The 121,896-nt window shown below is 40.1% G+C and overlaps 2 protein-coding genes and 2 long non-coding RNA genes across 7 annotated transcripts; 2 read left to right on the forward strand and 2 right to left on the reverse strand.

Moving 5' to 3' along the window:
- Window positions 1–16,805: 16,805 nt before the first annotated feature.
- On the reverse strand, window positions 16,806–76,924 carry vps4a (vacuolar protein sorting 4 homolog A). 3 transcript variants are annotated; one of them, XM_077567302.1, is made up of 11 exons: window positions 76,701–76,924; window positions 76,261–76,372; window positions 76,021–76,165; window positions 71,782–71,843; window positions 68,245–68,364; window positions 62,411–62,567; window positions 47,400–47,548; window positions 45,206–45,287; window positions 32,472–32,691; window positions 27,708–27,848; window positions 16,806–18,559 (listed from the first exon to the last, which is right to left on the reverse strand). In XM_077567302.1, the coding sequence occupies exons 1-11, from the start codon at window positions 76,719–76,721 to the stop codon at window positions 18,458–18,460; spliced, it is 1,311 nt and encodes a 436-aa protein (XP_077423428.1). In that variant the 5' UTR covers window positions 76,722–76,924; the 3' UTR covers window positions 16,806–18,457. The 3 variants fall into 3 exon arrangements, with proteins under 3 accessions (XP_077423428.1, XP_077423430.1, XP_077423429.1); XM_077567304.1 differs by lacking the exon at window positions 76,261–76,372; XM_077567303.1 differs by lacking the exon at window positions 27,708–27,848.
- Window positions 35,727–37,045, forward strand: LOC144053173 (uncharacterized). Its single transcript, XM_077567305.1, has 3 exons — window positions 35,727–36,659; window positions 36,745–36,816; window positions 36,902–37,045. Exon 1 carries the CDS (start codon window positions 36,010–36,012, stop codon window positions 36,592–36,594), a length of 585 nt encoding a protein of 194 aa, XP_077423431.1. The 5' UTR covers window positions 35,727–36,009; the 3' UTR covers window positions 36,595–36,659; window positions 36,745–36,816; window positions 36,902–37,045.
- A 20,572-nt stretch (window positions 76,925–97,496) lies between the features above and the next one.
- Window positions 97,497–99,829, forward strand: LOC144053827 (uncharacterized). Of its 2 annotated transcripts, XR_013294524.1 has the most exons (4): window positions 97,497–97,621; window positions 98,053–98,159; window positions 98,644–98,926; window positions 99,505–99,829. It is a non-coding gene; the product is annotated as an uncharacterized LOC144053827 (long non-coding RNA). The 2 variants fall into 2 exon arrangements; XR_013294523.1 differs by lacking the exon at window positions 99,505–99,829 and having other exon boundaries at window positions 98,644–99,398.
- Window positions 99,830–101,298: 1,469 nt separating this feature from the next.
- Window positions 101,299–104,438, reverse strand: LOC144053826 (uncharacterized). The gene is made up of 3 exons (XR_013294522.1): window positions 104,383–104,438; window positions 101,780–101,866; window positions 101,299–101,646 (listed from the first exon to the last, which is right to left on the reverse strand). It is a non-coding gene; the product is annotated as an uncharacterized LOC144053826 (long non-coding RNA).
- Between the last annotated feature and the right edge of the window lie 17,458 nt (window positions 104,439–121,896).

Consider the following 121,896-nt stretch of genomic DNA (forward strand, 5'->3'; position numbering starts at 1 on the left):
ATGTGATCGTGGTGACAGGTAGGACAGTCCTTGGTATGTCATCTGGAAGGAAAGGAGATAAGGAGACTTGTAGTGGTGGAATGAGGAGGTGCAGAAGTGGATTCAGAGAAAGATGTTAACTAAGAAGAAGTGGGACACTGAGAGGACTGAAAAAAGTAGACAGGATTACAGGGAAATGCAGCGTAAGGTGAAAGTAGAAGTGGCAAAGGCCAAACAAGGGGCTTACGATGACTTGTATGATAGGTTGGACAGTAAGGAGGGAGAGACTGATCTATACAGGTTGGCAAGGCAAGACAGAGATAGGAAGGACAAGCAGCAAGTTAGGGTAATAAAGGATAGGGATGGAAGTGTGTTGACAGATGCCAGTAGTGTGATGGGATGAGGGAAAGAGTACTTTGAAGAGTTGATGAATGAGGAAAATGAGCGAGAAAGAAGAGTAGAAGACGTGACTGTTTTGGACCAGGAAGTAGCAAAGATTATTAACTCTTTTACTGCCAAAAATGTTAAATGACGTTTAGTAAAAACCTACGGAGGGCCACCAAGGACGTTAAAAGACGTTCTCCAATTTTTTTTTTTTGGGGGGGAAACGGGTGGAGGAAAGCCTTGGCCAGCTGTGGTGAAAGTTTCAAGCAGATCTAGTTAGCCTAATGACTATTTTTGGCCCCTAGATGGCAGCGATGACTCTCTTTTGACAAGATTGGGTAGGCGTCAGTAGAAGACGTGAGGCGGAGCTAGAGGGGACAATGGTTGGGGATGGGAAGCGAAAATGGCGACCGGTTGCAAGCAGCTCACGCTTGAGCATTTTTTTCAAAGACGAAAAGCATCGACCAGTGCTAAAGAGCACATTGATGACGACGATGATCATCATTGATGATGATGACGGTGACTCCGAGGTTGGAAGCGTTGACGCGGCAGTAGAAGATGTGAGGCGGAGTTAGATGGCTGAGGAAGCGAACAATGGCGACCGGTTGCAAGCAGCTCATCGACCAATGCTAAAGAGCACAGTGATGACGACGATGATGATGATGGTGGCTCCGAGGTTGAAGTTGGAAGTGTTGATGCGGCGGCTATGACCACGTCATAAAGCCTCACCGGCTAGCGATGCTAACACCGAAAAACGCGGAGCACAACCGAGCACGCTCAGGCGGACGTTCAAGCGGACGACGTAGAGTGCCCCGAGTCCAATGCATATTCATCGGAAGACTGGGTACAGTCTGCTACTTGCTATTACCCGGAAAAAAAGGCTGTCAAGAAAGTGTAACGTCTGCACGCGAAAAGGGCAATCGCAGTGAAACGAATCTGTTGTGCAAATCCTGCTGCGTCTCCTTGCACGCAGGGGAGTGTTACAAAAAGAAAAACTGTATTTGAAACATCCACATAATTGTAAATAGTACCACAGTTGCACACATTTGTAAATAGTTTGCGAAATTGTTTTGTCAAATTGTTACACTGTTGAATGGAAATAAACATATTTTGCAATCTAAAAACACTTTTTCATTGTTGGTGGTAGCGTTTTACAGAAGTAAAGCACTATTTAGGTGTTTGTGGCATCATTCATGGACAAAAAGAAGTGTACAATTCACTAGAGTGCATGAAATAACATCGTTTCACAAAAAGCTTGTTTTCTCCGTTTTTTGTTTCAAAACAGAAAATGGTTAGTTTCACCGATATGCTCTATTGCTGATTACTGAAAAACGGAATAAGGTAGAAACAAACTTTTTTTTCTGATGAAAGATGAGAGTTCAATCTTTCATTTGGTAGTATGTGTGTTTCCATAGTCCAAACACAAAATTTTCTGTGGACCGTGAAAGATCAGTCAAAATGTTTAAAACGGCTGGCACTGGCGGCGTCCCTTTTCTGAAAACTTCTGGCAGTCAAAGAGTTAAGGACGAAGTTCGAAGGGCATTGAAGAGGTTGAAGAGTGGAAAGGCACTTGGTCCTGATAGAGGTATGGAAGTGCTTAGGAGAGGTAGCAGTAGAATTTCTGACTGTGTTGCTCAACAGGATCTTAGATAGTGAGAAGATCCCTGAGGAATGGAGGAGAAGTGTGCTGGTGACCATTTTTAAGAACAAGGAAGACGTGCAGAGTTGTGGCAATTACAGAAGAATAAAGCTGATGAGCCACACCATAAAGCTATGGGAAAGAGTAGTTGAAGCTAGACTGAAGGCAAAGATGAACATTTGTGAGCTGCAGGATGTTTCATGCCAAAAAGTACCACATATGCAGTATTTGCTTTGTTGATAGAGACGGACAGAGAAGGTCAGAAGGAGCTGCATTGTGCCTTTGTAAATCTGGAGAAAGCTTATGACAGGGTGCCCAAAGAGGAACTGTGGTTTTGTATGAGGAAGTCTGGAGTGGCAGAGAAGTATGTTCAAGTGGTGTAGGACATGTATGAGGACTGTAAGAAAGAGGAGTTTAAAGTGGAAGTGGGACTACATCAGGGATCAGTTCTGAGCCCCTTCTTGTTCGCTATGGTAATGGACAGGATGACGGACAAAGTTAGACAGGAATCTCCACGGACTATGATGTTTGCTGATGACCTTGTGATCTGTAGTGAGAGCAGAGAACAGGTGGAGGTGAAGGTGGAGGTTTGCCCTGGGAAGGAGGGGAATGAACGTTGGCCGTAGCAAGATGGAGTATCTGTGTGTGAATGGGAGGGACCCAAGTGGAAGAGTGAGGTTACAGGGAGAAGAGACCAAGAAGGTGTAAGAGTTTAAGTATTTAGGGTCAACAGTCCAGATCAATGGAGAATGTGGAATACAAGTGAAGAAGCGTGTGCGGGCAGGCTGGAACGGGTGGAGACAAGTGTCAGGTGTGATGTGTAATAGAAGAGTTTCAGCTAAAATGAAAGGAAAGGCTTATACAACTGTGGTGAGACCAGCAATGTTGTTTGATCTGGAGACATTGCCACTAAGGAAAAGACAGAAGGCAGATCTGGAGGTGGCGATGCTGAGGTTCTCTTTGGAAATGACCAGGATGGGGGTTCGGGGGTGCCGCCCATCCTCCGGTGCCCCCATCTCCCCTTCTGCCCCCGGTGTTCCGTCCCTCCACGCGGTGGGGGATGGGGTGGGCGCGGATGCCCTCTCCGCTCCGCTGCCCGGCCCCTCTTCGGCGCCGGTGCCTGGGTGCGGGGTGTCTGGTCGGTACTGGATTTCTTTTTCCTTTCTTTTCTTTGGTCCTTCCTCGGGTCTTCTGACGGCCTCACGGCTCTGGCTGGGTTCGGTTTAGGTGAACGGTATGGGATTTTTTTTATAGGTTTAAGGTGAACTAATGAATGCACGCACGCATGCACGCATGCACATACACATATTCACCCACATACAAAAAAAAAAAAAAAAATACAAAAAGTATATATATATATATATATATATAAAAAAAAGGAGAGCAATGATGATGACATGTCAAATCGGTAAAAAATTATCGAATGAACAATACTGAGCTCTCCAGAAAAAAAAGAAAAAAAAAAGGAAATGACCAGGATGGATGGAATCAGGAATGAGTACAGAGGGACAGCACATATTAGAGGCTTTGGAGATTAAGTCAGAGAGGCCAGACTGAGATGCTTTAGACATGTCCAGAGGAGAGATAGTGAGTATATTGGCAGAAGAATGCTGAGTTTCCAAACGCCAGGCAGGAGGTCCAGAGGAAGACCAAAGAAGATGTTTATGGATGTAGTTAAAAAGGGCATGAAGGCAGTTGGTGTGAGAGCAGAGGGTGCAGAGGACAGGGTTAGATAGAGGCAACTGATTTGCTGTGGCGAACCCTGAAGTGAAAAGAAGAAAATAAAAAGATCATTATTTGTTAGACAAATGATCCAGTATATTTTACTAGATTTAAAAAAAAATGTTGATATTGATATGACAATTTTGGCAATATACTGTAGACTCTTCTTTCCCCATGTGTGTAAATTAATTTGTTTATGTTTATTTTATTGTGTAGGTACAGTCTACTTATTTGCTGGACCAAATACACATTCCAATGTTTATATTAAAGAAACCATTCTTATTGATACAAATATTAATCAAAGGAAGTGAAGAATCATAAAATGGAAACATTATACACCACACAAACAAATGCAATATGGGCAGTGCGCTGTTTCTATCCCTAGTTGTCAGTAATGTCTACGGCATGAGTTCAATCAAAGCTGCCTGCCGTTGGTTCACCTAAACCCCGTAACTGGGAAGTCATTGTTTCCAAGGCCATGTAGAGTCATGATTCCCTAAAAGGAAAAATTCAGTCAGCAAACTGTATGTTTGTTTGGAGAAAAATAGTTTGTGCATTAAGATAACAACAACATATGCCTAGCTCCTGTAGGGAGAAAGAAAATTAACAATTTATTTGCATTTCCTGTCCAACACAGCTAATCAGAGCGATTGTCACCAACATAAATTAGCATGAAAAGCAAAATTAAATGACAGAAAAATCTCTTAACTCTTTGACTGCCAACCGTTTTCAGAAAAGGGATGCTGTGAGTGCCAGCTGATTTAAGCATTTTGACTGATCTTTCAAGGTCCACAAAAAAAATTGTGTTTGGACTATGGAAACACATACTACCAAATGAAAGACTGAACTCATCTTTCATCAGAAAAAAAAAGTTTGTTTCTACCTTATTTTGTTTTTCAGTAATCAACAATAGAAAATGGTTAGTTTCACCCAAATGCCCTGTTTTGGACCAAAATACGGAGAAATCAAGCTTTTTGTGAAACGATATTATTTCATGCACTCTAGTGAATTTGACACCTTTTTTTTTTCCATGAATGATGCCACAAACACCTAAACAGTGCTTTACTTCTGTAAAATACTACCACCAACAATGAAAAAGTGTTTTTTGATAGCAAAATATGTTTATTTACATTCAACAGTGTAACAATTTGACAAAACAATTTGGCAAACTATTTACAAATGTGTGCAACTGTGGTACTATTTACAATTGTGTGGATGTTTCAACTACAGTTTTTCTTTTTGTGTAACACTCCCCTGCGTGTAAGGGGACGCAGCAGGATTTGCCCAACAGATTAATTTCACTGCGATTGCCCCTTCGCGTGCAGACCCTACACTTTCTTGCCGGCCTTTTTTTCCGGGGAGTAGCAGGTATATACTGCAGTGTGTGTTTGGCCATGTTGTCATCAAGTCTACTCTCAGGATCATGATACGGTGATGTTACGGTGGTGTTACGTCTGGCTTCCTCATGTCCTTCAGTTCCTATACCGGGTGGTAAGAGATGTTCTGATCCATCTTATCCACTCAATTCATGGTGGCATCGTAGTCCAGAACCAGTGTCTTCTCCGTGATCAGACTGTACCCACTCCTCCGATGAATATGCATTGGACTCGGGGTACTCTTCATCGTCTGATTGAACGTCCGCCTGTGCAGAAGTGCTCGGTTGTGCACCGCGTTTACCGGCGTTGGCATCGCTAGCCGGTCAGGCTTTACGACGTGATCGAAGCCGCCACGCCAACGCTTCCAACTTCGGCGTCAACCTCGGAGTCACCATCATCATCATCGTCGTCATCAATGTGCTCTTTAGCATTGGTCGATGCTTTTCGTCTTTGAAAAAAATGCTCAAGCGTGAGCTACTTGCAACCGGTCGCCATTTTCGCTTCCTCAGCCATTCTCCCCTCAACACTCTAGCTCTGCCTCACGTCTTCTACTGACGCCTACCCGATCTTGTCCAAAGAGAGTCATCGCTGCCATCTAGTGCCCAAAAATAGTCATTATACTAACTCGATCTGCTTGATACTTTCAGCACAGCTGGCCAAGGCTTTCCTCCACCCGTTTCCAAAAAAAAGAAGAAAAAAAAAAAAGTTAACGTCTTTTAACATTTTTGGCAGCCCTCATTTGGATTTTATTAAACGTTATTAAACGTTTTTGGCAGTCAAAGAGTTAAAAGGAACCCCGACTGTAATGACAAGTTTGCTCTATATTATCTATTTAGTTGTTACTAACATATCTATGAGATTAATTTTTCAAAAATAATTTCCAGTTTAATACATTTTGTAGAAACTTTATTTGGATGTACGTCGCCATTGTTAAATACGTTGCAAAGCATTCAGTGCGTAGTGACGTAGAATGGCGGCTGGCTCTCTCCCAAGCAATGCCTATAACGCCTATACTGTACATTGTTATCTATAAAGACTAGATGTCTCGTCCGCGCTGCTGTCCAACGGAATCGAACGTCTGCACGGGGCGGCCATCTTGCCACAGTCACCTTGCTATGCCAGAGCACGGCGTGTGGGAGGGTGACTCTCCTGATCACATGTTGTTTCTTTAGGAACGCTACAAGACTTACCTTGCTTTCATTATAGTTGTGTGAAATCCCGATACCCCCGTGGGTCAGTCCGCCCCTGCTCCCAGCCATGTTCCTTACTCATCATGATGTGAAGGCAATGATTTCGATAGTCTGGTTATTTCTTTAAAGTAACCGTCACTCTTTTCACACTTGCAGACAATATGACACAATGCAAGTGTTAATATACATGTTTATTGCATAACATGGTAGCAACGGCATTAAAGCTGTTGTTGCCAACACTGCTTGAAAGATGTTGCAGAAGTGGGCATTCTTTCTGTCAACAAAATGGGCGTGACGATTACAATGACGATGAAAAAACCCTTCCGCCAATGCTTAGTTCATCAAGTTTTTCAAGTTTCCCTGACGGATTGAAGGACCTTCCATCAATTTTGACGGAATGCCCTTCTCTGTTAGCCACAAACAGTTTCTTATTATTGTGGCTATTCTGTACAATTTTTGAGAGAAAAGCCACAACAGCCCCAGCCACTCAAAACCAGAAATGACAGACAACGTCTGCAAGCTGAAAGGGTGGGCTGGGGGTTTGGGGAGTGTTGACATTTTGTTGTTTCAATTTAATTATAACAGTTTTAACTTACTCAGCAAAGATTGATGAGTGTAATAATGTGACCAAACGTTTGAAGATTCTTCCTGCCTCTTATCTCACGTAATCAACCAGCTGTCGGGGTGAAGTCTGGCTTTCTCTGTTTACATATCAATCGACCATCTGGCCATTTGTATTGAATGATGTTTGTCTTAGCTAAGGGCTGGGGATTTGGGGACAGCAGAGGGAGGAAGAACAGAGGAAGAAGAACAAGGGGAGGGGGCTTGGGGGCTGTTTCCTACGGAAGGGGAGGGGCTTTTTGGAATGCTGGGAGTATAATGGCGACTGCAAGTGGGAGGAGCCACACACACATGGGGAATCAAAATGGTGTTTGGCTGTCCCTTCTGTGCTGTCCAGAAATTTCTGTAAAATAAAAACCTTCTAAGGAACCTGATTCACCGATCTCAAGTCTGATTCTGAAAACAACATTACGAACACGCGGAAAACATAAGGATCGTTTTCCAACAAATGGTGACTCCCGACGTTGCTGGTTGAGGTTTTTTTTCAACAGACAGGACTTTTCGCGCCAAATTACTTGTACGGTAAGAGGACACTTATCCTCGTAGTGAATTCCTGCCTGTTGTGAACTCTGAAACCTGTTTTCACGTCGTCTAAACTTTTAGTAAATTGTACATGAGATCTGAGTGAACAGGTATCAGTAAAGTTTAAAATACAAGTTTGATTCGTTCCGTTACGGAATCTGAGAGACACGAAGTCCTTGGTTTTGGATTTTACTAAGACATTGAACTATACAAGGCCGTTTTGTATCGTGGGAACCTAGGTCTTTGTATACGGAAGTAACGTTACGTTGGATTGTGCGCAGCTGAGTAAAGAGAAATAAGATATATGAGAGTATAGGTTGAAGCAGTGGTTTGTTACTAAATTAAGGCTCGGGTGCTTTCGTTTGGGATTTGTCAAGCATCTTTGTTACTAAATTGAGGCTCGGGTGCTTTCGTTTGGGATTTGTCAAGCATCTTTGTTACTAAATTGAGGCTCAGGTGCTTTCGTTTGGGATTTGTCAAGCATCTTTGTTACTAAATTGAGGCTCGGGTGCTTTCGTTTGGGATTTGTCAAGCATCTTTGTTACTAAATTGAGGCTCGGGTGCTTTCGTTTGGGATTTGTCAAGCATCTTTGTTACTAAATTTAGGCTCGGTTGCTTTTGTTTGGGATTTGTCAAGCATCTTTGAGATAAGAAGTTGAAGCTGACAGTTGACATATTTATTCGGCGAAAACACATGGCATTTCCGTTCCGTTTTGGAATCTGAGGAATAGTAAGCCCTTGCATTTAAGGAATTCACTCTGGGGTAACAGAACACAAAATTAATCTATATGCCGATGATATTTTACTTTATTTAGAAAAAACTGCTATTTCGTTAGGGAAAGTATTTAACTTAATAACTAAATTCTCATATTTATCAGATTATTCTATTAACTGGACAAAATCAACACTACTACCTATTACAATAAATCCATGGAACACTGCAAGCCAGGACCCACACTACTCATTTCCTATTGGCAATTTAAAATACTTAGGCATAAGAATCTCACCTAAATTAACTGATTTAATTCATTTAAACTTTACTCCACTTCTGGATAGCATTTATAGTGACTTGGAGCGCTGGAATAATCTTCCCATTTCTCTAATAGGACGAATAGCCAGCATTAAAATGAAAGTTTAACCCCAAAAAAATTCTCAATTCCATTTAAACCTGTTGTTGGACTCGGCCGTTACAAAATTTTACTGGAAAAAAAGAAGAAGCAAAGATTAGTCTATCTACTCTTCAGAAAAGTAAATCCAAAGGAGGTCTACCAAATTTTATGCACAACTATATAGCTAACCAGCTACAATATATCATTCTATGGGCATAACCCAACATAGATACTAACTGTTGGCTGGAACTAGAACAGAAGGATTGTAATAACCTCAGACTTTTAGATTTACTCTTTATTATAACATCAATTAAGCGACACAATTGTTTTAAAAACCCAATGATTTCCGCCACCCTGACTGCCTGGTGGAAGGCACTAGAAATTACAAAAGCCCAATTGGAGCCCTGCCGGCTTTCTCCCAAATGGCATAACCCCGACTTTCAACTTAACAACCGATCGTTTTTTTTATGCACACATGCACACACACACACACACACACACACACACACACACACACACACTCGCATACTCACGCACATACAAAAAAAGAAAAAGAGAAAAAAAAAAAGAGAGCAATGATGATGACATGTCGAGTCGGTAAGATTACCGAATGAACAATACTGTACGGAAGCGTATTGCATTCACTTGGGAAAAAAAAAGTCCTGTTTTTCAGACTAATTTTTTAGGGGGAGCGTTGTTTTTTTTAATATTTTTTTCCCCAGTTTTTTTAAATAATTTTTTTTTGCTGTTTTTTAAAATAATTTTTTCCCCTCTATTTTTCTGAAGAATTTTTTTTTCTGTTTTTCGGAGTAATTTTTCCGTTTTATAAAATAATTATTTTTCTGTTTTTTTTTTGTTTTTTTTCCTTTCTGTTTTTCAGATTTTTTTTTTAAGGGGTTTTCCCTCAGAGATTAGAGAACAAACCACAATACAGTATACACATTCATTCCTTTATTGAGAGCCAGTAAGTAAACATGACCATCTTATTTAGTTTAATCAAGTTTTATTTTGATATGGGTTCAAGGCACTGGGAGATAGTTCTGCCTTTGAGTTATATAGACGGTATTATTATTAGTTTGTCGACTTTACGCAGGCACCTGAGGACTTTGCATTTGTTCAGGAGGAAAGCCCATTCAGATCTGCTAGATGTAGCAATGTTTGTCCAGGATCAGTTGGATAGATATGGCATGCTCCATGGCTACAAAATGATGCATTTGAAATGCATTCAGGCTGGCTATGTGGTGACTCAAGAAACGATCAGGATACTGATGAAAATACTGGATCCGCATGGTGTGAAACTGAGGCGCAGGAATCGCCTTCGGCGCCGTATCTACCAGAATCCAGGCCCAAACTTTTTGTGGCACGTAGACTCTTATGACAAACTCAAACCGTACGGAATAAGCATACTGTATGAATAACTTTTATTAGTGCAAGCATCTTGACCTGAGTTTACATACATTTGATACATGTAACCTTTTGCAATAAAAGCACCAAAAGAAACATGACCAATGTTCACACTGTAGTACATACATAAACATGTCTCAGAAAGTATGATTTCTGAACTGCATGACTCAACAATAAAGACAAGAAAAAAAGAAAAAATCAATGAAAAGTACCTTTTAATTTAACAGATCCACTTTTGCTGTCAATATTAACATCTGATATGAGGTAGTGTTTCAACTTGCATTATTTAACAGTGGAAAATATAACAGAGGTATTTTTCATTCTCATCCTAGACTGAAAACAAAAGTGTGTTGTAAGTTTTTTGAGCAGGGAAAGTCTTCTTGTATCATCTTCACCTCTTCTTCGTTTTTCCATAGAGAAACGTCTTGTGGCAATCCTGTCACCATAGACTGGAATGTAAGACGCCAAAGCAAGCATCATTCATTTCTCCAATTATTGAGCTGTCAATCTACAATAAAAAACAAAAATATATACATTAGACATGAAAATCTGAAACTTTATGTCCAAGACTATTTACTTATGGGCAAGACAACCAATCATCAGTGCAGATGATAACACAATAGACAATATGAAACAATACAAAAACTGATTATGAAGCTGGCAATAATGTAGTGTGCTGAATCTGCTGATATACAGTAACATCTGACATATACGTTTAGAGCAATTTTTATCAAGAAATAGAGAATACGCAGACCATAACTGAGAGAACCTGATGACGCGACATGTGAAAAGTGCTGTTCCCAATTAAGTGTAAGGTCTACACCAGTTTACAGAAGTTCATTTTGTTTTGCAAATGTATATCTTATAATTCTGTAACAGTGCAGTACCCATCAGCTCCTGAATCTACTCAAAGCTGTGGATGCAGTCTTTTCCTAAGGTAAAATGTGTTAATTTTGGGGCTGCAGCTATGGTTTGTTTTTGAGAATTTATTACTTTTCTGATTATCGTATCGATTAATTGATTAAAAAAAAGATTTTTGCATTATCAAACCATAATAGAAAATGATACCTAACAGAAATGACAGGCCAGTTAACTAGACCTAACAATTGCTTTTGTTCATGAAAACAAAAAATGTGCTGTAATATTGTTGTCCCCTTTGGGTTGTCCCCTTTGGGTTGTCCCCTTTGGGTTGTCCCCTTTGGGTTGTCCCCTTTGGGTTGTCCCCTTTGGGTTGTCTTCGTCATATGTGTGAGTGCGTGCGTGCGAATGGTGAGGCATGGCTGACGTGCTGACAGATGTGTGAGAGTACTTTGATTAAGCGCAAAGCCAATCACTCTGCGTTCATGGAAGACTATTAGAAATCATCCATCCATCCATTTTCTTGACCGCTTTTCCTCACAAGGGTCGCGGGGGTGCTGGAGCCTATCCCAGCTGGCTTCGGGCAGTAGGCAGGGTACACCCTGAACTGGTTGCCAGCCAATCACAGGGCACACAGAGACAAACAACCATACTCACAATCACACCTATGGACAATTTGGAGTGTTCGATTAACCTACCATGCATGTCTTTGGAATGTGGGAGGAAACCGGAGTACCCGGTGAAAACCCACGCAAGCACGGGGAGAACATGCAAACTCCACCCAGGAAGGCCGAAGCCCGGACTCGATCTCACGTCCTCAGCACTGGGAGGCGGACGTGCTAACCAGTCAGCCACCGTGCTGCCCTATTAGAAATCATTGATTATTAATTGTTGAAATAACAAGATTTGGACCATTTTAAGTTAAAAAAAAATTCTCATAACTGTTTAAATTGATAAGTGATAACCCATCAACTAATTGTTGCACCTGTTTTTACTTTAGCATGATAGTGAACGTGTTGTTCTAACTGTTCTTACACCATGTAAGTAATTTGCATGACCATGATGTCTACAGTGCATCTCTAAGTTATCAAGCGTGATTCATTTGTTGCACATTCCTATACTGGAAAAATGCAATGATGACCCTTAGTCTTACTTTGACAGTACTGAACACTTCACATACTGTATATTTGTTCTGTAAATATGTCATAAAATAATTTCAAAACGTGATATTTAAAACCAATCCTGTAAAAAAAAAAAAAAAGTGAAAAAAAGCAAATAGTTTGTATATTCATTTGTATATTTGTATAGCAGTGATGTCTACATCAAGCTGCATTGTTGGAAGGGACAATTGACAAATATAAATATTCGAACCTCTGGAGTCACATGTGGTCAGCTATATGTATAGGTGTATAAAAAAAATAATTGAAATTCTGTTAAATATTAAAATATACTTGAGACAAAATACTACATGTAGCTTTGCAGGTACAAATTTCCTGTGACTTACATGATCCTGCTGCATTTTCTGAATGCGCTCCTCAGGAACACCTCTGTTGCGTAAAAATGCCCACAGACCATCATCTGGTGGGAGGCCAGGGGTTGATGATGCAGCCATTGCAGCTAGCACTACAAAAATACAGGAACAGGCCAAATCTATATGAATAATCATTTCAAAGTCAACCTCACAGTAAATATTGTGCTCACTCAAATCACCAATCAAACTGGTTTGTGTTGTGTGTCCTTTTGTGTATCAACGTTTATTCATTAACAATAATATTATACAAATAGTACATTAGACTAAAGCCAACATGTCAGAGCAGGGTTTTAGTAGTAGTCTTTTGTTATTATTAATGATCAATTAGAAAATAGTTCATAAAGATCAGGGCTTTGCAACGTCCTTCCTCATCGTTACATGCTTAAAACAGGTGACCCGTGCTTAACAATATGTTACGATTCTCATATGAGCCATAATAATTCACGTTATCTAGGGTGATCAAATGTGTCCTTTTGGGAGGACTGACCATTTTTTTAAGTCCTTTCATAAATTCATGAAAATGTCCGGTTGGCATTACGTGACTTATAGGAAGTGAAGTACATTGTGTAGCTGCGACTGGTACCACAATTTCAAGGCCGGGGCGAGTGTCCTCTTTTTTGCGTATATTTAGCATATAACATTACGACGTAGCCTACATACGGCTCGTTCTACATAAGATACGGGAGCGTAGTAGTGCATACTGTACTTGCATATAAACGATGTTATGACGAATGGCTCGTTCTACTTTTGTGAAGGATGATCAATGCCCAGCGAGAATCCCGCTGGGCATTGTTTAAACAAACTGTTAGCTTACTAAAATCATGCCGATCGAATGATATGTGTACGTGTACTTGCATGCTCCATAACATAAAATGATATACCTACCTTACACTAACACATTAATAATAGTGAGTGTGTTAAGGTACATGCCGTACCTTAACTGAGCCAGAAGGTACGTGATCCAAAAAAAAAATACTCTGAAAAACAGAACACAAGCTCTGTTTTTCTGAATAATTTTTTTTCCTGTTTTTTTTTTTTTCACAAATTTTTTTTTCCGTTTTTCTGAATAATTTTTTCTCCTGTTTTTGTGAATAATTTTTTTTCAGCCTGTTTTGGACAGAAAAAAAAGTCAGTAAAACTGAAAAATATTCAGAAAAACAGAAAGAAAGAAAAATACTCAAAAAAACAAAGCAACCCCAAAAAAATTAGTCAGAAAAACAGGAGGTTTTTTTTTTATATAATTTTTTTTAAATAATTTTATTTTTAATAGTGCATACAATTTGGTGCCTCTAGACCTCCTTTGGATTTACTTTTCTGAAGAGTAGATAGACTAATCTTTGTTTCTTCTTTTTAAATGGAATCGTTGAGAAAAAATCATTTATTTTGGGTAAAACTTTAATTCTAATGGTGGCTACTCGTCCTATTAGAGAAATGGGAAGATTATTCCAGCGCTCCAAGTCACTATAAATGCTATCCAGAAGTGCAGTAAAGTTTAAATGAATTAAATCAATTAATTTAGGTGAGATTTTTATGCCTAAGTGTTTTAAATTGTCTATAGGAAATGAGTAGTGTGGGTCCTGGCTTGCAGGGTTCCATCAATTTTCTGTAATAGGTCGTAGTGTTGATTTTGTCCAGTTAATAGAATAATCTGATAAATGTGTGAAATTTAGTTAATAAGTTAAATAATGAAATAGCAGGTTTTTCTAAATAAAGTAAAATATCATCAGCATATACAGTAGATACATTTTGTATTCTGTTACCCCAGAGTGAATTCCTTGAATCCTTCTTTCTTGGCATATAGCTAATGCAAGTGGCTCAATAAATATTAAAGGGGACAGCGAATAATTCTTAAATATCATGGTAATTGGATTACGTTAATAACTACATTTTAAGCAGGTAACTTTCACCTAATACCTATTAAAAAATCCCATACCGTTCACCTAAACCGAACACTTCAGAACCCAGCCAGAGCCGTGAGGCCGTCAGAAGACCCGAGGAAGGACCAAAGAAAAGAAAGGAAAAAGAAATCCAGTACTGACCAGACACCACCCACCGGGCCACCAACCAACCCCAGAAACATCCAAGTTCCAACAAATCAGGGAGACCTCAAGAGACCAAAGGAGAGACTGAGGAAAGGAAAGAAGGACAGACGAAGCAGAGTGAGATCCACAAACACCAGCCTCCACCGATTCAACGACCAGAGGAAGAAGCAGATTGTGTCTGAGTTTCCATAGATGCTGGTGTGGTGGATCTGGCATGCATGAAAATCTCCACCAAAGAGGGGAGCCGTCGACCCCTGCCAGGACAGAGCAAGCGCAACACCTCAGGGCCCCCCAGGCCACGGCAGCGGCAAGAGACAACCCCCGGGCTCCGCAGGGGCCACCGGCTGGAAAGCAAACCCAGGAGCAGGAGCGCCCCCAACCCAATGCAGCAGCCTGGCGGGCCTGCACTGCACTGCAGACCCTGCTCCCCCACGCCCCCCATCCACCACCGCCATCCACCCCAACCCAGAAAAAAAGGAGCCTCATGGAGTAAGTCTTATGGACATAAGATTGTTTTTAGCAAACAAAAGCTCCATTTTAAAGTATTTGTATTAAAGACAAGATGTAAAAAAGCAGACACAAACAGTGATAAAGTCAATTTGTTAATATGTTTCATGTGTCTGCACTTCACCAATAGACAGACTTGTATTTTATAGATTCAAGCTTGTTTCTTTTTTGATGTGTATGTGAATGTATTTTTTATTTTTTTTATTTAAATAACAGTACAGACAAGTATAGCCAAAAAACAAACATTCTGTATTAAGGTCAAACAAAACAAAGCAGCATTTGGCTTTCGTTGATTATGGCGGCACCTTTGGATAAAACCGGTACAGTATTGTTTTCCCAAGTGCTGACCATCGTGAAATCCGGATGTCCCAGGCGCACGCAGTTTGACTGAATTACATTGTTTCCCGTGGCTATTTTCAATTTTTTCTTTATATAGCACTGTAACGTTTCTCAAGCATGTTAATAGCAGACGGTAGTTGTGATCTGGTCTTCTTTATTGTACACACACAAACGCTATGCTCCCCTACCTTCCCGCGATGCATTCACAAGCATTCGTAAACAAGAAAGCACACAACTTTTGAGTGTTGCATGGCGTGTTGCAACACTCAAAAGTTGTGTGCTTCCACTGTGGAAGGGCAAACTGTCAAGCTGCTGGCTATTTATGGCTACCACGCAATTTTCCGATAGCTAACATTAGCATAATTATTTTTATTTGAACACGGAACGCTACCTACTACAAAGAGCCAATTCCCCACAAAGGCAGCGTCGGTTGGAAAGCAGACGCCAGCGAGTGAAATCCTGTACTGTGCTTTTTACACATCCAGGTAGGCTTTTTATCATCATTATTATTGTCGCCTCAGACAAAAATCTTCGTTTCTTGGGGTGTTATGTAGCTTCTGCATGATAACAGTAATCGTGCGTAGACGTTTGACTCGACCTACGTCTGGAACCACTGGGGAAAGGACATATGCCGTAAAGCAGTCTGCACGGTTATAGTTTTTTTTGTGTGTGGCAGAGTTCACACCATCCACCTCAAAGTTGTTAAGTGCCAGTAAAAATGATACAGACCCCCGAGATCATGACAAAGGTTTCATTAATCTAGCTGTAAATCAGGAGAATTATGAAGATATGAATTGAAGGTTGAAAAGTTATTTAGAGGGAATTTAAAGTCTGCTAATGTATTTTATGTTGTGTGTTTAAAAAGAAATTCATTCATTTAAAAGAAAAATTCAAATCCAAAACAAGTCCAAGGTCCATTTTTGTTAATTCTCACTGTAAACTGTGGGGAGCTGGTTTACTCCAGAAACATGCATAGTCCATGCGTATGATGTGGAGCTGTTGTATCAAAAAGAGTACCTGTCCCAAGAAATTAGGGTTGGGATTTGATTATATTTTAAGTCATTTTCTCCTTTGCATAACTTTTATTAGATTTGGTTTACTCACTGACAATTTTGGGAGCGGGAAGTACCCCCAAACCACGACAAGCTACCTATCACATACCCCAAAGCCCCCCCCCCGCTATTACTAGGACCCGAGCGCCCCTAAACCTCTGATCCTAGAATCGCCTCTGGTTCACGCTATGACTGCCTGATTTAAAATGAGCGGCAGCTTGTCTCATCTACCGTCACGTGTGCATTGGGCATCGCTTAGCTACCTGTTCAAAGTACGTTCGGCTTTGCTTGGGTGTTCGGGCTCTGAAAAATAGGTCAAACTCTGAGGCCTTTTTTACTCTGATCTTCTGGTCTATGTCCGATTTGTATGAGTTGCGAGACATGTGAACTCTGAGGTTCCACAGTATTTTGAACATTAAGCTGAATTTCCATATTGTGTACACTGTACAGTATTTACTGCAAGTTTTCCTCCCCATTGTCCTCAGATTGATTGCCCCTCAAAAAAAAGTAAATGTCAGAAATGCAGAATATTGCTGATATTTACAAGTTTATTGAATCTTGATGATACAGACCATGTCAAAAAGGGTTAGGGTTAGTCCAAACTACTGAAATGTAGGTTTTTATTAATGCACCTTATATTAGTAGTAATATCCACATGACCAGTCGCCCAATGGGGCGGTGGGCAAATTCAGTCCTCGAGGGTCGGATTCCTGCAGGTTTTGTAGCTCCAATGTAACTGATCCCAATCAACAGGAGCGTTATCAGGCTTATGCAGAGCTTGATGATGAGCTAATCATATATCAGCTGTGTTGGAGAATGGAAACATCCAAAACTTGCAGGACTCCGACCCTGAAGGACCAAGTTTTCCCACCTCTGCTACAGGGACAATTAATGACCCTTGACTGAGTTGGACCTCCATCATGAATACAATGATGCTCTCACAGCATACTATCTCCATCACTTGCAGATAATCTTATATCCTGGACAGAGCTGGATTGGATTCTTGGTACCATGAGAGCTTAATCTTCAGTCAGTATACGGTAGCTGACAACACAGAATAAAAGAGTGGAATAGTAATAAATAGAAATAGAATAGAAATAACAGATAGTCCAGAGCAGTGACATGTGTCTAAGAGCCTTCACCAAGAGATGGGGGACTTTGGCATTCACCATGACTCATCAACTAAATAACTGTTTATTCTGTAGGAATAAATGAGCAAAATCAAACACTGTATGGTGTAGGATCAGGTTTTTTTTTAGGAAATAAACTGTCTAAATAAACCATCAACAAATAAAGATTGTGTCGACTATTAGAAACAAAAAGTGTTACTAATTTATATCTTTTAGGACACTGGTTCTCAGCCCAGCCCCTATGCAGTTTTCCATGTCTCTCCAGACATGGAAACACAGCTGAGGATCGTTATCAGGCTTCATGCAGAGCTGGCTGATTAGCTAATCGTTTGAAACACCTGTGTTGCTTGTGGGAGACATGGACAACAGGCTGGATAGGGGTACTCAAGGACCGTGGCTGAGAAACACTACTTTAGGAAAGCTGATAAGACCATGTGACATAAAATACGCAATGTAATGTCCAATGATTGAATGGTCAATAACAGCTTTTAGGCATTTCACCATATATAATTTCATCAAAGAGACAAACTTTGCTACAGATTTTTAGTATCAATGTTTAAAAGTATCAGCCAGTAACAGTAAAATGCTGAAACACATAGACATAGTAGAGGCAGCAATGATCTACAAATGACACTCAAATTAAATAACTAAATAATACGATGACATGTATATTAAGACACGGACATTAAGCAAACTTTTTTGTTGTCATTATTCTTCAAACCAACTAAAATGGCAACAAAATGTACAATCCTTCCGTTACCCTTTGTAAAAGTCAAAGTGTGTTGTACTGTAGCGGCAGCTTTTTAATGGTGCATCATCTAAAATAGGGAGTCACACCAAGTTTTCTGTTGCAGCATTTGGCCAGTACTCGCTCTAAGAATTCAAAACAAGTAGCGTGGATGAATCTCTGGGCAAAATCCATTGATGCGGGGCTTTCTTTTGTGAAATCCAAGAGAGGCAATGAACCAATGGAGAGAAGGCTATAAGGGGGATGGTAGAGGTGTGTTTGCTAGGAGCAGTTTGACGTATTTATGGTTGGGAAAATCATTCACTCAGCCCTCCATCCCAAAGTCCTCTGTGAATTTCTTGACCTTGAGCAGATCTTCAGTGTTGACTGTTGGACGAGTGGTGGAAAGGGACCGCAGCATGTCTGACTGCAAGTGGAAAGAACAAAAAAACAAACAAATAACATTATTTTGTCTTGTTACGTGTTATTCTATTCCTATTCACACACTAATTAGCAAGTGTGATGCGTCTACAATAGTGAAGTCAACAATTATTGACAGCCACAATGCATCACATTTGGAAATCAGGTTACGTTCACACTGCAGGCAAATGCGATCCAGATCGGATTTTTTTGCCCAAATGCGACCTGTGTATGACTTTTTTGTCAGTCTGAACGGCTCAATTCTGATTTTTTCACATCCGACCTGGGTCACTGTCATATGTGGATCCTAGATCGTATACGTATCTGATTTTTTGCAATGCGACTGCAGTCTTAACGGCCTCGACGTCATCAAAAGTCCAATATGCACTCCATGCGGGCGGGGTCATTAAGCTTGATTTATGCTTGACGCATCCGTGACTTTAATTTAATCCCACTTGAAACATAAAGTATAAAGATGACATTTGTGGTGGTGATATTAGTAATTTAACCACGCTGACGGCTCATTTATTACGCGTGGCAATGACGTGATGTCATCGTTAGGGAAAGAAAAATAAGAGAGGTCTCCGTGAGATGAGGCGCTGAACAGGCTCGCCTCATTTTCACAAAATATTATTTCTACCTCCTCCTGCACTCCTCTGTAAATATGAGATGGTAAAAATATGAGCTCCGACGACGGACTTATAAAAGTCCGTGGCCCTGACACGCTGCTGGACCATACGTATTTACTTCCGCAAACAGCGTTGTGAGTGACGTTGTATCTTCTTCTACGCATGCGGGTCACTTTAGGGACGCATTACGTCCACACAGCAGACAGACTGAGGTCGCAATTAATAGGTGAACGCTTACTCCAAAAAATCGGATTTCACCAAAAAGTTGGAATTGAGCATTAAGACCTGCAGTGTAAACGTAGCCTTTCATATGTGGTCCTAGATCAGATACGTATCTGAATTTTTGCAATGCGACCGCAGTCTGAATGGCCAGGTCGCAAATATATCCGACCTCGATGTCATCAAAAGTCTAATATGCACTCCATGCGGGCGGGGTCATTAAGCTTGATTTATGCTTGACGCATCCGTGACTTTAATTTAATCCCACTTGAAACATAAAGTATAAAGATGACATTTGTGGTGGTGATACTAGTAATTTAACCACGCTGACGGCTCATTTATTACGCGTGGCAATGACGTGATGTCATCGTTAGGGAAAGAAAAATAAGAGAGGTCTCCGTGAGATGAGGCGCTGAACAGGCTCGCCTCATTTTCACAAAATATTATTTCTACCTCCTCCTGCACTCCTCTGTAAATATGAGATGGTAAAAATATGAGCTCCGACGATGGACTTATAAAAGTCCGTGGCCCTGACACGCTGCTGGACCATACATATTTACTTCCGCAAACAGCGTTGTGAGTGACGTTGTATCTTCTTCTACGCATGCGGGTCACTTTAGGGACGCATTACGTCCACACAGCAGACAGACTGAGGTCGCAATTAATAGGTGAACGCTTACTCCAAAAAATCGGATTCCACCAAAAAGTTGGAATTGAGCATTAAGACCTGCAGTGTAAACGTAGCCTTTCATATGTGGTCCTAGATCAGATACGTATCTGAATTTTTGCAATGCGACCGCAGTCTGAATGGCCAGGTCGCAAATATATCCGACCTCGATGTCATCAAAAGTCTAATATGCACTCCATGCGGGCGGGGTCATTAAGCTTGATTTATGCTTGACGCATCCGTGACTTTAATTTAATCCCACTTGAAACATAAAGTATAAAGATGACATTTGTGGTGGTGATATTAGTAATTTAACCACGCTGACGGCTCATTTATTACGCGTGGCAATGACGTGATGTCATCGTTAGGGAAAGAAAAATAAGAGAGGTCTCCGTGAGATGAGGCGCTGAACAGGCTCGCCTCATTTTCACAAAATATTATTTCTACCTCCTCCTGCACTCCTCTGTAAATATGAGATGGTAAAAATATGAGCTCCGACGATGGACTTATAAAAGTCCGTGGCCCTGACACGCTGCTGGACCATACATATTTACTTCCGCAAACAGCGTTGTGAGTGACGTTGTATCTTCTTCTACGCATGCGGGTCACTTTAGGGACGCATTACGTCCACACAGCAGACAGACTGAGGTCGCAATTAATAGGTGAACACTTACTCCAAAAAATCGGATTTCACCAAAAAGTTGGAATTGAGCATTAAGACCTGCAGTGTAAACGTAGCCTTTCATATGTGGTCCTAGATCAGATACGTATCTGAATTTTTGCAATGCGACCGCAGTCTGAATGGCCAGGTCGCAAATATATCCGACCTCGACGTCATCAAAAGTCTAATATTCGCTCCACGCGGGGGCATTAAGCTTGTTTTATGCTTGACGCATCAGCGAGGTCCGCACGGCTCAGGAGACGTACGTGAATCGGCAAAGTTGTTTAGAGTAACATGTGGCTTTATTGAATTTAATTTAATCCCACTTGAAACATATATAGTATAAAGATGACATTTGTGGTGGTGATATTAGTAATTTAGCCACGCAGACGGCTCATTTATTACACGTGGCAATGATGTGACGTCATCGTTAGGGAGAGGAAAAAAAGGAGAGGTCTCCGTGAGATGAGGCGCTGAACAGGCTCGCCTCATTTTCACAAAACATTATTTCTACCTTCTTCAACATCACTCTTCTGTAGATATGATATGGTAAAAATATGAGCCCCGACGATGGATTTATAAAAGTCCGTGGCCCTGACTCGCTGGACCATACGTATTTACTTCCGCAAACAGCGTTGTGAGTGACATTGTATCCTCTGCTGCGCATGGGGGTCACTTTGGGGACATCCACACAGCAAACAGACTGAGGTCGCAATTAACTCTTTGACTGCCAGACGTTTTCAGAAACGGGATGTCGCCAGTGCAAGCCGATTTAAGCATTTTGACTGATCTTTCAAGGTCCACAGAAAATGTTGTGTTTGGACTATGGAAACTATTTACTATTTAATACAAATTAAAGCCGAAAGAATACGGCCGAAATAGGATGTTGTGGTGACGCAAGCAAAAAAAACGCTGCAAGCAAGCATCTGTTTGAATTAAACAGCGAACGCGGGGTTGAGTGTCCGTCTTGCTTCTCGCTAGCTTTTCACTGTGTGAATTTGCACCGGTCGATCGCAGCAGCTCTCGGGGTCGTTGCTTGGTGTACAACATTTAAGCGGGTCGAAAAAAGACAGAACTGCCGTGTACTGCAGTACAGGTGAGCCACTCTTTCTCCTGCAGCGCCTTCCCTTTTTTTTGTTATAAGAGCCCCTCGAACACTTCCGCTTTTTCACCAGCATCCCGGTGGCCGCGCTAAATACTTTAGCTAATGCTAGCACTATTGCTATCAACAGTTTTAAACACGGGAACAATTAACACTATCTCTGGGTAGCGGCAGACCTGTACAGGACGCTATGTGTGACTTTGCAGTCCGTTCCCGAAGCCGATTAGCTGTTGCGAACAAATGTATTTATCTATTTTGAAACGTTGATGAATAGGTGAAATGTGAATGTGCGAACTACATTGACGTGCAATCGCACTGCCAGAAAATGCTCAACCCTCGTTTGGTGTTTAATGTACTAATAGCTAACATGTCTGCGTTGTGGGCACATATCAATTTATATTGTCCTTTGTTAAAATGACAGTGCTAAATAAATATTTCATAATAATATTATAATTTTAATTAATTATAATAAATGCAATGGTAATAAAAATTGGCATAATTATTTTTCTGCGTTTTGTCTTTCGGCCAAGCATTTTTCATTTTCGGTTTTTGGTTTCGGCCAAAAATTTTCATTTTGGTCCTTTCCTAATTTACATTTATACAAATATGATCAACATTTGTACGTGGTCATCTAGTGGCTAGGGCAGGGGTCGGCAACCCAAAATGTTGAAAGAGTCATATTGGACCAAAAAGACAAAAAACTAATCTGTCAGGCGCCCAAAAAAAAAAAAAAAAAAAAAGCCGTACATATAAGCTTTATAATGAAAGCAAAACAAGCTTTAAGAGTCTATATTAGCGTACAATCCAAATTAGCAATTATGATTAAATATTTTGTAGATCTTGGCAAGCCTCGCGTTTTTGTATTGTATTGAAAACAACCTTGCATTGAAGCAGACCATGCCTAGCACAGATAGAAGAATAGTGTACGAGATTAAATATTTGCACTCACTGAACAGCTAATATTGACGTTTCAATCTCCTCCTCCCACTTCCGTTTTACAGAGTCGAGCAATTGAGGATCGAGGGATCCCAAGGATAGATAGATTAGATATGGCGCCTCTGAGCAGGGTCTAGGGTGAGCACTTGGTCAGCCCAGGACCCTTGGGGCTGGTTTGGGAAGTTAGAATAAGTAGATTGTATGAAGTGTCTGGCTTGCAAGAAACGAAAAAAGATTGAGGCAAATCAAATCAACGTGCGAGTTCCTGAAAGTCAGCAAAACGGTTATCTTCATAAAAGTCACCAATCCGCGCCAGGCCTTTGCATCGCCAACTGGCAAAAGTAGGGTCGGAACTGGATGATGTTAAAAGGTGATTCTTGACAATAGGAGCAAGAGTTGATGGTTCAACCAACCCATAATTTTTACGGAACTAAGTCCAATTTTCATGTGCACTCTATAATGCTTTAGCTAATGTAGGGTTCTACGTTAAGCCTTTTCAAGTGGCCCTGCCAGAACCAGGACTGGCCCTGTATATCGCTAGCCTTGGGCCGATACCGCACATCAGAATTTGGTAAATTTAACATTTTTCAAATCAATACTATTAATCATCCTCACATGTGTATATATATATTTTTTTGTTTATTTATTTTACAAATGATTCACCAAGCTCAAATGTTGAAAATTGCTTTCTTTGATGATGCAATGTCAATAATTGAACAAACATTCAGTTTTTGAGGATGACGGTAACACAGCACATCACCAGAACTCGCCTCTTCATCACCGCAAACACGACACCACTTGGCAAAAAAAAAGGTAGCTGAAATAAGAAAAAATAAGAGAATAAATAATGTAATTATTCCTAATAAGAGATAAAGTAATTCACAATTAGTCAAACATAACTCTAAAACATTGTATATTATATATTAAAGTGTTGATTTTATTGATCAAATTTCTAGGGCCATTTATATTTTTAACGGTGTCCAGACACCATGTACAATACACAATAAAATGAATTTTAAAAACTAAATACGTAAATAAAAGTAAAATATCTAGTGAGCATTTATATTGAACATTTGGATTGATCGGTATCGCCAGGAGTTTAGAGAGACTGGCAACCGGAAAGAAATACCCGTTTTGAGCAAGACCAGATGACAGAGTCTCTCAAGATCTTCCGTGCAGCCATAGGGACGAAGCTTATGTGCAACATGTAAGACTTACTCTTACTTAATTTTTTTCTTCTTTTAGGAGAGGATTGATTAGATCACTTGGAAAACAACCTTTGTTTAAGCCCATGTTTTACATTAAAAAAAAAACACAAAATAATAATAATAGTTTGAAAAAATAAAATATGAATAGTAAAACAATTATCTTGTCCAACAAGTACTTAGTGTGAAATCTGAGCTTGTTTAATGGAACTCCAACCTGCTGTATTTGCAGGGAGCCATTCCGCTTAGTGCTGGCTTGGCAGATATAATTTTTGTATTATTTTTTTTAAATACACAGTAACAATAACAACTAAAGCTGCAAGCCACTTTGGGGTACTAGCATGTTGGGGTACTGGCACATTGGTATTATAATTTTTTTGTTGAAAATGGCACCCTTTATATAATAACTATAACCTTTATATATAACCTTTAATATGTTTTTTTCTTATTTATTTTTTTAATGATGCTAGGTGTGATGAGTGTGTAAAGTTTCAGTTATGTTTCGGTTCTGTGGGGTTGGGTTTTTGTTTGATTTAGGGTGCCTTTTGTCTGCGTCATCAGTGTTTTGTTTTGTGTTCCTTGTTTCTCCCCTTGTCTCGTCATGTGTAACCACCTTCCCCGTGTGGTCAACCAATCATTGCCCTCACCTACTTGTGTCTTGTCTAGGTGTGTCTTGTTGAGTCAATCAGTGTGGGTGTATTTAGGCCCTGTCCACACAAAAGCCAGTTTCAATGTATCCTCACAAATTTCTTACAGTTTAGGCCGTTCGTCCACACGTTTCGGAACTTGAAACCGATCACTTTTGAAACTGGGCTCCAGAGTGGAAAGAATTCAAAACGCGCCCCATACACGTGTCTGGACACCATATGCAGGATACTCTTCCGGTGATGACGTAATGGTTGCAGCTCGATGACGACGCTTTGTCGGAGATTGATGACGTATGTGCCAATTCTCGCGTGACTGTGCGCGAACCGTCAGCCGTCAACAACAATGGCGGATAGCCGTGTCGTAGTTGTTTTGTGCAGCCTCCTTAGCTTGCTTATGCTTTTGCTGCAAAATATTTTGCTTCTTTATTCCCACGTTCAACAAGCGGTGTTGTACTTGAATCACCTGCCATTGTCACTTCTCCTGTGTTTGACTTTTTCATGCTGTTTTGATACATGTAAAGCCATGTTTGTTCTGTAGATTGCAATAAAGTCAGGAAAAAAAAGTGTTTGTCTTCTTCGCTGATTCTTCATCTACGCTTTCTGTTAACTCCCTGTGGCTGTGCTACAGCGCCACTCCAGACTTGGCATATACATTACAGCCGTTAAACGTCCTCAGCGTCTCCTTTTGGACACACGCCAGTCTTGAACTGCTTCTGTGTGTACGAGATTTGTTTGAGGAATGACGGCTTTGCTTCCGTCTGGACAGGGCCTCAGTCTGCTGTATTTGTTCAGTCCATTTGGATGCATTGTTGTCGTCATTGTTGGTGTTACGTGTGGGAAGTTGTGTGTTAAGTGTTCTCAGTTCAGACTAGTGTTCTCAGCCAAGTCTTCTCAGCTCTGTCTGGCAGCTCTGTCTGGCAAGCCTCAACCATTCCACAGCAAGCCAAGCCTCAGCCACTCCACAGCCAGTCAAGCCAAGTCACTCTACATTAAGTCAAGTCCGTTCCTGTCACGTCACACTCTGTCAAGTCCAGTCCCGTCAAGTCCAGTCTAGTCAAAATCTTGGTTTTCCTGCCCACTTGGTCTTGTCAATAAATCACCACGTTTACACATTCCCTCTGCCTGTTCACTGTGCCTCCTTGCAATTGGATCCACATCTTAGACTCTACCACAAAACCCTAAGACTCTCAAATCAGTTCTTATTTTTTTGATGAACAACAAACAACGGCAACAGCGTTTTATGAAAAATCACAAAGTTCACGTTTCAACATTATGAAGGCCTAAACACTCAGTAGGAGGCACTACAATGAATATTTTTTTTGTAGCTGTCTTCAGGCCTGGACTGTCATAAAATATGGGCAATTTTGAAAAGATAAGGTCATTTGGGTGAAGTTAGAGCAGGTTTCATTGTCACGGTGAATCATCAGACTTTGCGGCACCGTGTTGGCCACACCCTTTGCAAAAAAGTCAAAATATTCGGTCTGAGGCATGATCAACATCTTCAGGCTTTTCTGACAAATTTTCAATTGCATCAGTTCAACGGGCTCAGCGTAGCAGATAGAAATATAAAAAAATAAAAATACATTTCTTGACTTCATTAGGTGGTACTATACGAATATTATCATTAGATGTCTTCAATGGGTGGCTGTTAATATACATGTGAAGTTTGGGATTTTTTAGGGCATGTACAGGGGAGTTATTAACTCATTCAAACCCAAAAAAACGTGTGAAAACGTCACAACTCGCTTCTTGTTCATTTTAGCATATGTCTCTAAGAGACTTTTTTGTAGGTGTTGGGCTCCTTTATATACCTCCAAATGTTCGTAGATCTTGCATAAACGTGCAACAATACACTATAAAATATTGCTCATCACAAGTTTCATGAGTTTTTGCGCATGCTTAGGCCTTTGAAATCAGCGTTCATTTCTTGGCAATCAATAAGTTACCACGGCAACAGCATTTCGGGAAAATTCCTAAACTTCTTGTTGTAACGTCATGAGCAAATATGAGGTAGTTCCTGACCTAAAATGATTGGAGAAAAACATCAACGAAAAAAACATGTATTTCTTTTTGCCAAATATATACGCTTGTAGAAGTAGAAAGAAGAAATTTTTGAGAAGATAAGATCATGTGGGTCAAAATAAAGCAGCTTTTATTGTCACGGTGCATGATCAGACTTTGCGACACCGTAATGGTCACCGGCCTTTGCTGAAAAGTCACAATATTCGGCCAGGGGCATGATCAACATCTTAAGGCTTCTGTGACAAATTTTCAACGGGATCCCTTCAAAGGCTTGGCGCAGCGGATAAAAATGTAAAAAGTGACCATTTTTGTCACTACTAGGTGGCGCTATAGATATAACCGAATATTATCATATAGATGCATTTAGGTCGTGATTATTAACATACATGTGACGTTTGGGATTTTTTGGGCGCATGTACATGGGAGTTATTAAATATTTCCCCGTTTGTGGCGAAGTAAATATGAAACGCAAAACTTGATGTCCCGCCCCATCATATAGTATTTTGAATACTCAAGATTTTTCCCCTGAGATGATACAGGCCAAGTTTGAAGTAAATCGGATGAATCTCCTAGGAAAAGGGGGCAAATGTATGACCCCTGTGAATATGTAAAAATGGGCCAAATTTGGACATTCAAAAATTCATAGCTCACTTCCTTTACATTTTAGGATATGGCCGCAATGGACTTTTTTGTACATCTTGTACTGAGACTTGATTACACACATTACATTTTGTCACTAGGAAGACAAGTAAGTGGCTTATAGTGAAGGAAAAGGGGGCTAAATACTTTTGCACACCATACTTTTCAGTTTTTTTGTTGTAAAACAAGTTTCAAATAAGATACCCACTTTGTTTCACTTCACGATTGTGTGCTACTTTGTGTTTAACGTTCACAAAGTTTGTGCTCGTACCGTGCCAAAATGTTGAAAAAGTCAAAGGGTATGAATACTTTTGCAAGGTGCTGTACTATCACAAATGGCTTCAATCCAAATTGACCTTCAGTATGTTCATAGCCTTCTTCAATGAGATGACTCCTGTATTGATTCCTGAAATGTGTGCAAAGCTCACCATGCAGACTATTGGTTCCAGTAGCTTATCACTTGGCACATCAATCCAGGTCATCTCTAAGGCAGCAGGGTCACCAGGTGAACAAGGGGTCAATAGGTCATCCACCATTATCTGACTGTTGCTGCGGGATGGGCCGCGAATCTGCAGAAGTGGAAACACTAGAGGGTGAAATGATCAGGGCTAGACATGAGCGGTGCACAAGTGCGCATGCATACTAAAACTACTTATATGTGCACTAGACGTTTCGGTTGCCCCAGTGCGGTTTTACGTTCCAAAGAATCTTGCAACAAGTTTGTGAGCAGGCCAGCCAATCAAAAAGTCGAAGTCAAGTCAGTCAGCAGCTACAACAATTGCTTCTTAGTGCCAACTTCAGAATAGTAGACTATTAAGGTATTGATGTCTATGTAGTATGTACAGTATTACTTGTTAGGCTTTTATTTTGAAGTTGGCATAATTTGTGGAATGTTGCATAGTGCCAACAAACGCTATGGCAGCTAGCTTGACCGTGCTTGGCTCAGCCTCTCATGCTAACGGCGTGGCGGCGGCACAACGCGGGGACATCAAAGAAAGGGGTGTTGGTGAAATTGAGAAGGTCTTCGAAGTATTATTCTCTCCACCGGCTCACGATGTCACGAGTCAAGGTCAGCAACGCCCCATCTTCACTATATGGTGCACTGCTTTTCTCTCCTGAAACACCGGATGGTGGACCAGAATTTCCTCGAAGGTGTCCACAAATTGTTTTTCATGGCCTCGCCAAACTCCTCTCATGCCTGAGTTTTTGCCTCAGCGACCGCTGAAGCTACGTTCCACTTCACCAGCTGGTATCCAACAGCTGCCTCTGAAGTCCCACAGGCCAAAAAGGCCTGATAGGCATCCTTCAGCTTGATGGCATCCCTTACCACGTGTCCACCAGCGGGTTCTGGAATTGGCAAACAACCGACCAAATATGGCCACAGCTCTGATTGACCGCCTCAACAATGGAGGCGCGGAACATGACCCATTCTGACTCAATGCATGTGTCCAAATTCACAAGGCTGGGTCCTCCGAAGGCCGAATTTGTCGGCTGCATGACGTCACTCCTGGCGCAACTCGATAACACGCACAGACATACACATGAATGAAGTGTCGGTCAATGCACTACTGACAAGTAGCATTGACAATTTATTTATATGTAAGTCCGCGTGTGCTGTCAAGTCACGCCGGGAGTGATGTCATGCAGTCGCCAAATTCGGCCTTCGGAGGACCCAGCCTTGTGAATTTGGACACAAAGCAATGTCTCCTGCCTCCCCTGGGACACAGGTGAAATTCTGCCAGAGGTGGGTGTTGAAACACTTTCTGACAGGGGATTCTGCCAGACATTCCCAGCAATCCCTCACAATATGTTTCGGTCTGCCAGGTCAGACCGGCATCTTCCCCCACCATCAGAGCCAACACACCACCAGATGGTGATCAGTTGACAGTTCTGCCCCTTTTTTCACCTGAGTGTCCAAAACATGTGGCCGCAAATCCAATGACACAACTACAAAGTCGATCATCGAACTGTGGCCTAGGGTGTTCTGGTTCTAATCAAATCTCTCCAGATCTCACACTGTTAATGCCCACATGAGCGTTTAATTCCCCCATCATAACGAGGGAGTCCCCAGATGGGAGAACTCTTTAGCACCGATGACTCCAAAAAGGTGGGAATTCTGATTCAGTTTGGTGCATAAGCACAAACAACAGACACAAAACTTTCCTTTGTGCTGCTATGGTTTTATAGATATTACACATGCTGGTAATGCATTCTTCCTTAGAGGAGACGTCAAACTTTTTACAGCACAAACAAATCACAAACGAAACATACTACTTTAGGTCCGCTTGGAGTAGATGGGCTAGGTGAACAGATCGAATCGCAAGGTACTAGGCAATTCACACCCCTACAGGCAAAGTAACTTAACTTTTTTTTTTTAATTTTATTATTATTATTATTATATTTTTATACAAGGAATTCAAATTATGTCCAGCCTATAGGGTGTTTATTTCTGTGAATATTTGTCACACAAATGCCTCACTCCATAATGACATATAGTAATAATAATAATGATAATAATAATACATTAAATATGGAATGTTAAAACCATTGCCATTTACTAGAGCAGTCAGAATAATAATAAAAATAAAATAAAGACTGGATATATTTATATATATATTTTTTTTGGTTCCTGCAGGCTAAAATAATCAATAATATATAAAAGAAACCACCAATGCTACGTGTCGCTATGACTTACCAAACACCGGTATCTTTTCTTGATCACTGTTATGGTCGCGATATTAATGGTTTTCGGTGGAACAGATTTGTCAACAAATCGCTCCTCATGTCGGCTGTTTTTCGGCAAATCTCTACTGTTATTTTGATTAATATTACTCACGAATGTCTTCCAGGCGAGCTAAGGTCCAAAAGGAAGACACGTCTATCACGCAAATGCACCATGTATGTACCATAAGATGAGCGCAGGAACACTATTTACTATTTTTATAAAAGAAAAAAATTGTGTAAGGATTCACAGAATTTTCTTTTTCTCAAAATTCAAGGATACAAATGTATGTAATTATATGTGCAAGGACTTCTTTTTGTCATACCAACACATATTTCCACATGACATAGCAAAAAATGCAATCCACTGAGGTCCCAGTTGAGCCCACTAAGTCCCCAGACACGTGAAAATAACATAAGATAAAATAAATATGATGATGAAAAGGGTAATGTAATGCTTAATTTTGAAAATGAAAATGCAATGCAGTGCTTGAATTCCGTCCGTCCGTCCGTCTCCTTCCGCTTATCCGGGGTCGGGTCTCGGGGGCAGCATCTTTAGCAGGGAAGCCCAGACTTCCCTCTCCCCAGCCACTTCAGCCAGCTCATCCGACAGGACCCCAAGGCGTTCCCAGGACAGCCGAGAGACATAGTCTCTCCAGCGTGTCCTGGGTCGTCCCCGGGGCCTCCTGCCGGTAGGACATGCCCGGAACACCTCCCCAGGGAGGCGTCCAGGAGGCATCCGAACCAGATGCCCGAGCCACCTCAACTGGTTCCTCTCAACGTGGAGGAGCAGCGACTCGACGCTGAGTCCCTCTTGGATGACCGAGCTTCTCACCCTATCTCTAAGGGAGAGCCCGGCTACCCTGCGGAGGAAAGCCGCTTGTATCCGGGATCTTGTTCTTTCGGTCACGACCCACAGCTCGTGACCATAGGTGAGGGTAGGAATGTAGATCGACCGGTAAATCGAGAGCTTTGCCTTTCGGCTCAGCTCCTTCTTCACCACAACGGACCGATACAGCGTCCGCATCACTGCAGACGCTGCACCGATCCGCCTGTCGATCTCCTGCTCTAACCTACCCTCACTCGTGAACAAGACCCCAAGATACTTGAACTCCTCCACTTGGGGCAGGACCTCCTCCCCGACCCGGAGAGGGCACTCCACCCTTTTCCGACTGAGGACCATGGTCTCGGATTTGGAGGTGCTGATCCTCATCCCAACCGCTTCACACTCGGCTGCGAACCGCTCCAGTGAGAGCTGGAGGTCACGGCTTGATGAAGCCAACAGCACCACATCATCTGCAAAAAGCAGAGATGCAATGCTGAGGCCACCAAACCGGACCCCCTCAACGCCTCGGCTACGCCTAGAAATTCTGTCCATAAAAGTTATGAACAGAATCGGTGACAAAGGGCAACCTTGGCGGAGTCCAACCAAATTCGACTTACTGCCTGCAATGCGGCATGCTTGAATTCCATATGATATTTATAATGTTATGTTATACTTGAAGAAAAGAATAGAGCTCAAGAATAAAGTGTTCAACGTGAAGGGATGAATGGGCATAAGGCTATGATTATAGTTTTGAGTAATTGAGTTTTAAAGGTGGCGTCTTAAGTTTTGACCGTTTGTGTTTGTAAACAATTCAAAAGTGATTCCTCCCGTGGCTCAACCCCCACTCTTCTCATCAACATTGCGCCTGCCTTCACGCGACACGCCCCCTGCTCTGTGATTGGCTGGAGGGGTAATCATTGACTTTCTGCCCAGAAACGTCCCTCTTATGGCAAAAACACAACTAAATGGCAAAATACAGGTTGGTGGGTGGTGGTTGATCACAAAATCACCACCGCACATTAACAGAAGCCCAGAGGTGTTGATTGAGAAGGATTTCATGTGTATACATCCAGTGTTTATGAAGTGTTTATTTCCTAGTGAAAACTCAAGACTCCACCTTTAGTAGTTGAAAAAAATATGAAGTTTTAAAATCAACGAATAATTGTTTTATTAATCGTGATTTCAATCTCATTCAAAATAATTGTGATTATTATTTTTCCCAGTCATCCAGCCCTAATATATTGTATTTTTGTTTGGACGCTGGCCGGCCGACAGGTCTTCCTGGTTTAGATTTTTCGCGTATAAAGGTATGTGAAATCTTCATTTGATGGGCTGTACTTTGTCACGTAACCACATCATGCAACTGCAATTCATATTTTGAATCCCATCAAAAACAGTGGTGGCTGAGACTTGCCACTTGTGAAATGTTAATGCAGAACCCCACACGTTTCAAGTGTGCACGCTTGGACAGTTTTATTGATCCCGCCCCTATACTGCCGCGCACCTGTTGTGATGGAAAAGCAATGGATGCCATGCAGTGTCGGGTCCGGCTGCGCGGTGTCATGTGGTGCTGTTCGGGGCTAATGGAAATGTGGCATAAGTAACAAGTGTTTGTTAAGAATAAGGTAGGATTTTCTGGTCTCACCTTTTTAAAGTGTGTTGCAGACTGGACCTTCCGGACGGGCTGCATTAATGCATCCCGTACGATGATGCTGATGTCAGCACCAGAGTAACCGTCTGTTTTGTGAGCAAGCTGCCGCAAGTCAGCCTCACTCAGGCTGTGAGGTGTGTTGCCCAGGTGTAGGCGAAACATATGAGCCCGGGCCGGTTCCTCTGGCAGAGCGATGTAGATCCGCTTTTCAAATCTGTTTAAAAGAGGCAAGTTCCACTCAACCACTGCTGTTAATAGAGAAGTGCTAGAACAGTTACTCATCCATGTGTGGCAAAACATGAAGCTCACAACAATGATGATAGTAAAAAAACAAAAAACAAAATAGGAGCAGGAATATCAAAAGGTAAAAGACGTAACGTAGACCTTTATAGAGCAATTCTATCTGGCAATTTAAAGCAGACATATTGGCTACCTAATAGCATAAATAACTTAAGTTATTTTTGAACATTTTCAGGAAATCGCCACACGCGCACACACACTTGTCTTTGTATCATCGTGGGGAATTGTCATTGACATAATGCATTTCCTAGCCCCTTCCCCTAACCCCAACCATCAAAGATGATTGACTAGCCCCATTCCTTACCCTAACCTCAACCATAACACAATTTAAACCTAAACTCTAAAACCAAGTCTTGACCCTCAAAAGGAGGTCTGAACTTGTGTGGATGACCAAAATGTCCCCACAAGTTCAAGTCAGTCCCCACAATAGTTAAACCTGGAAAAACACGCGTGTATGGGCTCCACGATGTAGCAAAGACAACGGCGCACGCACACACACACACAGAAACAATATAAAACAGATAAAAAATGAATAACCAAGAAGAGTCCAATTGCCTCAATTAAAGCTTTTACCCACAATTTTTTAGCAAGTAAATTTTCATTTTTCATTGCTACCGTGCAATATGGTAAAAAAGACTTCAGGCACTCCAGACACTATATGTATACAGTGAATCCATGTTATTCACGGGTGATAGGGACTGGGCCAGCCCGCGAGTAGCGGAAGTCTGCGAATAACTGATGGCCAATAAAATGTGCATTGGAGGGAGAAAAAAAACTAATCTTCCCAAAACAGTGATAAACATTTAGGTCTTTATTTTCGTACAGAGGCGCATGTGCACGCAGCGTAAAAATGGGTTTAACTTTGTTTTGGTGCTAGGGCGTGTCTAGTTAGGGCCCGAGCAGCGATCGCACAAGGTTCCATTTCCTCTAGGATTTTTTTTTCAGTAGCGGGACCAGCCCAACTTTGGGTTGGGGAAAATCGGGAAAAAAAATTCTCTCGTCATGCCCACAGAAATTAATTTGTCAAGGGAGGAGGGTCGATGATGTCTGCGGCTCTACGCTAACTTTTTAACTAACTTTTTCAGTTGGTCGCACTGCACAGGATTTGGTCGCACCATTTTTGGGGGAGGTGCAGCATGACCATATTTACTGATGTACAGTCGTCTCAATTTGCATACCGTAGGTTGATATGACGTAATGATTGACACTGACTCAAGATATATTTGCACGATATTTTACTATAACAAGAACTGTCTGCAACAAGCAGCGGCTGGCAAAACAAGTCAATTATTTTATATAACTTAAAAAAAACATTAAGATGATTGATGAAAATAAAACTGCTATACTATGATGATGATGATGATGAGTGGGGGCTGTGGGTCGGTGGGGTGCCTGGTGGGCCTACCATGCCCCATGCTGCTGCGTTGTGCTTGGGTCGCGGGCCGTGTTAGTGTTGGGGTGGGGGGCGTTCCTGGCTCCTAGGTTTACTCTCCGGCCGGTGGCACCTGCAGGGGCCCGGGGGTTGTGCCTTGGCGCTGCCACGGCCTGGCGGGCCCTGGGGGGTTGTGCTTGCTCTGTCCTGGCCGGGGTCGACGGCTCCCCTCTTTGGTGGAGGTTTTCATGCATGCCAGATCCACCACACAGCATCTACCGAAATTCAAACACAATCTGCTTCTTCCTCTGGTCGTTGAATCGGTGGAGGCTGATGTCTGTGGATCTCATTCTGCTTCATCTATCCTTCCTTCCTTTCCTCAGTGTTTCCTTTGGTCTCTTGAGGTCTCCCTAATTTGTTGGAATTTAAATGTTTCCGGGGTTGGTGAAAGATTCTGGTTGGTAACCCGGTGGGTAGTAGGTGATGCCTGGTCGGTGCTGAATTTTTGCTTTCTTTTCTTTGACCCTTCCTCGGGTCTGCTGACTTCACGACTCTAGCTGGATTCTGAAGTATTCGGTTTAGGTGAACGATATGGGATTTTTAATAGGTTTTAGGTGAATGCCGCACCCGCACATACTCACGCCCATACAAAAAAGAAGAAAAAAAAGAATCGGTAAGATTACTGAATGAACAATACTGAGCTCTCTCAGGGCAGAATTTCTTCTTTTTTTTTAACGAAATACTGTGGACCGTAACGAGTCAAGGATGCATCTGTCGAGGAAGGATGCATTTGTACTTGCTCCTGCAAGTGACTGCTTGTGACTTCTATTTTTTTGATTCTTACATTGAGATTTTTAACTACATTGTTTCAATATGCATGGCAGAAAAAAGAGCTGACGAGATTGAGGAGATAAAATCTTCTCTTGCAAAACTCAAAGAAATGGTCACCGAAACAATAATGAAAAAGAGCATTGTTTAACTCTTTGACTGCCAAAAACGTTAAATGACGTTTCTAAAAACCTGCGGAGGGCCGCCAAGGACGTTAAAAGACGTTCTCCAATTTATTTATTTATTTTTTTGGAAACGGGCGGAGGAAAGCCTTGCCCAGCTGTGGTGAAAGTTTCAAGCAGATCTAGTTAGCCTAATGACTATTTTTGGCCCCTAGATGGCAGCAATGACTCTCTTTTGACAAGATTGGGTAGGCGTCAGTAGAAGACGTGAGGCGGAGTGATAGATATTGTAACATTTTTAATACTTCATTTCATATATTAACCATTGTTACACATTATTAACATTTAAATTCTTCAGTATTAACCTTGTCGAAATGTTTTGTGTCCTGTGCAGAGCAAGTGGTGTTGATTTCGGTATAATCTGACCTTAAGCTGGGACATACTATTTAGTCTAAAAAAGTTCCTTCTCAGCGTTTTGTGCGAAAACACATTTAGTCCTTGAGAACAGAATCTGTTTTCGAACACGCACTCCTGACTCTGTTTTCGCCATCGCTCATGGAAAAGTACCCAGAGAGTATGTTTTGTCTACAAATGAAAGAGAGGAGGTCTTTTAACTCTTTCACTGCCACTGACGTTTAAAGACGTCAAGTAAAAACCTACGCTTCACTGCCAATGACGTCAAAAGACGTCATCCAATGATTTTTTTTTTTTTTTTGAAACGGGTAGAGGAAACCCTCCCGCATGTCTGGTCAAAGTTTCAAGTCTGTCTGTTGTGCCTAAGGACTATTTTTGGCCCCTAGAGGGCAGCGATGACTCTCTTTTGACAAGATCGGGTGGGGCGTCAGTAGTATAAAAGGCCAGGCGGGGCTAGAGCGTCGAGGAGTAGGCGAGAGTTGAGAAGAGACGAAAAATGGCGAACGACGGTAAGAAGCAGACCACGCTTGATCGATTTTTTGGAAAAGGAGAAGCATCAACCAGTGCTAAAGTGCACCATTATGATGACCGCGATGATGATGGTGATAAGGAGGTTGACGCCGAAGCTGCAGCGTTGACGCGGCGGCAGCTTCGTTCACGTCCTCAGGCCTCAGAGGCTAGCGGTGCTAGCGCCGGAAAACGTCGTGCACGACCGAGCACTTCTGCACGCGAGGACGTTCAATCCGACGAAGGTGATGATGATGGCGACAATGAGGTTGATGCCGAAGTTGCAGCGTTGACGCGGCGGCAGCTTCGACCGCGTGTTAAGGCCTCGGAGGCTAGCGGTGCTAGCGCCGGAAAACGTGGTGCACGACCGAGCACTTCTCCGCACGAGGACGTTCAATCGGACGACGACGAAGAGTATCCTGAGTCCGATGGATATTCTTCGGAGGAGTGGGTACAGTCTGACCACGGAGAAAGTGATTCGGACAGTATTTCATCCGCAGAAGACGTCGAAGGTAAGCACAAACTTGCTATGAGATACTTTTCTAGCACGCTGCTAGCACCTCGTGTAACGTGAATGTGCATTCATAGATCGTGGATCGTGCTCACAGCGACGTCCCACTGCAAAGACGACAAAGAGAGGTATAAAAAAAGTGTTTTCAATACACCGCAACAACAAAAGAAAACGCTCTTTCGATATTATTGTAATTGTATATATTTCTTTCAGCTGCAGCTCAGAGTGACGCTCCTCGGAGTGAGCAGAATAAAGGTCCATCAACCAGTGGATCCAAGAAAAAACGTAAATATATATATTTATATATATATATATTGCATCACACTGATCTAAAATGAATATTATATGATATTGAAATGTATATTTGCAGATCCCCAAAAATCTGGCTGGCATGAAGCAGGCTGGCAGCCAAACTCCTTCCCCTTCACTGTGGAGCCAGGACCAAGAGGTGCCGCAGCAGAGCTGAATTCAACCCGGCCAGTTGACTTCCTGCAGCTCTTCATCACAGACGAACTTCTGCAGCACATTGCTGATCAGACAAACTTATTTGCACGTCAGTCAATGCAAAAACGGGCTGAAAGTCTGCCACACTGCAGGAGTCGTGCTTGGAAGCCAGTGTCTGTGTCTGAGCTCAAAACATTTTTTGCACTCCAATTCCTTACTGGGTATATAAACAAGCCCAGTATCGAAATGTATTGGACTCAGGACGAAATAGAGACGACACCATTCTTCAGTCGCGCAATGCCTCGAAACCGCTTCCAGCTCATCTGGAGTTTCCTGCACTTCAACGACAACGAGACGGCACACAGTTCAGACGACAAACTATTTAAAATTCGTCCTGTGTTCAATCACGTTGTAAACAAGTTCAAGGAACTGTTTCAACCGGGCAAGAATATTTGTATTGATGAGGGAATGATGAGTTTCCAGGGACGTCTTTCGTTCAAAGTGTACAACCCCCAAAAGCCGGTCAAATATGGGATCAAATCATATATTTTGTGTGACTCCCAAACCGGCTATTGTTTCAATATGCAACCTTATGTTGGCATTAGTTGTTCTCTCCCCGATACAGTGTTCAACTTACTGGATCGTCTGCCAGGAAATGGGTACACACTATTCATGGACAATTTTTATAACTCTATTGCTTTGTGTGAACGTCTCCTGGCAGCGCGCACCAATGTTTGTGGAACGCTGAGGAAGAACAGGGGTGAACCCAGTGAGATAACGTGCCTAACCAACACTGGCCTTGGGGTGGGGGGGAAACTGGTAAGGCACAACACAAATGTTTTAATTGTGGCATGGCAGGACAAACGTTTGTTGAGGATGGTGACAACGTTTCACAAAGATGAAATGCGGACAGTGGAGGTGTGGCGGAAGGCACAAAAAAAAAAGTGCCTTTCGAAAAACCAATTTGTGTTGTGGACTACAATTCCAAGATGAATGGAGTGGACAAGATGGATCAAAACATCTCGTACCACCCATTCACACGGAAAACGTTGAAGTGGCACAAAAAGTTTGTTTCGTATCTGTTCCAAATATGCATGTTCAATGCTTACATATTGTACAAAAAAAAAATGGGACGAGTCAACCTTTTTTGGAGTTCATCCAGCAGGTGGTGAGAGGGTGGCTGTTGCCACAAGACCAGGAGGAAGTTGGGATGGAAGAGCATGAGGAAGCCAGACAAAGTACCAGGTCACCGTATTTTGATCCTGAAAGCCGACTTGATGGTAACATGGCCAAACACACGCTGGAACACATGCCTGCTACTTCCCGGAAAAAAAAGCCAGCAAGAAGGTGTCGGGTCTGCATGCGAAGGGGCATTCGCAGTGAGACAAAGCTGTGGTGCAAATCTTGCAGTGTCCCCTTGCACGCAGGCGAGTGTTACACTGTTTACCACACAAAAGTGAAATTTATGTAGTTCAAACATCCACACAATTGTAAATAATCACACATGCACTGTTGTACACCTTTGTAAATAGTTTGTCAAATTGTTAGTTTTCTATGTAAATAAACTGTTTTTTTTGTTATAAAAAAAGACTTTTTCATTGTTGGTGGTACTGTTTTATAGAAGTAAAGCACTATTTAGGTGTTTGTGGCATCATTCATGGACAAAAAGAAGTGTACAATTCACTGAAGTGCATGAAATAACATCGTTTCACAAAAAGCCGTTTTTCTCCACTTTTTGTTTCAAAACAGAGAATTTCGGTGAAAGTTACCATTTTCTATTGTTGATTACTGAAGAACGGAATAAGCTAGAAACAAACTTTTTTTTTCTGATGAAAGATGAGAGTCCAATCTTTCATTTGGTAGTATGTGTGTTTCCATAGTCCAAACACAACATTTTCTGTGGACCTTGAAAGATCACTCAAAATGCTTAAATCGGCTGGCAGTGGGGACAACCCGTTTCGGAAAACGTCTGGCAGTGAAAGAGTTAACTATAAGAAGCCATTGTACACGCGGAAGAGCTACATTCGACGCTCTGAAATTCCACCTGTTTAAGTGAAGCAATTGGAGTCTGTAATGAATGTCCAGAGATCTGACCTTTTTTTTTATTAAATCATTTTTGCAAAGGTGTTTTTTCTTACATTAAATCTGTCTTCAAGTTTTCGAACACGCAAAGAGGACAAAATACTTTTAATCCTCTTTCAAAATGGTGCACCCCGACGTAGAGCGACGTTTTGCAGCGGGGCGTTCACAGACGAATAGAGCTCCCGGCCACATTAATCACGGTAAGTGGACACTTTATCCACGTTTTAGGAGTTCTGTCTGTTTGAGAACGCTGCGGCTAGTAAATTCGTCTTGCAAAATTATATTGAAGATGGAATTTATGTAAGAAAAATAGTGATAAATTTTGAAGTCGTTTGGTTGGACGCGAAGTCCCAGATTTCGGATTTTACCACAGTGTTTGAACATACACGTACGTGGTGACGTAGCATTGTATACGGAAAGGCTGTCACGTTAGATTGTACGCGATCGCTCGGAAGTCAGTTTGAGAAGCATTTTGTTTTTACAATTTTGTTTTTACAAACGGTAGATACGTAGATAATTGATTTAAAGTCTATGTATATGTGTTTACGTTGGATTGTACGTGATCGCTTGGAAATCAGTTTGAAAAGCCTTTTTGTTTTTACAAGCGTTAGATATTTGGATAATTGGTTTGAAGTCCATATATATGTGTTGAAGTTGAGAGGAAGTCAGCTTGAAAAGCATTTTTGTTTTTGCAAGTGTTAGATATTTGGATAATTGGTTTGAAGTCCATATATATGTGTTTAAGTTGAGAGGAAGTCAGTTTGAAAAGCATTTTGTTTTTACAAACTGTAGATTCTTGGGTAATTAGAAATGATCCTTGAATAAAAGAAAGTCAGCGGGTAGACACAGCAGAGAGTACGGCTGCTGTTATGTAATCGTGACAAGATATTTGCTCAACTTATGGATGTCAGATTGACATAAAACGGACTTAATACGCCGCTTTAAGATCAATCGCTAGGTCTTTTGAATAATTGGTTATTTATATTCTTAGACAAGATATATTTGCTCAACTTGTGGAAGTCAGTTTGACATAAGCAGATTTGATACACCGCTTTTAGATCAAACGCTAGGTCTTTGAATATTCGGTTATTAAAAATTCTTAGACAAGACTGTTCAGCTGAGGAAAGAACAGTTATCCGGATTTTATATGTTTTGGTATGTCGTAAAAAGCGACATATCATGTCAGTATGTCTGTTCGTATGTGTGTGTATAAAATCTGATGTCACGGTAAATCTTAAAGTGACCGCGATGAGATAGGGTGTTGACTAATTCTGTTATAAGTGAGACGTCACTGCATTGATAAATATTAATACGACTTAACGACAATATAATATAATATAATATAATATAATAAGCTATAAAATACGGGCAACAATAATTAATAGAAATTAAGGACGCTCTTTTTGAACGCGAAACAGAATTGTTTGACCCAAATGAGTTTCCGTTAAGCGAGAATATGATGACGCTATGAAAAGTTGAGAGCGCATGCGCAGTTGCTATCATAGTTTTGCTCAGTAAACATTTTTAATACTTCATTTCATATATTAACCATTGTTACACATTATTAACATTTTAATTCTTCAGTATTAACCTTGTCGAAATGTTTTGTGTCCTGTGCAGAGCAAGTGGTGTTGATTTCGGTATAATCTGACCTTAAGCTGGGACATACTATTTAGTCTAAAAAAGTTCCTTCTCAGCGTTTTGTGCGAAAACACATTTAGTCCTTGAGAACAGAATCTGTTTTCGAACACGCACTCCTGACTCTGTTTTCGCCATCGCTCATGGAAAAGTACCCAGAGAGTATGTTTTGTCTACAAATGAAAGAGAGGAGGTCTTTTAACTATAAGAAGCCATTGTACACGCGGAAGAGCTACATTCGACGCTCTGAAATTCCACCTGTTTAAGTGAAGCAATTGGAGTCTGTAATGAATGTCCAGAGATCTCTGACCTTTTTTTTTATTAAATCATTTTTGCAAAGGTGTTTTTTCTTATACATTAAATCTGTCTTCAAGTTTTCGAACACGCAAAGAGGACAAAATACTTTTAATCCTCTTTCAGGAGCTAGAGGGGACAATGGCTGGGGAAGGGAAGAGAACTTGGCGACCGGTTGCAAGCAGCTCACGCTCGAGCAGTTTTTTTCAAAGACGAAAAGCATCGACCAATGCTAAAGAGCACATTGATGACGACGATGATCATCATCGATGATGATGATGGTGACTCCGAGGTTGGAAGCGTTGACGCGGCAGTAGAAGACGTGAGGCGGAGATAGATGGCTGAGGAAGCGAACAATGGCGACCGGTTACAAGCAGCTCACACTTGGGAATTTTTTTCAAAGACGAAAGGCATCGACCAACACTAAAGAGCACATTAATGACGACGATGATCATCATCGATGATGATGATGGTGACTCCGAGGTTGACGCCGAAGTTGGAAGCGCTGACGCGGCGGCTATGACGACGTCATAAAGGTTCACGGGCTAGCGATGCTAACACCGGAAAACGCGGAGCACAACCGAGCACGCTCAGGCGGACGTTCAATCGGACGACGAAGAGTACCCCGAGTCCAATGCATATTCATCGGAGGAGTGGGTACAGTATGCTACTTGCTATTCCCCGGAAAAAAAGGCCGTCAAGAAAGTGTAACGTCTGCACGGGAAACGGACAATCGAAGTGAAACGTATCTGTTGTGCAAATCCTGCTCCGTCTCCTTGCACGCAGGGCAGTGTTACAAAAAGAAAAACTGTATTTGAAACATCCACATAATTATAAATAGTACCACAGTTGCACACATTTGTAAATAGTTTGCGAAATTGTTTTGTCAAATTGTTACACTGTTGAATGGAAATAAACGTATTTTGCAATCTAAAAACACTTTTTCATTGTTGGTGGTGGTGTATTACAGAAGTAAAGCACTATTTAGGTGTTTGTGGCATCATTCATGAACAAAAAGAAGTGTAGAATTCACTAGAGTGCATGAAATAACATCGTTTCACAAAAAGCTCTTTTTCTCCGCTTTTTGTTTCAAAACAGAGCATTTCGGTGAAACTAACCATTTTCTATTGTTGATTACTGAAGAACGGAATAAGGTAGAAACAAACTTTTTTTTCTGATGAAAGATGAGAGTTCAATCTTTCATTTGGTAGTATGTGTGTTTCCATAGTCCAAACTCAACATTTTCTGTGGACCTTGAAAGATCAGTCAAAATGTTTAAATCGGCTGGCACTGGCGACATCCCGTTTCTGAAAACGTCTGGCAGTCAAAGAGTTAATATCAAACAATTTGTTTGTTTTTTTAATATATATATATATTATTATTATTATTATCATCATCATTATATTTGTATACAAAGAATTCAGATTATGTAAAGGGTATATAGGGTGTTTTCATTTATGTTATGTTATTTATTTTATTTTTTATTTATGTCACACAAATGCCTGACTCCTAATATTACATATCATATCGAAATAATGATAATAATAATTTATTAAATTTGGAGTGGTGATGTATGTTCTACCACTGGCAGTTACTATAGCAATCTGAATAATAATAAAAATAAAATAAATACTGGATATATGGTGGTTTGTGGCACATGTGTCATCTATAGGTAATTTGTAGACAGTCCTCGCCAGTCCCTCCAAGATTTCGCGGGCATTTTTTATCATTGTTGCGGCCTAAAATAATCAATAATATATAAAAGAAATTGCCAATGCTATTAAAAGATATAGTACTTAATGCTATTATGGCCAAAATCATTGCCATAACTACTACTACATTTACTCCACTTGATCTCTCGGAAATACATACTTTTTTACACTTTCAATTGCCGTAGTTTCACGACTATAAGGCACACTTAAAGTCTTAAATTTTCTCAAATATCGACGGTGCGCCTAATAGTGAGGTGCGCCTTGTGTGTGGACCAAGGTCTGTGTGGGAGGACGCACATTGCTTAAATACAAGAAAGGCGGACGTGACTGAGGACAGACATGAGAGCACGAAAGAGTCATCTTGGTGACGAGTTCTCCAGCTCCTCCTCGTGTCAACCAATCAGTGCCCTCAGCCACTTGTGTCTTGGCCCAAGGTGTGTCTTGTTGTGTCATTAGCGTGTGTGTATTTAGTCTCCTGTCTCCCCTCTGTCTGTGTCGGTTCATTGTCATTTCCCTCCCGTCATGCTACCAGTTTTTGCCTTGTTGTCCTCCCCACGTTTTGTTTTCTCTTGCTATTTGGAGTTCGCTTTTGTTTTGTAGTAATTAAAGTCCTTTTTTGTACATCACCTTTGCCTCCTTGCCCTGCTTCCCTGTGACTGAGTCCTCCACCAAACTTTGCCTTCTTGACAATAGTCATAGGAGGATAACGTCCTCATTGTCTACTCCCAATAACCACTTAGGTCTTTCAGTGAACGAACAACAATACCCTACCATCGGTAACTACTAGTTACTTTGGCTTATTTTAGAATAGGAAAAAAGCTAGAGCGGGTTTAACAAAACCAGCTTAATTTATTTAGGTCTTAACAAGTACAACCGATCATTCAGAGAAGGAACCGCTGTAAAAAGGGCGTGTTCAGTATTGGTGCCGATACCAGTCTCATTTTAAGGTATCGGTACCTGTCGGCGCCCTCTTGCGGCCGTTTTACGATCAAGAACTAGGATTTAGAAATTATAGGAATAGAAAATAATTTTATGCAATTTTAAAGAAAAAAAATAATATATTGGGATATATATATAGGAATGTCTTTAAAATCGTCTGTCATTTTTGGGTAGGGAATTTTATGTACTTGTGGTATCAGTATTTTATATCGGTATCGGTGACAAATCAAGGTTCAGAATGTATAAATTGAAAACAAAGTGGTATCGAACATCCCTAATCCTGACCATAGCTGGAGCGCTGTGTTGAGCGATATCAGTTGCTCAGGCTGGCAGCGGCTAACAAATTATGTGGAGGTCGCCGCCTCTGAATTTTAAACACAGGAAAATCTCTGGGCATGACGCTATGATGACACTAAAAATAATCGGCAGATTAATCGGCAATCTGTTTTTTTTTCTGCCAAAAATCGGAATCGGCCATGGGGAGAACATGCAAACACCACCCAGGAAGGCCGAAGCCTGGACTCAATCTCACGTCTTTGATAGAGATAGAAACATAATTCCAAAAATTTATCATAAACCATAAATATAGACAGTATTTTTTATTTTTTTTTAATCAAACAACTGTGTCACATCTGCAGGTATATTTAGCTTCAACACTGGAGCGCAGTTGTAAATGCCTTGGGGAATAAAATGGTAATTATTCGTTGTCCATTCCGTTTCAAAGCCGTCAAAATTTTCAACCTCCTCATTGTCTACAAACATGTCTTAACAATATGTCACTGACAACTGGTACGATTGGTTCGAAGTCCTCAGCGCACAGTCTATCACCGCCATTTATTTCATAACTCCCGCGAATCTGCGTCAGCCATCAATGCTCGAATAAAATTCCAGGAAATGCTAAGAAGCCCACGCCACCCTCACATGCATATTTTGATGCATTTCATCGGCTAAGAGACGGAGAATTTTTCAAAACAATATAAAATTAGGTATCCGCTTTCCCGGCTTTAAAGGGAGAAGAGCGCTACGGCACTCCCGGTTCTAGTGGTAGAAACGCGGTAATGCGCTCCCTGCTACAATGGGTTAATAGCACCCCCCTGACTGTGCGTCACTACTTGGGGGGGTTCACACTTAGATGCACGTAGGCACGGCCCGATATTAGATTTTGACGGTATGGTAATCGTGAGGAAAAATGCTGCGGTATCACGGTATTACAATTACAGCTCTAAAATGTCCTTTAAAAAAAAAAAGGGCAAATAAAAACTGCTTTTTTTCAATCAACACATTTCATTTTTAAAAAATATATAGAACATTTGGTACATTAAGAAACGTGTACCATGCCAAGTTTAAATAAATAAATGCTCACATTTTTCTAGTGTTTTAATTCTTAGAAAGTCACATTGTCCCATCACTGGTGAGCTATTTTTAGAGCAGACCCTAGTTACTAGTTATGTTTTCCTTGGGGGCAAGCTTGCACCTCAACATGTACATTTATTTATTCATTTATTTTAAGGACAATAAGCGTCTCCCCTTATCCCCACCCCCCACTTATTGCAGAGACCTCTGACCTTCGGCGGATGGCAGCATCAAGCACCCAGGGAATGTTGGTGGCTCCCAACACCAAAATGCCGTCATTGTTGTTTCCCACACCTATCAAAATCACACAGGTTAAAATAATCAGAACCACATGTAGGCTTTTCTATTATATACAGCTGCAAAAAAAATAATGTAACCTTTTGAAATTATGACCGCCCATCCCCCCTTAGGACAGTACAAGTTCTAAAAGTGGACTATAAAGAAAACTAACAGAACTGTGTGTGTGTGTATATATATATATATATATATATATATATATATATATATACTAGAAACGTCTAGGTGAGTCTCATAATTCATTACAACTCATTGCCTAAAAATAAAAAAAGGATGCTGATTTTTTAGCTTATTAACATTGACCAAAACTCATTGAGCTTTGCACACTCATCACACCTGGCAAAATGTAAAGCATATGCATATTTTAAGTTAAACAATGGCTTGATTATTGTAATAGTTTTGGATACCACTGGCGTGCACAGGTAGACCCCTAGTGGTGCTCACACCACCCTTGCCCCTCTGCCCTCTCTCAAAAAAAGTGCCCTTTGGAAAGTTTTTATTTTATTTTTATTTTTTTAAATAAACACTTTACTGAGGACAGGTCAATGATGACAATCTTTTAGAAAAGCTCCATGAGTAATCGCGTGTGAAAAAAAAAACAATATGCGTCCCTGCACGCGCACCCAACCTATCTCTCTCGCTCGCTTCCTTTTTCACGTGAACGCTAAATACCCATGGTCGCGGTATGGGACAGACACACATGCATCTCCTTCCCCTGCTGCTCTCCCCCAGCCAGGTAACTGTGTTATGAATCCAGTGAAATTGTATTGCTTGTTTGCCCTCTATTCCCTACCTATAATCATTTTGTTGAGAAGTTGCATGTCTCATACAACACAAACAACTGAGCATAAATTAGTTGATGTTAGCCACCTAGTTTAAAATGCTATATGCTAATTCAATAATAGATATCGTGATAACCATCACATAGTAAGATTAATGATGGTGAAAGGAAGCTTTCTGTGATCTGTGCATTGAAAAGAATTGGACTTTGGATCATTGTAATTTCATTTGTGGGGATTATTTTGACTTCAAAATGTGATGAACTGTTGTTTGTGTCTGGTTTGTATTATGCTAGTAGTCACAGGCAGAAACAATCCAATACGTCATTGGTGATCGAAGCATTTGCAGTGAGTTGCATTGTGGAAATATCAGAAATGCCTGGATGTTTGGAATTGTCAATTCCATGTGAAAAATACCCTTTTGCCTTCTTGTAATGACAACAGTCAGTCTTATTCATGCTCATGCCATTGGTCTGTGTGGTTACAATTGGTCTATTTATTTAGTAATAAGCAAGCAGTCAAGGGAAGCATCTCTCTACTCTCTTGGATGAAATCAAAGATGCATGAAGATGAAAGGTTAGACAGAGTCAAAGCCAGAGAGAGTCATGTTAACTACAGTTTAGCACCTTTTAAAGATTCCATTTTAATATTGATTTTCTTCTTAAGGTTAATTGTATTGAAAAAAATATATATATTTTTTAAAGTAGTTTGTACTAAATCAGCAGGCATGAAGCTATTATTAGCTAAATTATTAGCTATCATTTAGTACAAACCATAACTGTAAATTACTTCTATGCTACAAGTCTTGCAGTCATGTTTCCCTAATAGGCTGTTATTAAAACTAGATGTGGGGAATTAGTAATTATTATTATGTGTGTGTAATGTTTATTCAAAAACTTCTATTGACATTTCCAAACATCTGGGCATTTCTGATATGTCCCCAATGCAACACAATGCAAATGCTTCCTTTATACGGTGAAAACAAACGGCATATTGTAATGCTTTTTCCTGTGACTATCATACAAACAACCTCTCATCACATTTTGAAATCAAAATAATCCTCACAAATCAAATTACAACAATCCAAAGTCCAACGCTTTTCAATGAGCAGATAGATTTTGTTCACCAAATTGATGGCCATCTTGACTTGTGACGTCATCTCGGAATTGTCAGTAAGGTATATTCCTTGTGCCTCCCAAAATCCAAGTGTCTGTCTATAATGTATCTATTTTGATCTAGAGTCTGTCATAAAGAATCCTGCTGATTTCACTCTTTACTGCAATAATAACTGCTTGTGTGTTAATTAGAGGCTCAGACAGCTTGTGCTCACCCTGCATCTGGACCAGGAACTCTGTCTTAATGCGGCGGGCAGCTTCACTCTCGTTCTCATTCCTGGAGCCGCACAGAGAGTCCACCTCATCGATGAATATGATGGAGGGTTTGTGCTGGCGGGCCAGATCAAACAGGTTCTTGACAAGTCTTAAAAAAACAAAAAACAAAGATAGTTACAAGACATATAGCACTATTTAGGAAGACAACAGCAAAAAAACAAGTGTGGTTATGCAAAGCGGAAAATAGGCGGCGAGGGTTTTCATTAAAACTACACGTTTCAACTTTTCAAGCAAAGACGAATGTGTGTAAATGACATGTAGCGTAAATTGGTCTTGTTTTGACAAGTGAAATTAAAAGCGCGACTCATGTGGATGGATAATTTCCGCCTGTAGGAGTATAACGTCAAAAGGAAAATAAACAACAAAACTCAGTGATCAATCTTAAAGTGAACGAGCTACACTTAGAATTTCATGATTCTTTTAATTACAGTCAATTCTGACTATAAGCCACGCTAGCTAAATTTGAGAATACTCAAGTTTGTTACACATAAGCCGCACCCTTCTGTAAGCCGCAGGTGTTTTAATGTTACCGCACTGGGTTCCCGCTACTTTCTTTTCCATAATGAGGGCGCAAAATGTCTCGCTCTTGTTCTGTCTCTTCTACTGTATTTGGGCTCACTTGTTTTTTTTTTGCTCTGCCTGACGCGCTTGTGCTTCCTTTATGATCTGATGGATAAGCCGCACCTTTGTATTAGCCGCAGGGTGGAATGCAAGTGAAAAAAGTAGCGGCTTATAGTCCAGAAATTACTGTCGATGAAGGATTAATAATTCACTCTAACACAACACACAGTTCAGTCTGGACTTCATACATGAAGGAAAGTTTTATTTACAATTACAATGGTCCCTCTACTTCACTTATTGCGGATTCACTCTACCGCCGATTTTTAGTTGTTCACTATATCGCGGATTTTTTTTTGGGTCCATTTATGCTTCTATTTGTTCCCTTTTAGTAATATTTGTATAAATAAAAACAGCTCTTTATTTCATTCAACACAATCTTTTACATTTTCAAATAAAAGATAAAATATTTGGTAAATTCAGAAATGTGTTAGATCTCCGATAGTATGCCACTTTTCCACGTATTATTATATAAAAAAATAAGTTATGTCCAGCGCATAGTTTGTTTGTTTTTTAGCATTGATATGTCTTCTGTCGAAATTTCAGTACATATCCCACTTCATACACACATAATATGTTAAACTGTAAATCAATGACATGTATGCTTAATCGTGAGTTAATAAAGCATGTTTTTGTAATACAGTGGACCACCACATACTCAGGGCTTGACACCCGCGAAGTTGTTTAATACGGGGTTTACTGTAAAAAAAGAAAAAAGAAACCCACCACGTATGTGGAAAATGCACATCATCACTTTATTAGTTTTTTTTTCATAGAAAATTGAGTTTTTTGGAGTTTCATTCTTTCTTTTTCTTCCACTTTTCATTTTTTAGTTTACTGCATTTCAATGGCCATCCATTTATAAATAGTCCACTGTATTATAAAAATGCTCCCTGGTTAATTAAATGATTGTGCAATACTGTGGTGTGTGTACAGATAACAGTGGACATGCAAGAGCAGGCAAAGAAGCCCAAAAAAGTACCTCCGAAAAAGTTGAAAAAGATTGAGGTAAATTTACTGTCTTGCATATTTACATACAGTCAAAATTCTATCGGTTGTCTATATAACAAACTCTCCAAATAATACTTCAATGGGTTACATCAGGAAACTGTTGATCTGGACGAGGTACATGTGCAACAGAGGAGAAGCTGGACGTCGGTAACAAAATACAACAACACAAAGACATAGAGCAACATTATTATTTAAGTCTGTCTTGTATCATCATAAGTAAATTGTGGTCCCCACAGGTACGAGCTGAATAAGCATATTAGAGTAGAAAAACATACTACTCTCTGATGACAAATTTTATAACCACAAATCAGGACTTAAAATGTCATTTGGAGGTGAGTGTTTCATAAGTGTTTCATTTGTATACTTTTATCATAATGTGGTGAATTTGGTGTCCACCTAATACTGGCCATGGTAAAGTTGAGTGGTCACAAACATCTTTGCAGGAAATTCCTCAAGAGCTGATAACGTCTCCATGGGAGGAAAGAAAAGAGATGCCCATTTTCTGGTTTGAGTGCAATAATTCCATGGACACAGTCTTCAATTTCCTCCAAAAGTGCATGAAGGTGAAAGGAGCCAAACAATGGCAGAATGAAGTTGACTTCTTTCTAAATGTCCTTCTGCCAGAGGTAAATGTATATTCTGAATATGAGCCTTTGATGAAGGATCATTTGGAGTAAGAAATGATAAAGGATATATTTGGATGTTTAAAATAAACAGATTTTATTCATCGAAAACAATATAGGTAGGGCTGCACCAAAATGGAAATTGAACGGGCAGTGGTAGGTGTTGGGAAATGTTCGCAACCAGAGTGTGCTGACTTCTAATTACTTTTACTTACTCATAATTACTTTTTGAGATTTGCACAATAAACGTTGTTATCCAAAGTAAATTTATTCTTCCATTTTGTAATCCATTTAGCTTTTATAAAGGACTATGTAAACCAGTAAGCAAATTATTTATTTAAAAACAACAACAACACATAATTCTAAACTAATATATACTGTTACTGTTTATATCGTGATATGAATTTTGGGCCATATCGCCCAGCCTACGCTTGGTTAATTTGCAGAAAAAGGCGCACTTACTGATGAAGGCAAGATGTGATGAATTTGCTTCTACCAAGAAAACAGCAAACTTGGCAAAAACAAAAACAACGGGAAAAAAATGGAAAAAAGAAAAAGGAGGCAGTGGAGCAGTGAAACAAAGTTCATTAGAAGGCTGATTCGGATTCCGAGGCTCGAAAATTCCACCGTAGCATGGCAGACCAGGGATGTACTCTCTCCGCTAATGTTTGCCTAACACTGAGATGAGTTTCCATTTCACCTGTAAGTATGATTGAAATGGAAAGAAATTGAAAGATGAAAGTTTTTTTTTTTTTAACTCTTTGACTGCCAAAAACGTTAAATAACGTTTAGTAAAATCCTACGGAGGAGCGCCAAAGACGTTAAAAGACGTTCACCAAGTTTTTTTTTTGGAAACGGGTGGAGGAAAGCCTTGGCCAGCTGTGCTGAAAGTATCAAGCAGATCTAGTTAGTATAATGCCTATTTTTGGACCCTAGATGGCAGCGATGACTCTCTTTGGACAAGATTGGGTAGGCGTCAGTAAAAGACGTGAGGCGGAGCTAGAGTGTTGAGGGGACAATGGCTGAGGAAGCCATAATTTGCGACCGGTTGCAAGCAGCTCACGCTTGAGTATTTTTTTCAAAGACGAAAAGCATCGACCAATGCTAAAGAGCACACTGATGACGACAATGATGATGATGGTGACTGCGAGGTTGACGCCGAAGTTGGAAGCGTTGACGCGGCGGCTATGATCCCGTCATAAAGCCTCACCGGCTAGCGATGCTAACGCCGGAAAATGCGGAGCACAACCGAATTTTAATTTTATCTCTTTCTATTCTGTTGTTTCTCTTTACTGTAAACTGCAGCTGGACAGAGTCCAGGAAAAAGTTCCCCACGGGGAAAATAAAAGTATATCGTATCGTACTTGTTATACATAATGCACAGGCCCATGTGTACGGGCCCAAATATGAGCCTGTGCACATAATGCACAGGCTCATATTTTATTATTCAGTTATTTATTTTCACTTTGTTAAAATAAACCTTAAGTTAAAGCCAATTTGAGCTTTTCAAGTTCTGAAACTATAATATTTAATTATTTTACTTATATGTGTGCTGTACTTGTTTTAAAAGGCAGCAACTTTTTTATTTATTTTCAGTTATTTATTGTTAAAAATAAACATTTTTGCTGATGTGATTCTTTTTTATGTCTACAGAATAACTATAAAACCACGTTTTTTTTTCAGATTATAATCATACACCAAAATCTGAAATTGTTACACCCCTAATCCGAACCCACCAAGACTCATTTGGATGGAAGCGGAACAAAATAATTGGGAATTCTCTCCCTCTCTGACAAGGCATTGCAATGCCCAAGCCAAGTGGAGGCCAACCGGTCTCACAAAATAGCTGGACTAGCAGCGGAGAAGTGAGCCAACAAAAAGCAAAAGTACCTGCTTTTATGAAGAGCAGCATGCAAATTCATACATATTCCAACCCCATCTTCACGTGGCACTACAATTCCCTTGTCTCTCCATTTATTATGGGACTGCTGCGTAGCAAAGCAAAGCATTCACATATTACTATCCTAGAAAATCGGGTTTATTGTTTCTGATAAATTTTACTATTTATTATTCCACGGATTTTTCCGCAAAAATGCGGCCCGTACCGTAGAACGCATCGGCACAAATGAGGTGTCAAAAGATGTGGCTTGATCTGACATTTCTTTTCTTGGAATTCCGAGTTACCATGGCGACGCAATTCCCCCCAAAAGTCCCATTGGAACGAATGGGAAAGGGGGAAAAAGGTCCAAAAATCAAGCACCTTTTTCCAAGCCACGCCACACGCGCATACGCTGACCGACCGATATGGAATTTAGCTCATTTTGTTGCAATTTTTCCCATCTTTAGCTCAGTGCTTTTTTAAAGGAATGTAAACTCTCCCTCCTGTGTGGGTTTAAAGAGAGTGAGCGAAATGGAGAAAAATAGCCTTTTAACATTGATGTGTATTGCGTCTGCTAGAGTGGAGCTATCAACGTCAGAGTGAGGAGAGAAAAAAAATATTTAAAAAATTTCACTTCAAACTCGTCACCGTGGCCACAATCTTTATTCACTAAACATCAAATTCACACATTTTGTAGTCACAAGGGTCTTCTTTAAACCCCCTTTTGTTTGGCAAAGGTGTCATTTAGTACCTTTTATTTCACTTTAAGCGAGAAGTCACACTTTTTCGGCCATTACACCCTATGTAATTTTGCTCGCCTTTTCTCCTAATTTTTTAAAAATCACAAGTTATTTTTCATCCGATTAAAAAAAATGACAACATGCTCACGTTCCCCAAACCCTTGCCGTTCTAACGAGCCATTTCTGGAATCTGCATCTTAAACTGTTAAGTCGTAGGAGACTTTTGTTCGAGGTGTGCACTTTCTCATACATTTCAGTTGAATGTGTGTGCGTGATGTGTCCAACATGTTAAAAGTCAAACGTGTGTGCGTGAATGTGCATGTTTCTTAAAGCGACAGTAAGGAACTTTTACTTTATGTTGATTTCTTCAACGATTCCAACCGTTCCAATTTTAAACTGTTCAGCTCATTTCCAATTTTTTTTTTAAATTATTATCTTTTATACATTTTCAAAAATAAAAGCACAACATTAATCTTATATTTTATTTCTCATCCCTACGGCCACCTAGGGTGGCGGCCATCTTGGCCAATTGATTAAGTGCACCCAGGATTCTCGCCACTCCACTCGCCCATTGGCCAATTGATTAGGTACACCCAGATTTCTCACCCCACCCAGGGCAACGGCCATCTTGGCCAATTGATTAGGTACGCCCAGGATTTTAACACCTGGGGTGGCGTCCATCTTAGCCATTTGACTACTCCTAAAATTACTACAACTACAAGTACTACTAATACTACTACAAGTACGACTACTACTACTACTGTTTCTACTACTACAAGTACTACTGCTACAAGTAATACTGCTTCGACTACAAGTACTACTACTACAAGTACTACTGCTTCTACTACTACTACTACTACAAGTACTTGCTACTACTACAAGTCATACTACTATTACTATTGCTACAAGTACTACATGCGTCTTTCCACCTTGCAAGAGTCAGCAGTCCCATTAAAAATTTCCGCAGAAATGTTTCTACTTAATAGATGTTAGAGCCAAATTAACTATAATTTCAGCGGTTTGATAAACCCACATTCATCAATAATACAAGCTTTTAAAGGCAGAAGGAAAGACACCCGTCTGAAGACAGCAATTGACTATATTTAAAATGTGTTCCTCAAAAAATTCATAAAATGTCTTTAAAAGTGATGTGGGAATTGGATTTAAAAGGCAGGTTGTTGGGTTGACCTGGGAGAAAACTCGATCAAGTGTCCTTGCATCAACCAGGGCAAAACTTTCCAGTGTTTCCTTAAGTAAAAGTGACTGTCCAGGTTTATTAGGGCCCGAGCAGCTGCCGCTGCAAGGTCCCTATTTTTTTTGTTCGTATTAGTCTTTTTCTTCTTCTTTTTATTTTATTTTTTTTAATCTATTTATTTAATTGCTCTTGCCGAACTGTGTGTTATGAAACGAATGTAAATAAGTGCGGCAAATAAATGTCATTTTTCAAAATCAAAATCTTTGTAAACTATCTCATTTTTGGGGACCTAAACATTTACGAAACTCACCAAACTTTGCACACTCCTTGGGCTTAGTGAAAAATTTGATATAATGAAGTTACCATAACAACATATAGCGCCCCCTAGCATGGAAAAAGATGCACCAATCCCGTTTGACCAAGGGCTACAAAAATTGGCAGGCACGTAAAGCGTCCGAGACACACAAGTCAGTGGAAGCCATATCCTAAAATGTACAGGAAGTGGGCTATGAATTTTTTAATGTCCAATTTTGGCCCATTTTTGCACATTCACTGTGGTCATTCTTTTTGCCCATTTACCAACAATTTGAATCCGATTTACTTCTAACCTGGCATGTATCATCTCAAGACCTGGGACAACAACTGGGGAAAAAATCGTGACTTTTTGAAATACTATATGACGGAGGCGGGGCCTAAAATTTTGCCTTTAATATTTCCTTCATCAAAAAAAAGAGGAAATGCTTAATAACTCCGCTGTACAAGCTCCAAAAAATCCCAAACTTTTCATGCATCTTAATAGCAACGGCCAGAAAACATCTATATGATAATATTCGGTTATAGCACCACCTAGTGGTGACAAGAAATGTCATACTTGACATTTTTATTTATTGGGATCCAGTTGAAATTTTGTCAGAAAAGCCTTAAGATGTTGATCATGCCCAACACCGAATATTGTAACTTTTCGCCAAAAGGCGTGGCCGTTACGGTGCCGCAAAGTCTGATGATTCACTGTGACAATAAAAGCTGCGTTAACTTGACCCAGATGATCCTATGGTCTCAAAATTTCACACATTTGATGAGAGTCCAAGTATGAATACATCTACGACCTTAGATTTATTCGTACTGATAGCGCCACCTACTCAGTTTTATTTTATTTTTACATTTTTTCTTAAACTTTTTTCTCAAACCACGTTAACTGGATCTATATCATATTTGCTCAGAAGAGTGTTTAGGCTTTCATGATGTCATAACACGCAGTTTGTGAGTTTTTGCGAATCGCTGTGGGTGTGGCAAGGTACTGTTCACTAAGAAAACAATGCCAATTTTGAGGGCCTAAACATGCACAGAAACTCATGAAACTTGGCACACACATCTGGCCTGGCAAAATGAGCAGTATTTTATCATGTATTGTGCGATTTTTTTGAATCTCAAGTTTTCTAAATGCTATATGACGGGGGCAGGGCATCATATTTTGTGCTTCATATTTCCTTCGCTATTAAAGACAAAATACGTAATAACTCCCCGGTACATGCTCCAAAAAATCCCAAACTTCACTTGTATGTTTATAGTCACAACCTGAAAGTATCTCTATGACAATAGTCAGTAATAAATATAGCGCCACCTAGCCCTTGGGCCGACAAAAAAAAAATTACGACATCTAAGGTATTTTGTTCCAAATTTGGATATTCTTTGTAAGTGTAATAACTGTAATTTCTAACAACTTTTTTACTTTCTACCACTCAAAATGTTCCGTGACATCAGAACAATCCATACATATGTACTTTTATTTATTTATTTATGATGCCCTATATGGACAATAAAAGCAATATTGTGCGATGAGTAAAACTAACTATGATGTCTGTGTGTGTGTGTATATATATATATATATATATATATATATATGACAGTGACATTAGAACAATCCATACATACAGTATGGATTGTATGATGCCCTCTATGGACAATACAGTATATATATATATATATATATATAAACGATGCCAATGGGGGAAACTCATTGCCCAAAAATAAAATAGGACGCTGCTTTTTGAGGGTCTTATCATTGACCAAAAAGCTTTACACACTCCAAAAAAAAATTATCCATATGTAAAGGTTTATTATGCCATTTTCAATGAAATTCTGCTTCCAATGTGCCACTACCCAAATGTGCCAGTACCCCAACTTGCAAGTATCCCAAAGTGGCCCCAGCTGCAAGGGCCCTTTATAGCTGCGGGCAGCTCTTGTTAAAACTTGTATTTTGATGAGCTAAAAGACTTAATGCCATCAATTTTACTCCTCAAGGGTCTGTAAAGTCCTCACAGAGAGCGTTTGTTGGAATCTGTGTTGGCTTTTTAAAATCAGGTTTGGTTAAAAGATCAAAGGTGAAGAAAATAAATTGTGTTTGTTTTTTAATTAACTGCGATTAGGTTTAAGAAAAATTATGTTCTTGCCTGTTTAACTGTTTTATTGTAGGATTTGAGTTGTTTGCGTAATATTTCATAGTGAACTGAAAGTGTCGTTTTTCTCCACCTCCTTTCAGCACTCCTGCATTTTTTTTTATCTCATTATTTCTCCACGGGCGAACAGTCTTTAATTTAATAGTTTTGGTTAAAAGTGGAGCTACTTGTTTTTAAATTCCTATTAAGATTATCAACAATAAAAGCACATGAAGCAGGTAAAATGTCAGCAGGGATTCCCTTGAAAATCTCAAGAAAATTTACAGCCACCTTAGAAGTTATGTAGCGTTCCTCACTGTTCTCACCGGGGCCTCCTGATGATTAAAACTGGCGTTGTTAAAAAATACACAAAAGTGGTCAGACACAAACAGGTCAACAACAGAGGACACACCAACAGACAAGCCATAGGTTATGACCAAGTCCAAAGTGTGTCCCCTGTTGTGAGTCGGCTGTGTAACATGCTGTTTAAAATCAAGGCAGTTTAAAAGGTTTAAAAATTCTCTGGACAGTGGGTCCCATGTGCACATTAAAATCACCACTTATTAAAATTCTATTATAAGTAGTTTACATACTACATACATAAAAACTCTGAAAACTCAGAAATAAAAGAAGTTGAGTAATGGGGAGGTCTGTAAACTGAAACAGAGAATGGAAGGCATGATATTCAAACTATAAATAACTGTTAAAAAATAATTTCCCTTGAAGCTAAGGCGACTTTAAAAATGGATGCGGTCCTACCTCCACGTTAACCATCCCTGTTAGAAAATAAAAAAGTTAAAATTTGATGGGAAAGCCTCGGTGAGAGCAACTGGGGCTTCTGTGCTGAGCCATGTCTCTGATAAAAGAATACCTTCTAGGTCTAAAATCAGGTCATTTATAATAAAAGTTTTGTTTAAAAGAGAGCGCACGTTCAGCACAGCCAGTTTAATGTTTGTGCCACCGCTCACGATCATAAGTAAAAGCAACTGATTCATCACACACGTCAATGACACAACATCATCTTCAATGAAATGAAGATATCGAGGAGTCTCCCCTCACTTCCACAAAATATTTCGAGGTCTACCTCTTCCAAACTCGCTACTCTGGCGTTATGAGATGGAAAAAATGAGTTTGACGGGTTTCTGCTCTGATTGTAAACACTGACGCTCGAGGAAGCCGAGGACAGCAGCCGAACATGAGTGAGCGTGAAAACAGTCCACCAATGCGGAGCGGGTGTTCACACAGCTTATTTATGCAGGCAAAACACATGAATCCAATTCCTAACACGTCCGCGAAAAGAGTCCACCAGCCTACCAAGCAGTAGTGCGCGTTGGCACAGCTAAATTTTCATATGGCACTGATAAAGGTCGCTTGCCTCGGCGGCTTGGCTGGAGAAAAAAACGTTGCGTTGAGTCTTGGCCATATTTATTTACGGGGGGATCATAAAAAAATCTGAATTAGGCATCACCCTGCAGTGTGAACGTAGCCTAAGGAGTCTGCTAAACCGCCACGATCCACGTGCCAGTGAGGAGAGGGGCCCAAAAATAAAAACGGATTTTCCACAGTCGCGCAACAGCTGAAACAGATTGTCAGAATCTCGTTTTGTCACCTCAGACTGTCCACGAGAAGTGTCATTAAAACCCACATGTAAAATAAGCCTGGAGATCGAGGACGGGAGAGAACTTAAAAGTCCTGGTCGTTTATGAAGATGATGCTCGCTCCAAAAGTGAATGGTCGCGCGGCGCGCACGGGGAGGGAGAGGAAAGTGATTTTCAAGAGGAAGACGCTGCTTAAAAAAAACATTTCCAGCCGGAGTCATCGTTAAGGCCAATCAAAAGGGGTGGATGGAAGAGGACAAAATGAAAGAGTGGCTGTGTGAGGTGTACGTTGTCATGTTATGCGTATATAAAAAGAAGGTTCTGCTACAACGGGTCCAACTGTAGGCTTTATTTCATGAAGCCATTCTCGCCCATCTCTATGTCTCGGGTAGATGGAACATACCAAATGCAAAGGGGTGTACGGGCTAAACTACTGCATAGTGTATCTTTTTCTTTCTCTTTTCTTTCTTTTTTATGCTTTATTGCACAACGTGCACTTACAGCAACAGACATCGCAAAAGTCACTTTGAAGTAGTGCAATTCTACACAGGGTATCTAAACAGATCACACCACATACGTAAAGAGACCGGATTTTCCATGCATCACAATGCAGGCACATCTCAAAGCTGCTGTGAAAAACCAAGTGCGGCAAATGAACGCAAAGCTTGCTATCATTACAGCATGCTTGACTACGGAACTTCAACTGCTGGACATCGGTGTAAACAGGGCGCTCAACTTTCTAACGGCGTGGGAGCGCTGGAAGACAGATGGCGAACACAGCTTTACCAAGACTGGGAGGCAGTGCCTTGCGAGTTTCGCCACAATTTGTCAATGGATTGTGAATGCTTGGGCAAGCCGGCATCATTTCCGAGGAGCCGCACAACAACAAGAATGACTGACAATGAGGCAGAGCCTGGCGTGTTTGATGGAGAACTTGCCAAGCTGTTCCTTTTGGATACAGAAGATGAAGACTGAGGGATTTGTGGATTAGGATTGATCAAAAGCAACGTGAGTACATTGTTATATTCTTCAAGTATAACCGTGCATGCGCCCAATAGTGCGGTGCGCCTTATGGTCATGAATATACGGTAGTAAAAGCTTTTGAGCGCAAACCAGAAGGTGACAAGCAACGGGAGCCCAAATCACGTAACTCAGCGACGACACCTCTGCAGACTCCAGCTGTGGAAGGAAAGCGGCGGTTGACCCATTGGGTCCAACCCTCGATGCAAGCACCACCAGGGCTAACTACGTTTGCGGAGTTGTCCTTTGGGCATCTGTAGCAGGAAGATGGCAGTGAAGCATGACAGCCTCTTGAAAGGTGAGACTACAGTCATGTAATGCCGCTTTTTCCATTAGGCTCGCACGGCACGGTACCACACCACATGGAACGACACTACACGGCCTCCATTGCATTTCCATTACAATAGGCACATGGCGAAAAGTGGGCAGGATCATTTGAACGAACCAAACTTGGACACAGTGCATTAAAATGGCTACCTCTCTGAGTCAACGGCTCGTCCGGCGTCTGAAGCCCTCCGACAGCCATTCAACTAATCAGCGGGAGCTATCACTATGGGCCAGGCCAGTGGAGTGACGGGGCTCCACTGCTGCTCGAGCTCTTATTCAAGTGAATGGGAACACAGGATTGGGCGAGCGGTGTGTGTGCACTCGCATTTTTTTTTTTTAGCACAATCATTAAAAATCCATCCAACAAGTACATATTAAATTGTAAATATAGTTCAGCGTTGTTGTACAACATTATTGTGTTTATTGTATAGAAAGTATTTTTATGACAACTCTGGCGAAGAACGGCGGGCGCCGCTTGCCTCGCTCGCGGAAAATAGGCAAATGGCGTGTGACACTGCGTTGCTTGCTGCGTTGCTGTCGGTCAATATGACAGTGGCGACACGGCCCCGCTCAGTCCCAGATGACCGACGCTGCAGAACCACCTCCGACATAGTTCTAAGAAGCGGACCCATTGTAACCGCTCGGCCCCAAAAAAGTTACATGGAAACACCAACATCTGGGGCCAACCAAAGCCGACTCGGTGTGGAACCGGTCCAGTGGAGAAGCAGCTTAATATAATTAGTGATTACTAGACCTATGATTATATGAAAAAATGTACGTCAATCTGATAGAACATATTTTTGGGGATAGTATAGAAATCAAAAGTGGGTTTTTAAATTGAATGAATTACTAGTTCACTACTAGATGGCGCTAAAAATTACACGCTGTGCCTTTAAGAAGTTCTTAATTAAAAGTGAGTCATATCATACCTTCTATATTACCGCCAGTGTATTTTTTTGATGTGATAAAAACTTGAAATATCGCAAAATTTATACTGCAGGAATGTGATGACATCATCCGTAACATCATACGTCATCGTGTCCATTTGGACATACATGAGTCATTCGCTGCTGCACAACAACGTCAAAGAGTGTGAGCAGCCAGTTCTGCCGCATCTTCGGCCTCCAAAAAGGATTTAGTGCCTAAAATGGGAGCTACCTTTGTCGTGTGGATGTCGTTTGGTTACAAGAGGTCAGATGTGATGCAAAAAATACAGTTGGTTGCAAATTGTGCAGGAAAACTATCCCCATTAAAGTTAAGAGGAAACAAACTAGACACATGGCCAAATGCGAAGGCTCAAGACACTAACCTGGCAATAGCCAGATTGATATTGTGATTCACTCAAGAGAGTTCTCCACAATATCAATCTGGGACTGCTCCACGGTGATTTGCTTAGGAAAGGCGGGACATTCTGTACAATACTTTGAGCTGATTGGATGATGTGGCATTGTGCACGTTTGTTTTAACCAATCACAGCCATGGATAAAAATGTAGTCTTCGTTCTCGTCAAGGGGAAAATCGAATAGCTTTACTAGATAAAAATACACGAAGCGCCTCTCGCTGTTCAACATTCAACAAGAAAACCGAGAGTAATGATAGCTTTGTATGTTTGCCCCGACGTCGGCGCTGGCTTCCTGGTTTAGTCACAACTGCATATCCCGCCCCCAAATACAATGTCGCTCTGTGATTTGTCCCAACCACATCAACTGGCTCGGTACAAGATGTATTCTCCGGAGTTTGTGAACTCAAAAATACCGCGAGATTTCATCTTGCAGAGTATGGCTATAAGGACACATGAGAAGGAGCTTGTGTTGTTTGGCGTAAAGGGGAACAAAAAAAAAAGTTTCAACCAATCATTGCTGGAGCACTTGTGATTAGACGCATGACCAAATAAATGACCATGGTTGTTGAAGCGGTCGCAAATTGTTTGGCCAAGATAAACAATCCGCGGTGGTTATTTTTGCTGTGAAGGCAACTCGCCACGCATGGAAACCAATACAAGGCCAGGTTTTATTTTAATTTCAAGCTCTGTCACTTATATGGTTACAATTTGTTAAGATTTCAATTGGGAAAAAAGGGTGGCTATATTGCGCGCAAAACAAGTGCTGTTATTCCGAAGCACCAATCTCAAATACATTGGTCAGTTATTATTTTCCATATTGTCAAAAATTTGGTCATCACAAATTTCCTAGAAATATTGTGATAATTATATTATATATATTTCGCCCACCCCTATTTTTAATCTAGCTCAGTAAAGAGTTTTCTAAAATTCACACTTTAGTTCATGACAATATTCAAAATAAATATTATTCGTTAGATACAACTAGTAACATACAGTCAAAAAATTGGAACAGATTTCAAAAGATCTTGTTTTGAGGAGAAAAACTAACTTTTCTGCAGTAAAGGAATAAATCCTCTACCTCGTTATTAAGAACACTTAGCTCCACTATGTTATTGTATTATGATGTTGGTGCAAATGGTGGTAGTGAAATTATTATTTATTTATTTTAGTCTGTATACTGGGAGTATCCCCTACATTTTCCCCATGCAATTTTATTATGATACATAAAACAACAATAATGTTTTGTCATGATTACTATATTCCTACATGCAACTGCAGTTGCAACTGTAGTACCATTAAGGCAATCAATGACAATTACGTTACGTAAATCAGTGTTGAGTTAATATGGGGAAATATGTGCACTCGACGACACATGAAAATAAAATGAAATGGGTTCCAAAACAGTTCACGACCATGTACCTGTGATGTTCTACCACCCTGCGTGATCCTGGCTGACTTCCCGCTCGCGAAAGCTTCTGCTTAATTTTTTTTACACACTTTAATTTAAAAAAAGTTAGTGTATTCCTCGTCGAGTCAAAGCCAGGGGACGTTGCAAAACCACTAAGATTTGACAAGGGTCCTGGACTGGCTAAATAGTTTGTCCCCTCAACTTTCAAGTGGGCCCAGGGAGAAATTCAAAATTGTTTTATGCGATTCAGGGGCAATATAGTTCTGTTTTGGTGCAGAAACCAACACAATATTAGCGTTTTTATTCTTCCTCGGGTCGGGAAAGAACGGTTTGCTTGCCAATACTTGCTAGCATCAGCATGCCGCGCCGGCAGATATAAACAATGCATTGTCAAGTCATTGGCTTGGAGCGATGTTGTGAATGAACTGTAACCAATAATGTGCGTCACTGGCCGCATTGAGGATTGTGGGATTATTGTATGCAATTTGCATATATGGTCATGTTTTTTCGGCACCCACCCACCCCCAGCTATTGCCGACGTGGTGAACAGGGAGCATGTTTTGGTTGTTTTACAAGACAGTTTTCAACAGTTGTATCAGCAACCTAAAACCGATTTATAATGTTTTGACCGGGCCATCGGTTCAAGCTATTTTTAGACCGATTCAATAGTCTGTGTGCTGATGCAATCGCAATGTTCAAATCAAAAACTAATTTCCCGTTCAAATCGTTTTTTGTTACACCCTTAGTAACATACTTCTCACTCTCTCCCAGCCACTTAGACATGAGGTCTGATGAGGAGACAGAGAAGAAAGTTGAGTTGTTGGCCTCTGTGGCCACAGCTTTTGCCAGGTATGATTTCCCTGTTCCTGGTGGACCAAACAGTAGAATGCCCCTCCATGGCGTCCGCTTTCCTGAGAATACACACATCTTGATGTTAATATATAGGATAAATACACACTTCGACAAAATTGTTAGCACTAGGCTATTAATGGAGGGAAACTAAAAAAAAAAGAAAAGGGAAAAAAAAAAGAGTGGTCACATAAATAACTTGAATGTGACTAAAGTAATAATACATAATTTGATCTTGACCTTGGTTGAATAGTGGATACATAGAATAGAAAAAAAACTCATGAAACAGGCCTGATCAAAAATTGATGGTACCACTATCGAATCATTTTCAAATCTGTTATCCTATTGATTATTCCATCAAACCCCCCTTCTCACATACACACACACACACACACAAAGTTTTGCTTTAAAAAAAAATATATATATATATATATATATATTATTAGTATTTTTTTGCCAATCCACTAAGGTTGAACACCAGTTGAATTCTGTGGATATAACTACTATATAACTAATTATTATTTATTGTCTTCTGTACATATCATTGGTGTCGGGCCAAAACCGCATAAGTCACAATTTGGCAAGTTTCATATTTTTGGTCACTCGTGTGGGTGTCATTTTTACGATTTATTGAGATTTAAGTGTTGAAAATGGCATGTTCTTCTTTGATGAGACAACGTCCGATTACGATCGAGTCAGCAACCACATGAATGGGCCCGATTTCCGATCACGTGATCTGATCGGGACATCCCTACAATAAACATTTACATTTGGATTAATTTTTTTGTCAGGTGTGATGAGTGCAACGCCCAATAAATTTTCGTCAATGTTAAAACCCTCACGAATCAGCCAGCGTCCTGTTTTTTTGGGGCTAGGAGTTGCAACAGCGTTCCAGGAAAAAGTTCAAGAACATTACCATGAAGGTCTAAACACTCTTCCGAACAAATATGAGGTTGATGTGATTAACCTGCTAGCAGCAGCAGGTGGCACTACCATTACAATGAAAAATAGTTTGTAGATGTCAGCAGTTTTTATTGTCACGTCAATCATTATTAACTGACTTAGTTATCACACTTACAAGGAGTATCCAATTATTTTTTACAAAATACCGCATGTGGGGTAAAACAATCGAAAATTGGCAATGTAAAAAAAAAAAAGATCATTCAAAAAAAATTCTGGTATGATTTATTAACATATTCAACGCTTTAATGACATATCAAACATTCCGTTTTTTTTTTAAAGCGTATAATACATTAATTCTAGGGGTGTGAATTGCCTAGAACGTGGTGATTCGATTCATATCACGATTGATAGGTCACGATTCGATTAGATACCGATTAATCCCAATACAAATTTATAAATTGATTTTTGCATTTTTTTTTTACTCAAATTGAGGAAATACAAATCAATAAACTTGTACATGTACACTGTAAGATTTGTATGAAAATGTATTTATTTATCTGAAAATACATGCTTATAACTGAGCCACTGCATTAAACAAACAGGTTGCAGTCTGTTTCATGTTTGAACAGCACTGAAATAAAATATTAAGGCTTAATGTTCCATTAATATAACATTCTTCCATGCTTAATGTGTAAACCCTAACCTTAAGTAAGACGTTTTGTTGAATATTTCTATCAGAAATTGATGTTTAAACATTTTTTTTTTCTAAGGAGAGCTCAGTATTGTTCATTCGATTTTACATCATCATTGCTCTCCTTTTTTAAAAAAAATAAACAATTTTTTTTATTTTTTTTATTATTTTTTTAATTTTTTAAATATATATACATATATATATACACACACATACATATATATATATATATACTTTTTTTTTGTATGTGGGTGAGTATGTGTATGTGCGTGTGTGTGTGCGTGCGTGCGTGCGAGCGTGTGTGTATTCATCAGTTCACCTAAAGCCCATTAAAAAAAAATCCCATACTAATAATATAATATAATAAATTGCCAAATGCAGAAACATCAATGTAAGTTATCACGATGTAGTGGCTCTCGCTAACAGACAGAATTAAGTAACCAGAATTAGGTTAAAAAATTCGATATACGTAGACCATGTTTCTATAAATTTTGATATTTGGTTTTTATTTGAGGCAGATATTTTTTCCATTAAAATGTGATTTATGAGGAGGTTAGACCATTGGTCGATATTCAGAGTTTGTTTATTTTTCCAGTTAACAAGAATTGTTTTTTTTAGCGATAGTAAGGGCTACAAGTGTAGATTGAAATTGTTTATGTGGTAAGTCAGTTGTTGTTAGGTCACCTAGCAAACACAAGTTTGGAGATAAAGGTATCCTACAGTCCAAAATAGCGGAAAGTTTTTCTAAGACTTTAGTCCAGAAATACATAACCGGAGTACATAACCATAAAGCATGAACATAAGTGTCTGTAGTGTTTTGTAAACATTGGAGACAAATGTCGGAGTCTGAGAGTCCCATTTTCTTCATCATATATTGAGTAATGTATGTTCTAGGAATAATTTTATATTGGATAAGTTGTAAATTTGTGTGTTTTGTCATTTTAAATGCGTTTTCACAAACTTGAATCCAAAAATCAGATTCCGGTGCAATAGACAAGTCTGTCTCCCATTTCGAGATGGGTAAAGACATTTTATCAGTATATAAAAGTAACTTATATATTTTTGAAAGCTTTTTTGTTGTTGTCGGAGAAAGCTTGTTAATATCTTTAGCTAAAACAGGCGGTTGGAGCGTACCCCGAAGTGTTGGAATTTTTTTCTTTATCATATTTTTAACTTGTAGATAATATACAAAAATTCCGTTTTTTATATTGTATTTTTGGAGCAAGGATGTATATGATATAAACATATTATCTGAGAAGAGATGGTGGAGATGTGTAATTCCTTTCTGCTCCCACTTACCTAAATAAAGCGGTTGGTTGTTAAGTTGAAAGTCGGGGTTATGCCATAGGGGAGAAAGCCCACAGGGCTGCACTTGGGCTTTTGTCAATTCTAGTGCCTTCCACCAGGCAGTCAGGGTGGCGGAAATCATTGGGTTTTTAAAACAATTATGTCGCTTAATCGATGTTGTAATAAAGAGTAAATCTCGAAGTCTGAGGTTATTACAATCCTGATGTTTAAACATTGATTCGGCCGCATATTGAATCGATTCGAGAATTGTGCGCTGCAATATCGCAATATATTTCCGAATCAATTTTTTCTAACACCCCTAATTAATTCTTTCGACTTTTAATGTTATGAGGATGTTGTCAACATTTCTTGATCATTGCACACTCTCATCGTCCTCTTTTTCTAATCAGTTAATTACTTGCATAATTTAAAATGAAAAAAAAAACAGTAGTTTGACGTGAACAAATATTGTGAATGTCAAACGCAAACATTTCTTCAATGCTTTACTTTAATGCATGTAGTTATGTTTATTGCTCAAACACAACATATGCTACCTTTAACGTAACCATCCGCTGTCAAGCTAAAGGATAATCTGTGGTCAAAATTAATAGTGCGATTAATCTGCGTTAATACATTATTAATGCGATAATTTTTTGGTGATTATTCAATGAGTTAATGCTTTAACTTTGACAGCTCTATATTATATATACATCATAGTTAGTTTTACTAATAGCACAATATTGCTTTTATTGTCCATAGAGAGCATCAAAAATAAATAAATAAATAAAAAGTACATATGTATGGATAGGTCTGATGCCACTGAACATTTAAGTTGTCCAATGTAAAAAAATATTCATAAATGACTCAGTTATCACATTTACAAAGAGTAATCAATTTTTGTGCAAAATACCGCATGTGGGTAAAAAAAAAAAATCGCTAGGTGGCGCTATATTTATAACCAAATATTGTCATAGAGATACCTTCAGGTCGTAACTATAAACATACATGTGAAGTTTGGGATTTTTTGGAGCATATACCGGGGAGTTATTAAGCATTTTCTCAATAATGGCGAAGGAAATAAGAAACACAAAATTTGATGCCCCGCCCCCATCATATAGTATTTCGATTTTTTTCCAGTGTTCTTGGCCCCGGTCTTGATATGGTCCAGGCCAAGTTTGAAGTCAGTCGGATAAAGCGTGTAGGAGAAGTTTGCAAAAGCATGCCCCATTAATGTGCAAAAATTGGACATTCAAAAATGTGTAGCTCACTTCCTGTTCATTTTAGCATATGGCTCCAAGAGACATTATTGCAGGTCTTGGACTCCTATACATACCTCCAAATCTTTGTAGCTCTTACTGAAACGTACAACTGGGGCTGCGTCGATAAAAATGTATAGGGGGCACTAGTGAGTCTTTTTTTTCTTCTTCCATATGTAATACAGCATGCTAATGCAGCTAGTGTTGCTCATGCTAATCCAAGGGCCGGTTGATTACTTTTAGAGCTGTCAAACGATTACATTTTTTAATCTGATTAATCACATCTTAGAATTTTGATTAATCACAGTTAGTCGCTTAATTAATTTTCGGCATTTCCCTCAAAATGTATCCACTGCAACACGCTCAACCTTCTCTTTTTCTAATCAGTTAATTACTTGCATAATTTAAAATAGGGAAAAATGACCCCAATCATTAAACATGAAAAAATATTTTGACTGTCATACGCAAACATTTATTAAATGCTTTACTTTAATGCATGTAGTTATGTTTATTGCTCAAACACAACCTGTGCTACCTTTAACGTAACAATTCGCTGTCAGCTAAAGGATCATCTGCGGTCAAAATTAATAGTGTAATTAATCTACGTTAATACATGATTAATTAATTAGTTAACGTTTTAACTTTCCAAAAAGTGTAAATGACTGTGCGCACTTTGATGCCGACAGCCTGCCATCCTTGCTGTGCTGGTCACTTTTTAACAAACCAGGCCCAAACTCAAATCGCTATGGTGGTTCTGATGTCATTTTGTCTCATAAACCAAAATCTCTGGGGAAAATTTCTGCAAAGCACAGTTTAAATTGAAGTAAAGAAAATATATATGTATAAAAATGAAAAACAGTTGGTCGCTCATTATTAAGTAAAAAATTGTTTTTTTTCCCCCCTGTATTTATAATACAATTATAATTTTGTTATTTAAGCAAAAAAATGTTTTATTTTATTTTATCCGAATACTCGAATATTTCGATAGAATTTTCAGTAGGATATCGAATACTAAAATATTCACTTGCTGCAGTCTTAAAACTACTTGGGAAGAAGTGAAACCTCAGCTGCAGTTGTTATTGTGTGGCAGCAACATTTGAAAATTGAGCCTGTAACAAAAGTGACTCTCCTGTTTATTTACATTTGCACTTTAGAGGTAGATTGAAAATTTTCTTGCAGTCCGCTCAACAAAAAGAAAACTTTTTGAAAACTGGAAAATTAGGCATTTTTTTATATTACAAATATTGCAAAAATCTCATCTCGTCTCGTGGACTCAATCTCGCGAGACATCTCGTGGGATTTGTGTCTCTTCCCATGCCTAGAAATTAAACAATCAAATGAAACTTTTTTGAGCTGCCTATTTCGAAAATGTGTCGACAAGTATATACCGGCAAACTAATTTACAAATGTAGTTAAGCAACTATGTGATGAGATGCTGCCTCTACAAAAGGCATGTTATTGTCTTCACACGCATTTCAAGTCGATTTGCTTTCTTTAAACTATGGACTTAACATGTAGCCACCCAACGTACAACCCCACTCCTCGTCATCTGGTAACGACAAGGAATATCTGTCACCTATAGTAATGTATCTTAACATGTACCTGTAAAGAGGTGAGGGAATTTGATTGGAAGGATGACAGCCTCTTTTAGAGCTTCCTTGGCTCCTTCTAGCCCAGCAACATCATTCCACCTCACATTGGGCTTCTCCATAACTATCGCACCTGGACACAGACATGACAATGCATACTTGAATAACCTGTAGGCTTGGAACTACAAATAAGTGTGGTAACGTTGGTGGTTGGTTGAGGAAATGGGATCAAGTTGGGATTCCAGTGTTACAGAGCTGGAGTTGAGCCAGTTTTTTTTTTTATACACAAGAAGGGATGATTATTAATATGAAATTGGGACATTGTGCACAAGGTTAATGAAAACAAAATGCAATTTGCAAATACTTTTCAACCTATATATATATTTTCTGTGTGCAAATATTCCCTCATTTTGAATATGATGCCTGCAAAATGTTATTTAAAAAAAGCTAGTATAGGATTCAAGTTTACCAACTGTGTTACATCACCACCCTCGACAAGCATTTGGGAACTGAGAACACTAATTGTTGTAGCGTTGTAGGGACAATTCTAAACCATTCTTACTTGATGGGACAACCTCAGTTGATCAACAGGCTAGAGTTTCCATTAGGGACGTCCCGATCCGATCTATGAGAATCGGACGTTGTCTTCTGATCAGGATTTTATCAAATTTTTGTATTAAATCTGGAGTTATGCGGTGGCACAGAGTGAGACTTAATTTTCCACACAGCTAAGTGTGCGGCATAGGCTTTGGCTTTGCTACAGTGACACTATTAGCTGAATGCCATCGAGCGGGCTAAACAAGGAAATAGCTATTAGTTGATAATAAGTTATTATCATCTTTAATGTGCAAAGCTGTGTGCAAGCTAGTGAGCATTTTGTGTGGCAGAAAGGATATAGATGCGTTGCATGCTTCCCTTGCAACGTCAGTTGCAACGACAGACACTCAGGCAGCCCCGCCGCCATAAGGTGCTGGCGACTCTGGACGTGCTTCGGATCCTCTTTGCGGATCCAGCTGAGGCGGGCGCCCGCTGGGACTCTGCAGTGGCGTCAGTCGCCCTCGAAGGGATCCCAGCACCTATGGCTAGATTAGCTTAGCCTATTCTAGCGCGAATCTGGAGAGTCTGACATTTTTCGCTGGGTTACCAATTCCACCCGGGCCGGCAGTCTAGCCTGGTGTGAGCCTAGATCCAAAGTCAGGATATGGTAAGATTAAATACATGTTGCTCGCTTGCCTTCAAGTGCAGCCTTTTGTGTGTTGTGAAATTGTCCTTAATGTAATGCCGGGGTATCAGATCAGGACTCGGAATCGGCCGATCTTCAAAAGGAGGGAGGTTCGGGTTAAAAAATGTGTGATTGGGATATCCCTAGTTTCCATTGTTATATTTTGTACTTCATAATGTGCCACGCATATTTGTCTGGACTGCTGGCAGGCCACTCTACTACTTACAAAGCCACTCTGTTTTAAATTTGCTATATTTGGTATATGTAGGTATTTTTTTAAATAAAATTGTCATTGTTTTTTGGGGGACATTTTATGTATCAACCCCAGGCCCAGCGGGGAAAGGCCCGTGAGTGTTTGTGGTGCATTCAAAAAATGAATAGGGGGGGGGGGGGGTGGTTTGCGGGGACACGGACAGGGGACCGCAGCACTGCTCTATACTGCGGTAAAATGTAATTGCTATTAATATCAAATAATTTTAAGGAAATTTGCTATATTTGGAATATACAGGTCTTTTGTTAATAAAATTGTCATTGTTTTGGGGGGGGGGAATTTTATGTATCATAAGTACTAATGTATCGGCACTTGGTATCGGTGAGTAATGAAGATTTGAGTATCGGAATCGGTCTAAAAAAAGTGGTATCGACCATCCCTATATAATAATAATGTGTCCTACTTTTTATTGCACTGTTGTGTTCTTACATATTAAATGGACATACAGTATTTGACATTTTGAGTTGAATATTTTTATTTAACTCTTTGACTGCCAAAAACGTTAAATAACGTTTAGTAAAATCCTATGGAGGAGTGCCAAAGACGTTAAAAGACGTTTGTTTCAAAACAGAGGTGAAACTAACCATTTTCTATTGTTGATTACTCAAAAACGGAATAAGGTAGAAACAAACTTTTTTTTCTGATGAAAGATGAGAGTCCAATCTTTCATTTGGTAGTATGTGTGTTTCCATAGTCCAAACATATACTTTTCTGTGGACCTTGAAAGATCACTCAAAAGATCAGTCAAAATGCTTAAATCGGCTGGCACCCACGGCATCCCTTTTCTGAAAACGTCTGGCAGTCAAAGAGTTAATGGGAAAAAGTGTTTTATAAAACAAATGAAGACAAAGTTCTATTTAACTTTTTTTTTTCGAAAAACTATCCAAGCCATGACTCAATTCTGTGATCTGGTCCGATCCGTGAGTTTTTTGATCCGTTGCACCAAGTGATTAACGCTTAGTAAGACAAATAGAAAAAATATATATTGTGAAATAGCGCATCAATATACATAAATTAAAAATGGATCAATAAATGTTTTATAATCGAATAGAATCTCCTGAATCGTAATCGAATTGTGTCCAAAGATTCCCACCCCTAATCACAGATGCTAACTTTTGAACTTTGGTCATTTACCTCTTGGCCTGGAGGAAATGATGTCCATGGTTTCCACAATCATTTTGTAATGTGGACTAATCAGACCATGAAACACTTTGTTTGTGTGACTACTTTGTGTCAGTCCATCTCAGATGAGCTAGGGCTCAGGCATTTCAGGATGTTGCTGATTTTATGGGTTTTGTTGTACACTTTGAACTTGCATTTGTAGATGTGGCAACGAACTGTATTAACTGACAATGGTTTTCTGAGTGTTTCTCAGCCAAGTGGCAATATCCTTAACACAATTATGTCAGTTTTTAATGCAATGCCACCTGAGGGAATGAAAGGTCTGCCTTGGCATTGGTAAATGTACAAATGATGCAAGAAAATGTTGGTGTACCAAAGCATCATTGGGTCCTTTAAGAAGAGCTACATATATTAAATTCATAATATATATTATATTTAAAAAGAGCTACATATATTTCTGCTACTTACCCATAAATGCATCCATGGATTCGCACCAACCTACCTCAAAGAAGTCATCACATACAGCCCTCCACCTGCACCCTCAGATCTTCAAACACCTTGCTCCTCCAAGTCCCCAGTAACAGGGTCTCCACCATGGGAGACCGAACTTTTTGGGAACAACCTCCCATCCTAGTTGAGTGCCACCCAGAGCCTAGACTCTTTTAAATCAGGCCTGAAAACCTTTTTAGAAAGGCCTATAACTTTTAATTATTACTATGATTTTAACTTTTTTTCTTTTACCCTCCTCTAGCACTTCGAGATCAAGTATTAGATCAAGATTACAAATTGAAATTATTATTATCATCATTTATAATATTAAATTTATTATTAGCAGGAATAGGAATAAGAGCAGTTGTAGTATTACCACCAAGATGTATAGTCTCAATTGTGACATGACTTGTGACTGATTTCCTGTACACCAATTATTCACACACCCATAAGTTGTTCCTGAAGCTTCTTCCTTTCTGGGTTTTCGCCTTCGCTGTCACTGTCACTCCTGCACAGAGCACACAAAATACACATTAATATTCAAGTACAGATAGACCGTGTGTGGTGGGGTAAATGTAGCTTCCGTTTTTTCAGTTCCATGACCACCATCTGGGGTGAAAATGAAAATTTGATACAACGGGGCCTACGAATCTTTTAGAGAGCATGCATTTTTTCCGTTTCAGTTGTAAACGCTGCACATTAGCGAGTACCGTTCTGCACTTCTGCTAAAATTGACCACAGTAGGGCGCCTTCGGAAATACGCTCAGAGCATGCACTAGTTCACTCTACATTCAAAAACTATTTTTGTTAAAGGAGCCCTGTGAAGTGTGTCACTTTTTTTTTTTTTTTTTTTTTAAATAATACGAAATACGCTCAGAGCATGCACTAGTTCACTCTACATTCAAAAACTATTTTTGTTAAAGGAGCCCTGTGAAGTGTGTCACTTTTTTTACTCACGTCTGCCACACTCTGGCCTAAAGCGTAACTGCAACCTCGGTGTCAAGCTCGTGCATGGTGCACACTCGAGTACGTGCGCTCGAATAAACTCTTGACTTTTTCTGTTTTCTTGAAGTCTGAGCTACAGTTTGGGCTGTGCCTCTTCTTTTTTTTTTCAGTTTCCATCCCAATCTTGTCGTACGCTAATGACACTTTGCCCTTTTGTTGAATGTGAAAATAATTTTGTCCAGCAGATGTCACCACACTGAACTGTGTCAAATGCCTCGAAGCACTGAACCATTTCAACACAGTTGCTTCATTAGCCGGGTTTACATGGAGACTTTTCAGTCATTCCGTTTGAAATCATTCAGAATGAAGATCTCTGGTCACCTGCTTACATTAGGGGTGTGAATCTCAGCACTGAGGATGATTCGATACGCATCTCGATGCGCTGCCAGCGATACGATACTTTAACGATACATGGAATTTTCTGCCGATACGATGCGATGCGATTCACCGTCTTCACGATGCGATACGATAATCATTTAATTCAAATCAATGCGATCAGATACAATATGATGCAATTTGTTGCGATAAGATGCGATTCAACATGATGCAAATAAGCAAAGGGGAAAATGAAAAAAATATATAAAAAAATATGAAATTCAGTATAGTAGTACAAAACTACTGGCTTTATTCTTCATAGGCAGTAGATTTAACAAAAGTGCAGTTTTTGCCATCTTAAAAACACTCAATGAGTAACTTAAAGTGACACTTACAATAGTGCAATCAATGTTTGTTCATATTCCTGTATGCAAAACATACTGCTTATATGAACTCACTGCGAGGTAGGCTAATACAGTATTAAGGAGCAGAAAGTGCAAAACAACTTATACCCTTTCACAATTGGATTTTGTGCAAATCAAATGTAAACAATTTGGCATTTGAAACTCACAGCTGCTGCTGTAGTGCAAAGACAGACTACTCTCACTGAGTGTCTCATTACGAAATGTTCATAAGAATTAAAAAGAAAAGAACATCTTTCGGCAAATACCACTCACTGTCAACACCTCACTTTGTGATGCATTTCATATGGTGCTGCTTCAGGTTTTTTTTCCAGGAAGATTAGTTGGTCTACATGTTCAGGAGAAAGCCGACTGCGCTCTGCTGTTATAATGTCACCTGCTGTGCTGAACACTCGTTCAGAGGGGACACTTGTTGCAGGGGTGGACAAATAGCTCCTAAAAAAGCGAAACTTTTCTGATCCTGACCTAATTTGCTTAGTCCATCTCCGGTGTCCGATGAGGAACTAGACGGGGAGGCAGCGGTACACTTGTTAGTGATGTGGTGTATCCTTTTTAAGTGGGTCTGCATGTTTGTTGTGCTGCCGTTGTACGGCTTCTTCACGCGGCATTCTTTGCAAATGACGGACGTTTTGTCAAGCTTTCCGTCTTTTTTTGCGAATCCGTAGTGTTTCCAAACATATGATTTAAACGTTGCAGGTGCATTACATATATAATCCTCCTCGCTGCTGCTCGCTCGGACATCCATGTTGTCTTGCTAGTGTACTGGGGGTGCCTCACGGCTTCCGCATGGTGCATTCACTGCGCCCTGGGATTTTGGGGAACAGCATATGGGATGAAGTTTACAATGAATAAAACGGCGCTTGCATCGAATTTTACCGATACCCGCCAACGCATCAAGATGAATCTAGATTTCACACGTCAATTACATCGATACCCAGTGAATACGCCGATGCACTCGCATCGTGCATGTGCGCATCGAAGCATCCATTAATATCGATTATTTTCCACACCCCTAGTTTACATGTGACGTGATCCATCCCGATCTGCTGTTCATATGCTCCGATCCTTGAATCGGATCAGCTCCACGGCAGCCACGGAACACATGGACATCATTCACGTGATTTATCAAGATGGAGTTTATTTGTCATTTAGCACAGTGGTTGTGATAGTTTTCATACTTTTATTGAAAAAACATCTTGACAAAAATAAGTTTTAAGTACTTAAAAACAAGTTCTCCCCTTGCAGACAAGCTCTTGCGGAGACGCCGCCATTTCAGTGGGTGGAAACGACAATGTCATGATGCATTTACGTCAAGACAGAGCATGTGCATCCTCGCCATTCCGATTAAAGTGTATACTGTACATGATGCTCGTTCAGATTGACGAAAAGAATATACCTGTCCTGTGATTCCAAATTAAATTCCATTTGGATTCAGCCTTTTCATTCTATTTTAGGTTTTTATATGGAGCATTTTCATTTTGTTTGGCCGTTCAAATTCATTCTAATCGGAATACATGGCTCCATGTAAAGTAGTGGAAAGCAGTGGTGAAGCAGTGTCATGACTCACCACACTGTTTTGCGGCAAACACTCCATAACACTGAACCATTTCAACACAGTGCTTCGTATTGATTCACTGCTTCAGAAAGCTTTAGCTGCTCAATCACAAAAATAGCCAGCAAAATAACTCATATTTCATCAGAAATTACATTGCTATGTTGTCAAAGGTAAGATTGAATCATTATATTAGAGATGGGACAATGAAGCCTTGTGAAGCTTTTGAGGCTTTCGGCTGATTGATTTGGAAAAAGAGTCGAAGTTTCAAAGCCCCATAAGATAGATCGTACCGGTGACATCTGGTGGTCAGCTGGAGTCATAGCAGCTATAATCTTCAAAGTGATTCGCCTGATTGATTTATATTCCAACATAACACCAGTACATTCAGTCTTACATTTGTGTCTGTCAATTGATCATCAGGTACACATGGAAGTGTTGCAATACTTTGACACTGTACCAGTATTATGGTTCAATGTGATGTCCTGTTACTCATTAGATTTTGGATATGATCAACATGATTTGGATATGACACAAGTGCGCTGTGAAGCCAGATGACACGTATTTCAACATCAGTCTTTGGGAGATGTGACTGAGGGTCTTGGAGAAGTGCTTATAGCAACTCGGTGGAAAATACTTGGGTCAAGCCTGTATCTTCTACACACGATTTAAAAATAATGCATAATTGGAAACTTTAAATGCATCATTGTGGGAGTACTTTTGTTGGAAACATACCGAATAACAAACTTTTCCAGGTGAACATAAAGTGAAGCAAATATCTACCTGAGGGAATTGTGCACCTGACACCGCGCCAAAAGGTTTGAATCAGTTACGTAATTTCCGGTATCTCATTAGCACGCATAAAGCCGCATACGTCATCAGCACGTGATCACGGAGGTTTCATCGGGGCTTTTGATGCATTGTTTCGAGCAGTCTGTCTCACTCGGCTGACACATGCTCCGGAGTCTCAGTGTCAAACGTCCCATTTCTACATTATATGCCTGTAGTTAACTGTGGAAGGGCTTACTGTTATACAGATCCTTTTAAATGGCTGTAATTTTGTCAATTTTTGAGGTATGCCCATGTATTATAATATATCTATATACAGAATTTGAATGTATAAATATCTCAATTTTGATTTCTTGACACAAGGACTCTTTTGCCATTTCTCGCATTCTTTGCAGCAGGATAACATTTCGCCCATCTACAAGACCGCTATTTTGCATGTGGCGATCGCCGAAAGTACAGCGCTTCTCATTGATCCAGACAGATATTATTAATGGGATCTTTTGATTGGCTAGGTGACCACTTTACAGGGTCATCAAACGGCATAACGGACTAAGTTAGAATTTTGAACTTTAAATTCAACCCATTGAATAACTAGTACTTACTTGTCATTGTTCTGTGACTCCTTCACAGGCTTCTTGGCCTGTTTGTCTTTATTCTTCAAGTAATCCTTAAGTTTCTCTGCTCTGTCCAAATACTGCATACACTTGGCTCGAATGCTTTCCTTCGCCTTGTCACTGTGGGCCTCATCTGCATGAGCAACACATTTCAGGCGACAGTATTAACATAACTGTATGACAGCTCCAATGAAATGCAAACTTCATTGGTCGACCACTACTTCTCACATTTAATGGCATGAAGAAAATATTCCACAGCATGTTGATAAAGGCGCAAAGCCTCCTCATAATTTTTAGCCTTGTCTTCTTCTGTCGCTTTGGTCACAAGATCAATCGCTTTCTGACAGTGACGCAGAGACAAATAAGACATGTAAGATTAACAGAGACATATACATTCGATCCTAGCTTGGTATCCACCAAAACATCAATACATTAACCCAGTATCCAGTGATACTGTTGGAAAAACTGTACAATATGAATATACACGTTTATGATGCAGCATAACAAGAAGTGAGTTTAATCAGGATCTATTCGAAATAATTATCAAAGTCAATTATGTTATATACTTTGTTCATATTTAGGTGATGACTGAAGACGACAGCTGACTGTGGCGCTAGCTGTTAGCTGCACCAGAGCTGCAACTTATTTAGCTAATAACGCCGATCTACCTGCAATGTTGACGTTGTCATTTCATCTCACACTTCTGCTTTCCGTCCTGATTTATTTCTTCAATAGCTTCGAATGTGAACGTGACGAAATGCACACTTAGTTTAAATGTGAGTGTTTTCAAAAGATTGTTTGATATTATCTTGAGAAAATCGGCTATTCAAGCGTAAGACGAGTCTATCCACAGGCAGACTATGGGCGAGTGGAGCGCCACCGGAAACACGTGATCTCCACTTCCGTCTTCACTTTTTTTTCTCCACTTTGGTTTGGTTGATCTTTTTTAGCTGTTCTCAAATCACAATACATCACAAAAACAGTCTTAATGAAAATAGGAACACATTAGCAATCTAAACTCACAATTTTGGCAATGTCTATTTGTCAAATCTCAGTAAACTAATATGTGTATTTTATTATTTATTCAATCATATCTTGCTCTTATATTCTTAGGTTTATTTACGTTTTTACAATTTCAGTTCATACATTTAGTATTTTATTTATTTATTTTTATTTATATATTTATTTGCCGAGAGAGCTCAGTATTGTTCATTCCGTAATCTTACCGATTCGACATGTCATCATCATTGCACTCTCTCTTCTTTTTTTTTTTGCATGTGCGTGAGTATGTGCATGTGTGTGTGTGTGTGTGGGGGGGGGGGGGGGGGTTACATATGTGCGTGCGTGTGAGTGTGTGCTCATTAATTCACCTAAAACCTATTAAAAATCCCATACCGTTCACCTAAACCGAATACTTCAGAATCGAGCTAGAGTCATGAAGTTGTCAGGAGACCCGAGGAAGGAACAAAGAAAAGAAAGAAAATTGAAATCAAGCACCGACCAGACATCACCTACTACCCACCGGGTTACCAACCAGAATTTTTCACCAACCGCAGAAACATCTAAATTCCAACAAATTAGGGAGACCTCAAGAGACCAAAGGAAAGACTAAGGAAAATAAGAGAGGATAGATGAAGCAGAGTGAGATTCACAGACTTCAGCCTCCACCGATTCAACGACCACAGGAAGAAGCAGATTGTGTTTGAATTTCGGTAGATGCTGGTGTCTGGCATGCATGAAAACCGTGGGCGGAGGAGAGATGGGAGCACTGGGAGACGGGCGGTACCCCCGAACCCCAGGCCCAGCGGGGAAAAGTCCCAGTCGTCACGCCAGCGTACCTAGTGAAAGCTAACACTGTTACTGAGTTCGCCAGCTCGCCGACTAGCATCAACCGGATAATTTCCAGCCAATCCTGTAGCGTGACGTCTTCGGTAGGCGACCCCGATACAAACAACAACACACACACGCACAATCATTTGTATTGTTTTTATTCATTTCACATTTTCAATACAAAACATTGAGTGCAGAACTCAACAGAACAAATACAAGTTCACTTGCAAAGGGTCATGTCCACAAGTCCAATCTTGCAGAAAACACTTGAATTTTAGTACATTCAAAAAATGTGGTCTATTGTCTCTACACCATTCTCATGAAAACACATGAATTATCATCTATTTTAAATAGCTTTTTTATGGGGTTCCATGAGTGCCAAAAATATGTTGTTGAGCCTATGTCTTATGTCTATGGGCGTGTGACGTGGCATATGTCTGTGCCTATCGGCGTGGGATGTGACATATGTCTGTGTTTATTGAACTTTGAACTGTCCATGTGTCTATGCTAAGTGTATATGTACATGCCTATGATGGGTGTATATGCTAGTGCATATCCTAGGTGCCTATCGGCGTGGGATGTGACATATGTCTGTGTTTATCGAACTTTGAACTGTCCTTGTGTCCATTAAGTGTATATGTACATGTCTATGATGGGAGTATATGCTAGTGCATATGCTAAGTGTATATGCTATGTGTCTATGCTAGGTGTATATGCTACATACATAAGCTACATGTACTGTATATGTACATGTCTATGCTAGCTGTATATGTACATGTCTATGCTAGTTATATATGTTCGTGTCTATGTTAGTTTTATATGCTGGTGCATATGCTAGTGTATATGTTATGTGCATATGCTTCTTGTATATGGTAGCATATACATATTGTTGTTGTTGTGCAATGTTGTTGCTACTTGTACTTGTCGTTACCTTGTGTCCTCTGGATGTGCCCTTTTGACAACGTGGTTATGCTCAGCGGTGCTATGCCATGGTCCATATATTTCGCAATGCTGTGTTCGACGGAAGTGGGCAATTTTTTTAATTTGTTTATTTATTTATTGTTGAAAAATATTTGTTTGTAGTTATGACCAATTAATGGGAGTGAAAATCACTGCAGTTTCCCATACGTGCCTAATTCGGAATATCACCGCACGCAAGGCTTGTTGGTCCCAGTCAAAGGTTATGCCTCCCCAGTTCGGTAAACATGGCGGCGTGAGACCCCAATATAGAGTACTTTGAGCGTTGTAGAGTCGTGGCCCTTGCTTGGGCATTGTCATTTCAGAAAGACCCAACATGCATCGTTAACTATCCAGCGCAACTGGATTGGACAAATCAACTTTCCATTAACAATCACCACTGGATACGGGAAGCTTAACTGACTGAAATGTATGCTGACACACACGTTTTATTGGGACTGAACGACAATGTGCCGCAGTGTATTGTATTTTATAACAATGTATGAATCAACATCTTGTTAATTATGCGTCCTATATGTATTCTGGGGACGGGGGTTAATAAGCTTCGGCTTCATCCCGTCAGTCCTTTTTCTTTTCAGATGTAACAATTCAAATACATGTCGTGTTGAAACTGTCACAATGATATGTCCGAAAGGAAAACAAATGAATATAAACAAGAGTAGGAACAGGAGGCTGTCAACCTTGTTCCTGCATGTGTATGTATATATATATATATATATATATATAAATATACCAACAATTATCGTAATACATGTATTTAGAATACGTAAAATTACTCTTTCATTTGAGGGTATTTAAAATACAGTTACTTTCTTAAAATCAAAGGAATAAATTGTAATACTCAAACGTTAAACTTGAGACTTAAATTGCATAATCACAAAATAAAGACTATTCTGTAGCTGATTCCAATTTCAAAGTATTCTCTCCAATACTGTTTATAGTACAGGCTCATCATGTTAGTAAAAAGATAAATAAAAACGCACAGGTCTTGAATTTATTTTATTGTACTTGCTTTTTATATATTAAATATAAATATAATTTGTATGTTTTTCATTTCCAGGCAAAGCATTCAGCTACTTTGCTTCACAAAATGCTTGGGTGAAGGAGGTCTTCTACCATGAAGTTTCAAAAGATTCCCAGATATGCTTCTTAACTCTTTGACTGCCAGACGTTTTCAGAAACGGGATGTTGCCAGTGCCAGCCGGTTTAAGCATTTTGACTGATCTTTCAAGGGCCACAGAAAATGTTGTGTTTGGACTATGGAAACACACATACTACCAAATGAAAGATTGAACTCTCATCTTTCATCAGAAAAAAAGTTTGTTTCTACCTTATTCCGTTCTTCAGTCATCAACAATAGAAAATGGTTAGTTTCACCGAAATGCTCTGTTTTGAAACAAAAAGAGGAGAAAAATAGCTTTTTGTGAAACGATATTATTTCATGCACTCTAGTGAATTGCACACTTCTTTTTGTCCATGAATGATGCCACAAACACCTAAATAGTGCTTTATTTCTGTAAAACACTATCACCAACAATGAAAAAGTGTTTTTATTTTGCAAAATACGTTTATTTCCATTCAGCAGTGTAACAATTTGACAAAACAATTTCGCAAACTATCTACAAATGTGTGCAACTGTGGTACTATTTACAATTATGTGGATGTTTCAAATACAGTTTTTCTTTTTGTAACACTCCCCTGCGTGCAAGGAGAGTGAGCAGGATTTGCACAACAAAGTAGTTTCACTGCGATTGTCCCTTTCGCGTGCAGACGTTACACTTTCTTGACGGCCTTTTTTTCCGGGGAATAGCAAGTAGCAGACTGTACCCACTCCTCCGATGAATATGCATTGGACTCGGGGTACTCTTCGTCGTCCGATTGAACGTCCGCCTGTGCAGAAGTGCTCGGTTGTGCTCCGTGTTTTCCGGTGTTAGCATCGCTAGCCGGTGAACCTTTATGACGTCGTCATAGCCGCGGCGTCAACGCTTCCAACTTCAGCGTCAACCTCGGAGTCACCATCATCATCATCGATGATGATCATCGTCGTCATCAATGTGCTCTTTAGCGTTGGTCGATGCTTTTCGTCTTTGAAAAAAACTGCTCGAGCGTGAGCTGCTTGCAACCGGTCGCCATGTTCTCTTCCCTTCCCCAGCCATTGTCCCCTCTAGCTCCGCCTCACGTCTTCTACTGACGCCTACCCAAACTTGTCAAAAGAGAGTCATTGCTGCCATCTAGGGGCCAAAAATAGTCATTAGGCTAACTAGATCTGCTTGAAACTTTCACCACAGCTGGCCAAGGCTTTCCTCCACCTGTTTCCCCCAAAAAATTGGATGACGTCTTTTAACGTCCATGGCAGTCAAAGAGTTAAAATGTTGGGATTTAGTGTTGGGTTTGGAAAGGAGGTGGAAGGTGCACCATCAACAAAATGCATGGAGCATACACGGCTGTTCTTGTTTGGAACCCAGTTTTTGCCTGTTTTGATGATCTTCCTGTTCATCTGGGGGGGGGGAATCAATAACTAAAATGATAAATGTAATGAAAGGTGTAGGCCCAATAAAAATCAGGCTGTCTACACATTCCAGCTCATTTGCAAACATATACTTACACTGCTATTGCAGGCTCAGAAATTGATATGCTGTATTTACATATGGCCCATCCATCCATCCATCATCTACCGCTTATCCGGGGTCGGGTCGGGGGGGCAGCAGCTTTAGCAGGGAAGCCCAGACTTCCCTCCCCCCAGCCACTTCAGCCAGCTCATGCCCGGAGCACCTCCCCAGGGAGGCGTCTAGGAGGCATCCAAATTCTCTCCAACACTGTTTATAGTACATATTTACATATTTGCATATGGCATGGTTACAAATTAGCAACTACTAGTATCTGATCTTTAAACTTACCAATTTAATCCTTTCGGCATGACGTTTTGGAGGTTTTCTTAATGGGATGAGTAGGCTATGTAAGGTGAATCGCAGATACAACGTGATGTTCCATTATTGCACTTGTGAATATGGCAAAATTCCTTCATTCACTTTTGGAGTCTACGTGTATTATTAGCATTGTGACAATCACGAACCTGGCATATAACCCAAAATTGACCGTAAGCAATCTCCAAATAAAAATTCTGACTGTTCTCGGTTGGTTCCACTGCGCAACTGTGTCGGCTGGGGAGTTTTGACCCCTGAACCTAAAGTATATGAACTGGGGGCCGCGCATGCGTACTGATAATTCCAATTTGGCTTATTAAAATTAAACTGCACTAATAAAGTAACCACCAGAGGGCGTTGGAATTGCACAAATAGCAGAGCCAAAGATAGTTTGATCAACTCGGTTTCAGAGCTACTATGCTGTGATTGGTCAACTGCTGGTCACATGGCACATGGACGCCATGTTGTTACCATCCATGCTAAGATTTCGTAGTGTTTTGCAATAGGTGTTTCCACTTTCACGTTCCAATCATGCCTTGTTGCTCAGTTTGGCGTTGCTCACAACTACCAGGCAGTGCTATTATGATGCATCGGTTCACTGGAGACTCACAGAGGAGGAAATTGTGGGAAGTGAAAGTCAAACGAGAGGACTGGAAAGCAAATAACACTTTGTTTTGTAAAGTAAAGTAAAATAACACGATTTGAAGTAGGTGGGACTGCACAATCCAGCCTTTGACCTTTTATCAAGAGTTATAATTGAAAATAAAATATAATAGGTTTTAATTATAAGTGGCCTGTACAAAGTGAATAGACTTAAAATAAAATCGTTATTGTTTTTAACTTTTGATAAAACAAGGCCCATAATATGGAAGTGAGTTATTGTGGATTTTGTGTTGTAGGCTAAATAAAAGTTCACAATATTGTACATGCACAGTTGAAAGCCATTGATAACTTAAAAAGAAAATATGGTTGTCAGTTACACTGAAATAATGTTTAAATTTAAATCTAGGACCATATATTATGACAAAAAAATTACAGGACCCCACCTGCCCCCCAAACTCCGACCCCCGTACCCAGGCATCAGTGCCGGAGAGAGGCCGGACAGCAGAGCGGCGAAGGCACCCGCGCACATTCCATCTCCAGCTGCGTGGTGGGGCGGAATACTGGGGGCGGAGGAGAGATGGGAGCACTGGGAGACGGGCGCCACCCCCGAACCCCAGACCCAGCGAGGAAAGGCCCCGGTCGTCACGCCAGCGTACCTAGTGAAAGCTAACCCTGTTACTGAGTTCGCCAGCTCGCCGACTGACGAACTCTACCCCTATACCGTGGATGTGATCCCACCCAGTGTATATACAAGTGTGTGTGTGGTGCATTAAAATTGGGAGCAGGTGAGATGGAGCAGAGGGAAATGATATCCACCCCGCTCCAATCCACCTGCTTCCCAGACGTGTCCGTGAGTGTATGTGGTGCATTAAAAAAAATAATAGGGGGGGCGTGGTGGCGCGGCGGGGATACAGATGGGGGACCGCAGCACTGCTTAATACTGCAGTCTGCCCCAACCGATGTCTTCCCCCTCGAGTTGTGGAGTGCATTAAAATTGGAGGGGAGTTGTAGGGTGAAGACTGTGTCTCCATCCTACCCCACCCTCCCAAAGTGTGTGTTTTGTGCCCTATGTGTCTATTAACAAAGTGTATTGTGCAAAACTAGTGCAGTGAGTTAAGAGGAGCAACCAGTGGGGCCTCTCCCAACCCGGCGGGGGCAGGAGGCGCACCTGCTCACCACACCCCCACCCAACGTGACCCCGGTGGGCATATGGGAACAGCACAGCGGGGTGATAGGGCTTGACCCTCGAATACAGTAGCCCGCCTGAGGTGCCAAGAATAAATAAATAAATAAATTTTTTAAAATCCTAATAGTCTGCATAATGTCACAAAAATGAGCTACACAAGTACACGCCCACATTTGTTGAAACGGTTTTCTAGCTAACAACACAGAAATGGACTGCTGTATAAATTTGGTGTTTCTGTGGACAGACCAATTGGTACAAGTAGCAGAAGAGGCTTTGCATAACCGTAAAAACAAAGTTTGTTACATGTTATATGGATAGCTTATGTTTGCCTAGAGACTGAAAATGAAAATTAGCTTTGGCTAATATGTATGTTCAAGCATTGTCTCATTATAAGTTATATGTAGAAGTTAAATTTCAGGAATCTGCTGCATTTCCAGCCAAAAGCAGGTATCACAGAGACTGCTACATGTACTTTGCCAATATCCAAACATAAAATGAGCTCAGAGAAGAAGGGGGGAAAAAAGCACTTATTTCAGATAGAGTCCTTGCATAGTACGGTATGAGGCTGCAGTCCACAGAAGCAGCCTTGAATGTACGCCTGTTTCTGCCCCTGAGAAGATGGATGGATAGAATCGAATAAAATAGAATGGCCTTTATTGTCATTGTAACATTAAGATACGAGATTGTGTTGCTCCCTCATGCAAAATTAAAACAATTACCAACACACAGTATGGAATAAATAATAATAAATACAGATTAAAAAACTACACATTGTGATAATAAAGTAAACAGTAGTGTAAAGTGCATAATACAAATTAGTCATTTAAATGATCAGGATGAGTATGAGTTGAACAGCTCTTTGATAAAAAACTGTTTTTGAATCTGTTCTTGATTTTTAGTGACCTGTAACGCCTGCCCGAGGGTAACAGGTCAAAGAGATAGTGACCTGGGTGAAAAGAGTCCTTAATAATGTTCTGAGCTCTACTGAGGCAGCGGGAGTGGCAGATGTCCAGAAGAAAGGGCAGAGAGCAGCCGATGATCTGCTCTGCTGTCCTTTTATATTCTCTGCAACCTCTCCCTCTCCGCCTCAATACAGCTGGGGTACTACACTGTGATAGCGCAACACAGGAGCGGTAGAAGTGGTGTTGAGGTTCTCCCTCCTGAGAACCCTCAGGAAGTGGAGCCGCTGCTGGGCATTCTTCACCATTGCCGCAATGTTCGGAGTCCGGGACAGGTCTGCTGCAATGTGGAATGAATGGACTGGATGATCACTCCTTCCAGTTCCAGAACCAATACTCAAGCTGGTGCATTGCTCTTGTAAGAAAACAAACTATGTCAAGGGGACATGCACCTGCAAACTGAATCAGCTGTCATTTGAAGATTACTAACTCAAGTTGTTGTTCATTTAATATAATTAATAGTTCATCGATATGCTACTAAGATGGATAAAATACAAACCCTAAGGTGTGTAATTACATTGGACAATTATTTATGTCCAACAAAGTTCCATGGTAGTTTTTTTTTCTTTTAATTTTGCTGAGTGACCACAAAGGATCATATTTTTAGATCATATACGTTCCTCCCCCGATCTCTCTCTCTATGGCCATTTACATTTCTGTAAGATCAATAAAATACCCTTAATAAACCAAATCGTAATGTCAACTTGTCACCGTGAGTGTGTGGCTTATCAAGCCCTTCACTGTCTGGAGCTGCATGGCCATCTGACACTTAAACCCACATAACTTCCACCAACTTTGTTTTTTTCTGTTTTTCCTCCCACACCATGTGTGATGACTAACTTAAGTAATTCGAAACGAATATTCAGCGACAAAGAAATATAGCTTCAGGTCTCGAGCTTCACAAGTGCTTTTGTGTAATGTTTCGTTGTGTAGCGTGACCACGCACAGCTCAGCTGTTGTTGTGACCAACTGCTGTTGCATATCGACATCTGAGATTGGCTGAATAACATCACGTGATTTGTAGCGTTGCGTGCTATTGGTTTAACTAACATAGTAGTCTGCAGCGTTGCCTGCACATTTAATGACATTTACAACTTGATTTTGGGAAAATGTGCAATAATTAAGAGTGCCAACAAACAAAATCTGATTCAGAAAAAAATAAACTTCAAAACATAAACGATTCAGGTCTTCCCTCACCAGGAATCATTGATCTCAAAAACTAAAGCAGATACGTCGCTTCGGCCCACTGTCTATATATATGGGATTTTTAATAGGTTTTAGGTGAACTAATGAGTACACACTCACACGCACGCACACATGCACATACTCACCTAGATACAAAATAAATAAAAAAAAATTAAAAAAGAGAGCAATGATGATGACATGTCAAATCGGTAAAATTACCGAATGAACAATACTGAGCTCTCTCGAAAGAAGAAGAAAAAAAAATACAATAAAAAAGATGTCTCCAAAATATGTCTTAAGATATAACTTAAGATGTCTTGAGACACATTGATGGCTGAGTATGTTGTTCAGAATTGTGTGCTGTCGTACAACCAGTGTTGCCACAGTTACCTTGAAAAAGTAACTTCCCTCCGTTGGGTGAAGAAGCTGTCCCCACAACTTTTAGCCCTGCACAAAACACCATGACATCGTAGCAGCAGAGTGTTTTCAGCCGGCTGGCAGCCATCACAGCATTTTAGAATGTTTATATATTTAATAATTTTCATTTTCAAGGTCTAATAATGACACCAACCTATTTTGAAACCATGACACATTTTTTTTCCAAAGAGAAAATTTTAGCAATTTGACTTCACAACTATGCATATGTAATTGAAGAGAAGTTATGTTGTGTCAGTTAAATAAAAACAATCAATTATATTTTTCCTTTAGTGACCTGATGTGTTTTACCAATACCACCAATTTATTCTTGGATCTTTTCAATAATAATACAAGTTGTATACAAATAATGTCAGAGCAGTCAAAATGACTGCTATTGTCATTCTAGTAGTTGCCGAATGCCTGTAAACCGAGTGTTCATGTAATTTTCCCTGATGCACATAAAATTAACTAAATGTGGTAGAAGAGCTGTCAAAATTAATCGATTAATCAACAAGTAATCAATTATCAAATTAATCGACAACTATTTTAATAATCAGCAATTGCCTGGCAACCAGTTCAGGCTGTACCCCGCCTACTCCTAGGCTCCTTTTTGTGGATTCAAAATGTGATAAAATGAGTACAATTTCATTTCATGGTTATATTTGCCTACTGCTATTTTTCTTTAATTACAATAATACTACTGTTATTTTCTTTAATATGTTTTACATTACTTTTTAAGGTATATTTTGTGTAACACTGACAATGCTAAAATATGTACAAGTACACATGAACTCACAAGTTGTTGATTGTGCTCTCAAGTTTCATTGCATTCTCTTGAATTGATTTTATTTTTTTTGTTTTTGTTTACAGAAGTTATTTGTTGTATTTGTTGAATTTTTACAATTATTGCCTTTCAATTTAGGACAGGGCTGCCCAACTCAGGTCATCAGGATCTATTCTCCTTTACATAGTTCACTCTTCCAACACACCCACACCTGAGAGGGACGAGAGAACATACACTGGTCAAAATCATGCAGGAAAATTGATCACGAGGACCAGAGTTAGGCAGCTTGAGACTTACATTGTTTCAGTTTTCTGATGTCTGCTGTATTTGTATGTTTTACTACTAATAGTTATTACTTATTATATATATATTTAATATTTATTAATTTGTTTAGTATTATTGATTTTATTTACTTATCTATTAAACTGTTTTTATTTATTTATATTTGTTTTGCCCACCTTTATTACATGTCAGATTTTTTACTCCATGTACAGGACTTTGTATGCAGCAATGGTTGCTTTAAAGTGCTTTATAAATAAATTTAGTTTAGTTGAGTTGAGCCCTGACCTAGGGAATCCTTTGATTTCATTTCATCACTATGAAATAAGCCAAATTCCGTCTAAAACCACAAAATAGCCTGTATTTCAACAATGCACACAGAAAGAAACATGCCACATTTAAACGTGTTGGTTGTTTGGCTTTGGCTTGTATCCAATCACTCCATTGGATCAGCAAAGTTTGAGAACTGGCTGGGGGAGTGCATAGTGGGGGTCCGTATTCAGTTTTAAAAGTACCAAGTGTTAAAAATTATGTATGGAACGTGCCCACCACCAGAATGCACTATCATTCTTTTGGGATGCAAACAACTATCGTTATGGTGCTTTTCAGAGAGGCCTCTGCCGAAAAACCAGCCATTGTGTAGATAATCTTTCATACATATTCTAAACATAAGAGGGGTCTTACAACATCACCTGTCCACCACAGACAAGGTCGTCCTTTCAAACATTTCTAAAACAATGTCCTCATAACTCCACTATCTGTTTACAACTGAATGTAATATATATATGAGACATTTTTTTTTCTTTTTACCGGCAGAGGTCTCTCTGCAAGGCATACATAACGATGTTTGTCTCAGGGTTACATTTAAATCATTCTCAAATGATGCAACTCCGTGAGACAGGAATCAAGGACCACACCCAAGTTTGTCTTTCTGCAGAAAGGAGGAAGTGGATGCCCTCAGCACTAAAAGACTTCCTGCCTCCACCTCCCTGCTCTGCACATTTATTCAAGTTTAGAAGGTGGAACAAAAGGCGTTACTAAACTCGCAATGATAAAAAAAAAAAAAAAACATCTGGTGTGTGTGTGTGGGTGTAGCATTTTAATTGCAGCAAATAGTAAAGTGCTTATTCATGTGATAACTTATAACATTTTTCCAACGTTCCCCCCTAGTTATCAAATTAATAGCACATTTAAACATCATATTGTCAAACTTCAAAATAATTTTTTGATAAAAATCATGAAGTGTACTCATTTAGTTCCTTTTTCCCTTAAAACATTGGTGTCATCCAAATCCTCATCATATTGTTCTGTCAATTCGTAATAATTTTCATCATTTTGTTTTAAATATACATATGTCCAGCTATCAGACCCGTGTTGTCAATTATTATTATTGCTAATGAAAACATTATACAACATCCTTGAATTCTGAGTATCACCTCCACAATTATTTAAAACATACCAATACCATGTATTTGTTAAATAGACAAATAAAATATTCCTATATATGTATATATATATATATATATATATATATATATATATATATATATATATATATATATATATATATATATATATATATATATAAACACAAATAATAGTCTTCTGTCAACAATATCAATACCACATAACATTCTCTATTAATCAAAAACCATATTAACGGAATAATCATCAATGCAACAATATAATCCAAAGTGTTACCCATAAAATGCAATCACACGTTCCTTTCAAGTCCCAATGTCCTCGTTAAGTTGCAGGTAGAAATCATCTGATTTTTATTTTTTCTTGTCTTTTTGATGAGGGAGAGGTTACCAGCACATCACACCTCTATATTTGTCAATCAGCAACATGTGTTCTTTTCCTGTACTGTACTTGACCCATCGAGTGTAATATCCAGTGTTAGTGCTCCAGTAAGCATTATCCAGCATTTTTGCTCTAATGTGTGTGTATTGTCCAATGTTTGTAATCCAGTGTGTGCAACGTCCATTGTTTCTGTACATGTTGTTCAGTGTTAGTAATTCAGCCAGCTGTCTCTCTTCCCCCTCAAGATGGCCCCAAAAACAAAAAATATAAATCAAAAGACAGCCCTGAATGAGTCTGATCTTACCCTCCCGTTCGATTCAGCAGAGGGAATCGTTGTCTCCTCAATTAACAGGCCCTGGACTTCACAGCGGTTTGGCAAATTTGTGGGGAGCTGCTTGTTTTCCCCTTCTCTGACCTTGATTCGGTCAGGCTTTGCTACGCAACCGGACAAGCTGTTAGTCAATGGAACCTGTTTTGTGCCGTGACAGGTGAATCCAGGAGGGTCGTTCAGCGATCTTCACAGCCTTCGGAGTCGTCAACAACACTTACAAGGACCTTCCCACCTTGGGATGGACCTTTGATCAAAACCAAGTCACTACTGTTGGTGGGAGGTTGTCTGGCATTTATTTGATTAAACATTTTCACTTCCTTGTCAATTCAATTACATAAGTGGCATTGTTATCTTAGCATAATTAGCGCCCCAACTCATACAATAATTGCACAGCCCCAAAATCATCCCGTGGGTGTTATTTTATTTTAAAACATCAAAAAGCTGACAACCGGTCACAATACCACCCATGGGTTTAAGATATAATTTAGTGTTTTTGTTTCAAATCTTAGGGCCAACAAGATTGCGACTTGTCACCAAGGACTTTTGCAGGGCCTCCAATTTTAATATTGTGACATCTATATTGAAGATAAAAAATACCACAAAAATCTTCCAATACATTATATTCTGTTTTACAACTTTTAAATGTTTGAACATGTGCAAAAGGCTCACTATAGCATCAAAAAACAATTAAGTAATTTGCCATAGATTTGAATCCCACTAACTGCACTTCATAACAAAATGAATTTGTAGCTATAATCACTCATTGAGAAGAAGCTCATCTGCGCGTCGCGCTCAGCGAAGTCATTTACGACGCTCCTATACTGTAGGTCTAAAGTAGCATTTGTCAGAAAAACATGTTTCCTTGTATCTGGAGAAAGGTCCAGAGTGCCTGAGCCAAATGCGATGTTAGCTTTTTGCATTTGGCGTCAAATTCATCCGCTGAGGCTGCCTAGGCAGCGGGGACACGGGGAAGCCACCTTTTGACCGCCGGGAGAAGCGAGATGCGGCTGAAGGGTCACTTCTGCGATGGAGCTAGCTGCAGACAAGCTACAGCTCGACTCTGGTGGGAGCGGACACTAGATTTCGCTAATGGCCTGGACTCAAACCACGTCAATCACATCTCTTCCAATAGCTTTAACGTCATGTTTTTTTTTTGTCTTTTCTTTTTTTGCTTTTTTTGTTTTTTTTTGTTTGCAAAGCATGACGGCGATTGTGGCACGCACACTTGCTACCACTTTTTTTTCAACTCGCATCACGTCAAGACTCATCGTGACTGACAGATGCCGAAGTCAGGAAATGATAATTTCCGACATCGTATTTACAAAATAACTCTGGCCATTTATTTCCCCGTTTATTTCCTCATTTTTGTTCTCTCTCTCTCTCTCTCTCTCTCTCTCTCTCCTTTTTTCCCTCTTCTGTCATGGGCCCCTGCGCTGTCTCTGGGCCCCGGTGCTACGCACTGGCTGCACCGTTGATATTTACGCCACTGCTTTTTCGCTTTCTCTCTCTCTCTCTCTCTCTCTCCCCCCCCCCCCCCCCCCACACACACACTCTGTCATAAGCCCCTGCGCTGTCTCTGGGCCCCGGTGCGACGCACTGGCTGCACCGTCGATATTTACGCCACTGCTTCCAGGGTAAATTTAAACCAGAATATACAATTTGGGTATACAGTACTGTAGTAGTATTGTTAATCATTACTTAAATTTCCAAATTTCTTGTTTCAGAATCCAAATTATTTAATATTGTATGTCTAGTTAGTACATTTAGTACTTTCAATCAGCACTTATTTACATGCTGTCATTAAACCAACATCAGAATTACTTAATATTCAAAATTCATAAGAAAGCAGGTTAAACAGCTCTTCCTGTTCAGTTTTAAACAAAAACAAAAGTACTGTCAACTCTATCCCTTATCTCCTCTAACGCTGACTCTTCCCATCTTAGTAACTACTGTTTCCTTCTGCCATAACTGTTAGTCGTTACAACTTATAATATATGCTTACGTCTTAAACCTTTTAATAATCTTTTTCTCTTCAATGCCAGTACTTATCAGGTACTGCTGGGGAGGATCCGTTCACTCATCAACAGCAGGAGCTTAAACAGAATTCTCTTAGGAAAACATTTGTCAATGTAACCAATCTTTTATAAAAATCCTAGGGCTACATTCAATACAACATTGTTAAGGCTCTTCCTTGCAATTTTTGTGTTGTTCCAATTAGGATCTACATGAGTCACTGTCAAGTTTGCTAGTACATGCAAACACCACAATAATACCTAGTAGGTATTTTAAAATTTAGTCAATAAGGGTTTAAAATCACTACCTGTCAAAGTAATAGTAAAGAGTCTATAGTATTTTCGAGTACGTAATCGTCTTATTCTATTAGAAAGTCATGAAACCAATGCAATTCCATATCGAAAGTTCTATCATTCAAGTGATATTTTTCATTTCCACATTGCCTTCAGTTAATTTTGCAATTTGGGAGTGTAGTCAAAAAGAAAGTGTAGGCTAGCTGAATTATTGCTCACAGAAAGGGAAGGAGTAAAGTCACTCACTCAGGGTTACACTGATAAGGGAGAAACAGAGACCTCTCATATTACACTTCCTATCTGTTTATCATCAACACCCCACCAGTGTTCTAAACACTTTATCGAATCACACTGAATTCATCCACTAATTCTGCACTTTTCTTTTACATAACTCTAATATCATTCAAATTACAATATACTGTTTCTTCTTATTTATTTATCTCTTTGACTGCCAGACGTTTTCAGAAAAGGGATGCCATGGGTGCCAGCCGAGTTAAGCATTTTGACTGATCTTTCAAGGTCCACAGAAAATTATGTGTTTGGACTATGGAAACACACATACTACCAAATGAAAGATTGGACTCTCATCTTTCATCAGAAAAAAAGTTTGTTTCTACCTTATTCCGATTTTCAGTAATCAACAATAGGAAATGGTTAGTTTCACCTCTGTTTTGAAACAAACGTCTTTTAACGTCTTTGGCACTCCTCCATAGAATTTTACTAAACGTTATTTAACGTTTTTGGCAGTCAAAGAGTTATTTTATCAGTCTCATTTCACCTCGTACCCCCCTGGGAGAGGGACTATTAACTTAAGTATTTATGGCACCTTGCACACACGCACACACACATTCTGCTGACCTTTCTTCTTCTTCATCTTCAACTTATCTGCCTATCTATCCCTTTTTAACATTCTCATTAATGACTGATTCACATTCAAACATACAACCAACTACTGGTGCTCCCACGTCTACCTAATGTAGTGAAGTAGCATAATATTACGCATGGAAATGTCCTTATTGCTTAATGTTAAATCACTCCTTTACAGCGTTTCAAATATCACTCATCACTGATTACCACTCAGACCCAGCAGTACATGTTTTATACCACTTGGAGTTATTAACACAATCATAATCAAAACATTCTTCTCAAATGCCATTCCTCAGTCTAACACCTAATGCCATCAATATATCAAAAGTTAGAAGTACATTTTCATAACTTTAAGTTGTTGAACTACCTCCTTATTGAATGAAATTAATACTATGTGACTTATTAATCCAAAAACTACAACAATGGATAAATCTGTGTTCTTACAAAGATCCCTTATAGCCCTTAAGAACTACATTCAATTATTAAATTCAATGTTATATCACCTTCTTTCTGAAGTTATTTAAAAATAATAATAATAATTAACTCACCTAACAATCATTAGAACTCCACACATTTGTCTGCCACTTAATCACATTTTTTACTGCCAATCCAACCTCGAATAGAAATTGTGTAATTGTGTAATAAATAATTTACATCGATCACCAATCATTTTCCTACTATCTGTACTCTTGTCATATTAAATTAAAAAGAAAAATGTCAATTTAAGGAACAAAAGCACACAGAAATTTTGAATATTTCTTCATCAAAATCTTCTCTTTCATCTATGGCCCTTTGTTAATTACTAATTATTAACTTTTTTTTATCCCTTCCTTCCTTTCTTCTTATTTAACCATTGTCTTTCTTTTTAAACACACCTAAACATGTATAATAGTTCTCTTCCTACATGCCTCCAGGACACATTTACAATCACTAATTCCTCTCAACAATGCAACCCAACCGGGGTCTGTGCAATTCTCACCTCCCCCGTCTCTATAGGGGCAGATGACCAACATTCAGCAGGCATCGATCAACTCCACTACAAGAATGGCCAATCGGATTGCTCCACACAAGCGTGGCACAAGAACAAGCACGGACCGACCACCGATTGGTCGCCACTTACAAGATGGGCGTAATCATAAAACACACTCACCCCCTTAGTACATATATTCATCATTCACAGCAATGCAAATTTTTTACTTACTTTTAATTAGTACTATCTCAGATAAACTCCCTTGAGTACCAATTTATCCAATTAAGCCCATTAGATATTCAATTAACCCCACAATGTTTTTATTTTATTTATTATTATTATTTCTCACAAATTTCCCCTGAGGACCGGGTATTAACCCCTGACAGGACCACTTTCGGCCCACGCACCTCAGGTTTGACATCCCCAAATTTCTCATTTCCAAATTATAATTGTACAGACTTAATAGGCCCTGCCTAACAATCCCTTTTACCCAATTTAAATACTTTTAGACTTCTTTTACAGACAATAACACACAGACAGACAAACGCACACACGCACGGGCCCACAAGACAGACACAGACTGAGTGAGGGGGACAATTTACAAACAACATTTACACAAACGTTCCGACGCCGCAATCTAATTTCCAACTCGTATCTCTCACATTATAAAAGTATTACTCATTCAGACAATATGACATACAGACACACACAAGAGCTCACAGAGACAAAACACAGACACAATATTTCACGGAATTTAAGTGTACACAGAACTCTGCCGTCCTTTCTCTACGTAATTTATCGGACTTATCCGGAATTTATCCGCCGTCCCTCATTTACATGCTATTGACTAGTATTCAAAAGGTTTTTATTTCTTAACGCGCAATGACCTCCAGTCATCATTCCCTATTTTAGATATGAAATACTCAAATTAGACTTTTATTTTACATATATATATATATACATACAGCATAGTTAGTCTTGCTATTAGCATAATAATGCTCTTATTGTCAATAGGGGGCATAAAAAAAATATATATATACTGTATATGTATAGATACGTCTGATGCTACTGAACATTTTGAGCAGTTAAAGTGAAAAAAAAAATATTCATAAATGACTAAGTTATCACACTTCAAAGGAAAAGTCAGATTTGGGCAAAATTCAGCATCAGCCTGGCCAACGGCACGTCACGTTGGTCGCATATAACCTGCAACAAACGGGCACCAACTCTAATTATTAAGTACTTTCTGCACATGTGTGAGAACTAATTCCCCTCCATACCATCAGCGGCAGTAGTCACTATTTTCCTCGTTGTTAGAAAAAGGTAACCGGAAAGCTCTTCAGGGGGCGGGATATAAAACGTAAACAAAGATTCTTCACGATGTATTCCCATGCAAAGCACCCCCCCCCCAGGCTCTTTACAGCGCAGTCCTTTATCCAATTGATGATATATCATTTAGTGCTGAATTCATTTTCTCTTCTTTATGTCCAAATACAAAGTGTGATAATGTGCAAAACGAGCGATATAGTAATACTGACTTGCATATGAAAGGCCGTGTATTGGAAAGATTTACACTGATTATCTTTATTCGTCACATCACCATGCGCTGATTTGCTAGCTAACAGCCAAGCAGCGTGATCAAATGTCAGTCCTTGTGGATTATTTTTTGTTTTTCCACCTGTGGAAGCAGACATTCCGTCCCATTCTCTCTCTCTCCTGTGCGCCTGATCCAACTTCAAAATCGTAAGTCGCACCTTTATTGCAAATTTGGCCACATAATGCTGGCGCAACTATTTTTTTCAATCTATTTAAAGACCTTGAATCTTGATTCCCTTTTTGTTTCCCCACTTACATTCTAATTTACCTCTTTGTTTCATAGGTTGCATGTTTCCTTTTCATTTCATTAGCTTAATTTTATTCCCTTTTTATTTCTTGATAGGATAGTCAGGTTAGGCAGTGCATTTGACTCTCTATGTGGTGAAGGTAGTGAATACAATTTTGTTCTATTAATTCAATTCCGTCTGAATCGTCTGTGTGTTTGAGTGGATTATTAATTCCTTTACTAATTCAAAGAACCACTGTATTTGAGGATTTTATTCGTTTGTTTTCTCCCCAAATTAAGTAAAATCTGATGTGGTGCCCCTTAACGCTGACTGCAGGAAGTAAACCTTCCCTCAGTGTCCGTATAATTTATTAGTTCGTCATAACAACAATCAATTATCGCTACACTGTCTTGTGGATAATAAAAGCTCCGTCCGTCCGTCCGTCTTCTTCCGCTTATCCGGGGTCGGGTCACGGGGGCAGCAGCTTTAGCATGGAAGCCCAGACTTCCCTCTCCCCAGCCACTTCAGCCAGCTCATCCGACGGGACCCCAAGGCGTTCCCAGGACAGCCGAGAGACATAGTCTCTCCAGCGTGTCCTGGGTCGTCCCCGGGGCCTCCTGCCGGTAGGACATGCCCGGAACACCTCCCCAGGGAGGCGTCCAGGAGGCATCCGAACCAGATGCCCGAGCCACCTCAACTGGTTCCTCTCAACGTGGAGGAGCAGCGACTCGACGCTGAGTCCCTCTCGGATGACCGAGATTCTCACCCTATCTCTAAGGGAGAGCCCGGTTACCCTGCGGAGGAAACTCATTTCAATGATGACATCGAATCGGTAAGATTAGGTGAATTAGGTGATTAGGTGAACTAATGAATACACACTCACACGCGCGCACACACACGCAACTGTTGCGTGACGCAATGCGTGCAGTATTTGTCCATTAGTTGTCATTAATATGATTTATTGCATGAGACTTTTTCAAGATAGGTGATCAATGAGAGAAGATAAGTTAATTCGTGTGCTTTCTACTCCGCGGTGTACTTGTGTCATCGGAGCAAGTCTGGAGCAAAACAAACATTAATGTGACCCAACATCCAGCATACATGGCGTTTGAGGAATCGAAATGCACCACAAAACTGTTTGTGTCACTGTTTTCCCATGTCTCTAGAATGTGCGGATTGCGTACGGTAGGTCCAGACTTGACGTGGCGGCGCGTAAAGTTTCACGTTCAGTTTGTTTTCTATAAATACCAACTTTGGCGCAGAAATGTTCGTACGCAAAGTGTTGGTCTCATTTTGATCATACGCAAGCTTTATAAATATGGCCCCAGGAGGACTTAGAGGTTGTCGTAAGCAGCAAGGAAGGCTGCAAGGAGAATACTTCGATATCACCTGTCCGCAGTGGCTCGGCTTATAAGGCCATCTAATTAGGGCTGGGTATCGATTCAGATTTCCAAAATCAATTGGATTCAGAAGGGCCCGATTTGATTCGATTCACATTGATTTGGAATTAAGGATACCATGCAGTACCAATTGTACTTTTATTTATTTTTTTGTACTTTTATGCAGTACCAATTGTACTTTTATTTATTTTTTTGTACTTTTATTTGGAAGACATTCTCAGAAGTACCAATGTTGCAAATAGTAGAACTTCTTTCGCTTACTTGGAGCATTATTGAAAATATGAATATTTACATTTATAATTGAATCCAATGCAGTTACATTAATCATGGATATTTTATTGAACATGACCTGATCAAAACAATATATAATATTTTAAATAAAACTACAGCACTATGTAGATAAAGTGGGGAAAAACTCTGGCAAATCATAACGTTCACATTCCTGTGGCGGTTTTTATGTTAAGGTTCCAGTGGTTAATAAATAAATAAAAACAAATTGACATAAGAGACACAGTCATAGTGCATAATTATGCATCCACATTTTGTGTTTTTATGTCCAATTTCTTACCTTACTTCTTTTGGGGGGTATTTGTGTTCAGTCTTTCACTTTTTCTTTAATTTAATGTACAGTTTAATTGCTGCCACATGTATGCACTCCGTTTAATAATGTGGCAGTAATGCACCAAAAGCACCTGACAACCGCGATACGAAAGAAAAAGTCATGCATATATACATATATATATATATATATATAAATATATACTAAAGAAGGGGGGCGCTAATGAACCAAAAGTAGAAGAAGAAGTAGTAGTAGAAGAAGTAGTCCGTAGTCTTGTGTAAGGTATAGTGTAGTATGACTTATTTACTATTTAGAGCAGCAAGATGCGCAGTAAACGATCAGGATTCTACTTTTGGCTCCAATGTGACACAGAATTTTAGTTAAGGTAAGCCATTTAAAACTACTGCATAAAGAAAAGCTTTTCCATAGTGCATCTGTCTAAACAGTGTGTGTTTGCATATGTGTATTTTTCAAGAGGGAGACGTGCGATGCGATCCGCTTGCATTAAAACGCAGCCCATTTTTAAAGTTATATAGCAATCAGCAGCTTGGAGCAGCTCATGCTTGAGCTGTTTCCTTTCTTTGTAAGCACCGGGCTCCTTTTGGGGTACTCTGAATAACAATAGGGCACATTTGAACAACGCTCACACAAGGTTTTGAACAAGTACGTGCTCGCCTCGGGCACATTATTTACCAAAAAAAGTATCGATACATAGTTATATGAACTGATATTGGGCTATGAAAAGCAAAATCGATATCTCGATATTTTAAACCCAGCCCTACAACTAATCATAACACTCCTATCGACTGCGTTCAGGATGACCATCTTCCCTTGGGATGGCGGGAGGCTGGTTACAAAGTCCAAAGCCACGTGGGACCAAGGGCGCGAGGGTATGGGCAGTGGTTGGAGCAGGCCCACTGGAGGTAGGTGGGACGGCTTACAGCGGGCACACACTGTACATGCCGCGACGAAATTGCGTACGTCCTTTCGGCGTTCCGGCCACCAAAATCTTCGTGCGATGAGACTGTGCGTACAACTGCCTCCTGACCCCATTGTAGAACCTCTGAGTGGAGTGGGGTTGGAACAAATAGTTTCCCGGTTGGGCAACCTTCAGGAACGTGCACCACCTTCTGCTTGACCTCCCATTGCAGGGCACCGACCACCCGGTCGGCTTCAACGATAGGTTTAGGCATCAGGTTGTCCTCCGGGGGCCCAAACATTCGGGACAATGCGTCCGGTTTGGCATTGCGGGACCCAGGGCGGTCGAATCGGGTTAGTAAAATCGCCCACCCGGTTTGACGAGGATTCAATCTTTGGGCGGAACCTGATGTACTCCAGGTTTTTATGGTCGGTGTATATTTGAAATGGCTTAGTGGCGCCCTCAAACCAGTGTCTCCATTCTTCTAGTGCTTGGACGATGGCCAATAGCTCCTGATTTCCCACGTCATAATTGCTCTCCACTGGGCTGAGGCGACGAGAGAAGGAGGCACAGGGGTGCAGGTGCTGGTCGACTGAGGATCGCTGGGACAGCACCGCCCCCACTCCTGTATTCGACGCGTCGACTTCTACAACAACCTGTAGACCAAACTGTAGTTCTGGATGAATCGCCGGGAGAAAGTGGCGTACCCCAGAAACCTCTGCAGGCTTCTTTGCTGTTGGAGAGGGCCAATCGACCACCGCCCGGACTTTGGTGAGATCGGGGCGAAGTTGGCCCTTCTCAACTATGTAGCGATTATTTGGGTTGCCGTAATGGCTTATGAGAAATTTAGATGGTACTGAGGGGAGTTGTAATTTCCTCAGCAACCTGTGGGGCACCACGTTGACTTTTCTTGTTTGTAGGAGCAAAATAAACAATAAAAATCCTATTATCAAGTATTCATAATCTAAAGTTGCTACTTTAGTTAATCATGGAGTTATTTGCTTTAATAAGATAATTACTAATCCACTCAGTAAACACAAATGATTCGGCAGAAATTGCATTTTTAGATGACAAATGTATTTAGTAAACACACACATATATCAGTCACAGCCTAACCTATTAATGGAACGGAATGAAAAAAAGATATGATTCAAAGATATAAAAGAAAATTTGCAACCTAACGAACTATAAATTTTAAAAAAATAAAATAAAAAGGGAATGAAAAAGGTAGAAGGGGAGTAGGGATGGAAGCATTTTGACCTATCAATCCTTTTATGTTTGAATAAAATTGTTGCACCAGTAGTATATGGTCAGATTGCAATGAAGGTGAATTTACGGACTGGTTCCAGTGCACGAGAGAGAGAGGGACTCGGCGAGCCTCGATCCTCAGTTGAAGAAAACTCAGTTGGATGTGATCTGGGCGGTCGGCGCACGCGTAGCTGGAATGCTGCACTGGAGTCTCTGGCTGATGGTAATGGGCGCACAACTGAGGGGCCGCTGCAGGTAACCGGTTGGAGGCGAGGTGCTCGCACGGCGTGGAGGCCGCGTGCTTCAGCACCCCCAAAAATGGCCTACATACGCATCTGGCATCTATTATGAGCCTCTTGAAGCACCCCCAAAAACAGCACCCCCAAATTTTTAGTATATAGTATATAGATATATAGTATATAGATATATTTTTACTGTGTATTCTTTTTAACAACCTAGAAACAGTTAGATAGATAAAAGCACAGAGTTTAAAAGTAATATTTAAACAACAAAAATACAGTACACCCCCCCCCCCCCATTAGATTGAAAATGGTTTGATCCACCTCGACCCCTCCCCTGCTTACAAGCAGACAAGCGGAGGCGTAGTCCTCCTCAGTCCAGTCACAGGGTATGTCTCTCTACGTAGTTGAGTGAATATGGATATGTGAAAAGTTTCTTACCTTCTGACACCAACATATTATTTTCATTACTAGTCTGCTTTTTTTTGCTCCTGTTGACATTTAACTTTTTCAATTTATATTTTTACTGTTTTTGAATTTAGTTATAGGTATATAGATGTGATATAACCATGTGTAGTTAAATGAATAACAATGTGATAATGATTTTGTGAACTTCATTTGAACCTCTTACTCCTCACCATCTCTTGAGATAAGAATGTTTGTGTTTTAAAAGTTGTCAGAGTCTCTTGTCATTAGTCATTTGGTCGTAAAAACTGAAGGTCCAAGGTCAAAGCCTGTCCACATCATTTCTCCGAAGCTGGTGGGGAGCTGAGATGACCATGTCAGTATCTTGTGCCTGCTTATTTTCAACACTATCTCTCTGTCAAATGTAAGAGGCGGAGATAACTTTTTCTACTAGTATAAAGACACCTGGGGGTTTCCATATTTTCTACACACTGGGAGCTTATCATCACTTTTCGAATGTAAGCTTTTTTTCCTGTGTCTTAAGAGCTCTTAATAAATCCTTGCAAGGAAAACTTCTTCATGAGATCTCAATTCTGATTTATTTGAACACGCAAAAGATTACACTTAATAAAGTAATTAAATAAAGCCTTCACTCCTCAATTATGTTGCTACGTGCTAATGAGGGAAACAAGTGTTACTATTAATGTCTCTACTGTGCTGCTATTGGCTAGCTTATGAAGAGAACAAAATTTATTTCACTCTTAATTGCTCTATTTCCTGTCACTTGATGCTTATTGGATTCAGTCTAATACATTTTTACCCACTTCCGTTTTGGAACACCAGCTTCTGGATAGGCACCATGGAAGTGAAACAACCGACAGCAATTTTTGTTGGTTACCTTCTTGATTTCTTTCCCACATCGCTGTGGTCCATGGAGCCCACTGATGTTGGTCTCTGTAACGTCTCACCTGTTGTGTTTCAGATGAAACCAATACTTTGTGAAAGAGGCTGGGATGATTGGCATTTCGGAAACAATTGACGGTTTGCTCAAAGCAGGAGTGTTGTGTGAAATTTCCGGCTCTGATTATAACACGCCTATTTTACCCGTTGAGAAGAAAGATACTGGAAAGTTTCGCATGGTCTATGACCTGCGAGCGATTAATGCGGCCGTCTTAACGCCTACTTTTTCTGTCCCAAGTCCTCACTTGGCATTGTCTCAAATTGCATCAACCCACACTCATTTCACTTGCATTGACCTGGCTAATGCTTTATTTTGCATTCCACTCCACCCTTCAATGAAGCAATTTTTTGCTTTCACTTGGAATGGTGTTTGCTACTCCTACAATCGCCTGCCTCAAGGCTTTGTCCTTTCACCTGGACTCTTCAACGACTGTCTTCGCCAGTTGCTGTCTCCACTTGAACTGCCCCCTGGTGTTCTCCTGGTGCAGTATGTGGATGACCTCTTGCTGGCAGCTCCATCTGAAACTTCTTGTCTTGAAGCCACCAAGTCTTTGCTCTTCATCTCCTTGAAACAGCATCTTTCCACTGCTGCAGCTTTTGTGATTCATGATTACAGTCGCATGTTCTATCTTGACGTGTCTGAAAAGGTCAGCAGTGTTTCTAAAAAATACTAAACGGGTAACAATGCGAAGCGAGTATACTTTGCAAAACCAGGACTTAGAAGTCGTCGTAAGCAGCAAGCAAGGTAGCAAGGAGAATACTTTGACGTCACCTGTCTGCAGCGGCTTGGCTTATAAGGCCAACTAATCATAACACACCGCAGGTGCGCCGGCTCTGCTCACCACCGTCTTCAAGGCAACTGGGGAAAGCAAATTAAAAAAAAGTCAAGCGGGTGGCGGTGACACATACTCACAACAAACAAAGAGGATTCTTCATGTTATTTAGTTAATCCAACTAAAGTATTTTAAGTTAGGATAACCAAATATAATGTGTTTGCCTTGGCCTTAATATATGGCATTACTTGAAGGTAAAACTTTCAGGTTACACCAATTGAATATTTTTAAACTGATCGTAACCTAAGTACAGAATTGACTGTGGTTGATTACCTCAATATTTTTAAATTCATTTGGTGTTTTCTTTTTTTCAGTGAAAGGTATGGTATATTCAATAGACTGATGACTGTTTTGTCATATTTATTATTTATCAGCTAATGCATGTATTGCAGTAAGTACAACAGCGCGATTGGCCACAAGAGCGTGTTGTTCATCTTCTTTTTCTTCTTCCACAACAGCTTGCCAGAGGTAATTTTGGAGTGACAGCAGTGGATTAAAGCACAGGACAGCCAATGAGCCATGCAAAGCTCCTCTGAGGACTTCAGGCAGAATAATATAGTACAGCCATCATACCATGTCAAACCAGCAAGGTCACCCAATGTCCACCATTTCTCGACAGGGGTTATTAACCTGCACGTCAAGCATCCTCACACGCCAACTTGAGGACCTTTTTGTTCATCCTGCTTGATTTAATTGAAAAACAACTACATGGAGAAAACAGCTAAGATATAGCTTGTCAAATTTTCCAAGAATAGCCCTCGTCATATTATGAAGTGTAGTTGGATATGGCGTCTTGCTTGGAAAGGGAAAAATAAACAATTACAAGGGAATTATTTATCGGAAAGAGAAAAATAAGCAATTACAAGGGAATTATTTATCAAGAATAAGATGGATGTGAGTAAGTGTGTTATTAGCCCTTACCTTGGGGATGGCTTACTCTATTATAATCAAGTGACAACACAAAATAATGATGCTGCTTTGAAGTATTTTTTTTTTACCCGGGCTGCCATTGTGCTGCCATTATTTGGACTTTGGAGGCAATTATTATACAGTACTGGTTTACATTTGCATATCATTTTGTGTAAGGACACATCAGAATGAGATTTACAGAGTCTACATGAGAATATATTTTTAAATGACACATCAAAATAAGACCAATAAAGGATTTAAGTTAGCACTATTTGTGAATGTGTGAATGAGGCGCCTCTTTGTTACATAATGTTGCTCCTACAGAGAGGAACCTTGGAAGTTTCATTACGTGACAAGCCGCTTGAAAGCTGTGCCTCATTCCTTTCCTATCCGCTCCCCCTGGTAACTATGGAAACTGTGTTTTAATCTAGAACATGATTTTTGATTGCTGACACACAGCAGGGCGCTTTGAGTTTTCACACAGCCAAAGGAGGAGATGGGCAAAAGAAATAAGGTGTTTACTGCCGCGGCAAAGGTCATGTTTATGTTCTCCGCAAAGTTTAAAGGAAAAACACGTACTGTATTTGTTTATAAATACACCCACGAGTGTCTAATTACAAATGGGCTGTTTGATGACGACACGGAGTAAGCTCTTAGAGGCTAGTTAGTCTGTGATCTCAGATAGTCAATACATCTAAAGCTTCCTCTTTATTTAGACACATAGACGAAAACCCATCACCATGACGACACAATATAAAAACAGAGGCGAAGGAAGGCGGGCTGGTGAGCATCTGTGGAAGCTGAAAGGGCACAGCATGTCACCATACATTTTGCTGATAGCATCTCTCCCTGCTAGCTATTAATATATTTTGCTCACCCTGCTTGCTATTAATATCTTCTGCTAATTTAACGCTCGTCCTGACTCATGATTGGCTCCTCTGGAAGTAAATTGGATGGATTGTACGTGTGCTGTTGAAGAGCTGAGGAAAAATTATCCGCACACAATTTGTTATAGAAGAATGACAACATCGCCGTCATCACTTGCTATCAGCAGACCATCCACTGACGTAAGGGTCTCCCCACCACCATCTGTTGCTATGTGCCAAGTGTTTACCATGCCAGCCATGTTTTGCCACAAAACGTAATTTACACTAACATAAACCCAATGGAGGCTGCATTAAGGGGAAATTTGTTTCTTCACAATTCAGGAAACTGATAGTGGAGAAGCGGGATACTTCTGGGACGACAGATATAAAGACAAAAGATTTGATGCAATGTGTGGCATAGAGTCTGAGCACAGACAGTCTGACCCCTTCCCAGCCGACCTCAAACCATTTCTTTTTGAGAACTTGATGCCAGTTCAATCTGAAGGAATTTGGCACTAGCTGAAAGTTTTCCTGGTTTTGGAGGCCACAAGTGCAGCAAAGTAGGGAGGTAATACTTTAAAAAGTAACTCAGATGATCTGTTAGCATCACTTTGTTTAATGAAAGATAAAAACGTAATTAATTATTGTAAGTTGTTAACTTTATTTTATCAGTTGAGATCAAATAATACATCAACTTAATTTAGCATTGTCATATACACTCAGATTTTACTGTTGGTAGGCATGAAACAAAGTTCAAGTTGGAATACCTTACTTGCAGCGTCCATTCATCCATGTTAGGTTTGTTTGTTTCCCCCTGGCGTCAGCGTTTCCTGAATTCGTCACAGCTTCATGTGAAGATTCATGTCCCGCCCTAGACAACGCCTGATTGGTCCGACCTAAAAAACGTCGGTTGCGAACGAATCTGCTGAAGCAGTACAAAATGGATTGTCATAGTGTTTGTGGACAAATACCGCAAGAATTCAGCTTGCTGGCAAGGTTACTGAAGTAACACTTTGTCGAACACCCTTTTGCTGCAATTACAGCTTCAAGTCCTTTGGGTTACGTTTATCAGTTTTGCACATCAGGAAGCTGAAATGTTTGCTAATTCCTCCTTGTGAAACAGTTCTTGTTCAGCGAGGTTAGATGGAGAGTGTTTGTGAACCACAATCTTCATCTTTAGTCAGCATTATGAAGACTAAAGAACACACCAGGCTGGTTTTGGACAAAGTTGGAGACATATGTTCAGCGGCTGATTAATAAAAGGCATGCAAATCCACTATGTATTTTTCTGTACCTGTACGAGCAGCACAAACACTATAACAAGGTTAACAACAACGCTTTAATATGGTGAGGTCCCTATGGTAATGCTTATGAATGATACGAGCAATATTTTCCATAGCAGTATTTTGTAGATATAACAATAAATGTGAAGCCATATTTTTATGTAACTGTATCTTCGGGAAGAGTAGACAAGAGCGTATGTGGATCACTCCAAACAAAGGTTGTGGGAAAAAGAAACAGCATTCGGAGAGGGAACTCCAGCACAACTTTATTTCCTTGTCTCGTTCTCCAGTCAACACAACAACCGCCCAAACGCTTCCCCCCCATTTATCAATGTATCCTTCTGCCACTCGCGCTTATTTACAATAATGTAGTTCCGTCTCCCCAAATCAAAAACAAAATAGATCCACCACAAATATGTAGCGATTATTTGGGTTGCCGTAATGGCTTATGAGAAATTTAGACAGTACTGAGGGGAGTTCTAATTTCCTCAGCAACCTCTGGGGCACCATGTTGACTTTGCTTGTTTGTAGGAGCAAAATAAACGATAAAAATCCTATTATAAAGTATTCATAATCTGAAGTTGCTACTTTAGTTATGGGACTGCTTTGCGAAGCAAGCAGGCACATATTGTTATTCTACCTAGGACAGTGGTTTATTTTTCTTGTTATGGGACTGCTTTGCGAAGCAAGCAGGCACATATTGTTATTCTACCTAGGACAGTGGTTTATTTTTGTTGTTATTATTATATATTATTCCACGATTTTTCCGCTAAAATGCGGCCCGTACCGTACATCGCACCGGCACAAATGAGGTATCAAACGATGCGGCTCGATCTGACTCGCTGCGCTATTATTTTTCTAAGAATTCCCAGTTACCTTGGCGACGCTATTCCCCAAAAACTCCCAAATTAACTCCCCATTGGGAATGAATGGGAAAAAAATCACACTTCAAGCACCTTTTTCCAAGACACGCTGCGCGCGCATACGTTATCCGACCGATACGAATTTTAGCTCATTTTGTAGGAATTTGTCCCATCTTTAGCTCAGTGTCGAAATCTTTTTTAAGGAATGAAAGCCCCCCCCCCCTGTTCGGGTTCAAAGACAGTAGCTGAATTAGCTTTCTCACACACTCTGTTGGCTAATTAGCCATCCAGTGCCGGGAACCAAATAATGTATTAGAAAAAATTTCACTTCAACTCGTCACCACTGCCACAATCTTTTGTCACTAGACGTCAAATTCTCACATTTTGTAGTCACGAGTGTCTTCTTTCAGACAAACTAACTTTTATTTGGTTAAGGTGTCATTTAGTACCTTTATTTTCCCTTTAAGCGAGTAGAAGTTGGACTCTCTCGCCTATCTCTCCCATGTTAATTTGGGCGACTTCTTCCTCTTCATTTCGAATAAATCATAAGTTTTCAACCTGCTCTCACTTGGTCATTTTTCATCCGATTAAAAAAATGAGAACATGCTCGTGTTCCCCAAACCCTTGCCGTTCTAACGAGCCCTTTCTTGAATCTGTATCTTCAACCGTTAAGTCGCGAGAGGCTTTTGTTGAAGGGGTGCTTCTCTCATGCGATCTCAATGCAATGTGGGTGCGTGACGTCACTTCAACTCGTCACCATGGCAACGATCTTTTGTCACTAGACGTCAAATTCTCACATTTTGTAGTCACGAGTGTCTTCTTTCAGACAAACTAACTTTTATTTGGCTAAGGTGTCATTTAGTACCTTTATTTTCACCTTAAGCAAGAGAAGTCGGACTAATTCGCCTGTCTTGTACATGTTAATTTCAGGCGCCTTCCTCTCTCCATTTCTGATAAATCATAAGTTTTCAACCTGCTCTCATTTGGTCATTTTTTATCCGATTAAGAAAATGAGAACATGCTCGTGTTCCCCAAACCCTTGCCGTTCTAACGAGCCATTTCTTGAATCTGTATCTTCAACCGTTAAGTCGTGAGAGGCTTTTGTACAAGGGGTGCTTCTCTCATGCGATCTCAATGCAATGTGGGGCGCGTGACGGCTCCAAGTCAAAAATGTATGTGCTCTTAAAGTGACAGTGACATATTTTTAGATTATGGTTAACTTCCACATTTCTTGACCGATTCCAGTCATTTAAATTTTAAACTGTTCAGCTCATTTACATTTTTTTAAATACATGTTCAGGGACAGTGAGATACTTTTAGTTGATGTTGATTATGGTTAACTTCCACATTTCTTGAGCGATTCCAGTGGTTTAAATTTTAAACTGTTCAGCTCATTACCAAAGAGTCAGCAGTCCCATTCAAAATTTCCGCGGGAATTTTTCTAGTTGTTATTATTATATATTATTCCACGATTTTTCCGCTAAAATGCGGCCCGTACCGTACATCGCACCGGCACAAATGAGGTATCAAACGATGCGGCTCGATCTGACTCGCTGCGCTATTATTTTTCTAAGAATTCCCAGTTACCTTGGCGACGCTATTCCCAAAAAACTCCCAAATTAACTCCCCATTGGGAATGAATGGGAAAAAAATCACACTTCAAGCACCTTTTTCCAAGACACGCTGCGCGCGCATACGTTATCCGACCGATACGAATTTTAGCTCATTTTGTAGGAATTTGTCCCATCTTTAGCTCAGTGTCGAAATCTTTTTTAAGGAATGAAAGCCCCCCCCCCCTGTTCGGGTTCAAAGACAGTAGCTGAATTAGCTTTCTCACACACTCTGTTGGCTAATTAGCCATCCAGTGCCGGGAACCAAATAATGTATTAGAAAAAATTTCACTTCAACTCGTCACCACTGCCACAATCTTTTGTCACTAGACGTCAAATTCTCACATTTTGTAGTCACGAGTGTCTTCTTTCAGACAAACTAACTTTTATTTGGCTAAGGTGTCATTTAGTACCTTTATTTTCCCTTTAAGCGAAGAGAAATTGGACTCTCTCGCCAATCTCTTCCATGTTAATTTGGGTGTTTTTTTCCTCTTCATTTCGGATAAATCATACATTTTCAACCTGCTCTCATTTGGTCATTTTTCATCCGATTAAAAAAATTACAACATGCTCGTGTTCCCCAAACCCTTGCCGTTCTAACAAGCCATTTCTTGAATCTGTATCTTGAAGAGTTAAGTCGTGAGAGGCTTTTGTTCCAGGGGTGCGTCTGTCATACAATCTCAATGGAATGCAACCAATCTTGATGATAGTTGGATCTAGTCTTCTCTCTTTTCCCTGATTGGTTCGTTTTCTGCTTGTCTGTGCTGTGGCCAATGAGAGACGCTTTAATGACACCAATTAGAAGTTTCTCGAGAACCTACTCCTCCCATTTCATCTCGTCTGAGGTAAGTTGCAAGGCAATTGTTTGTAGTCTGGTGAATAATGCTAAATAAGTGTGATTTTGCAAGTTTTCCCCATCCTAAACTACATCACGTTAATACTGGCGATGTATTGAAACGTATTTGATGTGTTTGAACGTTATGTTGCTGTTTTAACAAGATTGGAAAAGTTAAGTGCTAGAGATGGTAGCCTACATGCTAGCTGCACCTGCTAGCGCTAGCAAAGAGCTAGCAGATGTTACATTAAAGTTTTAATGTGCAGTAAAAAAAAACTAAGAAAAGTTTGAGTAGGCTCTAAATCTCAATTGTGTACATCTCTCGTTGCTACAATATACAGTAAGGCTTTTGTCTCGTCTGTCGTCGACGTGGGGGGGGGGGGGGGGTTGAGTGGCGTGTCGACGGTGTAGCGAAGCGGCGCCAATGAGGGATTTCGGAGAACATGCTCGTGTTCCCCAAACCCTTGCCGTTCTAACGAGCCCTTTCTTGAATCTGTATCTTCAACCGTTAAGTCGTGAGAGGCTTTTGTACAAGGGGTGCTTCTCTCATGCGATCTCAATGCAATGTGGGTGCGTGACGTCACTTCAACTCGTCACCATGGCAACGATCTTTTGTCACTAGACGTCAAATTCTCACATTTTGTAGTCACGAGTGTCTTCTTTCAGACAAACTAACTTTTATTTGGCTAAGGTGTCATTTAGTACCTTTATTTTCACCTTAAGCAAGAGAAGTCGGACTAATTCGCCTGTCTTGTACATGTTAATTTCAGGCGCCTTCCTCTCTCCATTTCTGATAAATCATAAGTTTTCAACCTGCTCTCATTTGGTCATTTTTTATCCGATTAAGAAAATGAGAACATGCTCGTGTTCCCCAAACCCTTGCCGTTCTAACGAGCCATTTCTTGAATCTGTATCTTCAACCGTTAAGTCGTGAGAGGCTTTTGTACAAGGGGTGCTTCTCTCATGCGATCTCAATGCAATGTGGGGCGCGTGACGGCTCCAAGTCAAAAATGTATGTGCTCTTAAAGTGACAGTGACATATTTTTAGATTATGGTTAACTTCCACATTTCTTGACCGATTCCAGTCATTTAAATTTTAAACTGTTCAGCTCATTTACATTTTTTTAAATACATGTTCAGGGACAGTGAGATACTTTTAGTTGATGTTGATTATGGTTAACTTCCACATTTCTTGAGCGATTCCAGTGGTTTAAATTTTAAACTGTTCAGCTCATTACCAAAGAGTCAGCAGTCCCATTCAAAATTTCCGCGGGAATTTTTCTAGTTAATCATGGAGTTCTTTGCTTTTATAAGAGAATTACTAATCCACTCAGTAAACACAAATGATTCGGAAGAAATGGAATTTCTAGACAACAAATTTATTTAGTAAACACACATATATTAGTCACAGCCTATTAATGAAACGGAAAAAAAATGTGAATCAAAGATAAAAAGAAAACTTGCAGCCTAACTAACTAAGATTAAAAAAAAGGGTACATGAAAAAGATAGATGGAGGATAAAGATGGAAGCGTTTGACCTGTCAATTCTTTTATGTTTGAATAAAAGCGTTGCATCAGTAGTATATGGTCAGAATCTTCAGGATGACCAGGTTGATGGGTCCAGATGATCCGTGGCAGGCGTCCATGCCACGCTCAGACGGCAGTATTCCCAGTCACTCTCCACTGCAACAAGAAACAGATACCACTGGTGCAAGTTTACCCTACCATCTGCGGGGCTATGTGCATGCAGTGTATGTCTGGGTGTTGTCAGTGTACGTCTATGTGAATTCAGTTAACTGGGGTGTCTCACTAGGTACTGTATTGGCTACTAAGGGACAAAAGAGACGCAAACCTATCCTAGGGCTATAAGGCTATTATCAAATCCTGAGTAACTAGGGAAATGACCCCCCCCCCCCCCCCCAAAAAAAAAAAAATTGAAGAGAAGAAAAAAAAAGTGTAGAAAGCTTTTCATAACTAGCTGAGACACTAAAGAACTGATTTCATGCAGCATGTCATTCAGAAGTATCACAACACTTGTGTGTGCATTAACTTTGAATTACCGGTGCCAATCATTTCATGGTTTATCTAGTCTAATTCCACATAGCGCTATCGGTGTTACGGCTAGGATTGTACCCTTAAGTGTTCCACCAAGCGTCGGTAGCCAAATAGACTGTAAACCATAGTATGTTAACTTCTAGTCAGTTATTGGTTAGCAGTCCTCGCCAATTGGTTGATTCCCTACAGTAGTCATACCAAACATCAAGATTGTCATCAGCATCGTTTCCTAGTAGCCAATGTTGACATTTATCTGTTTCAATTTATAGTTTAACTGTTTCAATTTATATTTTAACTGTTTTGAATTTAGTTATACATGTGTAGAAATAGATATTACTATGTTAACTCAGTCACCAGATGTAGGAGAGGATGTGATAATGATTTATTTGATCTCATCTCTGTTTGAAGTCTCTCTGTTCCCGGAACAACAGAGGGGGCTAAAAGTTTCTGTTGACTTATCGGGAGGATGTTAAAGTACTGAGCGCTTCTGCTCCTCAGGTCGTCCTGTCGTAAAATCTGATAGGGTCCAGAATCTGTCTACATCAAAGACTCTGGTCGGGAAGTCCTGTTTTTTGTCACAACTCTGCTAAAGGTTCAAAGGAGAACGGAGGCGGGTCTCAATGTAAGAACTTGTTGTATAAAGATGCTACAGATTCAAAATCCAGCACACATTGGAAGAATTTCACCACTGTTAGAATGAGGTTGTCTTGTGTCTTTTAAAAGCTTTTAAAATAAAAAACTTGCAAAGAACTTCTTCATCAATCTCATTTATGATTTATTTGAACACGCAATCGCCGCCCTGGGCGAGCGAAGTGGCGAGCATCCCGGGCGTACCTAATCAATTGGCCAAAATGGCCGCCGCCCTGGGCGAGCGGAGTGCCGAGAATTCTGGGCGTACCAAATCAATTGGCCAAGATGGCCGCCCGTACATTGGCCAAGCTTTGAGTACACCAAGAAAAAAAAGGGGTTAGTTGAGCTCAACAGTAAGAGAGATGATTGGCTGAGGCAGTTGCTATGCAGAAGTGAGAGACCAGGCAGTATAGCTAAAAAAAACACTATTTAAATAGCAGTGGATTCCATTGCATTAAAAAATAATAATAATAATGTGTTTTATTTATATTTTTATGTATTTAAAAAAAAAAGTAAATGAGCTGAACAGTTCAAAATTTAAACGATTGAAATCGGTCAAGAAATGTGGAAGTTAACCATAATCAACATAAACTAAAAGTTTCTTACTGTCTCTTTAAGAAGAATGCACATTCACGCACACACATTTGATTTTAACTTGTTGGACACCTTTGACTTGGACACGTCACGCATACACATTCCATTGATATTGTATGAGATACGCACACCTCGAACAAAAGCCTCTCACGACTTAACGGTTTAAGATGCAGATTCCAGAAATGGCTCGTTAGAACGGCAAGGGTTTGGGGAACGCGAGCATGTTCTCATTTTTTTAATCGGATGAAAAATGACCAAATGAGAGCAGGTTGAAAACTTATGATTTATCCAAAATGAAGAGGAAAAAGTCGCCCAAATTAACATGGAAAAGATAGGCGAGTTAGTCCGACTTCTCCTCGCTTAAAGTGAAAATAAAGCTACTAAATGACACCTTAGCCAAATAAAGTTAGTTTGTCTGAAAGAAGACACTTGTGACTACAATATGTGAGAATTTGATGTCTATTGGGCAAAGATTGTGGCCATGGTGACGAGTTGAAGTGAAACTTTTGGAAATAGATTTTTTTGCTTCCCGTCACTCTAAGGCTAATTGCTCCACTGAAGCCGTCGCAATACACACCATTGTTAAAAGGCTATTTGTCTCCCGTTTGCTCACTGTCTTTGAACCCGCACAGAGGGGAGAGCTTACATTCCTTAAAAAAAAATTCGACACTGAGGTAAAGATGAGAAAAATTGCTACAAAATGAGCTAAAATTCATACCGGTCGGTTAACGTAATGCGCGCGCAGCGTGTCTTGGAAAAAGGTGCTTGAATTGATTTGATCACTTTCGGTTTCCCATTCATTCCTATGGGACTTTTTTTGGGAGTTTTTTGGGAATTGCATCGCCATGGTGACTCGGAATTCCTAGAAAAATAATAGCGCAGCGAGTCAGATCGAGCCGCATCGTTTGATACCTCATTTGTCCCGGTGCGATGTACGGTACGGGCCGCATTTTTGCGGAAAAATCGCTGGAAGATGATATAACTAGAAAAATTCCCGCGGAAATTTTGAATTGGACTGCTGACTCTTGCAAGGTGGAAAGACGCATGTATGTAGTACTTGTAGACATAGTAGTACTAGTATAGTAGTAGCAAGTACTTGTAGTAGTAGTAGTAAGTAGTAGTAGTAGTAAGCAGTAGTAAGTAGTACTTGTACTTGTAGTAGTAGTAGTAATACTAGAAAAATTCCCGCGGAAATTTTGAATGGGACTGCTGACTCTTTGGTAATGAGCTGAACAGTTTAAAATTTAAACCACTGGAATCGGTCAAGAAATGTGGAAGTTAACCATAAACAACATCAACTAAAAGTATCTCACTGTCCCTGAAAATGTATTTAAAAAAATGTAAATGAGCTGAACAGTTTAAAATTTAAATGACTGGAATCGGTCAAGAAATGTGTAAATTAACCATAATCTAAATATATGTCACTGTCACTTTAAGAGCGCACATCCATTTTTGACTTGGAGCCGTCACGCGCCCCACATTCCATTGAGATTGCATGAGAGAAGCACCCCTTCAACAAAAACCTCTCACGACTTAACGGTTGAAGATACAGATTCAAGAAATGACTCGTTAGAACGGCAAGGGTTTGAGGAACACGAGCATGTTCTCATTTTCTTAAACGGATAAAAAATGACCAAATGAGAGCAGATTGAAAACTTATGATTTATCAGAAATGGAGAGAGCAAGGCGCCTGAAATTAACATGTAAAAGACAGGCGAATTAGTCCGACTTCTCTTGCTTAAGGTGAAAATAAAGGTACTAAATGACACCTTAGCCAAATAAAAGTTAGTTTGTCTGAAAGAAGACACTCGTGACTACAAAATGTGAGAATTTGACGTCTAGTGACAAAAGATTGTTGCCATGGTGACGAGTTGAAGTGACGTCACGCACCCACATTGCATTGAGATTGAATGAGAGACGCACACCTCAAAGAAGAGCCTCTCACGACTTAACGGTTGAAGATACAGATTCAAGAAATGGCTCGTTAGAACGGCAAGGGTTTGGGGAACACGAGCATGTTCTCATTTTCTTAATCGGATGAAAAATGACCAAATGAGAGCAGGTTGAAAACTTATGATTTATTCGAAATGAAGAGGAAGAAGTCGCCCAAATTAACATGGGAGAGATAGGCGAGAGAGTCCAACTTCTACTCGCTTAAAGGGAAAATAAAGGTACTAAATGACACCTTAACCAAATAAAAGTTAGTTTGTCTGAAAGAAGACACTCGTGACTACAAAATGTGAGAATTTGACGTCTAGTGACAAAAGATTGTGGCAGTGGTGACGAGTTGAAGTGAAATTTTTTCTAATACATTATTTGGTTCCCGGCACTGGATGGCTAATTAGCCAACAGAGTGTGTGAGAAAGCTAATTCAGCCACTGTCTTTGAACCCGAACAGGGGGGGGGGGCTTTCATTCCTTAAAAAAGATTTTGACACTGAGCTAAAGATGGGAAAAATTCCTACAAAATGAGCTAAAATTCGTATCGGTCGGATAACGTATGCGCGCGCAGCGTGTCTTGGAAAAAGGTGCTTGAAGTGTGATTTTTTTCCCATTCATTCCCAATGGGGAGTTAATTTGGGAGTTTTTTGGGAATAGCGTCGCCATGGTAACTGGGAATTCTTAGAAAAATAATAGCGCAGCGAGTCAGATCGAGCCTCATCGTTTGATACCTCATTTGTGCCGGTGCGATGTACGGTACGGGCCGCATTTTAGCGGAAAAATCGCTGGAATAATATATAATAATAATATTAACAACAAAAATAAACCACTGTCCTAGGTAGAATAACAATATGTGCCTGCTTGCTCCGCAAGCAGTCCCATAATAATATTAACAACAAAAATAAACCACTGTCCTAGGTAGAATAACAATATGTGCCTGCTTGCTCCGCGCGGAGCAGCAGCTGCGCAGTCCAAGCAGTCCCATAATAAGTAGTGCTTGTAGTTGTAGTAATTTTAATAGTAGTCAAATGGCCAAGATGGCCGCCGACCCAGGTGGGCAAGGGGAAGAGAGTCCTTGGCGTACCTGATCAATTAGCCAAGATGGCCGCCGACCCGGGTGGGCAAAGGGGAGAGAGTCCTTGGCGTACCTAATCAATTGGCTAAGATGGCCGCCGCCCTGGACGAGCAGAGTGGCGAGAATCCTGGGCGTACCTAATCAATTAGCCAAAATGGCCACCGCCCTGGGCGAGCAGAGTGGCGCCCCGGGTGGGCGGAGGGGAGAGAATCCTTGGTGTACCTAATTAATTGGCCAAAATGGCCGCCTCCCTGGGCGAGCAGAGTGGCGAGAATCCTGGGCGTACCTAATCAATTGGCCAAGATGGCCGCCGCCCCGGGTGGGCGGAGGGGAGAGAATCCATGGTGTACCTAATCAATTGGCCAAGATGGCCGCCGCCCCGGGTGGGCGGAGGGGAGAGAATCCTTGGTGTACCTAATTAATTGGCCAAAATGGCCGCCTCCCTGGGCGAGCAGAGTGGCGAGAAATAAACCTATTTCCTAGGTAGGATAACAATATGTGCCTGCTTGCTTCGCTTGCAGATTGATGTAGACCTGGTACCTCATGCCCAAACCTACAATGAAAAGGATGGCCAATTAGATGTAAACTGTATCACTGACAAACCCAGTGAGATGTTTGGTAAAAGCTTTTCTCACCATTTTTACAGGCCCACTGGTGGTAGGATCATTCAATTTAATGGATGACCTCCTTGAAGCTGACAGGTGCTCCATGAATGTGGAAACTTACGAGAGCTTTGCCTTTATTAAGTCCACAATGAAAGCCAGAGACTGGACAGCCTCAACCATGACCATAGACCAGCCTTTGAGGCGATCCTGTATGTCATCACACCAAAATTAACAGTTACATCTGCAAAAAAGTGAAAAAAGTAAAAGAACAAGCACAAAAAGAGAAAAGGCGTAGTGAGGCAGCTTGTGTGCAGTCATCAAAAATGACAAACAAACTGGTACAGCAGGCCAAAAAAAAAAAGGCCAACCATCACCTCCTCTGGCCTAGCCAGACCTCCTCCTCACTCTGGACCAACCAGACATCCTCCTCTTTCTGGACCAGACAGACCTCCTCCATCTGGACCAGCCTCCTCCTCTGGACCGCTCAGGTTCATTCCTCTCTTTTATGGGCAAGCCAAGGTCTCCTCTACCTCCTCTGCACCACCCTTAAAAACTGCCTTTGCAAATACTGTATGCTAAAAAGGAGAGGAGCCAAACCCAAACAGAAGAGAAAGAAGAACCAGAAGAGAAAAAAGGCATTAATGACCTGATGATTTCCCTGGTAGCATCAGTTAAGCATTTCTCAGTTTCTCAAGTAACCTGTACTCATTTTCTATTTATTTAAAAGGCCTACCATCACCTCCTCTGGCTCACCCAGACCTCTTCCTTCCTCTGGATCAGCAAGACCTTCTTCTTACTCTGAACCAGCCAGGCCTCCTCCTCACTTTGGATCAGCCAGACATCTTCTTTCTGGACCAGACAGACCTCCTCCTCACGCTTGGCCAGCCAGAACTCCTCCTCACGCTGGGCCAGCCAGACCTCCTCCTCATACTTAGCCAGCCAGACCTACTCTTCACTCTGGACCAGCCAGACCTCCTCCTCACTCTGGACCAGCCAGACCTCCTCCTCACGCTGGGCCAGCCAGACCTCCTCCTCACTCTGGACCAGCCAGACATCTTCTTTCTTGACCAGCCAGACCTCCTCCTCACTCTGGACCAACCAGACCTCCTCCTCACGCTGGGCCAGCCAGACCTACTCTTCACTCTGGACCAGCCAGACCTCCTCCTCACTCTGGAACAGCCAGACCTCGTCACGCTGGGCCAGCTAGACCTCTTCCTTACTCTATAATGACCTGATGATTGCACTGGAACCGTCAGCTGAGCATTTCTCGGTTTCTGAAGTAAACTGTACTCATTTCCTATTTTCTATTTATGTTTTATTATTCGTTTGCCATTTCTTGGCGCACTTTACTGTTTTTGTTGTTTGTTAATTGAACTACATCTGAAAATATGTGAAAAAGGACAGGAGCCAAAGCCCAACCAAATGAAAAGGAAGAAAAAAGGTGTCACTCCTGAGTCCTGTGATTACTGTGCATCAGAAGCTTCAGTTTATCAGTTCTTAGTTTCAGAAGTAAACTGGATTTGTTTCCTATTTGATATTTTATTTCGTATTTAGTTCTCGGAGCACTTTAACATTTTTTTGGGTGATTGTTGTAAATTCAACTGCCTTGTAGTCTAGTGTGTTTAATTGCATTTGTTTATTTTCTATTTGTATTTCCTATAACTTGTGCCCTGCGATTGGCTGGCCACCACTTCAGGGCAAACAATAGTCCTAACTTTTACGTTCTAAAATTCAATTACAATGCAAAAAAGTACTTAGACTGGTTGCAGTTAATGTTTTGTTTTGATTCATTTATCATTCAACTGCAATTAATAATGAATAATTTTAACATAATTTATCTTTCAATTTACTTCATAAGCATTCCACATGTATTCAAATTTTAGCATTCAGCTATTAGTATTCAGCTTTCACCAGAAATTGCACTTAGTCTAGTCTTATTTATGGTGTACAGTCTGGTACAATTAAATTACTAGACCAAATATCAGTTCCAATAGTTATGTAAAAAAAAATATATATATATATATATGTTGTTATTGATACCAATATTAATGATCTCCCACCATAGAATTGAAACATTTAACATTATACACCATCCTCATTACAAGTTAACTTTATGAGCGATAGTTGCACATTTTGCATTTACCTTTTAAAATCTAGATATTTATAATTAAATCAGTGAATCCCCAAATTTAAAAAAAGTAACATAAAAGTAACTTAAACTTACTACATACACACAGTATTGGAAAGAAACTTATTATTTTCAAACGCAAGTAACAAGTATGATGAAATACATTACATTTTGGAAGTAACTTGCCCAACACTGTTGAAATACAATTTCACCATTATAATTCCTTAAAATGTCATTAAAGGCCAAGTCGACCCCCACCCCCCTCCCCCCAACATTTATTTACTGTATGCTCTATGCTAGTCGAAACACGGTATTCTGATAAATATTGTGTTTGTCGAATATGAGTTAAGCAGCAAAATCCATCTCAGGGGGTGGCCATGTTGCCACTCGCTGTCAACTGAAGATGAGATGACTTGCTCAGAGGACTCAGGTCACAACCAATCAAAGCTCACCTGTTTTCTGAAGCTATAACACCTTAGATTGCTTCTTAGCAAAAAAAAAAAAAGGTCATATTAGAGTATTACATAGTAACACTGACATCACTGCACAGGATGTCAATTCTGAGGGTGTGGCGATGCGCCCAAGTCCAGGTTATTTTTTATGTCCGTGCTGTGTCAGCCTGCTAATGCGCCTCTGAGTCTGACCGTGTTTTTTTTTTAAGTAGTTTTAAAGCTTTGATCCAGGACAGCACAATTGTGATTTTCATTTCATTTTCTTAAAGGTCTCATATTATGCCACTTTTCCACATATTAAAGTAGTTCTCAAATGTGTAAAAGACATTATTATTAGAGCGTTATTTTGCCGTGAATGTCTCTGATTTTCCGTGATTGTTTGTAGACATTTACAAGCAGTTATGAATAACACAAATGTACACGTTTAGGCCACTGCGCCTAAAGATAAAGATAAAGAAGTTCAGGATGGACTTTTTTCATGCCAGGTGCGATTGTAGACAGGTCGGGAATAAATATTATTGATAGAAAACCCCTCTTAAGTGCATTTTCATCCTATGGGACCTTTAACTCAAGAGTTACTATGGTTGTACACACGCATTCAGGTCGGCTAGCATCATGTTTATAGTGGGTGGCTTGAATGACATGTGCGCTTTACTCATAAAGCACAGATCTTATATGGGTCCCGGAGTAAGCGTGCACTTGGTGATGTGATGAGCGGCGCTCGGCGCTACAGCTTTTTGTGATCAAAACATGCATTTTCGATCATACGGGAACGTTGACAGTACGTTCTTTGCACATTGAGAAGTACCTGAACGCTCAAGGCAGATTTTTAGAAGTGCTGGAGCTCCGTACCAGTGCTACTTAGAACACAGTGCTTTCTTCCATAACGACAAACATGCGTGTGCTTTTTGACCAACGACTCGTCTGGTTTCCGGTGCACGGCGCAGTGAGTTTGACGTGTTTACTTTGTGTCATCACGCACCCCAAAAGTAACATCCCCATTTTCACAATGTAAGGAGTAAAAGTATAGATATTTGAGTTTAAAAAGTATGAATTAAAAGTAAAAGTCACCATAATAAAAAATATTCAAGTAAAGTACAGATACCTGAAAAAAATACTTGAAGTACTTCCCACCTCTGAAGGGCCGTTGGTGCCGGGGTTCACCCTAATACCAGACTGACATTTCTCGACAACATTCTGTGCATTAATAAAGACATTGAGCTGCATAAGAACAATTTTCTCGAAAATGTTCTTCTAAAATTATTGAGATTGTTAAAATCTAAATTGCTCTTCTGCAACAGGGGCCTCAACACTGCCCTTACAAAGGCAACAGGCCAGACCCCCAACTGAAGAGAGCAATTAATGATGGTTAAAAGCTTATCTCTAACAGGTTCGTAAAATGACTTCCTTTTTTTTTTTTGGTGGAATTAGGTCTAAAAGACATGTGGTGGTCCTCATTAGGAAATTGTCAAGAGTCTCACCAGAACAAGTGTCATGTCTTAGATGTATTTAAAACCATGTTATTTTGAGAAGATGAAATATTACATCTGTAAAATATTACATCGATCTTCCCCATGAAGAGGTCTGCAAACGCTTCACAAAGGCAATTGGTGGGGTAAAAAAGAGGTTTATTAAAATCTGGGTTAACTAAGTTGTTGATTGTTGAGAAGAGAGTTCTGGGATTAGTTTTGCGACGATTGATTCGATTTGAAAAATAGTTACTGCATGATTTACAGCATTATTGTAGATTTTTTGTTGTTGCTCAATATATATTTGATGATTTATTATTATCTTGTTTTTCTGCCATATTCTCTCTGCCACCCTGCAATTTCATTTAGGTTTCTAGAAACCATAACGTTATTGGCCTGTCTTTTTATGGACGCTCATCCTCAGGAAGTAATGAACCAATATGAAAATTATATTGTCGCAGAACACAATATTCTGCAGATCTTTAAAGATTACTGAAAATGCTCAATATGGCAAACTCTGCTTTAAAAATGCCTGGCAGTGAATGAGTTAAATAAATACTTCTCTGATAGTGTCCATCAAAAGTGAACATTATTATGTTTATATTAGTGCTGTCAAAGTTAAAGCTTTAAAGCTGTAACTTTGACAGCACTAGTTTATACTGATGTATTTTTTGATACATTACACATTTAACAAATAATATTCTTGTATTGGATTTCATTAATGGATGTACCTGTAGGTCTAAGATTGTAAGGCCCATAAAGTTCTTAGAATGATTAATCATGGATGTAGCCAATGGAGCAGATTTCACAGTCCCGAGTGTAAAGGTGTCAGGTCTCTTGCTTGTCCATGGATGTGAACCTTTACATCTATTATTGTCGCCCACCGAGGCCAGACTCATCCCTTTCGGTCCAGTCACGTCCAATTCTCCAGATGAGCACTGACATCCTCGTGGATGGACACAGGCGATTTGACGTCAGCTGACGCCACTGACAAAACACAAACACACAGAAATAAAACGCCACCCGCCACCCCTCGTTTGCTCCTCCACCGTGTGCTGCAGAGGAGGTGTATTTTGGTCATCTTGTCTCCTGGTGTCAAAGACGTCACAGTCGCAGGGGTGTTAAGCGTGTGCACGGCAAAGTTCTTTCACTCAGTGTCAGAACATCCACTCATCAGCGCCGCTGTGTACCCACGTATTCTGACAGTAGGCCCAAACTTCTCACTCACACAACACAGCAGATGTGGCACCCCTATTACGAAACATTGCTCACATGAACCATGTGGCAAGATCTCACCAATGAATTCAAATGTGAGTGATGACATTACCCTCTGTACACCCTTGAGATGAATAACCAAAACCCTATTTAAGAACAAGTATGTCATACTGTCTATGCACTCAGTAGATACTGGAGGAGTGTTTCATAACACAATAGCATCCAGCACGATGCACGTCACCACTTTAATTAATATTTATGACGCTAGCGCTAGGAGGGTCAAACTCTGCTGATTAGTCATGCTAGACGCTTGTAAACAGTCTATGAGCGAGATGTCTACTAAGCTAAACCTACTAATTCTGTCCAAGAATGATGCCCCGTTTTTTTCTTTCTTTCAAAACATCGTACTATGCAATTGACTGAAATTCTCCAGTTTCAACAAGCGATCCTTTACCACCATGCCACAATTTAGATGAAAGGCAAAAAAATTATAACATTAAATTAAAAAACTCAGGCGGTGAGCAAGACAGGTCTAAACAACAGTGGAAAAAACATTTTAGCATTTTTTCTCGTCATTCATTATTGTCGTCCGGCAGTCGGGGTAGTGCCAAACACCAAACAAGTAAACAAAATAAAGAAAAGTGCTTACCTCAACGGGACAGCAGTGACCGGCGAGGGATCAGGATTGTCATCTGTAGGAGCATGACCCCCAACAAAATGAATATGAAGGTGAAAGGCTTCACCTTGCTGGCTTTAAACTGGTCTTTTGGAAGTCCGCACAATTTGTCCCTCGTTCACATTTATCCCTCTGAGATTTTGGCTTTGGAAAACCAATTAAAAAAAATACATCCTTCATATGTGGATGGTCGCAGTGTCTGGAGTCGTTTCTGCAAGTTCCATGGCAGCAGTGTTTACTCAGCATGTTTTTTCTGAGATAATCGAGAACAAAAACAAGCAGTACTAGCATGGGTCGTCTGCGAGCACGCTTCTATGTTGACCTCCTTCCGGTTTATGCTGCTAATGACACGTGGCCTTGTGGTCTAAAAAAATTAACTTGTGCGGCAACCTATTGCCGATCATTGCAGAATAGATAAACACTCAGTGGACAAGGTACACATACTGTATGTATGAGATAAAGAAGACAACATTTTAGAAATGGCTCTGAGTATGAGGTAGTATCATTGTAAAGACTGCAAACAACATAGTAATAATATTAATACTAAAGTGACAGACTGTGACACGTGGTGGTCGTGGCTCAGGGTGTAGAGACGATTGTTCAGTAACCGGAATGTCGGCTGTTCGATCCCTGCTCTCCCCAAGTCATGTGTCGTTGTGTCCTTGGTTGGTGGTGGTCGGAGTGACTGTAGGCGCACACTGACAGCCATGCTTCCGTCACCCTGCCCCAGGACATCTGTGGCTACTTAAGTAGCTTGCCGCCACCATAGTGTGAATGTGTGAGTGCATGAATAATGAATCCATTCCTCTGTAAAGCGTCTTTGAGTGTCTTGAAAAGCGCTATGTAAATCT

The sequence above is a fragment of the Vanacampus margaritifer genome, chromosome 6, assembly GCF_051991255.1.
Source record: "Vanacampus margaritifer isolate UIUO_Vmar chromosome 6, RoL_Vmar_1.0, whole genome shotgun sequence".
NCBI classification, from domain to species: domain Eukaryota; kingdom Metazoa; phylum Chordata; class Actinopteri; order Syngnathiformes; family Syngnathidae; genus Vanacampus; species Vanacampus margaritifer.

What these genes read in the sequence shown, in the direction of transcription:
- LOC144053173 (XM_077567305.1), top strand. Translation starts at nt 36,010, where the DNA reads ATGGCGAACGACGGTAAGAAGCAGACCACGCTTGATCGATTTTTTGGA.
- vps4a (XM_077567302.1), bottom strand. Translation starts at nt 76,721, where the DNA reads ATGACAACGTCAACATTGCAG. An exon ending in CTGCAACACACTTTAAAAAG is followed by an intron (nt 27,849 to 32,471) that starts GTGAGACCAGAA and finishes CCACTTCTGCAG; the next exon opens with ATTCGCGGCCCATCCCGCAG. An exon ending in TGGAACCAATAGTCTGCATG is followed by an intron (nt 18,560 to 27,707) that starts GTGAGCTTTGCA and finishes TTCCACTTGCAG; the next exon opens with TCAGACATGCTGCGGTCCCT.